Source organism: Homalodisca vitripennis, chromosome 8 (genome assembly GCF_021130785.1).
Source record: "Homalodisca vitripennis isolate AUS2020 chromosome 8, UT_GWSS_2.1, whole genome shotgun sequence".
NCBI lineage: Eukaryota > Metazoa > Arthropoda > Insecta > Hemiptera > Cicadellidae > Homalodisca > Homalodisca vitripennis.
In genome coordinates, this window is record NC_060214.1 from 30,081,820 (window position 1) to 30,203,028 (window position 121,209).

The following is a 121,209-nucleotide window of genomic DNA, read 5'->3' on the forward strand; positions in this document are numbered from 1 at the left end:
ACAGACCAAGAAATATTTTAAACATGTATAATATTAATATATTTTATAAAATATTGTATTGAACATTTTCCTACAATTTTGTATTCTATATTAATTCTGTTATTTATTGTTCAAGTTTATTGTTTTTATCTGAAAATCAATAGCGATCTTCCTTGGATTAGGAATATACTAAGATTCAAGTCTTAGGGTTTTTCTATCAAGAGTTATTGCAAAGTCAGGCAGATGACCAGTCAATAGACGGAGTGCCCTTTGACCCGAAATCCAATAGCGATCTTTATTCGACCAATTGGTTCCCATGTACCAAATTTGAAGTCTCTTGGATTTTTCTATTAGGAGTTATCACACAGGGGGACAGACGGTTAGACAATACACAGAGAGTTTCCAATAGCGATTTTTTCGACCAAGTGGTTCCCATGTACCAAATTTGAAGTCTATTGGATTTTTCTATTAGGAGTTATCACACAGGGGGGACAGACGGGTAGATAATACACAGAGAGTTTCCAATAGCGATTTTTTCGACCAAGTGGTTCCCATGTACCAAGTTTGAAGTCTGTAGGATGTTTCGATTAAGAGTTATCACACAGAGGGACAGACGGGTAGACAATACAAAGATAGCTTCCAATAGCGATTTTTTCGACCAAGTGGTTCCCATGTACCAAGTTTGAAGTCTGTAGGATTTTTCTATCGAGTTATTGCAAATTCGGGCAGACGGAAAGACAGTAGACGGTGCCCTTTGACCCCAAATCCAATATCGATCTTTTTTTGACTAAGTGGTTCCCATGTACCAAGTTTGAAGTCTGTAGGATTTTTCTATCGAGTTATTGCAAATTCGGGCAGACGGAAAGACAGTAGACGGTGCCCTTTGACCCCAAATCCAATATCGATCTTTTTTTGACTAAGTGGTTCCCATGTACCAAGTTTGAAGGATTTTTCTCTCAAGAGTTATTGCAAAGGCGGGAAGACGGACAGGCAAATAGGCGGAGTGCCCTCTGACCCCAAATCCCAAAGCGATCTTTTTCGACCAGGTGGTTGACGTGTACCATTTCTGAAGTCTCTAGTATTTTTCTATTTCTATCAAACATTATCACACAGAGGGACAGACAGCCTGTCCTTTTACCTTTTAACTTCAAATTCAATACCATTCATCCTTGGATCAAGAGGCATCCTTGCACCAAATTTCAACTCTCTGGAATTTTCCATCAAGAGTTATTACTCGGACGGACAGACAGACAGACAGACCGACTGACAGTGTCACAGTTTCACACGTCCCTTTCTGATCCCTAATAAGTGATTTCTGTATTACACGATTCCTTATCACTAATTCTCAAACATAAACTCTAAACTAATTCTGGTGATCATAAAACATCCTGGGTTTCTCTCGGTGTACGAGATAAATAAGGCTTCTCGTAATAGCGGTATCAATATGAATGAGCCCGCTCGGCCCAGACATCTCACATGCTGCACACGTGTGTACCCACCCCCTCTATCGTGGTGAGGGGGGGGGGTAGGGAGGGGTGGACTCCAGTGGTTCCGGGGGAGTAAATCCCCCCAGTGCGGCACCGCTCCTGGCGCACAGCTCCGAGTCCGAGAAGGTAAGGAGTTTCATATTTCTCTCAAATCACTCCCGTCCTTTTCCTTTACCGATAAACAGCGCCGGTCTTTTCTAACGTGCACGTAAAGTTACCAAGAAATCCGAGATAAGTAGGAGACCAGTAAGAACAGTTATGCTTATTCAAACCCATACAGTGGATGGAATTTAAAAAGCTAAAATAAAAAAAAATTATAGTTTCCTAAAATTTCTTTAAATCGATTGAGAGGTTTCTCCTACGAAAAAAATCGATCGTCAGCCACGCTAGATTTGGTGGAGGTCGAAATGTAAGGGTATCACAAAGGTTAAAAATATCAAACGATAATTTTCTCCTCGGATCATATTTTACAAAGTTCGACACACTAAAAAAAAGACGGTCAGACACATAAATAATAGCTATCGCTACCAGACAACTAGATAAAGAAGTCACTATTTTCACCCAAATAATCGGTCAGTATATGGTTAATTGACGTTGATTTAATGTTTATTTATATGTTTGATGGTGTTTTTAAGTGTGTAAAACTAAAAAAATACCTACATGATTTGTGACTAACGATTGTTTTATACTTTTAACCCTTCTGGTAACTTTCCATTTCGACCTCCAACAAAACTAGCGTGGCTAAAAAACAAATTTGTTCCTTAAGGGAAATTCCTATATCGATATCAAGAAAAACCAGAGTGTAAGGCTATCTTTACATAATACAAATTGGTTTTCGGCTCCTGGACTTTGGATTCGGTTCTATCATACTTTGAAACCAAGTGCAAAGAAAAAGAACATTATTTTGGTTTTGCACTGTTGTAAAAATTATCGTAAGCATTCACTTTCCATACAAGATTTAGCTCGCATAAACTTCAAAAAAATAACCGCCCAATTAATAGTTTTACTGCCTCTAAAAGGTGGTGTACCTTCTCTCTAGATCCACGGGTGTACTATAACGGATAGCATATTAAAATTACTGTAGAAACATAAGAGATAGGGTAGCTTTGGTGGGGAAGGGCTGATTCTATGTGAATGTTGAATTTAGCTCCAGTCCACCTTCCTCTTACTGCAGCATCTGAAATCTGATGCTGTTGCAGACTTGACTCCTGAAATCTGGAGTCATGTTCGTCTGAAGGGATCCAAAAGTAGTCGGTGACGAAGAAAGAAGGCTTAAAAACGAACCCCCGCACCGTTTTGACATCAGAGGCACCCAGACTACAAAAAATAGTGCAATCTAGGTGAAGAAATTCTCATTGTCTCATCAGGTGCACAATTGAGCGCACCACGATGTTGAGTAACACAATCCCAAAGTACGGTGGAGCAACCGAGTCTTCTACAAATAAAGCAGCTATGGTGGGAAGGGCTGATTCGATGTGAATTTTGAATTTTAGCTCCAGTTCACCTTCCTCTCAAGTGCAGCATCTGAATACTGCAACAGCATCAGATTTGAGATGCTGCACGTATGAGGAAGGTAAATTGGAACTAAATTCAAGGTTGATAGGAGATGTAAATACCAACATTTGCTGTCCAATACTCATGGGATCGTAAATGTTTCGTTGCCAAGAAAATTGAGAATTTGTGATACGTTGCCCTGTAGGCAACACTGTTTCCTTTGAGATTCGGCCTGAAAAACACAACACTACTGAAAATAAATGTTATAGTCTTAATAACAAATAAAAGAATGCAAAGAAGAAGGCAAAAACATATTAACTGTAATAAATAATATTAAACAGCAGAAGTAGGAGAAAACTCCAGACGCTTTCAAAATGTAAGACAGCCGATGTTACGAAGGGCACATGTTGCATCGACACAAACGGGAGAGATTTTGAATTTACTGTAGTATTTTTTTACGTTCTTGTTCACATTGTGTTGGTCATTGTATATGTTATTACGAAGGAAATAAAGTTTTGCCTACAAGGAAGCGTTTCACAAATTCTCAATTTTCCAAACACCATGTGTAGAGGACAAAAATGTTTGTATTCACATCCTCTATCAACCTTGAAAAAATGCGTACTTTTATCAGAATCACCCTGTATAATAAACAGTCTTATACACTCATACTAGTGTTTCGATATGGCTAGAGTAGTGCCTTTGACGCACATGGAATACCTCCTGTCACCTGAAAATCTGTAAAGGTGCGTCGCTAAGTGATGCTTTTTTGTTAATTTGCATTATTTTGGAAGTGAGCTCGGTGTCTATTTATTTGTGTACAAATGTTTTACAAAATGTTACAATATATTTTTTTGTTCTCTTAGGACAAGAAGCTTAGAAATTTGCACCTAGTCCTAGAAGGACCTTTGCACTATTTCCGGAGAGGCAGATATCCTGGATGGGTAAGGTTGCGGGTAGGGATGGCCTCAAGATTCATGAGGAAATATTTAGGGCACTAATCTCAAGTTATGTATCCTCGAAAAAGGGGAAAGCCAGCTCTGAACCAGCCTCTCCAGTCAAAGCAGGCAAGGGGTGGCACACCAATATGTCTAGGCCGGCAAGGACCTTTGCCTCTTAGGGAACAAACCATACCAACTCCAACAGTCATCTCCCCAGAATCTCGACATTTGCTGTTAGTGATGTGCTACTCCTGGACATCCATAAGGTAACCCAGATTTAAGTGACACGCCGGTTTTTGCTGTACCCAGTTTGGGTTCATCTGGAAGGGATAAACCAGCCAAAGTGAACCCTCTGGGGATACACTACATTTATTTGATTTTTAGTCTGTTGCTTTAAAATGTGTTTATGTATTTAAAATTGTCGAAGTTAGGTCACCGGACTCTTTCCCACAAGTTGATGATGAGAGCGTTGGGCGTGTGTCCATCTATAAACAAGATAACTTTCGAATGATGAAATAGGGTTGACATTTGCTGTGAACTCCAACGCCAGTCCGTGTATATCGATATTGAACAGTACCGTCCCTGGGAGTCGGTCTCCGAGCCAGGATGTTGTCCTCTGTGGGAGGCCTCCCACGCTGACTCCAGGTATAGCGTGCTTTTAACTCGGTATGACTGAATGGCGATAAGTTCACTGTATTAGCCGTTAAGAAGTGAATATCGTTGTACTACTCTGTGTGTATAAGAGGTTATAACCTCTATGAAAATCATAATTACAAGCATATAATCTGCCTTGCCTGCAAAGTACTTCAATAACCGTCCAAGTATCACTGCATTTTATTGGCCAATGTTTTCTACACTGTACTGTAGGTAGCACTGTACCAGATCTATTAGGTTGCCCGGTGAGTGCAGATCTATTGTGACCTGTAGTCACTAGTTCGGGTTTAATAAATAGTTCAATTTGGTTGCCCAGTGAGTGCACTTATTGTGACCTGTCGTCTATAGTTCAGGTTTAATAAATAGTTCTATTTGGTTTCCCAGTGAGTGCAGACTTATTGTGACCTGTCGTCTATAGTTCAGGTTTAATAAATAGTTCTATTTGGTTGCCCAGTATTCTGTAGTTCAGTTTTAATAGTTAGGTTTTATTAAGTGCATGTTTTAGAGTTAGTGTTAGGAATATACATATATCAAGGTTGTTTTGGTCCCTAATTTATGCGTGTAAGAATGTTCTGATACGTTTTGTTTATTCATACTTAGATTGTAGGCATGCAAGTAGTTACATTAATACATTACATAGTATAGCGCCGTTTTATAGTTCTGAGATATATTCAAAATTTCAATACATTAGGCATACGGAAAGTCAATTTATAGTCTGTAAAATATGAACCAATGCGATCCATTTTCAGTGCCGATGTCGAGGTAGAGTTTAGCCACAAATTTGAACATCCTAGGTCTACTCGTTCGAGAGTTATCGCACGTACAGACAGACAGAAATCTGAAATCGTCATCAAAAACTGGCGGGAGAGGCTTCGTTAAACGCTCAGCGGGAAAGTGTTTTCGCTACTCTTATGATGTAAAGTACAATACCATTTTGATACTAATAGTCATGACATTAAACATGATATTTAGAAGGACTGTAGTAAGGGGTGAATATTTTTATAAAGTGTATTTTTGAGATTAATTATACAATATTGGTATGAGAACTTAAACAGAGTTTAAGAAATGCAAATTTATTAGTACTAACTGTTGAATTCTCATAGCCAAGTAAATAAATATAACTCACATTTGAAAGGGGTAGTAACATTTTTATTATCTACAACAAAACAAAATATATGAACACGTGCACAATTAGGTTTGCACGGAATAACGTAGAGACACACATCTCGGTGTAACTGTGCAGACACACATCTCGGTGTAACTGTGCAGACACACATCTCGGTGTAACTGTGCAGACACACATCTCGGTGTAACTGTGCAGACACACATCTCGGTGTAACTGTGCAGACACACATCTCGGTGTAACTGTGCAGACACACATCTCGGTGTAACTGTGCAGACACACATCTCGGTGTAACTGTGCAGACACACATCTCGGTGTAACTGTGCAGACACACATCTCGGTGTAACTGTGCAGACACACATCTCGGTGTAACTGTGCAGACACACATCTCGGTGTAACTGTGCAGACACACATCTCGGTGTAACTGTGCAGACACACATCTCGGTGTAACTGTGCAGACACACATCTCGGTGTAACTGTGCAGACACACATCTCGGTGTAACTGTGCAGACACACATCTCGGTGTAACTGTGCAAACACACATCTCGGTGTAACTGTGCAAACACACATCTCGGTGTAACTGTGCAAACAAGACAAGTTGAAGTATATTTTCAATGTTACACAGGGTTAGAATAGATTAATTACCTATTTATTTATGTATCGATAGTTTAAGAAACTAAATAGTAATAGTTTAGCCGTCAAATCCATTTTAAATATTCACCTGCATTGCAAAAGAAATTGGTGGAACGACCAGAACGGTGAAACAAGGAAGGTCAAAAGAGAAAATTGAAAGGGACATTGACCGCTTCTAATAAAATTATGGATTCGAAGTGCTTGTAATTAGTTAAATAGGATCATTAACGTAGTGTTAAGAGTTAATAAACAGGTTTTAGTTCTCTTATTTTGAAATATAAAAGACAAACACCTATGCTATTATTAATGCATTTGAACTGTTAGAAATATTAATTAAGTACCTTTTGAGCCGGAAATTAATTAACAAATTGTACGATTTTGTTAACATTTGTTAAGATTAATTTAGACCCTGCTGACAAGTATTGTACTTAGCGGGCCATTGAATGTAACATTTTGGAAATATACCAATATTTAATTTAATACATGCAATACTTAAAATTTGGTGCCGCCTAGAAAAAATGTGTATTATCAATTTTGAATTAATTCTAAAATTAAATTTATTTGATGTAACATGTCCATGTAGTCTATACAATTCCCACAAGAATTGAACACTCTGCAAACTACCAGCAACCTCCTTATAATAAAAAAATCCTTAAGTGAATATTTTAACTATATAACATATATTACCACGGAACGTTTCCTTCCCCCACCCCCACATTTGGCTGTGCTAACGCTCTGCCAATTACTTTTACAGGGTGCTTCACAAGCGTTGAAGAAGGAACCATTATTCCCGCCCTAAAGGTACCTTGCGCCAATAAAAGTCACTCCGGCTCTAATAAAATGATTTACCTTATTGGCCATAAATTATTTAGCGGGCAGCGATGAATGAAGACGTTACTTTGAAATATGTTAAATATTCCAATTAGGTCGTCAACTGCCGCTTAGCGAACAGGGCAAAATACGAGGATATCTTAGTCGTAAACAACTCAGTTATTGCTCTGCCTAAGGGTTTGCTGCTGGTGAACTGAGTGCCCAGCTTGTTAGTTCTTTGGAGATGTTTGCATATTGATTGAGTTTTTGTTTTAAAGTTTTGGATTAGTACAGGAATCACCTCAGCTGGATGGAGACCATCGTTGAAGATAGTTTGGAAATGGAATTGCAGGAATTGGCCTCGTTTCGCCATACAGCGTGTATGACATGAAGGCTTGCCAATTTCCAGTACACAATGTCATGCAACTAAGATTGAAATTTCCGTTGAGGAGACGTCACGTAAATTTACATATTTCTCTTGGTAGGAATTTCCTGCTGGGCTGTGAATTAATGCAGTTTCTAAGAAAGTAGAAATACGCCTTTACCGCAATCATCGGCCACGCCCACTTTTCATTCATACTGGCTGTAGTACAAGTACTTGGCCAAGAACTTGATTTCTATTTTTGTTGGAAATGAAAGTTGTAATGATAAAATTGATAACGGAGACAATAGTGAAAATCTGTTATAATTAATGCATAGCAGTTACAGAGTAGTGATCTACAGTCTATCAAATTTGCGTATAGGTTAATTTGTACCCAGCTGCAATTTAGAAGATTTCGAAACAACTTGATTAGAAATTTCTCTAGAAGGTAAAGAACTATCTAAAGGCTTCCGAATACTATGCATCCATTACTCTATAAATGCCTGAGAATCGATTACCTTAGAATATTGTAAAGCCAAAAATTCCCAGGTTATATATTATCCAAAGGTTTGAGAATATCCTAATCTCATATTATCCACATGCCTTAGAGTCATCGAACCTCAACATTTACTGATGGCTTGATAATATTCCGAGCCCAAGATTATCCCAGCCCCTGATCATAACATCCCAAGTCCAACATTATTCGAGGGCTTTAAGAATATCCCTTGCTCAACATTATCCTAAAACTAGATTATTCCAAACCCAACATAATCCACAGGCTTGAGAATATTCTGAGCACAAAATTATCAGAGATCCTGAGAATAACGTCCAAAGTCTAACATTATTCGAAGGCTTTAAGAATATCCCGAGATGAACACTATCCAAAGACCTTAGATTATTCCAAATCTAACATAATCCGAGGGTTTGAGAATATTCTGAGTACTAAATTATCAGAGATCCTGAGAATAACGTCCAAAGTCTAACATTATTCGAAGGCTTTAAGAATATCCCGAGATGAACACTATCCAAAGACCTTAGATTATTCCAAATCTAACATAATCCGAGGGTTTGAGAATATTCTGAGTACTAAATTATCAGAGATCCTGAGAATAACGTCCAAAGTCTAACATTATTCGAAGGCTTTAAGAATATCCCGAGATGAACACTATCCAAAGACCTTAGATTATTCCAAATCTAACATAATCCGAGGGTTTGAGAATATTCTGAGTACTAAATTATCAGAGATCCTGAGAATAACGTCCAAAGTCCAACATTATTCGAAGGCTTTAGGAATATCCCGAGATGAACACTATTTAAAGACCTGAGATTATTCCAAACACAACATAATCCGTAGGTTTGAGAATAGTCTGAGCCCAAAATTATCAGAGATCCTGAGAATAACGTCCCAAATCCAACATTATTCGAAGGATTTAAGAATATCCCGAACTCAACACTATCCAAAAACTTGAAATTATTCCAAATCCAACATCAGCCGAATGCTTGAGAATATTCTGAATGCAACGTTATCCAAAGGCCTGTTGATATTCCGAGTTGACAGAAACGGGAATGTTCGGAAGCCCAATATGATATGAAAGTCGAAGAACATTTTTTTATATTTTTCTGTGCAAAAACTTTAGTCCAGGATCAGAGTCGAACGTCGTATCAGAGTTCAGTGCCATATACATCTCGAGACATACATATGACTGTTACAGGATGCGTCGCCTTTTCATATCCTAAAATACACTCCTATGATGGGATACGATAACATCGAAGTTTTCCTATCGTCTTCAATAATCAAGGAAGTATTCATCGATTATACTTCACTCTAGAGCACTCGTGTTCCTCGAAGTCTGATTGCTAGTTGCCACTGAGGAAGCGACCTGCTGACGGTGACGAGGGTGACCTTGCGGGTCTATCCACCCACGAACTCATCTCAGACCTCGGCCGGTAAAACACAGGTAGCGTGACGTACCGTTCGCGGAACTCTCGTGGGGTGTTAGAGTTCTCACTCATAGATCAGGGATTTTATCCCAGCAGAGTCTCGTCATCGACGGAAGAGTCCTCCTTCCATCGCTCTGGCCATCCAACCGTGAAGAGCGGAAGGGTCACCATGCGTCATGAGACGTGTGGTAGTTTTTGTTGGACTTCCTAAATTTGATTCTGATGCAATTCTCTTCAAAGCAAACTCTGATTTTTCACGTCTTGATAGCATCCAGTTAATTACCATTTTCAGGACATCCTTTGAGATATATCATTCATATGGAAAAGGTGTGCTGTAGTCTGAGGGCCTCATTATTCCAGTAAGTTCTGAGGGCCTAAACTTGGGCTGCATCGTTTAACTTTGATTGTTGCCTCTTAAATATCTGTGAGTACTCACTTTTTCCCAGCCTCAATTTACAGTATTGGATGAAATATGCCTTGGGTAACGAATGCAATCATAGGTACAACTAAATACATACGAGATGAAACATTGATTGAATATATAACTAAAAAAAGATTCATGTAATTATTCTTAGAGACAGGCTAGATTGTTGAGAGGTCTACCTGATTCGCAATTTTCCTTTTTGAACTATTGCAGTGAGAAATAAGATAGGGTGGGCCGACTTTACTTTTGAATCGTAAGAATTGTTATCAAAAATTCTTTCACAATTAATCCAAATAATTTTGTTTGTTTGAATTTTTCACTGCCGACGAGATCCTTGCTTCCATCATCTAAATGTAATTCAGTCGAACCAGAAGTGCCTAACATGGAACCATATACGTTCAAAGCCTACGAAATTGCCTGCAAAGCCGCTGGCAACTGCTAGTATTATATAAGACGTAGAAGAGTGTTTTTTAATCGAAGACTTTTACAGTATTGCTAAGTCCTTTTCTCATATTACTATCAAAAATATGGTATTTTTAGTTTCCATTTCACTTAAAATACATCATATTTTAAAATATTTTAATTGAAAATTCGTCATAAAGCAACGCAACAGTATTAACACAGAGCTTTGTATGTAATAATAGCTGATGACGAATTCAGGATATTTTTATGACAGTAAATACGCTCAAATAGGTTGTAAATACATATTTATTTCTTTAACATGAATACTACCACTTGCTTACATTTGATGTTTAATAAATGTAAAATTATCTAAATAATTTTAATCGTTTCTCTGAAGATTTCTTTGAGTAACTCCCAGTCATTTTCACTCGAATTATTTAGATAATACGTCGTTCGATTTCTAATAAAAATTTATCAAAAACGTAATCTTGTAATATTTTTACGATTATATTGGATTATTTTAAGTAGCCGCCATCTTGAAATAGGTAAATTCAAAAATGTATATTACATTTATTCAAATAGATATTTGTAATGTTAAAATCCACACAAATTTGTATTAATTTGTGTGTTAAGGTATTTAAACTGAAATGTGTTGAAAAAAATACAGACACAATCATACAGATAAAACGTAAAATATTAATTAATAATCCAGATATACTCGTAGTTCAAAACAAGTTTACTATATCCCTATGAACAGTTCTTTAAAATCACTGAGTTCTCAAACACCCTGTATGTTCTTTGTTTGAAGTTTGTTTTTGACGATGTAAGGATTGTGAAGGAAATTGGATTCGCCGGACATTTACCATCTTTCAGTAATACAATCAATAACACTACGTTTCGAGATCTGCAATTTGATCTCTTCTTCAAGTAAATGACTGATTCTATTTGGTTGGCCGGTGAGTGCATACCTATTGTGACCTGTAGTCTGTAGTTCAGTTTTAATAGGTAGTGTTTAGTCTTTATTAAGTGCATGTTATAGAGTTAGTGTGCATGAAATATACACTCAACACGGCTGTTGTTGTTCCTGACATGCGTGTCACAACGCTTTGGTATGTTTTGTTTACTTTAATCTAAAATTCAGTCATGGATTAGTTTAGTCATTTACCTGAAGAAGAGATCAGATTGCAGATCTCGAAACGTAGTGTTACTGATTGGATTGTATCACTGAACGATGGCAAATGACCGGAAAATACTGTTTCCTGCACCCTGTATATAACAAGTGTAGAATAGTGTGATATGAAAGTAAAACGTACATTTAATTCCAACCCGTTTCTGTATATCTGACATTTCAAACTCTTTCGGTGCATGCATGTGTGTTCTTAATTAATAACAAGAAAAGCAAAAAAATTCGCGCTTGGTTTTCTTTATGAAGGACGGTTTCCTGACATTTATCCATAAATTACCCCGCAGAGCTTCTCTTCGCGAAATGGGGTTGAGATAAAAGCGACTGCATTATGAAGTGTTCTTTCATGCCTCCCCCATTGAAATTATATTACATCCACTTGTGACTGAAAATGTCATTATATACGCTCTTTAATAATAATATAGAATTGTGCATGCCGACAATAGCTTCACTTTGTAAGGTTTATTTATTGCTCGCAGCGAGGAGGAATTATTGTCCTAATGTTTTTGTTGGCTGAGCGTTAGCACCTATACACTCGATAGGCTTGGAAAAATGTTATTTCTGTCTGAATGTCTGTCCACACCTTTGAACTTTTAAAACTGCATGGAGCTTCATTTCTACATAGGCAACGCTGAGCTTGATGATGGTGCATGTCACTCCATAAGATTTGGCTGAGCATTGCTGAAAATAGCTGAGTAGATACATTTTCAAACAAGCATAGTAGTGAGGTTTTAAACATGTGATATCTTTATTCATAGTGAAAAGCAAACGTTAAAAGTTGATGACAAGATTTGATTTTACCCTCTTTACCTCACCAAAATTTCACTATTTATCATCATCTCTAGGCTCGTTTTTTTGCATGCAAACTCACCGAAGCCTTTTACGCGGCACATACATTTTTACATCATCACCAGTAGCGATAAGTAGCTACTTATAACACTTCTTGAAAGGGGACAGTTCCAATCCGTTCAACGAATCAAACTTGTGAAGAATGAGTGTTTGTGCCAATAGTGAAGTATGTTGCTAAGGTCGAATGGTATTTGCAGCATGTTATCTATCAATAGCCCAGTGATCATGAAAATGTAACTGAACTTGTAAGTAGAATACTGTTCACTAAAAGGTCACAAAACAGATAAAACAGCAATCATTGGAACATTTATTTAAAACGCTATCTGATGGTAAGGCCTAGTACTACCACTGATCGTTCCAACACAGCACTAGCGAAATCTGTTGACTGGTCTTTTTTACTAACATCGATAGTCAAGTCTGGTTTTGGATTATGTTTGGCAGGAATATTGGTCTGATTCAATAAACTCTAATAAGGCCAACTATAAATTCTTTGACTCCCGAAGAGCACCCCTGAACTAACCTGGATACCTAAATCCTCTACTAGTATCTAAATTAATAGAGCCCCAAAATAAAGTAAAAAGATACTGTTGTCAAAAGTCATCGCCCAAAATCACCAAAATGTCTCAGAGTTTTTGTAGTAGGCCTGCTGCGGAGTTGCAATTCTCAATCAAAAACTATTTTTATACAGTGGCCTACTTTGGCTTATCACATCCACATTTGTCTTACGGCTCAAGGTTGTGGGGCAACTGCTTTAAATACACACTCTAAAGAGTATTTAGAGCTCAAAAGCACGCTGACAGGATTCTTTAAAAATTGAATTTTAGAGATTCATATAAAGATGCCTTCAAGGAGCTTTGATTGTTAACTTTAACCTGTCTCTATATTTTCGACGTCGTTCTATATTGTCGACCCAAATGCGAGTTGGTCCAAAGCAGTGATGTCCACTAATACGAGACAAGAGGCTGGGACAACTTTCGGATTATAGATCATAGAACACTTACCGTCCCAAGTTGGTGTGAAGTTTATAAAATTAAAGCTGCCTGAGGGAATTAAACATCTCGGTGATTCTGAACAATTAAAATCTCGATTAAAACCCCTCCTGGAGTCAAAGGCGTTTTACTCCGTTGAAGAGTTCATGTTGAGCCGCTGGGTAGTAATTATTGAAAACTATTGAAAATAAATAAAATAAAAACTCCAGTTCTTTTATCAACGCAAACTGTTTATTGTAATAAGTGCAGTATTATAATTGTTCACGCAATAAAACTGTATTATTATTCTTTTTTAGCAGTTTTGTAGGATGAAACACACATTGATCATGACTACATAGTACCATGTTGGATAAGAACAATCAAACTATTTAAACCGGATCCGGATATTTGTAGTCCACACGATTGGTTATTCACGCAGTGTTAAAGAAGACCTTCTCCGTAAGAATAAGGCTGCTGCTGTCAAGCGTGGAGGTCATGGGTTCGATTCCCTGGGAGGTAAACGCAAATTTTCAATTTGGTTTTTGACCTTTTTCTCTTAAAAACCTCAACGGTGGGAGAACTCCTGAAAATCAGGATAGCTACAACCGACTTGACAACCAGGTGTATATTTTAAGGTTGATACCAACTACAACACGTACTACCTGATAGACTGGAAACTACTCAATTTTATAAGATTTTCCTTTATTTAACTATTTTCTGTGCCCTATTATAGAATTATAGAATCACACCATTTGAATCATCTCAAACCCGAGCTTCACGAAAGGACCGCATTTCGTTCCTTATTTTCCTTCCGGAAACGTTCGGAATGAAGTGAGTTGTCTGAATAGGCAATTTAGGAAGAAATCCCGCATGCATACATCTGTCCCGAGTAATCTCCGGAGGTTGGTACAATTTCCTAACAGAATCGAACAACAGTGAGGGGAGTTGGCAAGTCGGCTGGAGTGGGGGTGTCTGGCGGTATTATTTATAAACAACACACCCACCCGCCACCACCCCCACGGTCTGGCTAGGATCTCACCAACGCTGGGGGTGGTAGCCACCCGACCGGCTTGGGTAAACACTATCCCAGACACTATCGTGTTTCCGGGATTTCACTTACACTTGAGTAGGACTTCTTGAGCAGGCCGCTCCTGTTAGTCTCCATTGACAAGCTTGACACGTCGTTACACCCATGTTCTATGTCAACGGAAAGTAAGGATAAAAGATTTTACTGAATAGCTTCAGTAATAATTATGTAATATTGTGTAATTCCATTTTACCAAAATTTGAATCGCTTGCTTGCCACAACGTATAATGAAATTGTGTTCTAAACATAGAATCATATCTCAAACAATTTTTGAAAATCCAAACATTTCAAAAAGCGATATATCTACACATTTCCCCCAAACACCCCTAATCACTCGAATGCGCCTAGCCCAGGCATGTTCCAAAATTATCAGTATATCAGATTTATCAGTTATGTCACTTATGATAAATTTACAACAGTGTAATGTATTGGAATTGAAGATCAGAAAATGTATATTTTCCTATAAATTCTCGAGGAATATTTGTAATGATTACGGTTTGCTGTTTTAAACAAATTCTGTTTGTTTGGAGAAGAATGATTTCCTGATAATTAGTTTTGCCAAGGGAGTTCTACGCATTTAAGTAATTTACTCAGTAGTGCCAAATACATCACAACAATGTTTTTCCTCTGTTTTATCCAAATATTTTAACAGGCTTCTTAAAAATATGTAAAAGTCAGTCATTAGATGTTGCTAAAGAAAATGTTTATAAAATATTTTACTCCGTTAATGCATTTTTCAATTGAACGTTCTACCTCTGCTTATCTATACATCATTATTGTAGAAAGGTTTATTTATATTCTGTTTCAATGCGCATTATTATGTGTTTTTAACTGAACTTACATTACATTCAATTTTCATTAATAAAAAATATTTTTATGCATAAAAGGATAACAATATTTCGGATATTTGCCATAGTTATTTGTTAAAACTTATTTGTTATTAGTCATTTCTTCAGACGTCACAAATCAAAGATAAGAAATGAATAAAAACATTAAAAACTAATTGTGTTCCCCAGTCTTCCGCCATCTCTAGTGCATGCAACACGTGTTGTGTAGTATGCTTGGTTATATGGAGTAACACTGAAGAAGAGGCTAAATACCAATTCTCGAAACGTAGTGTTGTTTTCTGTAACTATGGCAAATGCCCGAAATGCACCCTTTCAAAACACTCACCATCGATATCAATGTTTACACGAAGGATTGTTATCTCGTAGTCACCCTACTCAGCTGATGTAGCGCCTAAAACCACACATTAATTTGTCTTCCGTTTGACTCCAGCAGTAATGTTGGGGACAGATCAGTCACCCCAGCTTCTCACATGTTGTCACCAGATATAATGTCCGCCATGATGGATGGGCTATGAAGGGGGAACCCCGTACAGAAATGGCGTGAAAGGATCTAACCTAATTATTGTATCGAAGAGCCGGATAAGTTATTTTGTCTTTGCGAGCTCCCAAGACGTTCTCTGCTTCCATTTGGAAGTTTACTTTCAACGGTAACAAAGTTACTTTTTACTCACGAAGATCCCTGAAACCCTTCACTCGTCTAGAACTTCTGCTAATCTGAAAGATGTTTCGTTGCTTTGGCATTTTTAAATATTCTACTAGAATTAAATTCAGTGCATTTATATTTCTGATAGTGTCTGTACGAGTTTGAATACAACAAGGATTCGTGTTTGAAAAGATACAACTAAACCAAAAATATGGAAAAATTGGAGCAGTTTATTTATTAAATCTAAGACACCATCAAGATCGATGTATTTACTTCTTGTCCCTGTATTTTCTATGCCTAGACAATAATTTCTTCGTATAAGAAATTTCATTCAATTATAAATTCAATTAAATATAAAATTATAATTATAAGGTGTTAAAAATTGTGAATATTTAAGTTAAATATTGCTTTTTTGAATTTCAACCCCTAATTAGATCATTTGCTTTGATATTATTAATCCACGTTTTTCGGCATAAGAAGTTACCAATCGATATACTGTAATTATGTTTTTAATGAACAATTAAACAATTTTTATTTTAAAAATTTAATTTTGCATACAAATATAAACATGTTCTTAAAAACTATAAATTTAATTTTACTACTAGATCCCGTTTCGTGAATCCGAACGGTTTTTCGAAGAGAAGAATTAACTTTATGAAAACAGCAATAAGTTATTTAAAAAGGTATTTTGTGTGATCCTGTTTAATTTAATAAGAAACTTCGATAGTAAATTAAGATCATTTTATTTACAATCGAACAGATTTTAAGTTCTGGATTTTTATAATTATAGTTTTTATTTGCCTTGAAAAAAATACAGATTTGTCTGTCATAAGGCTAAGCCAGTCAAATTTTGCATCTGGACATAGGATCACCCTTAGAACATACTTCTTATAATAGTTATAAGGATAACCTTCGTCCTCACTTGTTTTATCTAGTGGTGAGATAGTTTGCGGTAGCGTGAATCCAATATCAAATATCCTTATCGGGATATGAGATAGTACACCCAGAAACATCCATATTTCATACCTCTTTTTCCTTTATTACACCAGGACTTTAAAATTAATGGAATCAAAAAGGACTTAATCTGTCACCTGCACCCCATCGGCGGATTTCCTTTAGCATCCCTGGTTACGGAAACGTCCTTTTGAGCAAATTTTAGTCTAACTTCTCTAGACTCGGAAGCTCACGAAAATCATTAAATGCATTCACATTTTTATGTAGACTTTGAAATAATTACGGTATCACTGATGTCAACCATGGCGCTTGAAGGAATTACCATCTACTCACTTTTTCCTGCTAGATCTGTCACAACCGGAAGCAGTCTTTCTACGCACTTATCTTTGTGGTTAAATCAGGTCATCACGCATTATTTCTAAGATAATGCACCACTGAAGGAAGCCCCATTTTAGTGTCTCATCCAATTCTACGTCTAAAGACTTTTTCATAATGACAAGTTTTTAATGCTGTCATAGTAATACAAAATCATACTTGCTATTTAATTTACAAACCTTTTTCTTATTAAGAGCCCAATAGATCTTTCTTAAAATCCGTAGGGATGTTTGTTCTTTGCGATAGCTCTTGAAGAAAAGGTCCTAGACACCTAAAATTTTCTAAAAAAGTTCCTCATCGTCCAAGGAAGAACTGCATTAATTTTGAGGTCATAATGTTACAATTAAAGGTAAAATTAAAATGCTAACACGTTAACATTGGTCTCACGAGTAACCAAGCAACGACAAAGTTGTTGTCAGGAATTTAATCCAGCGGAATAGACATTAAATATGAATTACAATTTGATTAATAAAGAAACGTTTCTAGTTTTCAACACACCATTAGCACTTGTAACATTCCCGACACAGTTCAAACGGAATAATCTTGTGTGATGTGTGTTTCTGCACTTCGCACATGACGTAAACACTTGTAGTGTTGTGGAAAGGGGCAGAGTTAATGGATTTGGAAACATGATCCTTCTGACAGGTGGGTTCTATCACACTCTCCCTTCAACCCTCCCTCCACCCCCTCCAGCAGCCATGAGACGTTTCAACAACTTTCCTTCCCTTCGTCTTCGAGCTGACGGGATGTTGTATCAGTTCCCGCAAAGAAAGTGAGATTACCCAAGCAAGCTGATCGATTACGTTAACATTTTGGAGTTCTATAAATTAATATCTCTGTGTACAATTTTTTTTAGAATTTTGTCCGATATATAGCTTTTATATTTATATATACTTGAGTATCTATTGATCAAATCGACTTGACCACGGCCGTAACATTTTCTAATTCTTTTGTTTTCATCTATTTAACACTTAAGTCAGACTAAATCCATATAAGACTCATCAAGGATATGTAATAAAATATGTTATCGGATCTTGCAACTCAAAATACGTAGCAGAAAATTAACAATATTCTCCCAAAACAAGTTAGTAAATAAACATAATAGTACCTTAGCAATAAATACCTTTACATACGATTTTGGGGAGAGCACTATAAGCAGATTCGGTTTTTATATCGCTTATCATCGATACTAGTATATCGAAAAATAGAACCATTAATCGACTTTTTGTAATGTACAGTTTTTATACAGGGTGAATAAGAAATCATACCCCCTCCTTTATTTTTTCTAATCTTTATATAAGGAGATATCCTTTAGGTGATGTTACAATGTGGAAAGGAAGTTTCATTTGATGGTTTTAAACATTTTTTGTGTCTTTCAAAATTTCGGGATTTAATTAACTTAAAATTTTCAAATTTAAACCCCTCTCAAGTGAACCCTCATTTAGAAGAAACTTAAATAATGGTAAACGCCAGAGATCATTATCGCTTTTATATCCAAAATAATAGCCAGAGTTACCAGAACAATATTTTGAATTACTAACCTAGTTGCCAAGCCAAATCAAATGTTCAAACTGAAACCCTCCTACTATTTGGCAGTGCGACAAGCGTAGGGTGAGCTCCCCTCTTGCGTTTTGAAAAGACTGAAGTGGTATTTGCTTTCAGGCTTCAACAATTCTGTTTCTTAAATCTGCAACGTTTTCTACTGTTCTTTTGTAAATTTAAAAACTTTGTTGGAATTGGACGACTTATTATTTTGGGTAGGAAAGAGAGAGGGAAAGATCTATGATTTTCAAAATTCTTAAAGTTTGCTTATTCTTTTCAAAATGAAGGGTCACTTGTGAGGGGTTTAAATTTGAAATTTTGAGTTGCCCTTAAAATTCTGCATTTTTTGGGACACAAGAAAGTTCAAGTAATCAAATGAAACCTCCTTTACAAACTGCACCACTACTCAAAAGATCCCTTATATAACCTTACGAAAAAAATAGAAATAGAGGGGGTAGCCCTAACTTTTTGCTCACCCTGTATTTGTAACATAATTGAAATTGATTAACCCATTAAGTTGGACTCAGCCATTAACATTTTCTTTAAATCTGTACTCTGACTTTTTTATTTTCATCTATTTAATACTTGATCGAAAACCATGGTGTTTTACTTTAATCACTTTAAGTAGATAAAGTTACTTGTTGGATTGGTTGGTAAAAAAATATCTTCGGTACCTTATATCTAGCCATAGATACTGCCTTGTATTGGTTCATTGTTATGTTGATATTTATTCATTTGGCACTTTAAATATATGTCCATTGACCTAAACAGTAAAATTTACAATATAGAAAAATCTATCACTTATTATATATTTCAATTTGTTTAATATTTTTGTAATTTAATGTATTGACGTTCTACACGAAGATAATTGCAGCCATAATAATATGTGAAATAAATACATACACTATATTATTTAAAAAAAAACCTAGATATTGAAGTATGGTGATTTATGAATACGTTATGGGGTTCAATAAAATGTTAACTTATGGGTGCTTTAACTGGACAATTTTAGAGCTTCCCAATGAAAATTAATAAATTTCCAGCCAAAAAATGTAAATGTGTTTATCATTCTACACAAATAACAGCTGTTTTGATATTTAATTTGGTCCGCAAGTGATTTTCTCGTTATCTTGTAACAAAGATATCAAACAACAGCTGGAGATAATTACAGTTTGTTCACTGCGCTAACCTCAAACATTGTTATCGTTTGATTGAAAATAGATAACAGCAGCTTTTGATATGCAACTTGCAAACTAAACAGTTAAACTACGTTGAGTTATTACGTAATCTTGTACTGACTTTAGGATACCCGGAATATCAATAATATGCGTCCAACTGTATTAAGTTAGATTTTATTACGATAAAAATGTCCACCACAACAAGTTGCAGTGATTTCAACGCGTAATCGTATTTCCAAATTGCATTCCCTCGACTTCGTTTTGTTCGTAAACACGACTTCTCATCGAAAACAACAATATTCCCATTGTGATAAAAAGTACTATTATATTTATTTATTAAATTGTTATGGGAGAATATTGTTAATTCTCTGCTACGGATTTTGAGTTGTAAGATCCCATAACATATTTTGTTACAGAACCTTGATGAGTCTTATATGGATTTATTGTGACTTAAGTGTTAAATAAATGAAAATAAAAGAATTTGAAAATGTTATGGCCATAGTCAAGTCGATTTGATACTCAAGTATGTATATGTATGTGATATAAAAGCTATATATCAGACAAAATTCCAAAAAAAAGTTGTACACAAATGTATTCATTTATAGAACTCAAAAATGTTGACGTAACCGATCAGCTTACTTGGGTAATCTCACTTTCTTTGCGGGAACGAGACAACATCCCGTCAGCTCTAAAAAAATAGAGAAGGGGGTACTGACTTTTTACAACAAACAATCGATTGACAGTTCTATTATTCGATATACGAGTATCGATGATAAGCGATATAAAAATCGGATCTGTTTATCGTGCTGTGCCCAAAATCTTATGTAAAGGTATTTATTTATAGAGCTACAAAACTAATGACGACCGATTAGCTTACTTGGTCTCAGTTGTCGTCTCAGTTCCCTTTGCGGGAACTGAGATAACATCCCGTCAGCTCGAAGACGAAGGGAAGGAAAGTTGTTGAAACGTCTCATGGATGGCTGCTGGAGGGGGTGGAGGGAGGGTTGAAGGGAGAGTGTGATAGAACCCACCTGTCAGAAGGATCATGTTTCCAAATCCATTAACTCTGCCCCTTTTCACAACATTACAAGTGTTTACGTCATGTGCGAAGTGCAGAAACACACATCACACAAGATTATTCCTTTTGAACTGTGTCGCGAATGTTACAAGTGCTAATGGTATGTTGAATACCTAAAACGTTTCTTTATAAAATCAGATTGTAAGGCATCTTTCACTAATTCCACTTGATTAGCTTACAAGAGGAGTTAGAAGATACAGTTATAACGCGTTCAAAGCTCTCGTTAGAATCACTTGATGTTTCGTAGGGAAACCTTTTCTCATTGATATTTTAAATTTCGATAACTTCCTTCAAAATGTACAAAGTAGGACACTCTTTTTGATCACTTCACAAGGAATCAAAGTAGAAAATTTAAGTAACATTGTAACTAGGCAAATAAATACGGCAGAAGATAACAATTTGAATTATTATTAATTATTAAATAAGAATTTGAACAATATGTACATGAGCTCAAGCTTCAGAGATTGGTGTGTTTCTTAATGATTTATGACTTTTTTTTCTTAACGTTATGATATGTTTTAAATAAAATGTTTATTTATAACAATAGTATTTGTAGAAACGAAATATGTAACTTTCTCGGTTATCTTTCACATTCCTACCACTTTTCGCAAAATTATCAAAAATTGATTTTTATATATTTTTGTTGTCTTTTTCGTAATTGTTTCTTATAAAGCCATGTCCAAAATTCGTTTAGCAAAGTAAATTGAATCAAAACCTGATTGCACAATTTTAATACATTTTTAATGATCCAATTTACCATAGACTCTAACCACGCCCATTATTATTCTAAAAACAGACGTAATTTCGCTTTATTATATATTATTTATGAACTAAATCTAGTCAAAAACTACTTAAACTATTAAAAAAAACTAAACCAGGTGGTTTCTAATTTATTGTTTTATCCAAATTAACTTGTTGGTATTCCATATATTATCAACCTCCCCCGTCTCAACCCCTCTCACCGTCTTTCTCTAGTGATTAAAGAAGTCAACAGCACGATAAAATGGTAATAAATGTCTTATACTATTGTAAAGAAATGAATTCTGATGTAAAAACGTCAACAGAACCCAATTTGAAATAATATTTTACTTTAAAATAAAAACATTTTCATGGAAGATTAGATTTGTTTGTGGAAGAAACGAATCGCACCAGAGTAAAAGTTATAAATCCACTTGATATAATGTCAAGCATGTCTGGAAAGTTTTCTTATTTTTGAAGCATTAAAATGGATTCAACATCACTAAGTACTTTGTGTAAGCAAGGCGCTGAACATTGAAGTACAGGTTGTTTGGTTGCCTCTTATCAACTTTGCTAAACCGTTGCACAAAGAAGTCTGAGGCCATTGAAAAATGAGGCTCTTTTTCCAATTAAAAGTTTTTACTTATATTTTCGTCCCTTGTTCCATTACAATCCAATTAAGCTGGTGCCCTTAGTTTTGTGCCCTTAGCTTAGTTAAAAACTTTGTCGCTTTCACTAACAATGTTTTTGGGGTGACTAATAGTAATGAAGTGTTCAAATTGTATTTTCTTTTAAAACAGAGTATTGTAAATTTTTAACCTTGGTTTCGGTTTCATTTTGTATTCATAAAAAGTTAGTGTGTTTACTTCTATAATTAATGAATTTTATTTATACGGCCACTTTTAATTTAAATTATAGTTTAAGAAATTTGGCATATGATTATCAAATACAGAAACATAATCAATGTTTTTATTTAAACATTTTTACGAAGACTATTTAAGAAGGATTTTTTCGGTCATTCGTAATTGTTACAAATTAATTAGTGCACTCCGTTTCGTGATATGCCATCTGATGTCTTCCTCAGGTAGATAACTTATCTTCGTTTCATAATAACCATATTAATGCGTTGTGACACGCAGGGGTTGTAAATCGCAACACATGTCATGTTTCAACTTCATGCACACTTCCTCTACAATATACACGCTATACAACTAACACAATTTATCCAAGGTTACAGTTTCTTGTGTCTTCACGCTACACCTAAGCTTTCTGCAATCTGAAGGCCGTGTCGTAGATAGATAATTGAAATCTGTGATCTACACCTACCTGAAGAGATCCAGCAGATCGAAACAAGGAGTACTAGTGAAAGATCGGTCTCTTCATGTTCTAAACCTTTTACACTGTTTGCGAACTAACACAATGGAATAGCCAGTCGGCGCTCAATGTCTTCTTCGCAAACAAGCACTTTCGGCAAGCTCACTTTGTGCTATACTTACAAAGATGGACAATATACGGTAGAAGAACGTGTCTTACTTTTGTTTGCCCTACTATATGTGTATATGTGAAACGGACAATTTCTTTGAGCCACCAATACACGTGGGTGTCGATCATACATTGCAGTGATCTATCCTTCGACACGGTTTTCAGAATGCAGAGAGCTTCGAGATGGCGTGAAGGCACAAGAAATTGTTACCTTAGATAACATTTCCACTGCAAGAAACAACACTATGGTTCAAATAACACTTATTATAACTGAACTAAATAATTCATCGTATGCTCACAACAACCCCAGCTGTTAGTAATCTTAAACATCATCGTATCAATTGGGAGTGTTGTTTACAGGCGGTCTACGATGTAGGACTTTGAATCTGAGTTAGAGATAGCGCAGGTTCTAAATCTGTGACCATAGCACTTTTTATCAGTACTATCGACCTTGTACTGTATATCGACTCTCCTTATTCTGTTTGAGATTTTGGCTTTTTATATCAACAATAAAAAAATTAAATAACTATCTGGGGAATTTTAAAATTGTAATTAATATTTCCACCCAACGTTTCTTAAAATGGACTTTTCCATAAAAATTCCAAAGTGGTATTGCCACCACATATCTTTTAAGCTATAAATATTGTTTCGTAGGGTGTTTCAAACAGATTGAGATAATAAATTGTATTACGAAAGTAAACTAAACGGTTTCCTCCCAAAATCCTCTCTGAGAACATTTCAAAACATTTTCTTGAATTTAAGTACAGGGCGTGCCAAAATTCGCAAGTGTGGGCTTTGATTCAGATGTGAAGATAGTAACATTTTCTTTTCACATTCACTTACAGAATAAACTCAGACTTTGGAATGCAAAATTATAATTTTCCAGAGAAAATTCTTGTACTACAAATTCAGATATTGAGACAGTTCGCAATTATCTTATCATACTGGCAGGGAGAAGACTGTTGTGAAAGTCTATTAAAAGGCTAACTCTTGAATGTATGTAATTAAATGTGGAGTCTGTAAAAGGAAATTTTCAATTAACTATTAAGCTAATATTAATGCCACATAGTTGAGTTTGTAAAAACCTCATAATATAGTTTCAAACATTCATCGATTTTCAGTTTCTTAAATTAGTTATGTATATGAAAGTATTTAGATTTTACTACTATTTACCATAATAGTTTACTAATAATGACGTTAAAATTAGCTGCTATAAATGACATTGATCATATATGTATTAAATTAACAACTTGAACTTTAAACTTTTATCTACAGTTTTCCTTGGAAGATAAATTAATATATAAAAAATATTGCGAAATTGTCTTATATTGTATTTATAACTAATCAAAATATTTTAAAAATCACAGAAAATATAAAACACATGAAGTCTCACTGGAACACAGTTCACATACAGTTTACAGCGCCAACCTACGGTCAGACCTAGGAACTACAATTTACTGCAACACTAGCATATGCTATTTTAGGCCTTCTGATACGGTGCTCACTGAGGCGTATATGTTGGATTTTGTTCAAACCTTTATTCATTGTTTGATATTCTGTACCTTCATTTGGGCGTTTAGTAAGGTTGTAGTAAACTAGAGATAAAGATACGTGCAGTGTGAGCATTTAATTTATATAATTTTATTACTTGAATGAATAATCTGAGCGCACATGGTGAGGTTAAGTAACTCAGAGTAAAAATTAAACGAACTGCGCGCTGTGTAATAAATATCTAATTTATTCTGAAATGTTAATGGAAGTTAGAGATACCCCACTTCGCTTCATATACCACCTGAAAGCTCTCGTTTGCTCACCCTCGGTTTTGCAAGGTTAGCTTATGAAGAGTCAGTAGCAATTTTTATTTTCAAGTTTTATAAACACTTGTCACACAGAGATTAAGTTCCATTCTTGGTGTGATAAACTGGGCACTAACTCCCAGCTACCAGGATTGCATTATCAGTGAACCAAAACAAAACAACGATAAGATTAGATAACGCATTTGTGATAAAGTACACAATAACAATAATATCGAGATAGCAACTGGAAGATATTGAGCAAGCGATTCATTATGTGTTAGAAGTTTTTGTACGCCCAACTGGATTTCTGCTGCGTTACCTCCACAACGTGTAATGTACGAGTAGGTGACCATGAAATCTAAGGACAAATGGTTGGAAAACATTACGTGTTTAAGTATTTTCGGCCCTTTAATCATATCTTTAAGATAACTCCCTTTACCACATATAAACGTTGAACAAATGTTTTCACGAAGAGATACAGGCATTTAAATTAAGAAATTCAGTCAGTTTTATAATCGTACCGAAATAAAACCGCCTGAAAATAAAAATGAAAAATCTTTACGTTATGTCCACGAGTTATTATTATAGTTTCAGGGCGTTACATATTTCTTATTCATTTATTATTTTAGTGAATTATTTTTATTTAATGTAATTTAAAGTAATGCTTTTTAATAACTAAGTATTTTCATGAGAAAATTACTTTTTTATAAAAAAAAAAACATGTTTCTCCATTCAATTATCCTTTTCGTAAAAATTGGTAAGGTTCATACCTTCACCGGGTTTTCTTTGGGTCTGACTGTAAGATGTCCCGAAATTCTTCAAATTTCTCCCACTCCTTGTGGAATTATCAAAACAATATTTTCTTTTCTTCGTAATGGTATCTTAAAAACTACGATTCTATTTTTCTGTATAGTTCAAAAAAGATTATTCCGATCACACCATCTTATTTTTTAGTAATTAAATACGCGTATCTTCATACCTTCACGGCCGGTGACTCACACCTTATCGTAGTAACCCACGAAATGCAAGAAAAAATTGGAAACTTTAATATAAATGTAAAAGTTTATAATTAGTAATTGAGGCTTCCCACTAAGCTAGAAATGTGAGTTTTTTTATAAGCGAATTACAAGTTGAATATTTTTCTCACTTTTTATTTAAAGCCATTTTAGATGGGGAAAAGGATTCAATGTAGGTATATTTGTGGGACAAATGGACAAATCACTGTTTTGAACGCAAATCTTTATAAATTACAGGAACATTTAATAAACTTGGCAGCTGATGGTTTGTAATCATAACAAAACTGGACGGAATCACTCTGTTGTCTAGTAATCGTTCGCAAATTATATCATTTTCACTGTGAATAAAAGATAAACTTATTCACTTAACTATGCACAGCTTTGTACTATTGTGTATGCATATAGAGAATGTAATTACTGATTTACAACAATCCTTAATACAACTAGGTAGAATTACGCCACACCATGTATTACATAACAGGCTCCGATGAGTTGCATGCAAAATTTCAAGTCTACACCTCACTTCATTCTTAAGATTTGGCTTCCATGGCGTTCAGCTAAATCCATGGGCTCATGCTCATGCATCATCAGAAAATTCTTGTCTACGTAGAAAGTGAAAAATTATTTTTTTCACAAGATTTAGGAGATCGTATGGATAGTTAGGCTACATGTTGCAATATTACATGGCTGTACTCAGTTCGCTTACAAATGTATTTACACTGCGAATTTTTCGTTGCCACCATGGATACACATAAGACAAATGTAAAAATTTTCGTAAACCCTCAGCCAAATCCCATGGAGTGTCATGCACCATCATCGAAAATGGTTGGCTATATACAAATTAAGCTTTGTGCAAAATTTAAAGTCTATAGGAAATTTTTTCTCCAGGTATATTGCGGACAGCCAGATAGACAGACGGACAGAATTGAATTTTTTCCACTCCTCCGAGTGATGGGCTTTGCTAATGCTCCGTCAACGATATGCAATGAAGTTGTGTGTGCATCATTTCGTTGTAACTTAAATCAAATTATTAAATACGATGTTAAATTGAGTACGCAAGCAATGTACTAACATATGATGAGATACATTTGTATAAAACAAATTAAGTTTTGAAAATTCCTAAAGAAAACGATAGCTATAGCTCATAGTAAAAGGTTTGACTTTCTGTAGAAGGACAAGTTCTGTATTTGAATGTCAGACCAAGATCTCAGTTATTCTGGCGGAAAGTTTACGAAAGAATTAGATTCCTCATATCAAAAGCATTAATTAAGAAATATTTACAAAGTGCTTTTGTACTTCCTGAAAAAAGTAGGGAAATAACTAAACATTTGCTGATACAATATTCACGTAGCTCCATAAATACTTATAAATTAGAATGAACATTTGGAAATTACAATAAATTAATTGTACTGTACATTGTTAAAGATAATTTTATATCGTTGAGAAGATGAACTTTTTTGCATTGAAACGGTTAAATCAATCCTTAATAACTCTGCACTCATACTGTTACAAATTCAACTATATATAATACATATAGTACATTAACACACTATATTACATAGACACGTAATGTAACGTGTATATACAAGTTATACATTTGTGTACTTGTATAACTAAACCATACTTTTGTCTACTGCCTTATACAATGAGGATGTAAAATAAATAATGATCCATTAATTCAAGCGTAACTACAATTGTGTTTTGGTGAACAAATTACATTCTTAAATAACTAGGAACCTTTTTAACAATGAGCCTATAGTTGAGTACTTATAACCTGGTACAGTTCCAAGTCAACAGGGACAAACTATCATTGCCATAATAGAAATAAAACTTAAAACAATACTTAACTACTAAGGTACAAAATGTGGTTTCATTTTAGTCGACCGGCACATTTTAATCTCGTACTCTAGGAGGGCAATTAGTGCTGTTATACAGTTTAAGGCCGAAGTAAGAAAACTGACTTTCAGAATCCCTCTGGTAAGAAAAGCTGTCTTCCTGACAGGTGATGCTCTGGGAGATCTCCTTCAGGGACATAACTTTTACGTTGTAATCTGGTTCCTCAAATATAAAAAAGAATCCAACTTGTCAAGGCATGTTCACCATTTCCATCCAGAAAGCTTTGGGCATGATATCAAGAAAAATCATCCAGGAAGATACAATAGGAAGAAACATGATAATGTTTTCTGAAGTTGGACACAAAATGAATATAGTATTTTACATCTTTCCATATACTATTTATTTCCAAAGACTACATCAGCTGCAGCATAGTGGACTGCATTAAATGAAATCCTTAAGGTGATCCCAACGGATTGTGAAAAATCTAAAAGAAATTCATAGTTAGTAAATTTACAAGAGGAAGAGGAAAGGAGGAGCAGATGACATCTTGCATGTAGTGTAACTAGGCACTTAGCGACTTGTGGGTGGGTCCGGGGGGGAGGGGGCACACGCACCAAAACAAGGCCAAGTTCAGCGGCGGCAGGGCCAAAGTCAGGGAAAGTGAGGGGCATTGCCCTTGCCTCCGCTGGAGCCATTGGAGCTGCTGGAGTGGTACTGGAGACTTCTCCAGTGTCAGAACACGCAACATTCACTGACTCCCTTCCACCTGGGTCAAATATGAATCTATATATTAAAACCCCGATATCATCATTGCTCAAATCAAAATGATGACATTGTTAATAAGCTGAGTGATAAGCACAAACAAGGATTTGAAAGTGATTTAATAATTACAACTGGAGGTAATGTAAGGTATTCTCTAAACCGTACTACAGATAATTTAGCAACATTTGCCTGATACATCTGGCCATCATATAGGTTAAGAATTTGACTAATTCCAGTGATGATCATATCCTTTATGGAAATTCATCAAGTGCCTGCGAAGATGAACATTGCTTGACTTTGGGCAACACCCCTAATTACAAAATGCTCTGTTGAAACGCAATTGTCAAACTCAACTCTGAAATATCTATTGTATTTAATTACATTTAAACACATAAACCAATATTTAAAATTTCATTTTTACAAGGCCTTTCGATAGCAAGGCTATCTTCGTCAGACACAAGACAAAAGTAATGGAACTTCAAAGCAATATAAGCCAGTGGTTTTATTAATAGTTTTGTCTTTTGATCAGAGAAAACATTGGGGAAATGAATGCAGTGGATTAAAACAATTAAACATAAAATCAAGCAGAAGATCTAGAATTCCAAGTTCATGACTTTTGTGATGTGTCTGACGAAGATAGCCTTGCTATCGAAAGGCCTCACAAAAATAAATATTGGTGTATGTGTTTAAATGTAATTAAGTTAACAGTAGCCAATACAAGCTTCATCTTCAACATACTTTTGTATTTTTAACTTTTTCAGTATTTTAGTGGAATATTTTTACAGAGTGCTACAAAAAGTCCACGTATCTTTCCAATGGTCGCACATGAAAATGGAACTGAAAGCTACAAATGCGTTCAGTCAAAACAGCTGCAACGTAAACGCCATACATCAGTATTGTATTGATAAGACCACGGTGCTTTGCGGGGAAATGGAATTCAATTAACGCACATTTCGCCCGGGGCGGGGCTACGGGGCGAGGGGTGCCCGGGGGTTGATAAAAGGCGGAAATCCGATGCCGCGCTCGGCGCTTGTTGTTCGCGAAAAGCTGTACGGGCAGGACCGCACGGGCTGGTAAGCGACATCGATTTTTTTCACGTAAACCGTTCTTTGAGCGGAGGGCTTTGAATGGGATCTTACTTCCGTTAACTTATACTCATATGAATGCCTCAAAACGAAAAGAATAGTTCCGGTTATTGTTCAGTTACACAATGGAAGGTTTCCAGAAAAATGCTTAATTTTCCAGTAAAAATTCAATAACACTACTGTTTGATACTGAATTAAACTGTTTTTTTTTTTAAATATATTTATGAGGTATATACATAGGAAATAAATTTGTATAACACTTTGGCACCTATGGTTAAAGTGTTTTTTAGCTATTTGAAAATAAAGATCAGTGGTGCAAAAAACGATCCCTGAGGAACACCATAAGCTCTTCTTCCCGGCCGTTGAAATCACCTGGGGCGCTTTTAAGCAAAAAACAATTTTTCTCATTGTCTAATGCTGCATTGTTGGGTGCCAGTGCATTCCTGAAGAAGAGATTCTAAGTGGTCCCGTACCGACCAGTCTCACCAATCACAGCTCGCGATTCTAGCCGCGACGTGCCGTTTGACCCGATACTCCCCTCCCCCACCCGGCCGGTATTTAAGCCCCCGTGCCGGCGGCCCGCCAAGTTCACTAGTGCTTCGAACGTCGCATGTGCAGGACATCGCCTCCTCAGACGACTCATCTCCATTAGGACTACCCTTCGACCCCTTAAGGGTAAGTACATCTTCACCAGTAAATAATTAAAATAAATATTTAATCGAGTTTTGAAAACGAATTAATTATTAATCGAATTATATTTTTAAAGCTTTGCTTCCGTCGAGCGTCAGCTGCAAGATTTTTTAAGTGTGGGGAATATGAAGTGTTCAAGTGACTGTGAAGTGATTTGTGAAGTGCTTGAAGTGACGGGACGTTCGGACTTCGGAGAGATGTTTGTAGACCGGTCGTTTACGTTATCGTAAAAATTAACAATAGCGCCAAAATTAAAAGCGAAACTTGGATGCAAATGACAAAATTTTGTTATGTTAGAAAACTAAATAGGTTCGGAAAAAACATAAAAGTCTTGAATTTAAAATTGTTTCCTATCTAATGTTGTATTTTATCTAATTTTGCTCCATATAATATTTTCATTTAAAACAAATCACCTCAGACTGATAAAGCTAACAAGGAAGTAAAGTTAAAATTTACAAATAAGAACCATTAAAACGTATAAAGTTAATGGTGTGTTATATTTTCACACAGAAAATATAATTAGCATTACTCAAACCATATTTTAAAAGGTTTGAAACTTTCTTTAAACTTTGTGCGCCATACTCATTACAAAAATTCTTTCACAAGTGTTAAGTGTACATAACAATATCGTATTTTGTATTTCATGTTATATCTGTTTCCGTAAACGTTTTAAAGTCCCTCACATTTAACAAAGAGTAGTTCTTAATGTTAGTTACGATGACATTTTACGGTTACTTATCTTGAGATTACCACTTCTATCATATGAAACTAACTATCTTCTTTCGTATAAGCAAACTAATCATATAAAAAACTTGTACTTATCCATAGTGGAAATTGTAGTTTAAAACAAATTTTGCTCAACATACATTATGTAGAATACTTTTTTAGTTTTAAAATCTCTCGCACAAAAAGTAGTTCTTACTGCTGGATACGATTGAATTTCTACGATTACTTATATTGAGATTAGCACTTCTATCATATGAAACTAACTAACTTCTATCATATAAGCAAACTAATCATATGAAACTTACACTTATCCACAGTTAAAACTGCAGTTTAAAACCAATGTTGTTCAATAATAAAATAACCATACATTCTGTAAAGTACAAAGTGCTATAATTTAAATATTTCAATTTTTTATAATTTTACTGTCACAGTCTACACTTTAATATGCTCCAAGCCTAAAAGTAGAATATTATTGAAACCAAACTGATAGTACTTCTAAGAAACAGATAACGAAATCAGTCTTAAAATATCAAGATTTTCGGAGTGATCGCTTTTACATAGTAAACGAAGAGTACGCGGCGGAATCAAGGAAGCACAAGCACCACGGGAATGTGTAGCGGTGGCCTTGGGAGGGTAATGGCTGATTACAGTCAGGGCAGCAGCGAACAAACACAGTAGCTTTGTGGTCGGGAACTACTTCGGTCATCATGGGAAGATCAATCATGGGAGTACAATACCTAGCAGACGGGCGTACTGTACCGCAATGCACCTTGGATGCGCTTCATCCTAACCTCTCACCGTGATCGCCCAGAGTCTTTTAGTCGTATCATGCTTTAGGTATGGGATACATGGATAGAAACTGTTGCATTAGCCTCGTCTGGTTACAGTTTTATCGAATATCTGCTAATTTCGTTGTGTTTTTTGTAACAATTCCCTTATGTTGTTGTAGAGAGATAATCACGTAGCGATGAAACCGATAAAAGAACAAATCAGAACAGGAAAAATCTAGAGTTTCTTGGTTGGCTTTCTTTGAATCTAACAAGCACTAAGTTTTTGGAAGGTGTTGATCCTTTTATATTCTGGGATGGGATCATCAATTACCATTTATGTGGATTAATAACTCGTAATTAGTAAAAAGACTACTACACAGGGCATCAACATCCATTTTACTTTCAATTTTCCCATACAATATGGATAATTTCAATTTAATGTTAAGAAATGTGACTTAATCTGTAATGAATGACTATGTGATACCTCCTCAATTTATGTAGAGAGGGAAGTGATCACAAATGTTCAACACATTGTAAAAAATGTTATCCTGTTTGATGACTCTTTAGATCTTTAGAGACTTTAATACATCGTAGATTGATATTTTCATTGTACATGTGTAAAATAGTTACAGGTTCAAGAACACATTCTAAGTAGTTTAAACACAGCCACCTTTATACATTTATGATCAGTTTTTTGTATTTATAATGCCCATTAAATTGAGGTTTTTCATGTACATTCAGAGTGTTTGTAAGAGGGAATAAATTATTCATACAATAGTAGTGCTGATTATAATTGACAAAAGCGCCATTAGAACAATACCAAACTAATTTCTTTGAATTCAAAATTGTTGAAAATCAATAAAAAAGTCCAAGACATAAGATTATTGAATTACTTTTATTCAGTTGTGTGGGTCCGAAGATGTTGAGTACGAGAGTTGAGTACGAAAGGCCTCACAAAAATAAAAACTTATATTATTATTGGAGAGTTTGTTTAAATTAAGATATATAAGATTATTTGTTATACCAAACATATTAAAGACTCCAAGATTTGTTTGAGGAAAAAGTCACATTATAATTAATTGCACAGTGTTTTACTCGCAGTCTATATTTTTCAAGAAAAGAGTATTTATGTATTCCTTCTTAAAGTTAAATATACTTGCAGCTCTATATATTAAGATTTTTAATTTATTTTATTTTCAGCTTATTATTTTACTTGCATACAGCAAAAAAATATATTTTATTTGGAGCTTATGTACGAGTAAGCTATGAACAAAAAGAATGCATGGATGTGCTTAAAGTATTATAAGCTTTAGGAGAATTAAATTGTGCATGGAAATATTTACTCCTTTAATGTATTGCAATAGTTTACTTCCGTTTTAATTTTGTTGCCAATAATATTTTAAAATACATTTTTGAAAGAAAAGGGTCCAAAATTTCTGTAAATCAAGAATGATACTTGGAATAAGCGTGGTTATATGTGGTCCTGTTACTATCCAACACTGTTTGGTTCTAATAAATGATAATTATGCGATTGCTACTAAGGTGACAAAAGTTTGAGTTAGTGGTCTGCTAAAAAGTAGGTACACTTCGATTGTATTGCTAATTGAAAACCCTTTAAAAACTACCTAATACACTTCAACCTTGTTAAACCGAATTTGATGAGACTTGTGTAATGTTTAAGAAAAGTATATTGATAAGGGATGAGATAAAAGTTGTCCTTTGATGTGCCAATGTTTGTGTCGAGTACGAAGGAAATTGGTTGAAAAGTTCTGCTTATGATTTTTTTTTATTTACTCAGTTCGGTAAGCAGCTATTGCCTTCTTCTTGATGCTAGTAATTTTTCAAGTATCAGCCAGCCACTTGCATGATGACGAAAACCTCCGCGACTGAGCTTCTTATTTTCTTTATCTGAATTTGCCAATGGCTTATAGATAAATAAGTTACATTTATTGAGAAACTATGAATCCTTTAAATAAAATTTGAAGATGAAGTTTCAGTCATTGTCGTAATATGATCCTTATGAGTAGTGGACATAGTAATTTACTTTTGAAGTAGTTGCGTGCCTTCTAGCAGTTGCAAGCCCTTAAAGTAACAACGGGAACAGACTGTGTAGTGTGTTGAATGAAGGGAGATCTCTTGCTTGTCTAAACAGTTACTCGGTAAACAAGCTGCGCATCCAAATCTCGTTGTGGTATCCTGGTCCGTCTCCTAGGGCGAACACCCACGCCAGCCAGAGATGTGGGCGGCCAGCGCGGCATCCTGTGTGCGGATTGCGCCCAATAAATCTGCAAGGGAATCATATAATTGAGGAGGTCGGTCATTAAGGGTCGACGGTCCGGCGCGGTGGCGGGAGAATCACAAAAGTGGAGTGGCCCGCTGCAAACTGGAGCAGCCATAAATCAGGATTAGGGCCAGGACCAGGATCAGCGAGGGAGATGAATGACTCAGCCATTGTCAAGGACACTCGCGCACATCAATACTTACGTCTGCGGCCCGTGGAGGGACACCCAAACCCACCCTCACCCCCCAGTCACACAATCCGCCGGCGCGACGGAGATTTGCGATACAATACTGCCACACTCCATTTTATTCTTGGATTTGATCAGATCCTGCTACTTCAATTTGGAACTTTTCTCGTATTCAAACACCTCAGAGTATTTCCGCTTTGGAACATTCTGCGATGGTGTACTCCACAATATACTTTTACTACGCACTACGCAAAGTGTGTTATTATGAGTGATGTTTTGTACTGAACTATTGTTGAATTTGGGAAGAGCTATTATTTGGTGATATTTGGATATCCAAAGGCCTTTTCAAGATTATATAGTCTGGACTTTACGTAGTAGTTAAAAACTCTACTACACACAAGTATATGTGCAGAATATAAACAAAACAGAGTGGCTTTTTTATTAATATAAAAATTTGTGGTTCCGCATAGTACTTGTTGTTTAGGAAATTTAGAGTATTCCAATGGTCTCTCAACTCTGTATTTGTTACTATCACCCTCTGTTCTTTTAAACTAAAAGGTAATTCTAAAATTGACTGGCTGAACACGTAGTTTTTGATACGATCTCCATCATATTTTAACAGTGTTTGTCAAAAATCAGGCAGCATTTGATGGTTTTGGCGTTGGACCTTTACAACAACACCCTCTCATCGTGCTTTTCAAGGATATGAGTGGGCACCCTCTGACTAAATAGTATACTTATGTTGGTTTGGCATCTTTGAAATTCCTTGAATTCTCCGCTTCTTTTGCAAACTCTGGTATGGCGAGTTTCCCAAAGTTCAGAACTGACAACTCCAGCTCATGACTTCCACAACACTGTAAGCACTGTTATCAGCCAACTGAGTTGGTAGGATCTCAGTTTTTCAGCACCACACAAGGTGTCGAATATCCATAAAGATTATTCAATGACAATGATTTCGTGGAGTCTACGGCTGCAAAATGGCTTGGCGCGTGCAGTTGTGTCTTGGCCCAGTTTCCGCGCAGCTAGGCCGCCGTCCCGTCGCCAGTTGCCGGAATGCAGATACGTAGGTAGCCAGTTTTCCTACTAACCTCTACAAATCCCGGACTCATTTCCTCCCAACCGAACCGCTTTACATACTAGTCGGCACTTCGTAACTGTTGTGGTTTTTTGTCTCCTACTACGGTCAAAGACGACTTTGGCATTTCCCGTCGACTCATTGACTATGAGATTTCCATTCATGACCACGGTTGCAGGAATATGACATCCTCTTCTGAAAGTATGTTAGTCAGAGTTTCACTGAAGTGAACTTGGCTTCATACCTAAGATTTCTTCTGTACTGTAATATTTTAACTCAGTTAGACCTCACTCAAATTCCGTCCGGAGGTCTTCTTTATTGGACCTATTGTTTCAACATCAAAGATTGCACACATGATTATAGCATATTTTGATGTTGAAAGGCCTTGTTGAAAATTCAAGGAAATTCAAAGTCACTTTCTAATTTGTGTAATTTTTCTGCTACTTCACTATTCCTTAATACATCCAAAGAATTATGCACAATAATGCAACCCAAGAGAAAAACGGGAGGGACCGTTTGCAATGATTCATCTTGGTACAAATCCGGTTACGAAAATGTTGCACTTTTAACCCGAGAAAGTGAACATTTCTCTTCGTTAAAAGCGGCTTCTGTCCTCGTTTATGCGAGGGAGGGCCAGACGCGGGAAGAATGTCGGTGTCGAAACAGTTTCAAAACCGAGTGGTGTCTGAAACTGGACAATAACAATCGCTGGAGATGTTAATAGTTATTCCGCGTATAGTGGAGCAATCAACATCAACTGTTATGTGAGCACTGGTGAACTTGCAGTACAATCGTTGTGAATACATTATTTACGGTCAGCTGCCTCGGCAATCGTTTGCTTCTGCAATTCGGTTTATTGTTTTATCCCAATTATGTTGGACGTTTGAAACATGTTGACATAGAATGGTAAAATTGTTTATTTATTAACCTCATAATAATAACACATACATATTCTAAACTGATATTTTATTATTTTTATATGACTTAAAGGATGCACCAATGTAATTTGAACAAATTTAAATAATTTACTTCCATGAAGTTTAATTTCAGTGACATATGAAAATTCAATAACGTACCAAATAATTTCATATTTTATAGTGAAGCATATTTCTATCCATATGCTCTATAGTGCTATTTATGAAGCAAAAATCCTCTAAGTTAATTTAGTCATTCAACTTGGTACTCTCCAAATGTGGGTAAAAGTCCATGAATAAAAATGACTAAAAGTCCATTGGAATAACTGAGTGACAGTTTGTTTACTGATCAGATAGTATTTGTGTATTTAAACATTGCGGAACAATCGTATAAATTATTATTGGGGAATCATTAATTCCAATCTATAGACATTCAAATTCATCCAATATTCAATATTTTTACTACATCTCATTGAATTTCAAAGTATCTATCTGTCGATGCTGTTAAATCCATTAGAACGGTTCAAAATCATATAAGCGAATTTGCAAAAATATATTGCCAACCAGTGAGGGAATTTTTGAAAAATCTTTTTTTATCGTAAATATTGCCAATAACATGTGGTGTGCCAGGACTGAATAATGTCCACCACGTTGGTTCAGCCTCTCTACCTCAGCCCTCCCTGGAGAGATATTATCTTGTCAAGTTCCCGTGACAATTACAGAAGGACAGTGATGCAAGTGGTTGGCCATTCCGGACACAGACCGCCTTCCCAGGAGCTGGGCCAACTGACTGTGCCAGCGGGGCTTTCTGGGCCGCACGTACCTACACCTACATGGCACCTACACTTGCCTGGGTCTCAGAGGGTGTCTGACAGCCAGCGAAGTCTTTCTCCTTCAAGAAACACTTCTGACGATCAGTTTATAACTATTTCTTTGAAAGATCGTACTCTCAGAAGTATATTCAAGATAAATATTCTTGGGCTGAAGGTGGAAAAGAAGGATTATTATGCAACAACTGTTTGGCTCTCCCCTATCGTTGACTGAACCGTCTGCTAACAGCTTGGCAAAGTTATGAGGTATGGAACCACTTCAATGTGATGGAACCTTATACTTCAACTTCTTCACTGGCTGACTAATATTTTATTATGTACAAAGTGAATCTAAAGAATGATCAAATGCATCATAGACGTTCTTAGGCGTAATGTAATCGTCAAAGAAAACTAGAATTGAGAACCATATACAAAGTTTAAATCAAATAAAGCATTTATTCTGGTTTTCCAAATATTCAGCAAGAACTTAATCTCAAATACTCGCCTCTTGGGCATAGCTCACCTTCTGGTCAAAATTTGATAGCAAATGACAATGTAATAAAAGCAACAAATATTAACTCAGCAATTTGAATTCCGACTAGCTTTAACCTTTTCTTGTTCGATAGATTAGAAATAATTCACAAAAGCATTCAATTTTAATTTTGAGATCAAAGTTTACAAAAATTAATTATTTTTTTGAAAATTGCGGAAAAGTGCGGAAGAATGCACTGAACCCGGTGAATGCGTAACCTTCCAACAATTAACAACTTTTGTTTCTCCATTATGTAAGTAGAGTTACTTTTTTCATTTTAGGAGCCAGAATGTCAAATGATGAAAAGGTCTTAGAAATTAAATTACATAAAGTGTGCCCTAATGGATGATATTATGGGGTCCAAAGATTCTTTAAAAAGAGTAATTGGCGTAGTTGACGTTACATTAAACAACGAAGACTTCAGTAATCCATAACTCACCACCAATTCAAAATCACCTCTAGAGTTTTTCGTCCCTTTTTAAATTTTCCAATCAGTGATGAAATAAGCGGGGTCATTCCCAAAGTTTACGACTGCGCTTGTCCACCGACCGACTCTCCAGGGCTGATTACCTCGCCTTTGTTGAAGCGTGTTGTACCTCTGACGAGCCAAGGCCGTGGGACGTTGACATTGCACTTGCTCGCTATCATCATGGAACTAAACAAAAACATAATTGGTCCGGCACCTTTACTGGCCGTAACAGCGGATCCTCAGTCCCGGTACTGGTCGACCACGGCGGGTTTGACACAAGAGAGAAGCACTTGCACTTTGAACTTTATTGTCAAAAGCAGAGTTTATATTTGTTATTATAGGCCTAACGTAAAAAATAAATCTACAAAATCTAGTATGAATCCCTTTAAGTTTAGTTCACCGGTAGTTTGTAATGTCCTGAGAGAGGCTATTCTCCCTTTATTGATGATCATATATCTGCAGGAATGATTATTCATAGAGGAACTATTTTCCTTAAAGGATGATCGCTTCCTGAGGTCAATTCCTCTTCAGATGGACGATTCTTAGGAAATAATAATAAATCTTACATATAAGATACGCTAAGCATTGGTCAAAGGGCTTATTAACAATTTTGCAAGAAAGCACAATGATAACGAAAATTAAATATAAACTTATAAAAATTATAAAAGTTTTTTTTAATACAGAATTTATTTGTTAATAAATAAATCAACCGTATTATTCTAATAGTTTACGAGACAAAATTAGATTGTGACAAAAAATAATATTTTTGAAATATTTTAAGGTATCTTTTTTTACTTTTGCAAACAGAGATATGTCGAAGGACCTGGATGAAAATAAAGCTTCCTTTGATGAATAAAAAGCTTCTCGCCACTTATGAATGACAGTTCTCCCTAAATACTTTACGGCAGGATGTTTTTTTTTTTAGAATTTGAGGAAGTGTTCAATGGCTATGATCAAGTAGTATTGTAGTTGGATGGTTAGGATTCATTATATCATCCTTAGATCATCAATCGGGAACCCTGGAGTTAATTTGGGATTGGATATGGCATTAATGTAAACAGTAATTATATTTTGCCTCTAAGTACACAATATGAGGTCCATTACAAAATAGATGATCTCGTGAAATTTTCATCCAAAAACACCTTATAGAAATGTATCAAACGGAAAATATATTTTTACCAGTTTCTTACCTTCCGAACAATATTCTCTCGAGTTATTTCGTAATTAATTCCTAACTTCCCTACGTTCTTCCTGTTCTTATCTTTCAGCTTCTTTAAGTTAATTAAATTAGTCCTTCCTAATCCTTTCGTGATAAATCCACCATCCTTCCTCTTCCTCCTTGATCATTAATTAATGTATTAGTTTAATAAAAAAAAACCGTCAAGGACATAGCCAACGAGAGGGTCCAACGGGTCCCGATTCCCCCCATCACATTTTTTATTATTTTTTATTTGTAGTGCACGATTATTATTAAATTAATTCAGTGTTACTGACATATACTGCTGAAAGATCGTTCTCAACAAAGAAACGGGTCAAAAACTCTTTAAGGAACAAAATGGGTCCTTACTCTGTCCAGTTCGGGAAAAATCAGTTGTCTGGACCCCAAATTTTTTTTCCCTGGCTACGTTTCGAAGACCGTAAATTTATTTTCTCATTAAATAGTCTCCTTCTTTCCGATTCCGTCCCCTATATTGTACATAGTTTCCGCTCGTATTATATATTTACGTTTTTTGTTCCTGTTGAAATTCTGTACAGTCAAGAATATCTTAGAGAAATATTTATAGTCTTCTTTCTTATTCTATACGTGTATTTTCGAATTTATCATACTCTTATAGCTCTTCGTTCCTTAAGGAAACAGGGGTTTTGCGGACATTTGCTATCAGTGATACAAAAAAATCTGCAATCTGATCTCGAAATGTAGTGTTACTGATTTTTGTATCTCTGAACGATGGCAGATGTCCGGAAAATCCTGCTTCCTTCACAATCCTTCCATCGTCAAAAACAATCCTCGTTACTGTATTTATCACCGAATAGACTTTAGTAATCCTCGCAATACTTGGCGTTACATCATCTAATGACAAAGTTGAGAAGTTGCGTTGATTTCAAAGTCTCCGGGTGGTGCTGCACTGCGTAGCCGTTAAGGCCTGCAGCGTAGTAAACTGTCGGAGGTGCAACGGAGACTCGCTTGGGGAGATCGATTAGTCCCTGGCTCTCCGCCAGGCCGCGGCCACGGGTGTGAGGATATCTGTGAGAATACGCGGCCTCAGGAATGTTCGTGTGGCCGGAATAGCAATTGTCGATCTGGCTTCTTGGCTTGCGCAGTGCTCCATTTGGGCGCCGCCGTGCTGCTATAACGTAAGGCCTTGTACCCTGGCCTTGCTTGGGGAACTTCCTGACAAGTGCAGTTGCGGTGGATGGATGACAATAAAGGCATGATAAAAATATTCATACTGCAATTAAAAATGACAATAGGAAAATACTTCCCAAAAGTTATGTTCCACTCAACATTCAGAAATCATTCAACTAAATTCCATTAAATTTCACATATGATACCTCAAAAATACTTGTTTCAAATATAAATTTAGATCCATTAGCATTTAAACTGTGATTATGAAACAATTTTCCATTGGAAATCGTGTATCTAAAAATTTTTGGAGGGCTATTTAAAAATGAATGTTGCCGCTTTTACTCTTGTAATGTCAAGAACATATACATGCCTTTAGAAACACAATGTGTTTTTGGGAATTAATTACTATGATACTATCGCTCACTCAAGTAAATTCCATGAAATTTTGCATATAACTCCATGACACAAGACAAATGCTCACTAAGAAATGATTCAATCACCTACTTCTAAATTTAGAACCAGTTGAATTTAGAAACTTTGGTGATATAAGTTATTTCTGAGATGAGAATGTAAATCCCAAAAATGTGTTCCCTGCGTTATTCTTGTAATGTCACGAACATTATGCCTTTAGAGAATTACTTACAATAATACCATCTGTGAAACGACTAAATTTGATCAATTCCTCTATCCCTGACAAGAATTGTTCCAAAGAAACCTATGGTCCCTCAGTGTAAATAGTGACGAATTAATAAAACATGCAGTATCCCCGAATTAAGGCGAATGGTTTGGGAAACGCAATGCTATACTCGATGAACGGGGGTTTTCCATAAAACTCACCTTAAATCGACGAGTGTTTCAGCCAATTCAGCCAGCACAAGGTGAATAAAGACCCGGTAAGTGCAAACATCGAGGCTCTGCACAAAAACGCCCCACACTCGCTCAGAGCACGCTTTGATCCGCGAAACAAAGCCTCGCAGTTTCCATGTACTCGACACACGGTCGGATGTGGGTGAAAAATTGAAAAGACACGTAGCAGGGGAGGATCCCGCCCTTCATTACGGGGAGCGGGGATCAGGGCGCGCTCAAGGGCGCTAACAAACATACCGTACTGGGGATCAGCAGAAGGGAGCGGCCGTCAAGGGAAGATGGGCACGACGGTTCTTTGGTAAACCGAAGCCAGTTTATTATTTTACTAGATGTGTGCCAGCCAATGGTGTAAGTAGTTCAGGCACTGGCCGCCGCACCGCGCCACTCCGACCTCAATGGCGGCATCGGGGACGTGGTGAATAATATTGTTCAGACGTTCGAGTACACTTCCATTCTCATCGGACCTATTTATCAATCTATATCTCATCTCGTGCCTATTACCCTGGTCCATCTCGGTGTCTCATCGGTTTTGTGGCGGTAGAATGTCGCATTACCGCGCTGCTCTCCAGGATACCGGAGTAGAATGAGATTTGGGTGACTCTTCTCCTCGGATGCTTGATTAATGAGATCGGATAGTACTTTTGGAATTTTTAAAGATGATCAATTTTTATGCAATCAAAGCCCACGAAAATGTTAATGGCGTAGTCTAGTCTGTGGTAGCGTGGCTGTTGCATGGATGGGTGACCGCTGAGTGATTCTGTCCTTGCAAGCAGAACACTTGAACAATCATTGACGGTGGTTCGGAAGTCACCTTAGCCGTTCGTTTCCTGTTTTAAGTGGTTAGTGGGTATTCCTTATCCCTAAATTTGCCTTGTAAAATAAGACACCTTTGACTTAAACTTTTTAAAGACATTTTGAACAAAATGTACTAGTGCTTTAACTTACACCAGGAAAACTCTTAAAAACAGCAAAATAAAAATTGATTTTTCTATTATACTTGACTGATAAAGCAATGAGGGAATGAATTACAAGGAAGGAGTCGTCCCATGATGAGTCTTAAAATTTCTAAGTTTAAGCATAGGTAAATTAGGTAGTGCTCATTGGAGCTCGACAAAGTTGATAAAGATAAGACTTTGGCTTTTGGTTGGTTAGACAATAGACAAGCCATATTACCAAGTAAGTACACCAGACTAAAGTTGGCACAAAAAATGTTATTCGTAATTTTGCTTTTCTTTGTATAAAGCCTCCCTCAGAATTGCGCTCAGAACGCTTTGATAGACATTTCCTTATGCTTTAGAAATTCCCAAGTGTCTTTGCCTCTCAAATTTACTTTTGACAACGTATTGAAACAACTGATAATTTTGTAAGGTTTCAATAACCTCACAAAGTCGTGATTGTCTCGTCACAACTTTAAAGTATTCATGGATAGACCTTTGCTACATGGAACAAGGTCTTCCACTTTTGGAGATTTCTTTGGATCTCTAACAGCTTTAAATCTAATTTTTGTTAAGAATTGATCATAGTCCGTCGAGATAACATTTCAGAAGTGGTCACATTTAGCTCAAGTGGTGCGGAACTTGGGAGGGCAGAAGAGGTGATCATGTGATTTGTTGGAACGCTGGGCAGGTCTGATGGATATTGCCAGCGGTCATTCACTCTCAGTCTCAGGTCTATTGACAACTGTCGAGAGCCGAGCACAGACAGACGTGCTTGTGCGGTTGTGAGACCATTTGGCAGGTGTGTGAGAACGAGCGGTCTGACACTCCAGTACTTCCAGCGATTTGCAAGATCCCACGATCTACCCTCATCTCCGCTTTACTCTTGCTATCCTATCTTGCAATTTTTAGTTGACGCTGGTTGCATTCAATTGACTTCAATTGACGCATGGAAATTGAAATGATCGTGGAACTCTAGGATTTGGTGGAATTTTGATCATTGCTCGTGCTTGTAGAATTCAAGCACGTTCACTGTAAGGTATCCGAACCTTTCGGTAATAACCTCAAAGTTGTTCTGGAAGCCAATGATAAAAGTCACAAATTCGGAAATGGCTTTCTGAATTCGTTTGAGCTAAATATCATGAGCCAAAATTTCAGTTTTGCCAACTTTTCTCAAACTTTCGTCCTCAAAGTCTCTTCTTGGTGGTCTTCCGGTTGTCTCGTAATCTCCAGGTGGGGAGGCGACGCTGTATATCACCTCGCAGAAGAAGATGACACCGAGCAAGTAACAAGACAGAGGAGAAGACGCGGCAAGCTGTGGAGGATGAACGATGTGCGGTGAGAGATGATAAATGGGCGTGGGACCTTGAGTGGAAAGGTTAGGTCAGGTTGAGGCAGGTCGCCATTGGTCACGGAGCCATGCGGGCATCCAGACGATGTGATGATATCTGCATCCCGTGCTGATGTAGAGCCTCAGGGGCGCAGTTCACATAATAAAATGTCTTTTTGATCCGATCTCGGTCTTGGGTTTGATTGTTTGCTGTTGAGAATCAATGTAAACCCGAAACTGTTTGTCAGTCTGGAAGTTCTACATTCATTAATGGTCTTTGTCTTTTTACGTGCTTTTGAAAGAACTCATTTCTAGATAAATGTGTCCATAACCAGATTTTGAACACCTGAATCATTATTTGATACAATATTTGTGTAGGTAGTATATTTTCCAAATTATTTAAAGTCTAAAAATGTAGTCGTGAAGGCTATAACTCTTTTTGGTACGAAGTCGGTCTTGGCTTTGATTGTTTGCACTTGAGAATCAATGCAAACGCGAAATTACTTGACAATCTGGAAGCTTTACATTCATGAATGGTCTTTGTCTTTTTATGTGCTTTTGAAAGGGTCCATTTTAAGATGAATGTGTCTGTAACCAGATTTTGAACACTTCACCTGCATCATTATTTGATACAATATTTGTTTAGGTATTTTACAAATTATTTATGATCTACAAAATGCAATCCTGAAGGCCATACGAGATTTTTAATCGTGCTTGAAGAGCCAGAACTCGATGCACACCAGGAAGACCACTCTGTCCTTCGTCCATCCAACGGTCTTCGGCTCGTAATAAACCTCTCACTCTCTCGGTCCAGTTGCTGACGCCATTATCCGAGCACAATACGGAGCAGAGGTGGCCATGATTGACGAGTAATCAAGACCAATAATACCGGTGGCGCGCGAGAGGAGCGTTCTGCAGCCACCATGCGGCCGCGACCGTGGCAGACCGGCCGGCCTCCTTGTAGTCTGCAGGCGAGATGAGTCAGCTGATTGATTGATTGATTGATCGAGGGCCAGCTGGCCGAGCGGTGGCGACAGAAGGGCTGCCAAATTGTGACGCGGGGTGGATCAGTGCATCAGCTTTGATAACCACCCGGGTGGAACAAAACACGTCTGGATCGTATCCGATTTCCCCCTTTTGATAAGAATTGCGGATTCGTGTTCCCTCCAAAGCGACGTGTTTTTGCCTCGGCGGTTATCGGCTGCGGTCGCTTTGATACCTCGGTCTTTTGTTTGTTTCGGAAATCGGATAACAATAAAAGGAGACAAACTAGTTTGCGAATTTGATTTCCGAGATATTTCCTCCGACTCCCACGGGTTTTGCGCCGCCGACGGTGTATCTCATCTGCTCGACACTGTTCGTTCACAGAGGATTGGCGATCAAAGGAAGCGGTTTGATTAGGCCTGTCGAGCAGAGCGAGCGGGTTTCCAACGCGTGAACTGGGTCGTTACCACGTGACATCAAAGGGTCTCTTTTATTTCGTCTCGGTAAACTCATCGATTTGTTTAATTTCAAACCGCGATGACGAAACCCCACCGTACCGTGAGAGACGTCTTCTTGCATAAACAATCGCGGACGCGGTAATAATGGTATCGGGGTTTCCTCGTGATTATATCGGCGAGTTATCGGAAACATTGTCGGTAATTGGTGAGTAATTCAACCATCGGAAGCGGTGTCCGTCTGCCAGGGCCGAGACGTCGCTTCGTGACGCAGATGATCCATTCATTATTGCTAGATATTTACGATAAGCCTTGAATGGACGAGTAACGAATTGCTTTACCCTTGGATGAACAATTGTGAGAAAATTTAAGGGTGAAATGATTGCTTAGGGTTTTCACTTTTCATATAAAAAGGCGTAGTTTAACATTTGTAAGCATAAGTCCAGCATCTTATCTTAATCTAAAGACAATTGGTATTCAGTTGGACGCATTCTTTTAAAATTGCATAGTTATGACTTTAAGATACTTTTTAGGTTGGAAAAATCACTGTTTGTAATGTTTAAGACATTTTAGATACAATCTTTACGTAAGAACCACGGATAAGAATATAAAATGTAAGTTTGTATAATTCTTATTTGAAATGTGACCAAAGATAATGGTTAGTTTTTACACACAAAAATGTGTAATACCCTCAGTTATATTTAATTTGAAACAAAGCATGTATTTGTCAATCATATGTCTTTTAAATGCCGTTTCCTCCTTAATATTCATTAAGAAACATTTATTTTTATGCATAGAGTAAAACAAAATCCCTTATTTTCACCTACGTTTCCATGAGCTTGGAATTATCCGGGTTCCTTTAAAAGCTTTTTCAGTGAAGATGTCTTAAAGGGTTGTGGTAGTAAAATAAAAATTCCTCGACTAAAACCCAATACCACTACCTATAATACATCCAAGTAACATTCTCGAAGTAAAATAAAGGTCCACCAACGTACTTTGAAATGGGATAAAATGTATAGCTATTTTAAAAATATTTAGATTCCTTATATAAGTATAGGCCTCTCATAAAGATGTCAAGCCTGATATTGATTTTTATCAAACGCAGATATAAATGCGTTTTTCAGATAAGCTAAGAATATAAAATCAGTGTATCGTTACTTGTAAACACAATATTGATTTAACTCGTATACGTCTTAAAGAAACAGGATTTCTCTTTAAGATTTATGAATTCCATTTCTCTTGTGTACGCACATTAGTTAAAATAACGACGTACAAGGAAAACGTGTCGCGGTATTATTGATTGGACTCTGCTACGTTTGCTATTCTTGAAAAGCCTGCAAGCAATTTGGCTGGATATTCTAGTAGGTAGATTCTAAGAACTAACATAGCCCTGGTGTGATCTCATTCCATATTTGTGTCAGTAGGTTTGGGATTCCTCATGTTTCACAAGAGCCCAAATAACAAGTTCAGTCAGCCGTTCATTTCCTCAGGTTCTTGGAACGGAAACTCCCCGGCTGTCCCGTGAACCGGTGGAACATGAGCTGCAATATTTTACCGGATAATGGTCTGATCCGCAACATACCGAGGTCACCGGGGTCAAGGAACGTTAGACGTCGGTGGTCCGTCCGCACATCGGCCCATTACAGGGTCTCACTTTCGGCAGCGCACCGGCCGGGGCGTCGGGAACCCGGGATTGGCGAAGTAGGGGATTTGGGCGCGTGAAACGTGATGTATGTCAGGCAGATCGTGACCGGCGAGAAGATCGCGTGAAGTGGCGGCGACCGCGGCACACTCGGACCTCTGCCAGGCGGGTGACCCCGCACTGCGATGTCGTGTCATCCTCGGTACAAGAACCGTTGTGACCACATGTACACGTCGGAGAGTCATAGCGCATTCGTGGTCCAAAACCTTCAACAATCTCCATCATCGAAGATTTCGTTCAACTACTGCAACACTTTCATTCAAAATCAAAAAATCAAAATCATTTATTTCTCATGGACCAAGAATAGTCAGTACAGCTATAAATAATGCTAATAAATTCTAATCCTCGGTTCAAGAACCGTTGTGACCACATTTAGACGTTGAAGAATCATAGCGCATTCGTGGTCCAAAGCCTTCAACAATCTGCCTCATCGGAACTTCGTTCTGAAATTGTAGTAATAGTGCAACACCTCTATAAAAAATATCAAAATCATTTATTTCTCATGGACATTTAAATGTATCAAAAATTGTCAACTATCGTATTTGTATTATCAGTGTAATAATAAATCTGACTGAATTATTGAAACTAAGCAACAGATTAAAATGTCAGTTCTCTGGATATGTTTTACTGGTATGGGTAGGGCAAAAGAATTCAGGGAGTGAATAAAAACAGTATTTTTACAAGGATGTCTTTAAGCTTATTTTTGAAAGATGAAAGGGAATGGCTAGTTTTTAAATATTACAATAGATGTTCTATTGATTTTCGGAACAAGCTATTATTATTATAGGGTATAATCAAACTTTTTATTTCTGGTAGAATTTATGATTGTGAATAGGAAAATCTTGAATATGTTCAAAAGTGTAGACTGATACAGAGTTGTAAAAAATGGAGGAAAGGGTTAGGATCCGTTCTCGGATAAACACCTACCGACAGCTCTGCCTGCTCCCAGGGCCAAACACTAGACGAATAGCCCTCTTTTGAAATTTGAAGACCCTTTGTAGCAAAGAATAAGCATAAGCTGTTCCCAATAAAATCACGAATATCTTTTTGATTGGTCTCACAACATTCTTTTTAGTGGACTTTCTCAACTTTAAGACTTTATATCCTCCTGTTTTCTGCATATAAAATAGTGTCATCAAAAGTCTCATTATGAATTGGGACGTTTTTCAATTCATGATGATCTTCAACTTTTTAGATGCATCTTTGAAGGTCAATTCGGACTTTGTTGTAGATAACACTGTGTGAGTACGTGCAGTGCTTTAATCTTGAAGCCCTCCAAAGTTCTATTGGTGAGCAGAAAAGATTGTTCAGTTCTCCTTAAAGAAAAAACTTTAGGAACATCCCTGATCAAAATCATCGTATTGCTTCTACTGCAACTGTGATGGCCTTGTTCACGCCACCAACTGGTAGAGTGTAGCCGGAGTTCTCGACGATGGCTATAATCAAACACCTATTTGTTTGCACTCCGGTGAACTCTCAAGTCCGGTCGAGTGGTCGATGCCTGGTAGGCGCGGCGCTCCGCCATCAAGAGTGGTATTTAATGAGAGCCTTGCCGAAAGCAATGCTAAGTCACGGGCCCTTGATCGCAGTTTGACCAGGGGACTAACGGCATCGGGTCTCTCAGACGGTCGTGATTGGTGCTCCCTGCCAGCTCTCCGCCTTCTCGTGTACTTTACACGTTGGCAAGCCGGATCTTCGGACACTGGAAACCACGGCCAAGAAATGCAACTTCATAAATTTAGATGAAGATTCAACAGTAATTGGCTACGAAACGGAACTACCAGTCTTTGGAACTCTGGAATGTTCAACAGTTGGAATTCAAGAGAGTCTGCTACAATGCTTCTGGCAGTGGCCTGTTTGAATGCAACATCAAAAATAGTACACAGTGCTAATACTGACTGGGAACTTTGTACACAACTGGTTGTGTATTACTGTCTGGGTGCAAACCTCTAAGGGGTTTGATGGTAAATCAATAGTGAATCAGTTTCAAAATTACCCAAAACAATTTTCTTTCTTGTACAATCCTAAGAAAACATTTGCCGTGAAGACATTGGAGTTCATCCATTTTATTTTTTTTTATTTATTTTTTTTTAGTTAGTTCCGGTAGCCGTTAACTAAGGCACTTGTTCTGGAGGACTCTTAAAGACCGATGGGTTTGATTTTGAAAAGTTGATGGTGCGAACGGTTTATTTTCATCATTTGTTGGCTTACTTACCACACTACACTTCTGTTGGGGTATCGTTTTCCAAATGCAACATCATATCCGGTTGTAGATCTTCAGACGATTAACTCCCTATTCGATAATTTGCGCCATACCTTCTATAGGGGTCGTGTTCAACATTTTGGTGGATCACTTGGCTTCCGTACTCATACAACAGAACAAAAAACGCTAAAGGTCAGATAGGTACATTTGTATTGGCTCCTTACAGCAATAGCCCCCAAAATCGTTGTTAGTCGTCAAAACATTACAATATTGCTCGAAATTGATTTAGAGATACAGTCTCAAATATTCAAATTCAGAAACCCAATTTTTAGAACACTTCTCTATGTCTAAATCTGACATTGAAACTATACTTCCGATTGAAATCAACTCTGGGAAAAACCGATAATAATTCAGCATCCCAATATATTTTTTGTGACAAAATATAATAGTAATTGGAATGCTTAACAGATAATAATAATTAAACTCTTTAAGAGACACAATTGTTTATGAGAGTCTTCACTGGTAGTTGTCAAACAATGTTGTCGGTATGTTGAGATGCACTTCGGAGAGCATCAAAGAAATGTGTGTTAATACAACCTTTACTAATAACTTCCATATGGTGGCACTATTTCTGGTCCGGATATTCTCCTCTCCAGCGCTTCTTGATGAATAACCCTCGTCTGTCCTAATTGCTCTATTTAGATATCGTTGTTTGGTGTAAATGGACAGTTTCGTTATTATGTAAGCTACGATATCTCTGTACGATCACAGATAAAGTCTTAACACTCAGGATGCAGCACGATTGTAGTAGTTTACGTCTCCAGGAAAGCCACTGAAGAGTTTAACCGATGGTTTTATAGGGTACCAGGTAGGAGATCCTCATTTTAAAAGAGGCCTTGGGAACCTCGCGGAGTCATAACTCACTTACGTCGTGGATTCGGTGGGGATGACGCCACTGGTGCGTCACGGCGGAACTAGTTTACATTCTCTGATCATCTCCAAGGTCACAGTTCGCTGACTCAAGGTCGCGCCGCAGACAACCTGATGACTCAACCTACCTGCTCTGTGCTAAACCTTATATAACAGATGGTATGACGTAGTCCCATGGCATATTGACCTGTTAATGCTTCTCGAGGAGTCATCCGCAATTAGTGAACCTTCACGTTTTACCTGTCACACTTTTTGCTAACCAATTAATATTGTTTTTGACCTGTTTGAACTGTCTGCAGACAGCAACAAAATCGTCCTTCAGCTATGAATATAAATTCGATCATCATAAAAGTTATTAAACACCACATAATCGGCTGCTGTCAAAAATATCAGAAGACTTTGGAAGGCTGACATGCGTGAATACGCTTTGAAGGCGAGGCTAATCAGAATGCATGTACGTGTTTTGTCAAAAGTTAACAAGGTTGTCCAGGAGGACGAGTTATTAGGCTATCTACGCAGCTGGTTTGGTTCCCCGAAGCACTTTGTAGAAACTCCACGGAACTCTTTGTCTAAAAACCTTGGAACTGGTTAACTGTTCCATTTTAGCTAATGGCGGTTTTCTCTTCCGAAATTCGTATCAAAACAGAAACAAATGGTGTTAATTAAATGGTCACAATTACGTTTCCACAAACTGTATTCGGAAGTAAGATGCGGTGGAGTCTTAAAATGTATCATCTCAAGAAACTCTTGCATTGATCTTTACTAGAACAAAATCTCCCAGAAACGTCTAAGGAGATGTGTATTATAGTTACCAATTTTCTTTCACATGTATAGCACTTCATCCTAACGTACGGTACACAAAATATATCACATAGTTTTATTCCAGTGGAAATCTACTTAATTTGTGGACACCTCTACGAAAACCATAACAAGTGAAGCACCTGCGAGGTTTTAAAAGTAATGTAGGGAAGTTGTTTTAAAGGAGCTGACTTAATTACGTAATTCTTTTATTCCGTTTTCGCCAAGAACTACCAGTTAATAAAAGGCTTTTACTGTTGGTACTACCAAATTTTCGTCTATTCATGCAACATCTAGTTCCAACTAATTAAAAGTTATTCTGCATAAGACCTTTCAGAATGAATAATGCTCCATGAATTCCTCTTCGGTTTATGTATCCACTTGGCGCTTGGCCTGAAGCATGGCCACTTATTCTTTGGCCACTTATCACGAAGTTCTCACCTAGCATACGTACGGTTTAGCATGCACGTGCCGAGCCCAGGGTACCATGCACGTGTCTCCGACCTCATCGTAATTGCATGCGCCTGGTCGGTCGCTGACCAGAGTTTATTAGCGCAGGCGCCTCACTCCGCTGTAATTAACAAATTTTATTTGTGCCAGTTTATACAGCCAGTCCTCAGAATGGCTGTAAACAGCACTAACAATGGCCTCTCGCACCTCTTCGAGACCTCTGCAAAACAGGGCGACGTTTGTGTCGTTTTTATAGGCCGATCCGTTTTGGTTAGGAGGTCCCTAGACATGCTGAGTGGAAAAGCAGCATTCTCTTAGTTGAATATGATTTGCAACAAGAAAATACGTTTTTCTGTTTTACTATTTTCATTATTCTCATTTAACACGATGAATTCAGGTACTTGTCAATTGGAATTGCATCACCTTTGAGATATTCAGGACCATTCCGTATGAGGATTTTTGATTTTACCACCTCAGAAAGATTGTGGAACCTTAAGATTTCGCCATCCAAGAGAGATTCAAGAGCTTCTTGACTGAATATTTAGGATTTCCCTACACCTGAGAGATTTAGAAGTTTGCTTTCAGGAGACTGCAGCACATCAAGGACTTTCAAGAGTTTCACCGGAAGGACTTTATGAAGTGAATGATAAAAATAACTTTCTTCAGAATATCGAGATTACAACACTTTTGATGGAAGATTTAGGGTTGCACCACCACTGATAGATACAGGAATTCGCCACCAAGGTAGTAGCCAGGATTATAAGATACGTCCAAGAGCTTTCCGTAAATGATTTAAGACTAGACCAACCAGATTCAGAAGCTTGCCGTCAGGAGATTTAGGACAGCACTTAATATAGGAGTTACAAGGCTGACGTTCACGTCAAACGTAAATGCGTATGCGCATATAGAGCAGACAACATGCATTACGGTAACCACGGCCGTATGTCATGCGCGTGTCCCGAGGTAGACAGATAATTAGGCGACATTAATCACATATCCGCAGCACGAGCAACGATCGTTGCCATCATCAATTTCTTTGTTGCTGAGGCACACCGAGATTCATATGTAGCCTACCGTTGTGCCTCACAGGGACATGCAAATACTACCCATGAAGCAGTACTTTATTGTTCCATGTTAACTTCCTCACTTTTCATAGAATTTTCATATCTGAATTCCAATTTACCAAATTGCTAACTTAAGACGTCATTCTTATCATGATTCGAAATTCTTACAAATTAATATTTCACTGACTAGAATGGCAACCAAAGGAATAATGGTTTTAGGTAAAATCCTAACTGCAAGGATTCCGGTTTTCTTCATATTGGTAGGTTGTTAAAAACCTATTTAAATGCCAAATTCCTTCATCGTCAATGTGCCTCCCCGGATACAACTTTTTATCTTGACATCACTTCGAGCCGTTTTGACCAAAATGAGGCGAAATAGCATTTAAATCTTTTAGCGGTTTTTCTTTTGCCTGTTGATAGTTTTTAATCCACTAATAATACGCATTCCTTGCTAAGTTTACACATGACGTATTCATAGCTGTATATATTGTGTAAATACTGTAAACTCTTTCAAACTGGATATGTAAACGGAATTTGCAACATCATCAATTTTCAATGGATATTCAATTAAGCACTAGGGTATATTCATAAACCCAACCTTAGATGCTTCCATGACAACCTAGGCTGCCGACCTCTTGACAGCAACATAGCTCAGCAAGCGACGCTTAAGTACTCCAATTAAAGGATCATCTGGTAATGTATTAATTAGCCACACAACCCAGACAATGGGTAGTTGAGAACAAAGAGAAATAACGCTGGAGCCAAGCATGATCCCTGCGGGACTCCGCGATTGCCCGGGGCAGCCTTGCTCTTCAGTAGTAGCCAGGTAGTTCATTTGCTAATTGGTTGCTAATTTTGTTACACCTGCTCGTGGCTATTGTAGGCAGAGCATGTGCAAATATATGACCGCAGGCAGAACGTCGGCCGTGTAGATCCCACTCGGGTCAGTATAACTTTTAATAGCAAGCTCTTCTCTCGTTTTCGCTACAGAAGACTCTTTTTGCAGGAAATCTCACAGTTAATAGTGTCATTACTTAAAAAAGGAAATGCTTTGCTATGTCTCCATTAAAGACCATTTAACATTACCTGATAATGATGCAATTTACCTAAAAAACATTAATTTTGTCATCACTTTAACTACGACATCTATAAATGTAATATTTTCATCCTGTAACCCAATCACAGTATGCTCGTAGAATATTGCATAGTAAGACCGTAACATTGTTCCTGGAGATATTGAAACCAATTCCTGCTAAAGTCGGATCAAATATTTGCAAGCTCTATTAGATAGAACCTCGCAGGATTGGAGAGCCTCCTTCACCCATGGAGGAAGTCAGAGAACTCCAGTAGGCTCATAATATCCAAACAAGGATCATTGTACATAATCCCAATGAGCTTTAGGATCATCTTTAATAGCCTAGAAGACCAGTCCTATTATGATGAATACCTTTCTAGTTTCTGAGAATAATCCCTGTTGCATCTTATGTCAACCCTTGCAGGCTTGGAGGCCATTTCCACTAGAATAGTAGAACGAAAGCAGCAAGCCAGTAGCTCATCGCTGATAGGGTCAAAGATCACTCCTCTAGGGTCGACCTGAACAGTATCCCAGAAGAGCCCCCGGCAAGGAAACTGCGGTTCACCCTACCAGCTGAGAAAAGCAGCGTAATGTCCTTGATCGCTCCACGTGGTTTGATTGTTATTGGACCACTACGATGAATCATTAGGCTATTTTAGACCGCAATTACAGCGTACGGAGCACGGATCCGGTTTTGCCGGGTACGTTGACTTGCGGAGCGGAGCGAGCCTGGCATGCCAAGCAACCCGGCGCGCCATGTTCGCTCGGTTTTTGCCCAAAATGTTTTTGTCAGAGGTAAATTACAGCGCGGATGTTGTCGGATCATCCTGTACTCATCAGCATTACAATGTCATCAGCCGCGATGTCAGATTTGTGTCAACCGAGCTCTATTCTTTGACAGGCTATCAGTTTTTGCTCAAAGTGAGTGAGTTGAGTGCCCGCCGTAGAAGAGACTATACCACCCTTCCTCGTTTTGTCTATCGTCCATGGAACTATAATAAGATGATGCTCATACGAGTCGTAGAGCAATCTTAGATTTTTAGGTTTATCCCATCAGTATGTGTTGTTGATTTATTCTCTTTGAAAATCTTTAAATTAAGACTTTTGGATTCAGGTATGCCACTCAACTTCCTCTATGATTTCCCTCGCAAGGTAAATCCAAATCTCTAGTAGTTTCTTGAAAAGAAAAAAAAAATTAAATCTTCAACGATATCTTTCCTTGTGGACTACCTTCAGGATCAAAACCCCATGGATTTGTTTTTGTTCTCAGACCTTTTTTGTGATCCTTGGATGGAACCTTTGAAATTCCTATAGATTTAGTCAGCACCATCTTCTTTAATTAACAGAGTAATGAAAAGAAAGTAGTTTCTGGAAAAAAAATAATTCTTCAACGATATACTTCCCTGTGGACTACCTTCAGGATCAAAACCCCTTGGATTTGCTTTTGTTCTTAGACCTCTTCTGTAATCCTTGGATGGGACATTGAAATTCCTATAGATTTAGTTATCACCATCTTCTTTAGTTAGCAGAGTAATGTAAAGAAAGTAGATTCTGGAAAATATAAATCTTCAACGATATCTTTCCTTGTGGACCTTCAGGATCAAAACCCCTTGGATTTGTTTTTGTACTTAGACCTCTACTGTGATCCTTGGATGGGACCTTGAAATTCGTATATATTTAGTTAGCACCATCTTCTTTAGTTATCAGAGTAATGAAATGAACAGTGACAGGTGGACGTCAGTCCCAGGAGGAGGTCCAGCCAAAGAAAGCTGGAGCGTATCAGGATCGGGGGGAGAGCCCGAGGGGTGGTTTAATTGAGAGTGAAGAGTGGAGCGGTGTGGAGCCGGAGCGATGTACTGAGAAGTACCGTTACACGATTGTCGGGACCAGGAAGCGGCTTTGTATACTGTGACGGCCTGATAGATCACGGAGTCAGCCTGAGAACCCTGTCAATTGAAACACGCCGTCCACACACGCATTCCATCTGACCTACACCTCCCGCCTCCTCTAGAGGGATGGGTGACCGCTGAACATATTACATAGGGTCGCTCGTCATATTGAAGTCCAAATTGAACTTGTGAGTCATTGCAGACCTAACCCTTTCTTCAAATCTACAGAACCCGATAATGCCTTTGAAACCCCTATCGTTGTTTTGACTAACTCTTGTAAATGATGACTTGGGTTGTGAAGGAACAGGATTTTCCGGACATTTGCCATCGTTCAGTGAAACAAAATATCAGTAACACTACATTTCGATACAGTAACAACAAACTGATTTTTTGTTTCACTGAACGACGGAAAATGTCCGGAAAGATCCTGTTTCCTTCACAATCCTTCCATCGTCAAAAACAAACAAAGACTGCTTTGGGTTGTTTTGGGTTAAACTCTTTTGGGATTTGTCATTTGTAAGGTTATTGTTTTTCGTCGTTGGATTCTTGTTTGTTGCCTCAATACACTATTTTTGTAGAAGATATCTACTTTTGAATTTTATATTTCTAATTGCAGTACATATAATGTTTGCAACTAAATCATAATATCAACGTACACATTTACATTACATAATCCAACGTTAAAGGAAAGGCTCAACCAGAGCAATTCCCCTGATAGACTACTTATTACCACTAGTGATAAGTCAATCAAATTAAAGATTTTAGCAAGAGCTAAACAATGTTTTAAGTAAGCCTCTACTTTTGTAATGCGATTTCCTTACCTATCTATCACACTTCCAGTGTGTTCATTTTCTCTTTCTGGTTGCGTGGTTATCCAATATATTTAGCAATCTTCAACACGTGTTTGATTACATAAGTAATCGAAAGCTGTTTTCTTACTGGTTGGATTTTGCGGCGTCTTGTCTTACAGCGAAATGTCATCTTCCTTGTTGAAAATCAGGTGTTCTAAACAAGGAAATACAAACACGCTAAAATAACCTAATCTTAATACTGTTGCAACAACTGGGATACTTTAATTTACCACAACTCAAAGTAGTTTTGAAACTAAAGATACTAACTATTGAAATAATTAGCAAAAAATATCATATTCAGTTCAGGTAAGTTTTGTCCTCCAATAGCAGGTTTTTTGCTCAAGATGAGGTTTGGAAGTCATCTCTTGTCTTCCATTTTTACGAGTCAGACAGAGGGCAAGGTCGTGCCCGGTAATTCTAGGAACTCGCCGGAGGATTTTAACTGTCTGAGAGATTAAGAAGCAATATTTTAACTGAAATATGAACAATAACTGTTCTTCATCTTACTGTATCGTTCCATCAAGGAGAAGAAGAATATATACAGGTGACTACGTGGATGTTGATATTTTTATAATTCTCCCCAACTCAACCAGTATTTAGTTATTCACTGAGCTTGAAATTTCGTCTATACTATAGTCTTCAACCCAACTTGATTGCGTAATGTATATTGGTACCAATGCAAAATACCGAAAACTACCTGGAAACATTTCGACCAATTTCGTTTCTCCCTTCTTTTCGACATAAATGTTGCTCCACACCTTTGACCTTCGGTGCTTGCACAGTTAAGTGGGATTTTCCGCTCGATCCACGATCTTGCGTCCAACCACCACCTCTCTCCTGAAGGCCGCATTCCAGCACCACCACTGCCCAGTTAAGCGGGGTTAAGCGACTCCACCGCAGGTTCTCGCCGCGCGGTCAGCTTCTGCGGTGTCGTCCCCGTTACCTCGGCCTCCGCCCACTCGAGATAACTCCTTGCACTACGAGGCTCTGAGTTATGTCTGCAATAGCTACTTTTGCCGATTCGATTTTAACTTTATTGCTTCGCGAATATCGCCGCCTTTATTGCTTCCCAGTAAGTGGTCATTATAGATAATTGTGTACCGCAGTAAACAAACTCGAAATATGTGCAGCTTATAATTGCCAACAAAAGATTCCCCACTGATACCACGTGTGCGTGAGGACATTTCAAGAAATCTTTTATTTTTAGATTACCCGTCGCAGCTTCCCTGTACAAAATCAGGAAATGTTTCTTTCTAATTCAGATTAATCTTTGAAAACCTGAAATTGGTGAAGAACGGACTTTTAAAAAACCCAGCGAGCCTTACCGTCAGTCATGTTGCATAAAAATTCATCCCGCTGAAATTTCATACACAAATACAGTCTCATATTACGGAAAAAATTAAATAGGATGCTTGAGATTCTATGCATTTATCATATTTAATACCCTTTTAAGAGCGGTACTTTACAAAAACAGTGACGCCAGTTCATATCATTAATATTTTGAATTATTTCACTTATAATATACAAAAGATCGTTCTGAGTATGGGATAGTTCAACTCGTTAAAAGTACTATAGTTGTGTTCAGATGGATAGAAGCTTCAATCATCAATACCATAGGTAATCATATGACTTAAATTTGGGCTTGTATTGATATGAAAACTGATATAATACTTTTCCAATCAATAAACATACGTAGATATGCATATTTTAATCCCTTAAAAGGTAGTAAATTTACTATTTTAAATGAATTATTATTCCTGCAACTCCTCTCTACTCGATCCTCAATACATTTTCATTTATTTCATACGACAACTGATTATGTCCCACAATTTGAGTGAGTCAAGCCGACGAACACTGATTCTATTCACCGGATCAAAGTGTTTCTATTCTTCAGATCCAAAGTGTTTCTATTCTATCCTCGGCTCACGGTGCCCAAGTGACATGGTTTGAGAGCTCTCCTGCTCACGTCGCTACCAACACCCGCAGACTGCTACAAAAGGATACCGTTGACAAGAGAAACTAGCCCTCGATTCGCGCATCCAGACAGGCGGACTGACCCACAATTATGTAATCCCCTGTCGAAAACCATCATTCAGTCGACAAGCACTAGAAATTGAAAACGAGGAGTGAAAACAAAAACTAAGATATACGAGATCACTTTCGCCGTAGCAGTTTTGGGACAGCCTAGCAGTTTTGTTGTGGATGTCCACGAGGTTCATAATTGGACTCCTGATTTTTTTATATGAATTTTGATCTCAATTCTGAATTTACTGAAACTCTTTGGGAGAGACGTCACATTTGAATGGTGTCCGAAAACTAACTTTTGCCTTTAATTATAAATGGTTAACTTTTTAATAATTTTTAAAATTATAATTTTTTGTTGTACATAATTTGTTTAATATATAATTTACATGTTGTTTTGCTTTACTTCCTAGCACGTTGAGGGCCATTTTAAATCACGCGCTCATCATAGCACTGTTGATTTCGTCATCTGAAGAAGAGAACAATCAGTTCTCGAAACGTCAAATTTCATATCCGTTAATCTGAACTATCCATACAACCCCCATCGTCAATTATGCATGAAACAATTTGAAACTTATTGTTATTTTGTTCTTAGAAAACCCCTAATAACTTACTCTAGCCTTTTCATTAGAAATTCTTCCAGAGCAAGAACCATTACTCACAACCCTCTAAATACTGTTGTTTCCCCCTCTCGATCAGTTCAGGTTATATAAGACCAAAAAACTCGAGGATTACCAGATAACACTTGTGCGGCGGCGCGGCGGTGTTCGTATGTAAATGCCCAGAGTCGGAGAAAGGGTTGACCATGACTCTGAACGTGAACGGACAATACAGAAGAAAGTAGCTCCAAGGCTAAAGGCCGTTGAATGGGCGAGTGGGTGTCAATGAAAGTGTAGTAGTGGGCGGACTCATTGATAACCTTGTGGCTAACAAGTGATGTGGCACCGTGCCATTATTCTGGCACTGTGCCATGATTCTGGCACTCCAACATGTCTCTGGTGGCAAGTGCCTCACATCCTGTTCCTAAATCAGCAGTAAGTCCTCCTTTGCACCCGCAGCTGGAACACATTAGTGATACATTCAGCTATCACTGTAATATCACTAGTTTCTGAGATTACTGTCACTTAGCTTGTGTTTGGATTATTCACTAATTGCAAACGTAATTATCTCTCAGTGGCATTAAAGTACTCAAAAAGATTAACACAAACTATTTAACTGTGTTTTATTCGGTCAATGACATACATTAGATAGAACTGTACATTTTACAAGGTGGCAGTTAAAACTTTAAAACCTTGTAATCAAGTTGATGACCTCCTTCTCGAGTCCATAACTGTCTCGAGATGGCTCGAAGTTCAGGAAAGATCGTGAGGTCTTTAGATGTTCTTCTACATCCAAAGCCAGTATTGATTTTTCACTTAATATTTTTACACTGAGTATGTCTCTGATATTTAATATTCGTTGTGTAAAGTACTTTATCTTTGTCCGTTCCAAGTTTTGGGATCTTCTTTACAAGAAACATCTCTCTCTCTCTCAAGGTTATCATGCCTAACTCTAGCGGGGTTTTGGTTTTTGTTCTTTTAGTATCATCATTTCACTTCACACATTATCTGTGAGCACTCCACATACATTAGTTCCGGAAGTACCCGGGACCGTTTTGGGAAGTTTTTCACCTCTTCTGAACCACCGAGTTTTCCAAACAATTCCTTAAACCACAGAAAATGATTGTGATCTTTATCAGTAAATTTTAAACCTTGTACTATAAAATGTCTCAAATGGTCTGGCCAGTGTGAAAAACAGATCAATAATCTTCCACTTCCTCAAAGTTCTTCCAAAACATTTTCACACAGTCTCTTCAAATTCATAGACATATAAAAGTGTGTAAAACAGCATTACTTGAATCTTCTCCTGAGACATTTTTTTTCGCTTAAACGCTAATGGTTTCTGCGAATGGTAAGCCAACCATGAAATTGCCATCACATAACTCTAGAGTTGGCTGTAGCAAAAAGAGCGGCTCATCCCAAGACTTAGTTATGTCTATTCGGTTATTGAACTTCAGGAGCTTTGGGAGGGTAAAAGAGGAGATAAAGAAGAACTTTCAATTTCACGCTCCCATGAACTTTCCTCTTAGCGTAAGCCACAATAAAACTTTTCCACAATCATGGATTGGTGCAAGTCCAATACAAATACTACGTTTGTCTGAAATAAATAACTTAAACGTAATGCTGCTTTCAAGCCAACTAATATATTACTGACAGTCTTCTGCGGGCATTAGAGAAAATTAAGGGTTGCAAGATGGACACTGTAGATGTGTTATTCGGTCATCACTGTTCCAGCAATTTATTTTTCAAACTTGCAGCAAATCTAGTAGACTGAAAAATCCAAAACTGTTTTATATGATGAACTGTAATCATTATTAATTGAAAATGGTTACGCAGATGGTTGACTTTGTATATAACCCTAAAAGGTAGAACGAGTTCAATGAGGAGTTTGAGCTAATACCTGGCATTAACATTCTTATCTTTAGATGAATCTAACTAATTGCTGCAAACTGGTCTTTTAGCATTTACTCGTCAGGTAGGAATACCATTTCTAATAACTAATACTGCTTCAATGGCCTTTTAAGGATTTATGTAAATGGTCTTCGTGATTCTATAAGATCAACTGTATCAATATATGGTAAATATTGTTTAGAGCCTGTCTGCAAACATCGAATCCATCAGCATTCCCTCCTCGGAGAGGATACTGGTCATTGACCAACCTCGAGGCTGTCTGCCTGATCCCACCTCACTCACACTCGCGAGGTTTCCTGCAGGACGACCTTGTGGTAGGCCCACCACTATCCCGGGGGATATTCAGGTCACTCGTGGTTACCGTTATGACTGGCCCAGATCCTTTATTCTCCTTCTCCCACCGCTGCTCCTGCAGCCGCCATCAAAAGCAAATTTAATAACATTCCTTTCTCCTCCAAACGTAAATAAAAGTAGTTTCCCTTGTCCTGTCTCGTCGCGCGGGCAGATCCCACCAGCTGGTTCCCTCCTTTAGATAATGATAATCCAGAATATTTTTACTCTCGGTGGGTCCAGTTAGGAAAGGAATTACACACGATTACAATTTCTAAACGTTCTCTTATTGAAAATCAAATTAATACTGAGGGTTAATATTTGATTTTTTAAATAGTTCCTTCCCACATATAATTTGCACTATATTATCATCGCGTACTTGAGCAACATCTGTTGTTTTTTTAATATTGCACGTTTCAGAGAGAATCCACCAAGGAATGAATACGTTGTTGAACAATAAACATGAGATAATAAACATTCTTCAATAATTAAACAATTAATTTCTTACACTATTGTTCATTTTTCTTCCAACATTGAAGTGTCTCACGCAGTTACAGAAAAACGCAAACCGTTGGCATCAGATGGAGGAATGGGACATGAACTATTCTCACGAGCCACGAACATAACCTCACTAATGACGGACTACTGTGGCGCGCAATTAACCCGCGCGCTTGGACGCAGCCTTGGCCTTTGGTACAGTAGTGGCCAGTACACTACTATTCCGGAGCTACTACATGCGCGAGTGCAAGCGCGCAGGCTGGCGGCAGTTTATGAGGTGCTTACTTGACATTTTCATACCTTATTTAAATTCTTCACGGTTGTTCAAACGGTACATGAACTCGTAGGGGAGGACAGGTGATTATAACGGCAAAGCTGTTAATCACGAGATGACGTTAACAATAGCTACTATATCATGTTAGTCGTAAATTACGCCGATGTAGAGAACTCACTCCGCTAGCCGCTTAATCATCTGTCACTTGCCCGTTGCTATTGTTTCAAAGTAATAAGAACAGGCGTGACAACTTGCGGCGGCAATTTCTATCGAGGTGTTTTTTGGAACGGGATCAGGCCTTCGGTTTGATTTATGAGGCTGTATATCTCAATCATTCACGAGCTTTTATGCCTTTCATTTTGTAGTTTAACGCTCTCAGCCCAACGTGAGTATCGTGGGACAGAATTTTTGACTTGCAGAGCAATGTGAAAGTGACTTAAGAGTCATTCTAGTAGTCCATTTGTTTGTGAAATAAAATTTTTGGCCTTTATCTCGAATCTCTATGTATCAAATCTATGTGAGACAGTATCAAAACTTCATGAAACTATTTCTTGATTTGGATTGTGAGTGATATAAGTCCTAATATACGAAAAATTACTCTGTGGGCCCTAATTTACTTTGCTCTAATCAGCCATTACATGTATGATTGCACCATATATCTCAAATCAAGAAGAGCGTTGTTTTAAAATTGCTGCAAAACTCAATATTTTATTTTTATAGAAGATTCTTAGATTTGGAATTCCTCTGAAACCCCCGATTATAAAGACTTGACCCTTCTGGCGATCGATTCACGAGCTTATATGTCTTTTATTGTGTAGTTACCCACGTGGGTATTGCGGGATTTTTTACTTGCAGACCAATGTGAAAGTCACTTAAGAGTCTTTCTAATAGTCCATTTCTTTGCGAAATAAAATTGTGGCCTTTATCTCGAAATAAGCTATGTAAGACAGTATAAAATCTGGATGAATCTAATTCTGAATTTGGATTTTGAGTGACAAAAATCCTTATTGACAAAAAATGACTCTGTGGACCCTAAAATATTTTGCTTTAATCAGCCATTAGATGTGTGATTGCACCATTTATCTCAAATCAAGATGATATTTAATACGGAAAAGAACTTTGTCCTTAAATTGCTGTAAAACTCAATATTTTGTTGTTATAGAAGATTCTTAGATTTGGAATTCCTCTAAAACCCCTGATTATAAAGACTCGACCTTTCTGGCGATCGAGCTCCATGCCTGGGCTGTGTCCAAGCTGCACAATCTGTGATTTCACGCTCAAAAACAATGTCGAATGGCCACAAAAACCGGCTTTGAGCCGAAAAACTGCCGGCGGCGCGTGACTGATAGCATGCCCTCCTCCAGCCTTGACTTTGGCCGGTGTGTTGGCGGATGGGACCCACTGGACCAGTTAACGGAGTGCCAGCGATTAGCACCGATACATAGAGATACCTGTCATTAACCCGTCTAAACATTGGCCTACAGTCTCCCAACTGACACTTGTTTGACAGCCGCAGATTTATCATCTGCTAATCATTACCTCTTAATCACGGGTTGTCTGCTCTGTTTGTTGTTCGCAACAGCTAGCCTGGATCGGGCTAAGTGATGCTGTTGGTGATTCTTACGCGTTATTCAAATTTATCTTGCAGTCATTCATTTGCAATATTCAACATATCCCCTAGAATGGAAAGTAACGGGAGTGGTTTTAAATGATTATCCATGTGAATGTCAAAAATCTTTTTTATTGCAGCGACGATTCTTACATTGTATGGCAAACATCAATACGGGTTTTCTGAAATTCCAGGCATTCATACAAACAATACACATTCATACATACAATTTTACAATCACGCCTCTTTCATTCATCGCCAATGCAACCCAATTAGTACAGCAGTCAGTCTTCTAATTGGGCGGTCTCCCAATCGAATGCCAAAAACTCACCCGCATTATAGAATGCTTGAGACACCACGAAGCGTTTGAGGCGAGTCTTTAACTCCTTAGGCGTTGGAGCATCTGTAATTGAATTGGGAATTGGGTTTGCTGAGGTAATCCACACCCGCTTGCGAGGGTAGACGTTCATAAACCACCGTTCTGTGCCTTCCAGTCCGGTAGTTTGCTCTGCCATACGTCTCATACATGTGTACGAAGGCACATTTATTCATACAAAACAAAGTTGTTTCCAAAATTTAGAGGCACGGCAGAGTCTACAGCTGCAATTTCTTTAAAGCGTTGAAGAATGTGTTGAACGCATGCTTTATTATGCCAGTGGATGACTTCAAATTCTATGAGGTGAAAATAGCATACCCATTGCAGAGACTGAAAGGCAGGAAAGTCCCCAGCATGGATCCATTGCAAATTCGTCCTTTTTATCACTAAAGGTAAATCTCTATTGCTTTTCAAAAGTTTTAGGAATGGTCTTAAGATTAACTCAGTTTGTGGTTTTAATGAGAAAACCGATTTCTTCAAATGACAACGATATCCAAGGTCAAGAGCAGAGTTAATGATGAACTGCGAAGGCCAGGTAAGCAGTCGCTTAGCATATCTTCGGTCTGGTGCCCCCGCAATGTTCAATTCCCAGAAGCATCCAGCGCCCACGACGATTGTCTCGACGCGAACCTTACGCGATTAATTCCGATCGTTGACTTTGCTGGGTACTCCGATTGCGCGAGTGTTTCTTCTTCAAGGTTATAAATGGCCTTAGGAACTCAATACTGTTTTAGAGACATTTTCTTTGGTACTGTGTTCAAAGTGGAATTGAAGATTGAGTAGGTAATCGCGGTGTTCGCAGAATACGTTTGCTATAGATTGACATAAGTCCATGGGTACTGAGGACTATCCCACGATTTTAACTTACGGAGTTAAACTATTGTTCAGTTAATCCTGTAAACTATGCTTTGCCTTTTTTGTACTAACCTTTCTTTTCTAGAGTTGGATCTTTTGAAGACTTTAACAAGTGTTGCATTCTGATCCTCTTCGTCCTTTCAGATTTAACCGTTAAAGAAACGTCGCTTCTATTCATCCGTTTTTCTTGTGTTGAACATTTCTACTGCTTATTAAAATGAATTCCCTTCTTTTTCCCGATTTACGTATTTTTTTGGCCATTCTGTTTCAGGTAATCACGTTGGCTACCGTTATTATAGAGTGTTTATATTTTTCTGCATAAGTGCATAGTTGGTGGGTTTTAAAATCGTTGAGAGCACCCGTAACGACCACGGCAAGAACAAGACGTTTCTTAACCGCTTTACTTTTTTCCTTAAAATCGTGTTAACGTCGGACAACCTCATATTACCAGCGTCGAGTCAACCATAGAACACTGCAGAGGAACAACGCACATCCTGTAAGAAGACGAGGGTGCTTTACAGTCTACTAATTTTGCTTACTTACCCGGCTCATAAAAGTCTCTCATGTATACTTCAAACACAATTTGCTGCCGGTGCGCGAATAAAAAAAGGTGAACACTTGTAACACATCAGCATAACCATTGTTCCCAGGCATTTAATATTGAGGAACGTCCTCACACCGCATATGCCGTATTGAGCTAACTACCAATTATAGAGTCATTACCGTGGCCGGACAAGGTATCTCACGCCGGCAAAAACTCTAACCGATATTTTAGCATCGATTCTTTCTCGGAACCACATAACAATACTAGTTGCAATCTCTTTTTACACCGTTGCTCCGAGTGGTCGCTGCGTGGCCGCGACTGGACTTCACTCGGTCTTGCTGCCGGCCTTTTTATCCCGCGAGGTGACGAGGACCTGCGGTATCAGTAATATATTATGTTAATTGCCTCCGTTGTGCATGCGCGTTTGTAAGTCCTCATTACGCACCGTGCACGATTCGGCCGTTAGATTTTTTGCGCCATCGTTCTTTCTGCCGGAGTTCGAAATAATCCTCACGGAAAACCTATTCAATCCGATTCGACTGAACTGGGGAGTGAACCGCTTCCGTGGGACCCAATCTGATCCCGCTTGATGGCCCTTTTATAGGGCTTAATTCGAGCTCTTGATTTCCATTTGTTTTTTTTTTATAGCAATCGGTCTGCTCAGATGTGTGAATATTTTTGCATCCTTCAATCAATGTTTTATTGCGAAGACATGATATAGCACATGTATAGCAAAAGTCAATACGAGTTCAGACCTAAAATTTTGAACATTCTTGCCACACCAGGATCACACTCAATCATACAATTCCACATTCATGCATCCTTCATCCATTTGCCAATTTTTACACCTACATCGCCGAAGTCAATCTCCTTATTGGGTGATCTTCCAGTCAAATGCCACAAACTCGGTAACATTATAAAATGCTTGTGACGCTAAAAAGCATTTCAAACGAGCCTTTATTATATGGTATGTCACGGCATTCTTTATCCTGAGAGTTAGCCTTGGGATCTCCTTTTCTTTTGAAAAGACCAGCTTTGAAATTTTAAAGTCTGTTCATCAAATCTGTCCTCATTTTACAGAAACAGAATTTGGTCGTGTTGAAAACCGATCGATATTGGACATAGAAAAAGGATTTTAAGATACATTTACACCGAACAATATTTTTGGAAACTTTTGGAACCGAAAAATATATACGACAACTCAAATTTGTAAGAAGACACTTGCTGTCATCGTATAATTAAGTCAAAATTACATCAAGTTCTTAAATAAGTGGACGGATACTATACCGGCTTGTTTTAAGTTATTTTGCAAAACAGTTCATTCAATACTTGGCACTGGTGTCATATATTATGCTCAAAATGTGAAGCAGTAGGAGGAAGCAACATGTTGACACCTGTTGTTGGCTGACACCTGTCTGCGACTCGCGCCTAATTGCGCTCACATTGGCGGAGGCGAGGCGAGCGTGACCGGGCAGCAACGGTGGGAACTCGCTGCTCTATGCTAATGTTGACCGGTTCCACTCGCTCACACTCTGTCTGGCCTGGCTCAACCCGGCATTGTTGTTGTCGGCTCTGCAGCAACACATCGCTTCTTGTGGACGAGTTTTAATTTGGGGAAATAATAGACATTTGTCATTCATAGATATATTTGGACAGGTAGCTGTGTACTGGCTACTAATCCGCGTGAACCAAAGGCCAAGGCAGCGTCGCGCGCCAATACTGTAATCTTTCCCTCTAAAAGTGAGGTTATGTTTGGTAATCGTTTTGTGAGTACTGTTCATGTTGGAGTCCTCCAGTAGATATACAGACTCTTAACCCTACATGATAACTCTTACTGGATTATGAAAGCCCTAATTCTCACAAAACTTTTGGAAACGACATAATTATAACAATAAATTCCTCCACTTCTTCTTGCAAAGCATATTTGATGAGCCAAATTCAAAGTAAACAGTCGATAATAACATGATAAAAATTCTCCATAAATTATTTTTACCTTCAAAAGAAATCACAATCCACGCTCGTATACCATTTTAATTTCTTTGCACAAACCCAAATTTCAAATATGAGTTTACTTGGCCAAACTAGGTGACTACGTTCTGAATTACGCAGTATATGTTCGCGCCTAAGGTGACACAACAAGATAAATATTATTATCCTTAATAAAGGTATCGCTCCTTCATGTGTTACTATCATAATAAATTAGGGGACTATCCTGTCCGTTTCTCGTGTCAATTCCGGCTCGCTGGCTTTTCTGCCTTTGACATTGATGATGATCAAGGGCTGTATTTTTTAAAGGAGAGGCCCTTTTAAGCCTTATTGTGTCCGCCTTCATGGACCACTGGCCTGTGCAAGGATCTTATCAAACAGAATCAGGTGAAGGCTCGATGCAGTACAAGGTCCCACACTAGTTGTTTGATTAATATAAAAAAAATCTTTAAAATCTTGTTACATGGATTTTCATTGGCAAATGTAAGTTCTGTGGTTCAAAATTGTTCTTGGGATTTTCCATTTTATTACATAGATATTCCACATATAGCTTTTAAAGTTGGTTTCTTTGGCTGGTTAACACGTTACAAACCGCCGAGTTCGATATTTGTGCTGCGGTATTGAATCGTCTTGCATGGACCGCCACATTCTTGTCTGTTTTCACTCTCTGCTATTATAACGGTGTCCAAGTGACGGCTCCACGCCGCGCAGAACCGTCCTCTAGTCTGCGCTCTTCGTCGCGCCGGCCGGCAACGTTCGCCATAAACCTCTCTGAAGTATCGCGAATCGAAATCGTCCCTCAGGGGCGTTGCCTCTGATAGACCTACAATAGAATTTAAATAGGAAGGCATTTGTCAGAGGCTCTGAGAATGGGGAAGGCCGCCGATCCTCACCTGTATTGCCTTATAAGGGAGCCGATGCTCGACGACTGCTTTTTGTGAGGTCTAAAAATAGCTGATCGCAGTGAGCCAAGCTTTCATGTATCATTCGCCCGGCGCTTCCTGTATGTGGATGTGGCTCTTCGGGAGGCTTTTGTTAGAAGCGGGCGACAGTTTAGTAGAGTTCTTATCGTTTCGCGTAGGTTTCCATTTCACAGCAACGGTTTTTCAGTTTCGAAAGGTACCATATCATCTTCCCTTCAATAAATATTCCATATCTCTTCTCATGAAAAACTACTATGAACAATTAGCGTATGGAATACGACCCTGAGGAGGTTGTTCCGAAGACAAAATGGACCGAGTTTCCAAACTCCAAAAAAGCTGTCAGAGAAATTGGAGAGTTGGACTTTGGAGAGTCGTGCAAGGAATAATTTAGAAAGCTGGGATTGCTGACTTTACCCTACCTTTATATTTCTGAGGTGATCATGTACTGCTTCTCCATGCGTGCCTTGGTTCGTGGTGGGACGTTCCCTAATACGAAACAAGAGGCAGGGACAACTCCAGAACACAGCAACACAGACTGACGTTGTCTTAACACCTCCCGTAACAAATCAACAAGACTAATCAACAACCTCCCTGAAAGGGTAAACTTTTTAAACAACCCAAATCAATTCAAAACTCGTCTTCAACACCTTTTTGGTATCTGAAGCGTTTTAATTGTTGAAGAATCAATGATCAGTAGCTGATAAATTAAGAAACCAAGAAAAACGCTGGATATGATGTCTGAATGCTAGAAAATGTGTACATGATATTTTTACAAAATGTATACAAGTTGACGGTTGCATTAAATTGAAAGAAATTGCTAAATTCAATATATATTATTATTACCTCTCATCTGGAGATGATTCAGGTACTTCTGCACAAACATTCTGAATGCTCTATGAATTTGAACCTTCCAAAAAATAATCTCTCCGAATTAAAGTTGCATATCGGCGTTTTCTGTCTTAGCACCGCAGAGCATTGTCACAAATTGCACGCCAATCTGAGCAGGCGTGGGAAGAGAACGCTGAGCTGGTCGTAACGAAATTCAAATTTACGATCCAACACCTCCTCTGCAGTTGGCGGCATCAAACTTTTATCGCCTTCACATAACGTGGACGTGCCATCAGATCGTTTTGTTTGGTCCAGGTGTTTAAAAACTTTTAGTGACGTTTTAAAAGTTACAAGTCATCAATCAGTAAGTATCTGATGATAAGTGGCATCAAATTTCATTTGTTGGAAGATCAGGGTGTCTCAAGGTCAATGTGATCAGTTTCCCGATGATAGAACAGTAATTGAATCGCGTTTGTGTCCTTCCAGGAACAGAGTTCTTCCGGACGTTGAGAGAAGAATTATCAAAATGCTTTCAAAACTTATAAAGTTTAATTAAATCATTCTAGATCAGGGACTTCGAAACTGAAGCTCCATTGAGGGACATTGTTATTCCCAATGGATACCTCAGAATTTGCAAATGGTAATTCCATGACGATGATTCCTACCTGTACATGAATACATGCTGTATCTGTTTGCCCGATATTGGTTCTTTTATAAAAGATTCAGCCTCTTGTGAAAGAACCAAACGTGAAGTTCATTACAGTTTCATTAAAGCACTCTAAATCAGGGACTTCGAAAATGTAGATCCATTGAGGGCACTCTAAATCAGGGACTTCAAAACTGTATATCCATTGAGGGACATTGTTAGTCCCAATGGATACCTCAGAATTACAAAGATGAGTAATCCCATGACGTTTATTCCTAGCTGTACTTGAATACATGCTGCATCTGTTTTTACGATACTAGTTCTATTCTTCTGAAAGAACTAAACGTGAAGTTCATTCACAACGGGGTACTGGCAGGAAGGAATAAATTAGTTCCATTTGATTATAAAGTGTCGGATGTTGGGTGTGAGCCAAGAGCTGCATCTTGATTCTGCCACCCCGGAACCCGTCGGGCAATGTTGCAAGTCTAGTTATGATCCCGTTTTTTCCCAGAGTCGGTAATCCGGCACCGGCCAGTATCCCGTTGGTGCGTGGGCAGAGCCAGACTGGCAGGTGCAGACTGGGCCGTGACCCCGCCGTAACCTCTGAGTCCTGGAGTCAGGGAGGCTGCGGAATTACTCTTCAGAAGAACCTTATGAGGCTAAAACTGCTATTAAAAATCAGGAATTGCACTACGCATGGTTCCAATACAGTCAGACTATCAAATGATTTTGGAAAATCCCTAGAAGGTTCCTCTCCAAAAGCACTCAAAATCACTAAAGTGGTCATTGGACATTGAACGTGCTGAATGAGGTCATACGCTCAGTCGTATCAAAATTACTCAGTACAGGTTGCAATAGGTGTTTCTGAAAACCTAAACACGGTACATTGTGTTCTCACCTTTGTCTTGAATTCAAAATCTGACTTTGTCTGATTCAAAGTTCGCTTTATCAAGTATTGACTTCCGAGTATTCTACAGAGTTTGACAGCGGCGAGGAAGGCGGGATGGAGACTGCTCTCTTGTGCGGGAACAGGGTCCAGGTCCACGGCATAACTCACCGAGCCGGCCGCCATTTTCCCCGTCTGGCACACGATTCGAGCGGCGCTAATCTCCACATGGGCACGCAATATTAATAACTTGTTGTGAACCGCTGCGACAGCGACAACGCTGTTGGGCGACTGAGGCCCGAGCGAAGGCTGTCTCGAAGCCTAAGACTTCGGACATAGAAGAGCTACTTATTGAATTATTTGTTCATTTTGACAATTATAATAGCTTAACTTCGAACAATTTCGTATTCGATTATATAGTTTACGACTTTGTAAAGTTTAATCTGTAACAGTTTGGAATCGGACTAATTTATTTTTTATATGGAGTACCACAAGGATCTACCATTGGACCACTCATCTTTATTAAATAACAACTTTAACTTTGAATTTATTTCGGTTGTCTGAAGTTTATACGCGTAAAAACCTGTGTTCTCTACGCTGGGAGCCGATTTAGACACCATTGTCGCCAGAGACCGATGCTGTGCGACAGGCGTCGGAGAATTGAACGGTCGAAGTTACGGCAGCGGCGCGGCAGAGTCAAGGCCGAGGCTGTAAAAACCAAGAGTCCGCGGTTTCAAAGTATTGCCGAAAACAGGTTCTGGCATACTCCCATATCAGGCCACAACCGTTACTTCCTAATTCTGTACAGCATTCCATCAGCGTTCAGCGCTCTTTAGCTATTAAAAACTTTGTTAGCCCATGCCTTGACCCACATTCTCCGCCTTTTTGGCACTTATCTCCCCTAAGTGGTGGAATCTGACCTTCACCAATAATTGCTAGGTGGCGTCGAACCTGCCGAAAGGCAAGTGAATTTCTTCGGCAACGTTTCAGGACCCTAGTCGGTATTTATGTGTTCAAAATCTTGTGTTTTTAACTAAAAAAAGTTGATGGCCGGTCAGTTCTAGGTGATATTGAGAATATGTCCATCCTTCAAAGAATGGCTATAGTGTAGAACTCGCTGTCATATCAGGTATTTTGTCCTAAGGTACCGTTAGGATTTGGGCCACGATGTCCCAACGGACCGTAGAACTGCCCCGCGATGCAAATACCTCATCAGCATATGTGGGCTGTAACAAAACCTGTTTAAGAAACGGTAATGAAAATGCTGCCGGTACAAAATGATCTCAAATGGTCCTGAGTGGCCGCTTTGTACATTATGCAAGAATGAGTTAGGCTAGCCTGATCTCAAGGCGGTCATTGACGCCTGAGTGTTAGTACGCCCTAGATTTGAGCGCATAACCTAGACCTTCTTCAACACCACCGCCGCTTGCCTGCAAGAGATTCCATCACTGAAACTAGTGGACCTGTTCTCAAGATACTGGAATTTCAGATTTTCTCAAAGTTACATTTGGTTCCATGTCTAAACGGCCTATCTCATTTCTTCGATCCACTTGTCCCGTTTAATTCCATCTTGCATTCCTAAAAACCTTTCAATATTGACAGTGTAGGTAAAACAACTATTTAGGTATCTCGAATAATATTTCGCCTAGTGTAGAGATACTAATCAGTGGAGGTGGCGCTACTGCTTCTCACAGGTGCTTGTGAGCTAAGGTCGTTGACATCAATATTATCAGCTGTTGCTGTGACCGGAACGCCAATGATCATCTGATCATCACCTCGCATCAGCTGTGTCCTCGTGCGGCCCGGAGACTCTAATGGTGGGATAGCAGCATGCGCGTCAACTTTGACCCCTGCACAGCGGTCAGCCTGGCCTCCTTCTGGGTGTCGTGCCGAGCAGACGGGAAGGTACCGTTTATTGTTTTTCTACATTTGCGGAACAGTGTGGGCAGAATCTCAACGACTCTAGGATTCCATTTGCATACCATTCGCACAATTCCTTTGTTCCACAGTTCGCAAACGAATTACTCAATTTCAAAGAGAGATTGCTCTTAATCCAACTTGCAGATATGCTTCTTTGAATTCAAGACACTGAACTTTCATACTTCCTAAAGCAAACTGTTTAGTTTTGTCATTGTATAATATTTTTTCCGACAACTCTATTAATTGAAAATCTCAAACTGTTCCTGACCATTAAATAAGCCTCGATATGACCAAGCGAGCAAAGTCCGACAATTTACCCAAACGCGCATAGTCCATAGTTTAGCTCAAATGTCTAAGTCTGCAATTGTCATTGTATAATATTTTTTCCTGACAACTCTATTCATTGAAAATATCAAACTGATCCTGACTATTAAATAAGCCTCGATATGACCAAGCGAGCAAAGTCCGACAATTTACCCAAACGCACATAGTCCATAGTTTAGCTCAAATGTCTAAGTCTGCGAAACCTGGTCTCCTGCTCAAGCGCACAGAGTTCAAATACTCTTTAGAAACGAAGCACTCCTACCTTCACAAGCGCACAAAGAATTCACATTCTCCTTGGCAGGTGTGGTCAAGCAAATGAAGCTAGGCCACCTGCGCAAGCGTACAAAGAGTCCACATCCTCCTTAGCAGATTTAGTCTAGCAAACAAAACTGGCCACCTGCGCATGTTCACAAAGGGTCCACATCCTCCTTAGCAGATTTAGCAAACAAAATAACATAGCAAACAAAACTGGCCACCTGCGCAAGCGCACAAGGATTCTACATGCTCCTTAGCAGATATAGCCAAGCCAACGAAGGCAAGCCACCTGAGCAAGCGGACAAACAGTCCACATCATCCTTAGCAGATATAGCCAAGCCAACGAAGCCAGGCCACCTGTGCAATTGCACAAAGGGTTCACATACTCCTTAGCAAATATAGCCAAGCCAACGAAGCCAGGCCACCTGCGCATGCGCACAAAGAGTCCACATCCTCCTTAGCAGATATAGCCAAGCCAAAGAAGCCAGGCCACCTGCGCATGCGCACAAAGAGTTCACATTGAACGCAGATTTATTTAAATGCCCCGGCTACAGAGTAGTAACGACAGTACAATAACAATATCTCCGGCAGCATTGAATCCAATGCATACTTATCATACAGATGGCATCTCTGGCCATACAACTATTTATAAACACTTGTACCCCGTGACGGCTGTCGCATGTTCGTGTCCAGAGCGGCCGCGACCGTCCTGCGGCCCCTGTCTCCTGCTCAGACGACTTGCCGTTTTATGGATTTCAACCTTTGTTCGTCTCATGGACGTGCTGAGACTTCCATAACGTGCTCGGTTATGTGTGAAGAAGTGTGACTTCTGATGAGGTTGTTTTTGCACTATGTATAGCCCACTTTCTTCTTATGAACTGTGAACAACAGTAGGTTTTAAACATGGTATTGTTTGAACGTACACTTTTATTTCACCAAAACAATCCGTACAAAACTTCGATACTACGATAAATAAATATGGTATACCTTAAGGCAGCGAATTGGGCGCGATGTTTTTCTTTCTTCCTTAACACATGTTTTTGTTCCATCGAGTATAAATTAATACGGCCTAACAATATCTACAGAACAAAATGCTGAACATTTCATTCTGTAACATAAAAATTAATATAGGTGTCTGAGTTTGTGTTTATTTAAACAATTTCAAATCGAACAATATATGTTCACAGCTACAATCAATAGTTCGATTATGTGTTTACATAATATACATATGGTACGAAAAACCACAAGGACAGAATAAAGCATTAGAATTACAGCCCAAATTAAATACTCCTTGGGTTTTTGCAACAGTTTTTTAATCTGATTTTCTAATTACAGTTTTCAACTGACCGTGAGATATCAGCAATGAGTTAAAAACCCAGCCCTTGACCACACGTGGGTTTGACCTCTATTAGCCTTTAGTATCCAATCTTTCTCCGCATTGTTCCTGAAGATCGGGCGCCAACTAATCACACCTCTGTTTGCAGAAGTTTCCCACTCTCCGGACTGAGCAAGCGTCAACTAATCACACTTTTGTTTGCAGAAGTTTCCCGCTCTCCGGACTGAGCGAGCGCCATGGCGGCGTTCAGTCAGTGGTCGACGACGTGTCTCTTGTTGTGGTCTGCACTACTCTTCTCATATGCTACCGCCGGTGAGTCCACATTTATGGTTTTAAGACTCTGATAGAAAGTAGACTTGATAATGTGTATGAATTGAACTGAAATTTGACCTTTCCAATTTTGTTATTTAGGACACTCTTCCCAGAATACTATTATTGTATGATGCTTGTAAAGACCATCTCATCTTGCCAAGTCGTAAGAGGACTGGGTGTATAAGACGTGCGGGTATCTTCGCTTCTTCCCGGTCGATCACCTCGGTACTTTCGATTTCCGGAACAGCTCCGTTCATTAAAGATAATCTCTTTTATATTAATTACGTCATCTCCCATCCAATATAGCTGGCAATTTTCTTTCCCACGTTTTTCAGTTTCAGTGCAATTCCCATGCCTAATGGGTTGCCCGGGCAAATTTTAATGGACATAATGGGTCTATTGCATTACAGCATTAGCATACGGGAAGTGAAGGCGGGCTATCCGAGTTGTCGACCGGCCGCCGGCCGCCGCAGTAACGGGGCTCCCGACCCAGACCCAGACCTAGACCCGAGCTGGAGACTCTCATTGACCGTCCTTGCATCGCCTGGACGTGGGCCAAAGACATCCACCGTGCGCGCCGATATATCAACAGAACCGTTCCCAACCAGTTAATCCGCCGTTTTTGCTCATTTGGAACGGTGCCAAGATGATTCACGGATGTGTTTAGCGGTTTCCGCTCAGTCGAGTTTGTAAATTAATTAAAATCCAGATTAAGCCTTATCCTCTAAAAAGTTACATCCGGTTTTCGTTTACGGTGGAATTTTCGACTTACTTCGATTTACATAGGTAATGACGCGAGTCAATGCCCTTTACAATTCCGTTACAGAATAATAAGATCGTTTACATTAACTCTTTACATTACGGTAAGTTTGTCTTCGTACAAATTCCTTATTGAAAATATTTATAGTATGGTATACCTCAAGGTACCGTCTTGGGACCTGTGTTTTTCTTTGTTCCAAAACTAACAGTACGGGTAATGGTGCGGATTCCGATAGCAGGGAAGCGTGCGGCTGCGCGGCATGGTGGGCAACTAACAATGGGAGACTCTGTAATTATTCGAGGGTGTTGACCTTCCTTGCGTAACGTTTGACAGAAAGTGAAGCAAAACACGCCAGCACATCCAGTGATTGCAGGGCCGGGAATGTGGACTTGCATCACTTAATTGCGTGGAATCCACTGGCCTCTCCGCGCCCGGCTTCTCTGTCACCTCCATAAGTCTTCCGCGCGTCTGCTTCTGCGTCTTCCGCGGAAATTTATCGCACTGGCAACTATGCGCTGCCAACTAGCCGTCCCGGGATAATCCACGGCAATTTTTTTCAAAATGATTAATTCCTACCCGTTCTTCTTCTTCTCGGCCGGGTGTCGTCCGGTGATTTGTGCCCCTTTAACATAATGCTCCACCGATGACCACGCTTAGTGGTTTAATAGCCTTATTAATTTTTATGATACCTTGGATCTATTAAAACTATCTATCGGTTAATACACCTGGGTTCAACTCAATTAAGTACAGTAATTTCAACCCGGTAGTAATTAGTTTAAGCAGCAGGTTAAAACCATTCTTCTGCATGATATATCCCAATTTGTGAAGTTTTAAGGTATAATTTGTTTTGCTAAAATGCAATAATGATAGCAGTCAACATTTGGAGTACAAATGTAATTTCTTTGCATGCTAGTCATTATTTTGGTATTGGGAAGCGTATACATCTTTTTTGATGGAGTCCTTTTTCCATGAAATCTCTTCCTTCTCAATCCACTCTAAAGCGTTGTCAAATGCAATGGCACCGTCTAGAGGGGTTTTAATGGGAATGCGCAAATTGGTGGGCAACAAAAAGACATTTAGCGATGGCTATGCGCCTGCGACGACGCGGCACGATGTCGTGGTCTGCAACCCAAGGCTTCTTCAAGGACAGGGCCGGTCATACTCGAGTACTTCTCCGGCATCCGGCGCTGGAAATGGGGTAATCATACTGCACAAGTCACATTCCCGATCGGGCGGACTACTAGGTCCATGAGGCTATTGGAGCACGACAGAGCTGGGGCCGCCCCACGGGGACGCGGTCTCTGGATGCCGTGACGATCGGCAGCCGTGTGCATTGCTACAGTCACTTCTCCGTTGTCCCAAAAGTGACATTGTACTCACCTTGAAAGAATAACTCCAGTTTTACCCATCAATCAATCCAGAACAGAACGGATTGACAATGCATCCCTGTGGGACACCATAGATCAACTCATTTAAAATATGGCTCTAAATTAAACGAATCAAAAACTGCATTGTGTCTTATGATGGGGTCGTGTTTAACCCAAATTAAACTCAACACACACCGACCATTATTGACGAAATTAAAATACAGACGAAGAATGTAGTCAATGGTGAAGGACACTGAAGGTATTCTTCAACGCAATTTTCAATTTTGAGATAACTGTTTAGGATAAAAAACCATGTTTACATGTTGGTAAAGATTTTATATCGGTTTCAAACACTGCTTAAAAAAGTATTAATTCGTAAAAAACATTCTGTCAAGATAGGAAAAAAATTTAAAATTCTAATCAACCGTTCCTGTTTTCTAGAGTACTAACTACAATAAGAGGAATTTAACTTTGATTTTCCACTGTTTTGGTTACAGTTATAATTGCTTTTTTCTCTTTCTCTTCTCACCTCTCCAAAATGAACCCTCACGTTCTGGCACTCTAGGTTTGGCCATAGCTGTCGACAAACAACACCTGCGACTTGTAGACCCTCTGTCATCATCAGAACCGGAAACAGTTTGAGCACCGTGTGGAAATCCAACTAGGCCCTATTACTGTCAAAACAGGCTTCGATACAGTTAACGCCACAGGCCTACGGGTCAAGGTCGCTGAACTGCCGTTAAAACTAATAAATCCCTAATCTAGATGGAGCATTAAGAGTGAGTTTTTGTGGCAGCGGTGGTCCCGGAGGTGTAATTAACAGGGTCCGGGGACCGGTGACCTCGCGAGCGAACACGGGTCGTCACCTCGCCAATTATACGAGATCGTGTCCCCGTGACTCTCCGGTGCCGCGGTGGTCGGGGGTCACCCGAAATTCTGGGAGGTGGCCCCGCGCCGTGTCTCCATATATCGTCTTTTTGCCATGTCGAGTCGGTGTGTCTTTTCAACTCTGCAAGGCATCAAAACCTGCCTGAGTCCAATCGAGTCTCCCCTGCAACAATGAAGAATGTCACTATATTGAATTCGAAAGATGACTAACTCTTTATTTATTTATTTCTAACGATTTTAACATTTTACAGAAAATGATAACAGCGTTGAAATTAATTTAATAGAATTAAACAAGAAACTCCCACAATTCAATCAAGATGGCTAAACAATACACCCATCTTAAAGTCAGCAATACACCCAACACTGAATCTTAAAGTCCACGCAGAAACAGTATAGGTACGTGATGAATAAATACATGCAAATCATTTCGTCCTCGTCCTTTGTAAGGAATGACCAGTTCATTACAACTTCACCAGGTACAACTGAAGCTTTTGATCTTAAAGCGGCAAAAAGTGGGAAAAATTGATAGATTGACAGTTTGTCCAAAATATATGCATACAGAACCTTGTTATAACTACTTTTAAGACGTGATACTCTTAACAAAAAGACATTGTTACCAGACAAATCTTAGGCGTGCTGCGTATTGCAAACGTATTTGCAATACCCTTAAAAAACTAGTTTCCACGTATTGAGTAAATTTTCTCCTCAATCGTGCAAGTTCTTCAGAAACTTAGATCTTGATTAGGCCTATCTGAACACAGCACCTCATAAGACCTGAAGTCGTGATTCTGTAGTTCACGTACTTAGGATTTTAACAATGTATTAGGCAATGCTTTATTGTGATCATTCTTATTGTGTCATCTCCGTTGTAACGTCGTGGATGATATGGAATTGTCCAAGAGATAGCTAAACGATAAGGAATTGTCGAAGAGCTAGTTAGATGATAAGGGATTGTCCAAGAGATAAACGATAAGGCATTGTCAAAGAGATAGTTAGATGATAAGGAAATGTCCAGGAGATAGTCTGGTCTTCGTGGATCATCTAACTCCCTCTTGTACAATATGGGGTCTTCCAAGAGAAGAGCATCGGTTTTTCTGCGTCTTTTGCTATCAGCTAACCTCTTGTATGATATAGAATCGTCCAAAAAAGATCATCCTGTTTTCCTTTTATGTCTAACACCCGTGCAAATCTATGTGACGGTCGGAGTATCCAAGATATGAAGACCATCTGATCTTGCTGTTCCATCATCATCGTCTTATCATCCTTACTGTGTCATCTAACTCCATTCTTACATCTTGGATGATAAGGAAACAGCTTTTTAATCCTCTTGGGTAGAAGAACCTCGACCTTTCCGCCGAATCCGCGATGCCCGCGGCCGACCCGCGTTCCCACCGTCCTGGGAAACAACAGCGGAAGTTCGGCGATCTCTGCTAGCATCAGCATTGTTGCAGCAGGGCAGTGGCCGGGTAACATTCGCCCGTAGTCCCGTTACTGTATGATTTATCACCGATGGCGCCTACTTCGATTTCAAGGTCTTGTTATCACTTATTGGTATCAGGGCTCGTTAGCCGAGGCTGTGCTCGAAGTCAGCCGCAACCTGTTAGCTATGCCCGAACAGTGCATTCGTATGGATCTTGATTTCTCGTCAGAGTGGCTTGACCGGTTCCCACTCAGTGTGTATGTTTCAACTTGACACGCTGACGTGCTATGCAGGCAAGTGTAAATAAATAAACTCAGTGTACAAATCTAAGGAGTGGAAAACGCGGGTTTGCTCTTCCTTCACTAACTTTTTTGACAAGAATACACTAAGAAGCTTTAGTGTATATCCATGAGACATGTAACAATTTTCCAAATTTGAGAGGAGGGATTGACTCAAAGTGGTACGAACAAAAGATTTATTTAAAATTAAATTGCCTTTTTCCAAAATATACATATAAACATGGAATTGAACGGTTCCTGAAATTGTCGATACGCTGCTACTCACTTGTTTTGAAACATTACAGAACACAAATCTTTAAATCGTCCACTATTTCTAGTAATTTCTATGATTTCTGTTTCGATGTTCAAATTTTGTAACAAGTTTGAGGGAGTTTTAAATTATTTTCATCGTACATGCAGTCTTGGTTGGATAGTATTACTTCAATAAACGTGATTGGTCATTGATCTCAAAGCAGTAATGTAATAAATTCTAAGAATTTATGAGAATTCCAGCAACGGAATTTTATTCTCTAATAGGTTCATTTTTTGAAGATGCCGGGGTCAAAGCCACACGTTTTGCTGACACCCTTCCCAACTACTCTTTTTTATATGAGATATGAACATAAAGGCATAAGTTTTGTGTATATTATGCAGTGAAAAAGAGTCTATTAGTATTATATAAAATACTTAAATACTATTAACTCCTTAAAACGTTGTGTGGTCCAAGCGTTATTATTGTTACTTCCTTACCAAATTTATTATGAAATAAAATAAAATAATAATAATTGTGTTTATTAAGTCGCCACAGCGGTTTTGCTATTTCCCCCTTTCCATTGTGAACTCTGGAGTAGAGAGCGCCTTACACGATGTAACGGTAAACAGCCATGCCTCTGAATTGCCTCTTGGGAGATTACAGGCGCTCGTACACTGAACCCATAATACTTACCGCAAACTTTGCTTCGCGCCAACACTGTTTGCTGAGCAAAGCAAAGTATTATTGCTGAACACAGAACTAACCGTGCCTGCTGGGTTAACGTCTACCACACTCACTGAGGGAGGGTTGGGTTAGGTTTGCTTTGTATTAGAATTTGGTCTTTGTACGCAAATAGAATTACGGAATTCAAACGCATAGCACCTTTTGTATTGTTAGGATATTTTTTAGATAAAATGCCTGCTTTGATCAATTAACGAACACATGTTTATATCAGTACACACTTACACATTTACCAACCTTGTAAAGGATGTCAGGCACAACACTCACACAGCAAGAACGTAGTTAGGTTTTTTTGGGGAGGAGGGGTCAAGACGACTGATATTTTTCTCGTAGTGGACAGAAAGTAAGGAAAGTGCAGTCAACCGCTCATTCCCCATTTTGCTCCTTAAAAACTGATTCAATGTTGAGAACGATATTTCACCAGTACATGTCACTAATACTGGATTGTTTGAATAATAATAATAGTTTACTAAAATTGTAATTAAAAATTGAAGGGAGGGTCTGGACTCTTTGGGCCCCCCTTAATATATTTTTTAAGGAGAAGCCGATCCCCTTTTATGCCTTATTCTGCCCGTCCTCATGGGTCACTGGCCTCTTTCTTATCAAACAGAATAAGGGGAAGAGGCGATACAGTACAAGGTCGATACTGATAGACAGTGTAAAGGTTACAGACGGGATTCGAACCTGTGATAGCTGTAAGTCGGACTCAAAGTCCAACGTCTTAGACCGCTCGGACATCGGCACTCCAATGTCAACACAAGTAGAAATGTCACAGTACATTATTAAAGTTTAAAAATCTATATAGAATATGCATTGAAAGTAAAATGATCGATTGATACGCCCAAGATACAGTTGAACTGTACGAGGCGATGATACGAAGGCGAGTTCACACGGTGGTGTGCTAATTGGGTGTTAGGTGGTGTGGAGAGTATAGTGTCTGAACCGGCCGACAGAGCGCAGTGCACGACTCTATTGTCCATTACTCAGTATTAGCTGTCCGCAAACAGTCCAGCAGCGGCTGTGCAAGTCACTCCGGCTCGAGGATCCGGTTTAGAGCCAACACCGCGTTTCCGGTGAGGAGAAATCCAAATCAAGTTTATAAATCGTTGTTTTACTACGGTAGGGTAATCTAGCCCTTCATTTCCGGTTGGTCAGAGGAGGCAATGTCAAATTTGTCCTAGTTTAGGAATTGTTCTTTTACTCTAGTAGGAATGATCCAGTCCCTCGTTTCCCGTTGTTCAAAGAGATCAAAGCCGAGTTCCACTTTGTTTAAAGGTTGTTATTCAACTCTGGTAGGGTAATCTTTCCTTCATTTATGGTTGTTCAAAGAAATAAAGGTCGAATTTCTATAGTTTAGGAACAGTTCCTAAATTCTCTAGTAGGTTCCTCATTTCCGATTGGTCAATTAAATCAAAGTTCAATTCCTCCAATTTTGGAATTGTTATATTACTCTAGTAGGGTAATCTAGCCCTTCATTTCCGTTTGATCAGATAACTGAAATCCCAGTTCCTCATAGTTTAGGAATCTTCTTTCACTCTAGTAGGAATGATCCAATACCTTGTTTCCGGTTGGGTAAAGAATCAAAGCCGACCTTCTCTTTGTTTAAGAAGTGTTCTTTTACTGTAGTGGGGTAATTTAATTTTTATTGTAGTAGGGTAACGTATTTTTTACTGTAGTAGGATAATCTACCTTTTATCGTAATAGGGTAATCAACTTTTTACTGTAATAGGGTAATCTACCTTTTACTGTAGTAGTGTAATCTACCTTTTACTGTAATAGGGTAATCTACATTTTATTTTAGTGGGGTAATTTATCCTTTATTGTAGTAGGGTAATCTACCTTTTGCTGTAGTATGGTATTCTACCTTTTACTGCAGTAGCGTAATCTACCTTTTGCTGTAGTAGTATAATCTACCTTTTACTGTAGTAGGGTAATCTACCCATTCATTTACGGTTGGTCAGAGAAACCATATTTGAAATATTTAAATTATAAATCTGCCAGAAACGGTCTAATGTTTAACTTCCATATCGCTAAATTAAAATCCTGTAACTGTAAACACTCCAGCTGGTAGAGAGAGATTTCTGCTGCTACTGTTGATTAAATTACAAAAGCTGAAAAGCAATAATCCTCGCCTCCTCTGATGCACTTCTGGTGCCGTAATTAATATAATCTCTCGTCTCCAGCTTAGCTCAAAATCGGATTGAACTTCCTTGTTTTACAGTTTTAATCGTCGTTCTGTTCCCATTTATCTGTCAATATACATAAGATCGATATCTCGATGAATATGAAGTACAATCGATATATCCGATATAATACACGGTTCAACTAAAATACTTTGTATAAACCTTCCACGATAGTTGTAAGTCTGCTCATTCAGTTAGTTATATGTGTTGGTTTAAAACTTTTAATTGTGATACGAACGTTTTTTACTTACAACCAAGGACGTAGCTACGAGGGGATCTAAGGGGTCCGGATCCTCCCCAATTTTTTCAATTGTTTAGTAAACTATTATTATTATTTAAATAACCCAGTATTACTGACATATACTGCTAAAAAAATCGTTCAGAGCAAAGAATCGGGCCGAGAACTTTTTAAGGAACAAAATGGGACCTTATTCACTGTCCACAACGGGAAAATAACTGTTGTGTGGACCCCCCCCCAAAAAAAATTCTTTCCTGGCTACGTTCTTGCTTACAACACTACATAATTACATTTGATTCCTGTAACTTAAATAGATTCTGGGGTTATGTCAGCAATTATGTGAAGAATAGAAGTCCTGCGATTACTCCTTTGCACGCTGTGTTATTATTTGGATAGACAAAAATATTGATTATAGATCTGTCTCTGAAGTAAATTCGAAGCAAATATCATCGTCTTTTCATTATAGCGCGAAATTATGTCGTGTCCAAGCTCATATTACCTGATTTATGTCTCAAAACTCCTATTCTAAGGAAATCACAGCTAAATGAAAATAAATGTTCTTATTTTATCTCTGTTTCATTCTTTTAATTTTTCTGTTTCCACCTTGTGCTGAAAATATCTAAGAACAGAGTAAATTAGATTGAATAAGATTAACGAGCTATGAGACGGTGCAACCAACCATAGATGATAGAGATCAACCAATCAAGGGAGTGGTTCAGGAATGAAGACCAGCCATGGAGGGTTAAAGTACTTTTATGAAGCCACAATTTCCCCACACTATCTCGAACAACAAGGGATAGATCTTCTGTCAAAAACAAATATATGTCCCCAATGGAGTCAGAACATCCCCACAGAAATTCTTTAATATTCTTCCTTCCCAATCCAAACCCCTTCGGGAAAAGATTTATGTGCTTTGCTGAAAGACATCTCCCCTCCACTTCCACAGCTTGATAGTGATCCTTGAAACAATGTGGAACTGTTCTGAATAGAAACGCTCGTACTTATTCAGCTTGAACCGGTGTTCTTCCGGGGTATTTGTCTCCAAGGAACAGTTAGCTCGACAATATCCGCCAGATGGTGGATGAGGGAGTATGCCAAAAGGTCAGGCGGAGCGAGTTAATAACCAAGATCGGTGAGAACTTAATCCGTCTCATGCATCAACACGGATGCCCCCATCCGCTGCAGCCTCGGTAGGATTGATTGTCCGTATATTTGCAGCCTGTCCTGACAGATGTCACATTAAAACGGATAATCCGGATTGTGCTTGTTCCAAAGCCGGATAAGCGGGACTCCCGTTATTTGAAAAGGACCTCTTAGTTACCGAGGTTGTTCTACATTCTGGGAACAAGGCTTCTCAATTATCTTGGTGTTGTGCTCCGCGCTTCGCTGAGCTCTTGAATTCACACGGGGTAAGGGATGTCACCGGAATTCCCGTAACTCTAACCTCAAAATTTCGGACGGATAGTTGTTTAGTTGCGTCACCGGGTAGGCGGCTTCAGAAGCCCGCAGCCACAATCACGAGGCCCGTTATAATGTCCACTATTTTTAGCCGACCAGAAGCGATCTAATTAGCATAACCCGTTTGCTCGAACCGAACCGAACCCGCAGTCCTGGAGTCCGACATAGGTGAATCGATTGATGGTTGTTGACCCCCTCACTTTCGGCTTCCGTGGATGCTGGGAGTTGCGTAATAGGTTAGGAGCGGAGAAATTAAATAATCGTGCCAAAATACGATGTGGCGAACTTTCGCTCTTTTTCATATTACACGCGATTATAGAATACTCTATAGTATACACTTAGAAATTGTGCCCTTAAAATCGTTCAGCACGGTGAATTAAAATGCCATTGGCGTATAACAGTCTCATTACAAAGGTCTACTTGGGCCTTTAGAATTAGTGCAAGAATAGAACTAAACTATCAGAACTGTGGAGCTTTTGAAGAGGTACGTTGGATAGACTTACCACTAACATTCATTCCCCCTATAACTTCTGAACGATTGCAATTAGAAACGTCTTCTTTAGATTACCTTTATGTTAAAACCTACAGTTATGTTTATATTGGCGATGTGATTTTTGCCCATACCCAAAATGGCAAGGTGAATGATGTATCTAAAGAATTAAATTAGTGGGAGTGCCGATGGCCGAGCGGTCTAAGACGTTGGACTTTGAGTTAGAGATAGCGCAGGTTCGAATCCTCTCTGTGACCGTTGCACTTTTTATCAGTACAATCGACCTTGTACTGTATCGACTCTCCCCCTTATTCTGTTTGATAAGATCCTCGCACTGGCCAGTGGCCCATGAGGACGGTCAGAGTAAGGCTAAAAGGGGATCGGCTTCTCATTAAAAACGAATCAAATCTAAAAGCTCAAGCGTCTCTATTTAAATGACTTTAAAAAAGAAGAATAATTTTGAAGCCATATAAATCGATACCGCCTAAAATGGCGGCCTGTTAATGTTTAGTTCAAAGTTTATACTTTTATTGTAATCGTTTTGTTCGAGAGTTAGTTTAAAACCATCTAGAAATCAAACTAGTCAAAATGACCCCATTTATATGGGTAGGCCATTCGTAATGATCTTCATTTACCTTCTGGTACAACATTCTTGATTCAAACCATTGACATACTTTCAGGAACGTTTTTGAAATGACGTAGCCCCTGAACCCTGAAAAGACAATTAGTTTCTTGTTTTACAAACTTAGACAATAATAATTTAAGTACCAGTATTTAAGTTTGAAATAATATACTCAATTTTAGACTTATCTAGTTTTCAACATTGTTCTTTCTTTTATGAGTATTATGAGTTTTTGTTGAAAAAGTGAATTCCCCTTTCACTCCCACTTCGTTTTCGAAAGACGGCGAAATATCTTCAGTAACTGAGATCGTCATTTTAGGATCTATAACTGTAACTTAAGTGACAGTTTTCTTTCTTATTTTCTCATACTACCTCGAATAAAGAATTTAGTTTGACTCTGAATCTATAATCGGTCTCCACTCATGAAGATTGTTAAACTGCATATTCATAACATATCACAGTCCACGTTCAATTTTGAGGTATGAACGCTCATTCTGGAGAAGTATAAAAGTGGCGTTTTAATTATTTTCCGTTGAAAAACTAATGACAACCAAAATTACAGAACGGAGGTATCTCTTAGGGATGGTTTAGACTGCCTTATTACAGTTTTCAGAACTGGCAGTAGATAAGCAGTAGATAAACCACGTAGAGGGGACATCGATCACCAGGATATAAATCACGAAAGTTAATAACTTTACGAAGGTTGTGTGGGGCCAGGGACGACCTACTTATTGGTTTTGGCTTTGCAATTTGCGATCTTTTGTCGAACAGCCTTGGTCGCCCACCGAACTTGTAAACAATTGGCGTCCTCCATTCGCAGCTGCATTCCTGGCATCCATTGTGCATTCAGTGGATGACGTATTTGCCCTGGTAGTGTCATGTACATGGAGTCAGGTGTGTTCCTATTTAGACCTACCTGGAGTCTGCTCCTCCCCGGGCGTAACTCCACTAAGGTGACTAAGACCTGTTGGCGCGATTCTATAATACGCGTACTTAGAATTTTAAGAATGTATCAGCCTTACTGTGTCATTTCCTTTGTAACGTCTTGGGTGATAAGAAATTATTCAATAGATAGTTAGTTGATAAGGAATTATCTAAGAGATAGTTCGATGATAAGAAATTATCCAAGAGATAAGGAAATCTCCGGTCTTCCAGTCTTCGTGCATAATCTAACTCCCTCTTGTACAATATTGAGTCTTCCAAGAGAAGGCCATCGGTCTTTCTGCGTCTTCTACTATTTGCTAACCTCTTGTGATAATGGACTCATCCATAAGAAGATCATCCTGTTTTCCTTTTTATATCTAACGCCCGTGCAAATCAATGTGACGGTTGAGTATCCAAGAGATGAAGTCCATCTGATCGGCCGCATCTTAAACTGTTAGTGCTAACAACTTCGATGATAACGAGTCATCCAAAAGATTATCATCTTCATTCTTCCTACATTATCTGCAACTCGCGCAAACATCGTCTACGATAAGGAGTCGTCCAAGAGATGAAGGTCAACCGATCTATTTATGTCATCAAATTTCCGTGTCAATCTCTTGGATGATATGGAGTCATTTAAGTGAGAATGTTTGATCCTTCTGTGCTTTAAGCATAGAATTTTACATTGAAAACTAGATTTCAGAAGTCTACAGGTATTCAATAAGCCCCCAGATTTTCTATTACTTTGACTCCACTTGAAATGTTAGAATTCTGTCAAACGGAATTACACTTATGATTAATTCATATTCCAGCAATCTTTTCTTCCGAGTTGGTTGTGGCTAATTATTTAGTTCATTGTCATATACGTGATGCAATTATCACAATCTCCCCTTACACATCCTTGTGCTAATAAGACGTTACATATTATAAGTCAAATGACGGTCGAATATAGACATGAAACCTTTCTAAAATTAGTGCGTATGCTCTATGTAGTCTTGTTGTTATCTAAGCCTCGCCGAGACGTTAAAGGAGCATGCATTAATAACCAGGTAGTTACGGAAATGAAATGACCTACTATTTAACGTTGTGTTTGAACTACTTAGATAAATGGATTATTGATAATACCAACCTTATAGAACATAACTTAAATACCCTAAAAAGAACATTTATAAATGTCTAAGTATTAAAATTATTTTAATATCTTTAAGAATACATATATTTTTATTCCATTTTGACTGATTAGACAACTTAAAATAGTCCGTATCAATGAAACTTTTAAGAAACCTATGTGTATTTAATTTCAAAAAGCATATTGAACCTCTATTTCCTCTATGGTGTAGCCTAATGCAAGAAAAAGAAATTTCAACTTCGACTGATACATAGCCAAGCATAATTACAATAGGGACATCTGCTACTTGAAATGTCTCACCTATCTCGCTGCAGGGGGTGCACGACGGGGCCCCTCCCCTCCTCCGTAATCAGATAGCCATGTGCCGGAGAGTTTATGACGTTACACTCCCCAAGTGACTCAGATCTCTACAAGATTACCGCTGATCAGTAGATTGTCCCCCTCAAGTGAAAAACCAACTCAAGATCCCACCCCTTATAAGATGCAGAGCAAACATTTCCTACAGAACCCTCCCTGTTTCACTGTCTCAGTATATTAGGATTTCGGCCACATGTTGTCCTTGTGATATTTGTTCAACTGAATTTTTTGTTTCAGCGCCCGCGCCTATAACTGAAGGTGACCTTGCGCAGAGTCAGGCGCTGGAGTACCACAATGATACAGGTAGGAGTCTTTCACAACACTTTACTACTTTCTTCTTCCCCTAATTTATACCAGGAACGCACCTAGAATTCCATTTTTCATGAAATAATATTTACTTGCATAGTCACTATTCCGAGGAATTTTGACGAAATTTAGGTAAATTTTATACACAAGGTTAGTTTTACGAGTAAAGCATTACTGTAACGAAAACTGTCATAGTTTCTAAATGTAAATTTTTTTAATCCTGAGAGAATTTATTCCTCTGGATTGAAATATCTGGATTATTGGAATGATATTGAATTAGACCAAAGTTTGGATTTCATGAATATGATCGTGTGCATGTTTGTGTGCTTGTGTAAGTGTAAGTAAAAACCAAATCGTACCCAACTGAACTTTGCATGCATAAAAGAACTTTGGATGTTGTGTGTAAAAATAAAATTTTCTAAAAATTGAGTCATTCTGTCAATTTTTTGTTTATAATTCATTAAATTCATCTACACATAACGTAGCTATGGTAGGAAAGGTTAATTCAATTTGAATGTTGAGTTTAGCTCCAGTTACCTTCCTTTTTATTACAGCGTCAAATACCAGACGGAAAACTCGGTTGCTCCACCGTGCTTAGAAATCGTGTCAGAACATCATGTGTGTATAAGTACACACACACACACACACACACACACACACACACACACACACACACACACACACACACTGTTTAAAAATTCCTAAATTCAGATGGATGAATAGTTATCGTAATTTAAATTAATCATGTTGTAAAACTGGAGTGTAAGAAAGTAACACTGTTTAAGGTATAGGGCATAACATTGTTTTTGCAGAACAAAACTCTAGACCGTTTCAGTACAGCTGGCCCTTAAGATTGTGTGATCAGACTTCCCTTGGGTTAACTTACTTATTTCATAGTCATGATCCTTTCTTTAAGATACCTTAAGATGGCCAATCGCCTATGTAATGGTGATGTAAAAAAAGTCTTCTCTTTAGAAAGACTGTGTTCTTGAAGCCATGGTGTTTTACTTTGGCAATTTTTGGAAGAACTACTTATTCTTCTCTTCTGCTTGTCTCTTTTACTTCTGTCTCTTCTTTACAGTTCACTCCAGTGGTAATGTAATGTATTATCCACAGGAGCATCCAGATGTTACTACAACTTCCAGCACTATGAGGAGGGAGACCGGATAGTCACCAATGAGCCATGCCTGAACTGCACGTGCCACAAGCGCATGCTCATGTGCTACTTGCGGGTCTGCCCCTTCACCAAAGCCGTGGGCCAGGACTGCACGGTGGAGAAGAAGCCAGACCAGTGCTGCCCGGTCATCACTTGCCCAGAAGGTAACACCAGGATACCCAATCCTATTGCATTTATGGAAGTCGAAGATGTAGGGATCATTCCATCAGATCAAAAATCATATGATTGCCTCAAATTGCAAGGAAGTTGAAGGATGCCAGAAGGAGAAATGAATGTGTGAAAGGCTATTGCCGGAGATATAATCAAGTGTAGAGAAGATAATTTTGTAAATTAAACCAGTGACCTGATTCGTACTCCAGGATCAAGACTGAGTGAATAGCTGAGGTCATGAGTTTGATTCCCGGAGAGGTCAAAAGGATTTTTAGTCCGCTTTCTCATAATGACATTGAATAATTACGTCGATGAGCCAGGAGAAATGGCCTGTCTAGTCTCATTAAGCGTTGTTGTATTGCTTGTGGCATCTCGAGTATTGCATGTAGTAGCAATACTCAATACATGCCCAAAGTACTTTTTAAACCCATGACCTTGATATGCAAAATTAATTTTCTGACTGTGTTATGAAACAAACAACATGTTTAGTTGTTAAAACATTTTAAACCAGATCTCCTCTTCTGGCTCATCGACTGTAATTTAAGATGTCACTAGCATCTAATGAAGAACTAAAACCAACCAAATTGTCAAACTATACTGTTAATATTCAACAAGTTGTAGCAATTCAAAAATATCATTTCGGTGCAATGCAACTTTCTGCTTTCCTAAATAGGAACTTTCCAAAATGATTAGTTGCACTCACCCTCTGTGAAATCTGAAGATCTCTCAAAATAAAAATACTTTTTAAAATGTAGCAGTTTTATTCTATACTAATCACAATGATGTCTTTGTTCTTGCAACTCCAGTACCAGTGGATATCCTGACAAGTTCTACGACGACACTAGCTACACCCTCCTCAGCAGTAGGACATCTGAGCAATTACGGTTGCACGCTCGAAGATAACACTTTCTACCCTGATGGAGTGCAGGTACGTTGATCAATCTTCCTTGGCTGTAAACTAATGTGTTGCTTTGTAATCAACTACTTGAACATCAGATTTTGAGGATGACATGAGCCTATTATGTGTAGGAATATGCTTTCCTTTGAATATGCCTGTAACAGACATCACTGACACTTTGATGATTTGTTTCACATATGTTTTCTAGACCACATTTGGATGGTGAAAAGCCAGACGATTAGCATTTTAACCCAGACGATTTCAGTGACATTTCTTCTTCTTGCGAATGCTTAGGGAATTCTTTCTTCTTCCCTTTTCTTGCATTTAGAGGAAACAAATTAGCATGGTTGATATGTGATTATCTATTGTGGTCGTTTAATTTGTATGCACCTATCTCCAATACTTTGTTGAGCAAATTCTTTTGGTGCCCTCTAACTTTATCACTACCTAACCCAGAATTACTAACTGAGTACACCAAAAATCAGCTAGTTCTATTTAGTAACTCATCATCCATTTTGGATGACCTTGACATTTTTATTCGCAATTCTCTTAACCAGATCACATCTACCAAATCACTTATCAAATGCAAAAAAGTACCAGTTGTTGGTTTTGTTTAGATGCCGTCAGATCCGAAAAAGCCCTGTGAGCTGTGCTACTGCATCCGCAACCACACTGCATGTGTGAGACAGGAGTGCACGCTGAACGTAGAGGGCTGTCGACCTGTGTACCAGGAGGGCGTATGTTGTCCTGTCAGATATGATTGTGGTAAGAACCATTATATACAATACTATCAAAACAACAGCCAGTGATTTGGCTGAACTTATTTTGAATAATTTATGCTCTTGAGTAGTTCTTTTACTCCAGGACTGTCATTAAACTGTTTTAATCTAATCAAACCTATGAACATTGTTGGATATGAATATAACATATCAAATTATGTTACAGATTACAATGAGATCAGTACAACAGAGCAACCGAGCACAGGTGGTCTGGTACTTGGGACAACACCAAATCCACTGCAGTGCCGCTTCGGGGACACCCTTTACAACGATGGCGAGCTGATGGTGACTGACAAGCCTTGTGAATCTTGCTATTGCATGCGCGGTGACATAGTATGTGCTGTGCGCAGCTGTGGAGAACCAATGGAAGGAAAGGATTGTCAACCCCTTCCACCGCCGGAGGGTGAATGTTGTCCTACGACCTATCAATGTGGTTAGTATTTTAGGTATTTGGTTACTGTTTGGTGTCTGAGTTTGGAAAATATTAGAATAACTTTCTGACTTCACTTGTGGTATATATTATATAACTGTAAGTTCTGATTTCCAATACATTAAATTAATCTTTTTGATCCACAGCAAACGAGACTATTCCGATTGAAGCTCTGGTGACAGAAAGCAGTATTGTAATGCATCTGGATGATTTACAAACCCAAGGATCATTGGCGAATTCTGAAAATGACCAGATAGCACCTGAGTCTACAAACACAGAGCTGGAAGGGTCAAATGAAGAAAAGAAAGAAGAAACTCCTGTTGTTGATCAACATGCAGATGTACCTGCAGAAGAAGTCGCTGCAGTTGAAGAAATTGAAGAGAAGCCTTCAGTGGATCCAAGTGAAGAAGGGTCTGTATCTAACTCGGAGGTTACTCCAAGTGAACTCCCAGAAGGTGGCGCTATAGATCAGGAGAATAACGTTGAGGATGCAACTGAAGTAAAGCCCTCGATGGATCAAACTGAAGAAGGGTCTGTTCTTCAAGCGGAAATCTCTCCTAGTGAAACCCCAGAAGAAAGTGTCAAAGAGACGATGGAGGAAGATAAAACTGAAGAGCATCAAATAGTTGATCAAAGTGAAGAAGGGTCTGTTATTCAAGCAGAAGTGTCCCCGAGTGAAATGCCAGAGAAGCACATTGAGGATAAGATTGAAGATGAAACTGTGGTAGCTGGTGAGTCTATTCTGTCGGATCCTATAAATGCAGATGAACTGGAAGAGGAAGACATTCTATCAGGTCACATTCCAACGATTCATGAAGAACACAGCAGTTCAGATGTAGTCACTGATGCTCCTTCAGATTCCTTAGAAAATTTAGCAACTTCGGCTCCAGCTTTAAGTCAAGAAGAAGAGTCAAACCATCACATATCTAGCTCCCATCCAGAAGAACCATTGACTGAAGGGCCACTCAGTAACTCTGGGCCATCAGGCATTGAACCAGACAGTGAAGAATCTGGCATTGCTCCTACACAATCTGATATTAACGTTTTAAATGAATCAGTTGAGGAAGAAAATGCCATACCCAAACACCCGGAAATCCCCTCATCAGAAGGTACATCAATGATTGATAATAATGAATCGACTCCTAAACCACTAGAAGAAGAATTATCACACAAGTTGGAAGCTTCACAAGAGCATAGTGAAACTGATCATGTACAAGATGAACATGAATCCCAATCTTTACCATCTGATTCTGATATTGTTACTGAAACAGCACAAATCCATTTAGAAGAAGCTCAAGAAACGTCTACTAAGTCAACTGAGCAAAGCATAACTGAAAACTCAGAATTGCTTTCTGAAGGAGATGAACAAAAAGTGACTGAAGAAGCAGCATCTGAAGCGAATTCAGATGATACAAAAGTTGATCAACCACAGACACATAATGATGATGTTGACTCTGAAAACAATCTAACAGAACAACCTTTGGATGTTAAACCTGAAGGGGAAACTGAATCACAAGGATTAGTTGAAGATGTATCACATGAATCTACCGATTCAGAAGATACCAACAAAGAGCCTGAATCAGAGCCTGTTTCTTCAGACAGCACTGAACCAGCACAAGAGGAAAATAAAGAACCAGAATCGGAAAATGAAGATGTAAAAACAAATGAACCTGTTGAAGAGACAAAACAACCAGATACTTCGATGGCAAATGAGAATCCTGTAGTGTTAGAGGAAGCCATAAGCAGTGTTCCCGAATCACCAGAATCCTTGGATCAAGTGAAGGAATCAGAAGTTTCTCACGTAAAAGATGAAATAGGCTCCAATGAACTTGTTAGCCATCCTGAAGAGAACGACAAAGAATCTAACAGTGAAAATGTACAAGGTTCTCATGATGAAGTTGAAGCAGAGACCAACAACTCTGGTTTGCCAGATCAAACCGTAGACGAAAGTGAATCCACTGATGTACCTACTAATGCTAACACTAATGTTGAGGGTGAAGTTGTACACAAAGAACCTATTCCACCTAGGAAGGACGATGCAGTTCCTGAAGAGCATGATCAACCAATACAACACCATGAAGGTAGTATGACAAAGGCTGAAGATTCTATTCCTACTGATCCAACTCTTGGAATGGTTCCAGTAGAGACAGAAGTCCCAATAAAAACAGAAGAAACTGAAAACAATTCAGAGCTAGAGCAATCAACCGAACCCAACATTAAACCGTTAGATGAAATAACAGAACATGATGTGAAACACGACGATTCAGAACAAAGCGGTTCAGATGTGCAGCAAGAGAGTGAGTTGCATGAATCTACAGATGTACAAACTGAATCAAGTATTGCATCAGAAGTTCCAGCTGAACCTTCTTTACTTCCTGAAGTAGCGTCAGAAAACACAAGTGAAGTTACCAGTGAAGATATGGACAATAACAATACTGAGTCACCTCAAACAGTTATCACAGACCAACAATCTCCAGCCAACCCTGATTCCAATAGTGATCATATTGAAAACGAATCAATTTCAAATGACTCGGTATTAGAGGAAAATCAAGATAACAACGAGAAAGCTACAGAAAATAAAGAAACTGATACATCAAATGAAAACGAGTCTGTACCAAGTGTTGTTGTTACAGAAACCGATGTTCCAACAAATTCTATATCGAAAGAGAGTGAAGTTAAACCTGAAGGTTCAGATAGTTCTGTAACTTCCGAAGGTGCAAGTATTGTATTTGGTGAAGGAGATAACAGTCAGGATAGTCAAACTGACAAACCTGATCAGGAATCTGAAGAGACGACATCACAGGAGATTCACGATGACCACCCATCCTCTGTAATATCTTCAGATAGTGATTCATCTTCTGCTGATTCAACACAGAACATTTCCAATAGTGAGGAATCAAATGAGCAAAATAAAGAAGAACATACTGAAGGAAATGAAGTTTCACAGGTCAATGATAAAGTAACAAATGATGGTACCCCTGCAAATATTGAGGAGGAGACATCAACAGATCAACACAATGTGGTTGAACTTTCCCAAACAGAAGTAAATGAAATTCCTGAAAAGACAGGAGAGGATGAAGCACAGGACACGGAGAAATCTACAGAGTCATCTGAACAAAAATTCCCTTTATCTGAAACAACAGAAACGTCTGAGCCTGCAAAGGATGCAATTGAAGATCACGCAGATGCCACAGATAACGAACTTCACGCCATTGAATCAACTCAAGCTCCATCTGTTAATCAGGAACCAGATAATAACCAAAGTGAAATAGAGCAATCAGAAGATGCGTTAGTTAATAGTGAAGATTCAGCTAAAGAATCTCAGACTGAAATCCCTATAAGTGAAGATAGTAGTGCCAATGCAATTCATCAGGATGACAATGAAAACAAACCTGAAGAACAAAACAATGAAAATAAACCTGAAGAAAGCTCTGAGAATCAGACTCCAACTGTAAATTCTGAACCAGAAAAAGCTGCAGAGGAAACTCCAGATACGAATGAATTCCATGAAGTAGCGCATGATCCAGTTGAATCAGACCCCACTGATTTTGATGACCAACATTTTGAAGATCCGTACCATCAAGATCACGAATCACCATCTGAAAATGAAATAGTTGATGATCATCTTCCGGGTCATGGGGGATCTATTCAGCCCGAGGTGCCTGTATCTGTACCCGGACCTGTCGGCATTGTCCCTGGGGAAGGAGATTGTTTGGTTGATGGACAAACATACACCAACAACTCCAAAATTCCCTCGAAAAGCCCTTGCCACAAGGAATGTATCTGCCTAAGTAGCATTCTTCACTGTCAAGGAATCGATTGTCCTCCTCCTCCTCCGCAACTAGCCAACTGCATGCCTGTTCATCAAAATGATCTTTGCTGTCCAGTATACACATGTGGTAAGTTTTTTAAATTACAACAGTATAAATCATAATTTTTTCAAGCCATTATTAAATAACATTCTTAACTTTTCTAACAAACAACCGGATATGTGTCATGTATATTCTGAAAATTACTTTGAAAATAGTTTCAGTTACTATTACAACACTAAAAAGCGTCAATGTCATCATAACTAGATACAAATAATAAATTGTGTGAAATTTAAAAAAAAAAAAACATTCATGAATTTATGAATAGGGTATTTGGAAAGAACATTAAAGTATTCTATCTTCTCTCTCTTCTAAGAAGAATTATATTATTTACAGATATTTGCAGCAAATGAAGCTAGAGTTAGACTTTTGTGTAGTGGGGAAATAAAGAATATAATGGGTAACTGAAGGTTTTCAAGTGGAACAAATATTATGTTATATTCTATTTTAAGTGCTTTAACAATAGAACACCTAACTTTTATCGGTATTGTCAAATGCTTGCTAGACTTAGCTCTAGAATATATATTCTGGTACCCTTTTTAGAATATTTTAAATATATTAATGTTTATTTTATTTGATTTTACATTTCAACGCTCAAGAAACTATTTACATTGATCGCTAACATACAATGGTAAAAATTTTCAAGAGCAAATGAATAAGTTGATAATTATAAAAATAATAAAAAACAAACAGTAAGAGTAAACAAATAAATATACAAAACTGTATTATGTTAATATTAAGAATATAAGTAAACAATACAAATAATGATGTTTGGTGTGTTGAATTAAAAATGCTGGAATGGTTGAAAAAAGGGTTACAATAATGGCAACAGCTTTGTTCAAAAAAGTTACAAAGAGGTGGACAAAAGAACTACAGGTAAATTATGATAAGGAACACTAAACAAAATTGTATGCTACATTTTGAGTGTTGTCTATTCTTAAATCACAACACAAACATCATGTCTAATTTTAATTAGATTACATTGTAAAGCTACTCCGCCTTTCTTTCTCACTTGCCCCTGATGAAAAATTCTAAATGTGTTCTAGCAGTCTATCTGCTCCCTTCCAAAATGTAACATGGATAAAATATACTAGTAATAGGAACATAAAGTCAAAATCAAGCATTAACATAGCATAAGCGTTAACAAATTTACAAAATAAACCCATTAATTTCAGTAATAATTTTATTTTAATTGTACGTTTTACTAGTTATACATTTTCTTATACATAAAAAAATTACATTTCAATTAATTATCAGTTTGTACTATATTCAGTATTTATTGTTGGTCAAATGCAACTGATTGAAACTGTTTAATTAATTGTAAGCACACTATACATGTTTATATAAGGTTTGTAGAGGAGAATAGTTAATAAACTAATCGTATAATACAAGTGTTTAAATTCAGGGAATATTTTCATTTTATATACAATTTAGAGTAAATCTTGTTTTTTCACAACTTATAAATGAAAGGTTATTTTAATATAGAAAACTATTTAATTTTTAAACACAGAAGGAGCCTGGTTCTGTGCCTGATAATTGTGTAACTTATAAGCCAAATCTTGACTAACTTCCAACATGTTGCAAATCTGTTGAAAAACATAAAACTATTTTATTGTATTTTCATTATTTAAATTCTACAAACTGTGATTAATATAATATTATCATACATGCATAGTGAAAGAAATCATTTTCTTATTCAATTATAATTTAATAAAAAAATCTCAGTTTTTTATTGTTATTGACGTTTTTGAAAACCCGGCATCGCCTATTGATCTTTTTTCCATTTTCTTATATGTAAAATTAAAAGAATTATTTATCAAAGTTTAAAATAATTGCTAAATCTCAGAATATCATAAATGTTTGCTCAAAAATATTAAATTAAATAATCTAACTGACTCTTAAAACAATAATTTAAATAATTGTCCAAATGTATAAAGTTCTTATGCATCTGTACTAAAGTGCATTATTAGCATAGTAAATGTATAGCATAGTATGTATATCGAATCAAGATAAAACTCAGGTTTATACATGAACACAACAACATACAATGTTTATACTTTTTTATTTTATTTAGATGGAGATACACTTGAGGGCCCTCAGGCTCATAACCATATGGGGGTGAGCGAAGAACAACCAGTTGCTGAAAACCATCTACCAGAAGGTGGGGATGAGAAAGTTACAGAAATTCCAGCGCACTCTCAGGATGATGTCTCAACTGATTTGCCAAAGAACCAAGAACAAGAGACATCCCAAGATGTAACACCTGAGCAGACGAGTGATGTGGGTGAACCACAGCCTGAAAACAATGTCCAGCCTGAAGGAGAAGCAACAGAAGTAGTTAGTGAAGCCCAGGATACAGATGGTGCTGCAGAAGAGACTGGCACACCAAGTGAGGAAGTCTCCAGCACTGAAGCTGTTAACCCTCCAGTACCAGAAGAAACTAATATCAATACAGGAGAATTGCCAAATTCATCATCACCTGCACATGAAGAAGAAGGAAATCTATTGCCGTCAGATATAGTTTCACATGAAGATGAAACAAAACTTACTGATGACTCTAGTAATTCCTTTCCTACAGAATCCAGTGAAAAAGACTTGTCAGAGGTCAATGCTGAACAACAACCACTTGCAGAAAGTGGGCCAGTAGAAACCCAGACTAATACTGCAGAAACATCAGATGTAGAGGATACTTTGAGTGTAACCTCTGTACCTGATTCCAATGTTCATCTGGAAGATGTCCACAAAGAAGAAGACACAGAAAATCAAGCAGAGATACTGACCGACCAAGGTGAAATTCATGATGAGTCTGCTACTGAAAGTTCAATCTCAACTGATGATCCTTTATTACATAAAGAAGAACAACCTCCCATACCAGATGACACTAATGTGATAGCAGAAACAGAAAATTCTCAAAGTGCTGTAGGAGAGGATGGATCTACTCACCAACCTGAAGATGGAAGCGGTGAGAACCCCCCTGCTGGAGACAGTGTTGAAACAGAGAATAATGAAAATGATGTGCCCGTAACAGAGGTTTCAAATGAAAGTGGAAATCCAATTGAAAGTGACACTGAAGTGCCATCTATTAATAGTGCTGACAATGAATTGCCACCAAACTCTGAAAATGAAAGTTTACTTGGAGAGGAAAATATCAACTCAAAACCTGAAGATAACTCACCAGTAAATAATGCAGAAACTTCCCCTATAGAAATATCTACAGCACATGTGTCTCAAGACGAATCTGATATCCCTGTACAATCTAATGAAGAATCAGCTAACGTGGACACTGATCTAGATATTAAACCAACTCTACCATCTGATGAAGTTCATGAAAGTGCTCAGACAGAAGGGTCAGTTGTATCTGATGATTCATCTTCATCTCCATTAGATACCAATGAAGAACACCCAGTAACTGAAGGCCAGGTGAATCAGATAACAAATGAAGAAGAACATGAAACTGCAGTTGTTGAAGAATTAGAAAATAGTAATGCTGAAAATCAAAGTGTCGAGAAGGTTACAGAAGAAGAATCCTTGAATGAACCAACTGAACAAATTAACTCTGAAACAGGGGAAATAGATGAAACCCTAAGTAACACGCCTATACCAGATTCAAATGAACCAACCGAAAAAAATCAAGAGGCTCTTGAGTCACATGTTCCAGAGACAAATGTTGATGAAACCTCAAGTGAAAGCACGAGTAATGTTGAAACTGAACACCATGCAGATGCAATAGAAACCATTCATTCAGAAGAACCATTACCTGATTCCGAAGATGGTGTAACTCAAGGGCAATCTACAGAAGATACTGAGAAGACAACTACAGCTTCTGTTGATAAAATTGAAAACAACAATAATAATGATGAAATGCAAAATGAAATAACTGAACCAGCACAGCAAGTTCCAGTTGAAGGCCAAGAACCAGGAGAAGTTGAAACAGGTTCAGAATCGGGAGATCTAGATGAGATTTCAGAAATTCAAACTGAATCTAGTCATTTAGGTGATAATATAGAAAGTAAGCCCTTAGATGAACAACATACAATTTCAGAGGTTGCAAATGTAGAGAATGGTGAAGTTCAAACTCCAGAGACAGATGATACAATTTCTCATCACAGTGCAATAGACAGTAGTCAATTTTCAACAGAAAATCCATTTGGTTCTGACCATGGCCCTTCAACTAAAGAACCAACCACAGAGGTTGAAATTAGTACCAAAATAGAGTCTGATGATGTAAACGATCCTAATGCATCTGATGACATTTCCATATCGACTGAAGGCTATAGTGATGTGGTTAAAGGCCCTGAATCAGATGATTTGACATTAAGTGCAGGACCTAATGATGTAGTTTCAGTCGACCCACAAAACAATGAAGGTTCTCCAGAAACTGTTCCTTCTAGTCATGAGAGTGAGGTTTCAGTAGAGAATGAGGTTAGCAGTTCTTCATCCGAAGTTGGAGAGACTGATCACCAATCTCCTGTATCTGTTGCACCAGATCAGGCTAGTCAGGAAGGAGAAAGTTCTGTCTCTGAAGATAATCAGACTGTTGATAAGCTATCAGAGTCTGCTAATGATTCTGAACAAGAATCTGCAGAACCGGAGGTTACAAACCAAGGGGAGGAACAGCAAGTCATTGAGGTTGAACATCCATCCCAAGAAATTGCAGGATCAAGCGAAGGACAAGAATCAACTGAGCTACCTTCTATCTCAGAACATGAAGTAGCAAGTCAAGTTGATGTTGAAGTATCTGAACATGAAGAAAGTGGACAAGAAAATGTTCCCATCAAAGAACACTCACCACAAGAAGATGGAACACCATCTGACATTGATACATCTGTTACCGATGACCAAGGTGAGGTTCATGGAGAAGAAGAATCTGAACACAAAGAACCCCATGAAGAATCACCTACTCAAGATGAAAATGTGATTAATGGTATAGAAAGCACCTCTTCTGCAGAAGGAGCAGTTCATGGCGAAGAATCGATTGTTCATGAATCTGATGGGACATCGCTCAGTGCAGAAGACGCAGCTCAAATTAATACTGTCGATCTTGAACAAGGGTCTGATCATCCTGAATCTGAACCACCCACACAGGAATCTAATGAATCAATTAAAGAGGAAGAAAGTTCAGTCCAAGAACAAGACCATTCAGTTCCTGAGTCAGGACATACAGTTGAGGAGGAATCTGACCAACATGCTCAGCAAGGACATCCTATTGAGCAGGAATCTGACCAACATATCCAAGAACCAGAACATCATGTTGATCAGGAATCTGATCTACATATTCAAGAGCCAGAACATCCAGTTGATCAGGAATCTGATCAGCATATTCAAGAGGTAGAACACCCTGTTGATCAGCTTCCTGATCAACATATTCAAGAGCCAGAACATCCTGTTGATCAGGAATCTGATCAACATATTCAAGAGCTAGAACATCATGTGGATCAGGAGTCTGATCAACATATTCAAGAGCCGGAACATCCAGTTGATCAGGAATCTGATCAGCATATTCAAGAGCCAGAACATCCTGTGGATCAGGAGTCTGATCAACATATTCAAGAGCCAGAACATACTGTTCATCAGGAATCTGATCAACATGTTCAGGAACCTGAACATTCTGTGGATCAGGAGTCTGATCAACACATTCAGGAACCACAACATTCCATTCCGGACTCAAATTTGTCAATCCAAGATTCAGGACATCTAGTTCAAGACTCTGACCAAATAGTCCATGAAACTGAAGAAAGCATTCATCCTCTCAACCAACCTCAAGACTCAAATTCAGTGCTTCCACCATCAGGAGAGACTCAAATGAATGAACAAGATGAGTCAAAACCAGAGTCAAGCAAGCCCACTGATACTGATTTACCTACCGAAGATCAATTCCCTACTGGTGCAGACATTGACTATGATGTAACTGAAGATGGTGCTTTTGGCCCAGGAACCTGTCGGTATGGAGGAAAAGTCTATGTCTCGGCTCAACAGATTCCAAGAGATGATCCTTGTGACTTCTGCTTCTGCTTCCGAAGTGATATCATCTGCTTGCAACAGAGTTGTCCTCCCCCCATTCACAGATGTCATCAGGAACCTATTCAAGGATATTGTTGTCCAAGGTATCAGTGTCCTGTCTCCATGGCAACCAGTCTCAACCTGACTACCACCACGACAACAACAACCACCACTTTGCCTCCACATTTCTTTGCTCATGCCTACCAAGGGGCAGCCAGGCACTCTGGATGTCTTCACAGAGGACGAGCCTACAATGTGGGCGAGGAAATTACTACAGCCTCTGGTCCCTGTTTACAATGCATGTAAGTAAAAATATTTTTCTCTCACTTTTCTTCATTTGCTTTAGAATGTTATGTGCAGTGATTATTATTATAAAGCTATAGTGCTTTGTAATGAATATATATTTTTAATTTCATTCTAAAACAATATGTTTATATAAAAATTTAAAAAAATAGCATTGGCACTATTAATATTTTTTTCAACCAGAACAAATACTCTTTCTTCCTTTCTAAATATACAAAAAAATAAAAAAAAAAATGGCCTTTTACTAGTCTCCACACTACCCGAAATGTCCGGAGAGTTTTGGTTGATTTGAAGTATTCCCTACAGTTTGAATTACATTTTTTTATCGAGAATGTTTATAAAGGTGTTTTTAGTTTTTAAAATTAGTTTTTAAATTCTATGCAGCATGCTATGGTTCCTGAAGTGCTATTGACCTTACCATATACACACTCCTACAGCTTCTGCCAAAACCTTTACTATCTGTGTACTGTGAATAATCAACTTTCTGGCGTGCAAAAACAATTATTTAATGTTTTGGAATGATTTTAAAAATATGTTATCTCCATGAAATATTAAACAAATCAGGGCTGTTTAAAAGATCCCATAATACTTACTGATCAAAAAACAAATAAACCACAGAGCATAACAGAATTATTAGATAAACATCACAGTTTGTTATGTTCAAAAATCATAAACACTGACTAACAAAAAGTAGAGCAGAAAGAAGAGTTTACAAGTTTCATATTTTTACATAATTGAATTTTACCAATCCATTCTTGGTCTTAATCTTAGCCTTCATTTTAAGCAATAGTTTAATTTTTATCTTTTTATGGAGGTGAGTTTTATGTCCACATACAATTCCTTGAGGATTGCAAGTGGAAAGTATAAACTAATAATCGTCAAAGCAAAAACGTAGCCAGGAAAATATTTGAGGGAGGGGTCCAGACAACTAATATTTTCCCGTAGTAGACAGAGAATAAGGCCCCATTTTGTTCCTTAAAATTTTCTTGACCCGTTTCTTTATTGAGAATGATCTTTCAGTAGTACATGTCAGTAATACTGCATTATTTAAATAATAATAATCGTTTACTAAAAAGTAATTAGAAAAATTAAAAATTTGGGAGGGATCCGGACCAACTGGACCCCCTCTCTGGCTACGTCCTTGCGTCAAAGCAATCTTTTGTAAACTGTACGTAACCTTATAAAAAACGTATTCATTTGAATATAAACTCTAAAAACATTTTATTAAAAAATGAAAAAAATGTGGTTATTTTATCAATTACACCAACTTCCTACAAAAGGTAGGTACTTAGGTCCTCTTATTTTATTCGGAGGAGTCTTCCAAAACAAATGTTTCCACTGACAGTCAAAATTTAATTTTTAATGCCAGCTATATACTCTAAGCGATGTTAAGGTTAACAGTGACTGGACATAAAGTAATCAGCTGTTTGATGTGCAGATGCGGTGCTGATGGGCAGATGAAGTGCGACCCTGTAGTCTGCAGTCCCGAGCCGATGTTGAGGAAGATGATGGAAGCAGCCATCAGCCATCGCAGAAGATGAAATCTCCGTAGTGCTAGTGACAAGACAATTCCACGGGTGCCAAAATCCACCTCACACATACGCGTGCGCGCGATGCTCGTGTGAGAAGGGCCTTGCCCTGACCTAGTGTAAGGTTTCGCTGCCATGGACGAGTACTCCCTGCTCAAAACAGACTGGCGAGTTTGTCCAGCTCAGAATGAATGGTGCTATATTTCTGATTGCATTGTTTGTTTTTAAGATGGTAAAATTGTTGATGTTGAACTTGTATGATAGTCATTATTTATCTCTACTTTCTACAGACTACGATATTAGTTGTATTGAAGCTCATGACTCAAATTAAATTAATTCATCTCGTAGCATTAGATAGGTTTCAATTTTTTGCTAATTTTTTAGCATTGGAATCGCTAGCCTGAATAGTTTGATTGGTAGAATTCTGTGTTGTGTAATATTTAATATTATTAAAATTTTATTTAATTTAGCTTTAGGTCGGATTTCTGCCTCTCGAACGTTTAGGCTAAATGTACATGACTATTCCTTAATATTTAAGTTCATTTAGGTGTAAGTTACGATTATATATAAATACATTTTAAGTGAAACAGTGAACCTAGTATACAGTAATTATTGTGATTTAGTGAATGAACGTGTATGAATGATTGTAAATGTATTATTGTCCGTGTGTAGTACTGCACTTTTTACTTTTGTAAAAGTAATAGGATTGCTGAATTAAAATTTTATAAACTTTATATGAATTCTTTTGTGTTTTATTTATTCAATTGTACCATACCAAAACATATACATTTTAACGTATAAAAAGACTCCCAACAATTATGTTACAAATGTTGAAAATATTATAAACTAGCTGTTACTTCCGGCTTTGTACGCAATTTTGAAATTCAAAGTACTTCCACTATTTAGTAAAAACGCTTATGTTATAATATGAAGGAGTCCTATAACATTTTCAAACGAAAGTAGGCATACATCAGGTACATTTTATTTTGGTAACCATGGATCAGAGTTTAACCTGACTCTTAAATTATGTTTTGCACTAGTAGGAGTATTTCTGGTTCGAATTAACTATATTTCCGTCGCCATAGCTTTGTCTGGCTTGTAGCACAGATAAAAAAATATAGATACATAGGTCTTGGAAAGCTACTTCGGTCAAAAATTGTTTAGTTGTAGTACTTGTCATATACTTCCAGTCTAAAATGTTTCCAGCCCCAAAGTAGAGTTTGCTTTGTTGTCTTGACGGGAAAAAATATTTATGACTCAGAAGCCTACTTTGGTTGAAAGGTGTCTACATCCAGCCATTTAAATTCACTTAGAGTGCCACAGTTGTTTTGGTCAATGCTATATTGCCCCGATCAAAGAACTATATACGGTCAAAAAGCGTGTTTGCCTTGATATCTTAATAAAGAAAATACAGTATGAGTTAAAGTATGGATACACTCTGTTTAGTTTTTGATTGATAAAGATGGAGGGATGGAACAGCACACCTTTCTAGGAAATAGAAATGAACTTTTTAGTCACCGTACAACTTTGCCCATTTCCGCGAAATAGGATTTTTAGGGGTGGCTCAACATTTTTAAATGTAAAGATCCATTAAGTGAGATAGAAAGCTCTAGTTTCCACTGTTCTTCTTCTTTTATCAAGACCTTTCAAATGTTGTCACTTAATTGGTCTTTGTATTAAAAATGTTTGAGCTGCCCCCCCCCCCCCCAAACTCACACTGTATACATACATACATGAGTAGGACTGAGAAGTAAGACCTATCTATTTCCGGTATAACGAGGACATCTTTATTAAGTTCATGCAACATTTCAAAATAATAATTTCTAACGTATTGTGTTATAGAATTTTTGTTGTTTTTTAGACTATAATATGACAAGAATGGATAGGTGAGGTATGCTATTGTTCTTGTCCCTTAAGCTACTGTTAAAACGCCATATTGCAATGTCAAGGAAGCCCACCAGTCTGGAGCATCATATATAAACACATACACAACTTTGTTCATTATGGTTGGTTTTATAACAGTGTTTAAATATTATTTACAATTCATTAGATGTTTTTAATTTATCACTTGTGCAATCTGTAGTAAAATTAAGATAATATTTTTGTTGAACTTCAGTTGAAAGTGTCGACAGCTATAATTTAGTGTAAGTTTCTATAGTGTAAGTGTAAGTTAAATCTGGATTATTATGTAATAAAATCCATAATATTTTGGCTTTTTCCGAATTCCAAAATATTTCAGGTGATGACGAGAAAATAGCGGTATAAATAAAATTGTAAGCAAACTGAGTACAATAATACGATATTTTAACATGCGACATATTAACATGTTTAGATACTAATTTTTCATGCAATCTCAGCAAAGCCTGTCAAGCAGTATATGGTGTGGCATACTCTTACCTTATTTTACTAACAGAATGAGTAATAACCCAAATCTCAACTGGCCTCATTTCTGTATACAGTGCTGGATTTGGTTTTTTTTTATTCAATCACTTGATGTATCACCAGTTGAGGGTTGTTATTCAAAAGTTTTGAGCTGATCCTTAACTTCCAACTTTATGTAAATGGGAAAAGTATAAATATACTTCAAAATAAACTTCAGACAACCGTATGCACTTCATCCTAAGGCTCTTTATTTTGTTTTCAACAAATCTGTTTAAAGAGAGTTTAAAAAATAAAAAATTGTGTTTATACCCTGCTTTCATCCTACACACAGGGTCATTGAAAAAAATGTCCTTGATTTCAGCTTTTTAATTGGAATGGTAAAAATGAAGTGGTCTATATAAAACTAACGTAATAAGCCAGACAAAACGTTCAAATATTTATTTTGTCACTGGATTGACATGTGTAGTCAACCATGTGCATTCATCATCCTTGACTCACACCGACATTACACTACCATGTCAATTTGTTTCATCATCATAGTGAGTGTGCAGCAGAAAGCACAGTGCGTTGTGTATGTACCAGAGTTTAAACCTGAGATTGCTGTGCAACAACACTTTGCACACTTATGAAGTAACTCCACCTACAAAAATACATTCTTGTTGGTTCAACAATTTAAAGAAAGTGGAACTTTTGACATTAATAAACTTTTCAACCAGACAAGGACATCAGAAGAAAATTTGAATCCATCGCTCAACAGTTTGGATTTAGGTATGCTAAAAACCATATTTCAAAATTTGATTCATAATGTCTAAGACTAAAAACTACAAAATTCAGTTGAGACATCAAATTAAACCTGTAGACTGACCTAAATTTGTTGAATTTATTGAAACTATGCTGAATAACACTGAATATAACTCAAGTTATCTCAAAAGTTTTTTGTTAGTGATGAGACAACTTTCACATTAATGGCTGTGTGAACCATAACAATAATTGTCAAATTTGGGGATCGCAGCAACCAAATGAAGTGTTGAGTAAACCCATGATTTACCCAAGGTAAACGTGTGGTTTGGCCTCATACAAGATTATGTTGGGCATTTCATTTTTGCAGAGGACATAGTTAGGGTCAGTAATTATGTGGACATGCAAGAACTGTCGTTGTTCTCTCAGGTTGAAGACACAGAAAGAGAAAATATAATACGTAATTTTTCCACCAGGATGGAGCAACGCCTCACTATGTCTCATTGTGCGAGAAGCTGTCAATATACAATTTCCTGGCTATTGGATTGGTCCTGTGTTGTGACAGGAACTCCTGATTTAACCCCGTTTGTTTCCCTCTTTTGGGGTTATGTTAAAACATTATTTATGCCAAAAAGATCCAGGATCTACAACATGTAAGGGAATGCATCAACAGTCATGGCAACTGTGACCCTAATCAACGTAAACCCTGTGAACGTAGCCAGGAAAAGATTTTGGGGGGTCCAGATAACTGATATTTTCGCGTAGTGGACAAAGAGAGTAAGGCCCCATTTTGTTCCTTTAAAAGTTCTCGACTAGTTTCTGTGTTGAGAACAATCTCTTTCAGTAGTACATGTCAGTAACCCTGAATTATTTAAATAATAATAATCGTTTATTAAAAAAGTATTTGAAAAACTTGAAAATTTTGGGGGAGGGTTCGGACTTCTTGAACCTTCTTGCTGGTTACGTCCTTGACCATAAAGGAACCTGGCTGGAGATCGACCAGTGTTGTGATGATTGTTGTGTAAGGGGGAGCTCATATCAAAAATTACTAAGACATTTCTTAGTATTTGGTGTGTGTGTGTTTGTGTGTCGAATTATTATTGTTATCGACTTAGACATTTATTTCTTAAATCAAGCACACCCCTGTATTTCTTTATTCAAATGGTTACATCATTTTATATTGGTAACTCTGTATTAATATAAACAATATTCAATATAGTATAATATATAATATAGTATATTATACTATGCTACTACTAATATTCTAAATATTATAATAAATGGTCAACAGTAACTGAAGAGCCTTAGTAACAATTTAAACAACAAAAGTGAGAACAGGAACTTACTCTACATATATTTGTAAGTTCTGTGATCTGGTAAAGACAGAAATTGAAAGGGTCAATTGAAATTGTAGCAGTGGGAAATAAATTTCATTGTTGATAAGCTTGTGTGTCAATATTATACAATGCACACTTCTTCTATATTCCAAAGAGAACATGTTTTTATACTTTAGAAGCTCATTTATTTGCACTTAGAGAAGTGCAGAGACATGGCATACACCTACCTACCAATCTGATGGACTTGTTCAATCTCTAAAATTGGGAGATAAGCAAAATGCTAGCATACCAGAGCTACTGCCAAACAAAAATTAAATAAATAACTGTGGTATTCAGCATAATCTCGTTTTCCTCGAAATTTGACACTGAATCCCACCCAGATTATGATTTAGTTTTTAACGCATTCCTTCAAATCAGAATAGCACCTAATACTCTGAAACCTCACAGCTTGAACAGTAAAATTTCCTCTGCGAAACAATCTTTGTAACAAACTCTTTTCGAAGACAGAATCCACAAGTTCTTTCAACAGCAATGTTTTAGGTTACTATTTTCTTAGCCTTATACTCATGTTAATTGTATTGATGAAGATATTAATAGCATAGGCTTTAGCAGCTCAATTGACTTTCTTACAGACCAGTGGCGCACTCAGGGGGGCTTTGGGGCTTAAGCCTCCCCCTCCCCCCCCAAGGACATGGGATCAGTCCTATCAAAATTATTGATACTTTTCAAGAAAATTGACTGCTCAGTATGGGTTCTAGGTTCAATAGTGTAGACACATTTCCCATTGCTTTAAATAGAATAATATTGTTTAGACCTATTAAATAACACTGAAGTTATATCATTACTTGAGTCAATTAGCATAAGTGTTGACGTAAAACTGTATGCCAGTGTTGATATGTCTGTGTAGTGTGTTTTTTTTGCCATGCCTACATGATGTTGCCAAGGGAAACAAGCCTAGTTGCAACAACGCTTACTTTTTGCGTTCAAGTTTGCTATTGGCCACTTGCCCTTTTGCTGTTTGTTTGGTATAGCGAAGGTTATACCATTGCCAAGGATGTGTTTATACTGGTAGTGATGGGTGATAAAAGAAAAGCGAATATACAAAACAATTTTGAACCATTGAAATACCATAAATATGAGCCAAGTGATTTAGTTGGTGAGTGTGGTGATATTTTGGCAAGTAAGGAGCTGTCTACAAATACAAGCATTGAGGAAAAGCCTAGTGATACATTTGAGCAGGGCTCCAAAGCAAATATAAGCAAGCCTGAGGCTAATGTAAATAAACAAGACTTGGAAATTTCTTTATATAAAAACAAAAGGTTGACAGATAATGAGAGGTTAAATGTTTGAAATGCCAAATGAGTTCCTCAGAGTCATTTCAACTTCCCTTAAAGATCTATTCTAGAATTGAAGACTCTGCATACTGTGTATATTGTATGGTTTTCTCAAAAAGAGAAGATGCAAACTTGCATGTTTTTGAAGAATCAGTATCATGAAGAATCATGAGTTAGTGTAGCTGACTTTAAAAGAGTAATAGTCTAAATAAAACCAATTGATAAACCTGTAGATAGAGGTAAAACATTCAAGCCAAAAATAATATGAAAAGAATAATTCCAATATAATTGATACTATTATTTTTTGTGGTAAGCAAAATATTGCCCTTAGGGGCCATAGAGATTATGGCAGATTTCAAATCAATTGTAAACCAATTTAAAACAAGAGAAACTTTAGAGCTTTGCGAAGAGCCAGGAATTTAAGGGGGAGACCAACATTTAAGAACTCATTTTGAGTCATGTGGCATAAATGCAACATACAGAAGTTGGAATTTCCAAAATCAAGTTATCAATGCTTGCAACCAAGTTTAAACTGAAAAAATAACAAGTAAAGTTAAAGAAGCTAAGTTTTTTTAGTGTTCTTGCTGATGAAACCTCTGACGTTTCAACAGTTGAACAGTTTTCATTGTGCCTACGTTATGTGACATTGAATTCTCAAAACGACTATCAGATTTGTGAGTAATTTCTGAAGTTCATGCCTCTACCCTCTACTATGGGTAGTGAGTTGGTAAAAACCTTCATTGAAGGTCTTAAAGACAGTAATATAGAGGTCAATAATGTATATGGCCAAGGGTACGGTAGGGCTGCTGCCATGAGTGGGACGCTTAAAGGCACTGAGGCTTTCATCCAAGAAGCTTACCCAACAGCAATATATATATATATATATATATATACATTGCGCTTCTCATAGCCTTATCCTGGCATTGTAAAATGCGTCTGAAGTTCCCCCAATCAGGAACTGCTTCGGAATAGTGGAAAAGTTGTATAATTTTTTCAACATTCCTAAAAGACAAGGCATTTTACAAAAATGCATTGAATTAGAGATAAATCTTGGAACCAACAAAAAAATGCTTCTGCAGCTTTGCTCAACAAGATGGGTACAGAGCTGTTTTTGTTACAAAAGAACTTCCAATACTCATTGAAGTTGCATTAGAAGAAATTACAAACTGGAACAATAGGGACTTTTCTTTGAGAGCTTTAATGCTAGTAAACTCCTTGCGTCAAGGTAAACTTCTCTCTAGGCATCAGAAAAACTTGTAAAATCTGATTACACTGTAAAACTAAGCAAGAAGCTGTAAGGAATTGATCTGGATTTATCATCTGCAATTACACACACAAACTTGGAAGCTTGAAATTCATAAGAGAAAATGCAGATAAAGAATTTCATTCAGTTTTTGAATAGCTACCCAAACCACCAACACCTTTGGTTACTTAATTTCAATGCCTCTTACAGCTGGCAGACTCAGACAACTGAACAGGAGCAACACAGCAGCAGAAACGCCAGAAGTATACCACAAACAATCTGTTTTTGACGTGACAACGTCTTAAATTAGGTTGCGGCTCGGAGTCACTCATGAAAAAGTGTAACGCCCGGTAACGTTACGATGCCCGTCCAGTGGGTCCGCCGCACGGGATCCGCACGGGATAAAGCAGATAACTGTGGGTCCGCCGCACGGGATAAAGCAGATAACTATGTTTATTCGTGAAAATGTGGAGTGCTTAGATTCGTCATTTACAACAACTACAACAATAAAGGTAAATAATTGTACACTGATATTTCATTATCGTAAACTATGATTGATTGATTAATTGTTAGATTGACACAAAAGTTGAGAAACTGAGTTTATAGGTTATGTCATACTATTGACAAATGTTGATAGTGTTAAGTAAATTATTAGTTTAAATCACTCTGCAATCAATCGTAATTCAGTCGATTGAGAAGAAACAGCGCGTATTGCTAGTCAAACATTTAAAATAACAAATTATAACCTCTAACCTGTCATAACAGTGCGACCAAACAAACGAACTAAACCGCCGACCAATCACCACGCGCGGAGTTAGAATTTAACTGTGTTTAGCAAGAATTTCAAATTCCAATTTTAGTAAATGTTTTATTCAACTTTACCATTTACAATAACAAATTTTAATTAATTTCAAATTATGTACAATGTTTTAGTAAACAAAATATATTTCTATAGTTAAAATTTGTGCAATTCTTATTTTCATTCAATTCCTTGATCCTATTGTGCAATTTAATAATATTCATATCAATAAATATTCTACTGAGAAAAAGACGTTGTCACGTAAAATCTTCGCCCGCAAAACCAACTTTACAGGCAACCATAATTTTTTATCTCTTCAGTTAACTATTTAATTATTTCATTGGAATCTCGATTCATAAAGACATATTAAAGAGTTTTGAGTGCTTAAGGCAATCAGCAGATGTATCAGATACAGAATAAGAAGCCATCCAAGACAAAACGCAACTCAGTTTTATAAAGGTGTGTAATTTTTATAAAAATTATATATTTCAAAGTGGGGGCTACATACAACAAGGGCTTCAACATCCAGCCCTACAACAGCTTCAAGACCCACCCTAACATACCAAAATATGCAATTGGTGCATTGAATTCATGTGACAAGGACTTATTTCCCAATATCCATATTGTTGAGAATTGTGTGTACCATCCCTGTGACTACAAGTACTGCTGATAGGTCATTCTCTACATTACGTTGGCTACAGACGTTCCTCAGGAATACCAGGGGTTCTAACACACTGACTGGACTAGGAGCATTGAATATTCACAGAGAAATTGAAGTGACCAGTTCAGAGGTAGTTTGTCTACTACAAAATCAAATAGATGTCTGGATTTTGTTTTGTATATCCATAATTTCGTTCTAATTAAATTTAGATGTTGAAAATCAAGAATAGTAATTTTTCTTTCCCAAATATTAATATTATAACGTTATGTTATATAATGCAGTTTTTGTAACATAAAAATGTTATATATTATAATATTACAATTATAATGGTATAAAACTCAAACCACTTATCAATTATTCTAGATAACTGGCCTTACTCTTTAATGTAATGATTATGTAGTGCAGTCCTGCAACAGTAACAGTTCTCATGTGAGATTTATAATTAATAAATTTAATGGGGAAGCCCCCCAAACCAAAAATCTAGGTGTGCCCCTGATACAGACACTCTGATGTGTTATTAAGAAGGTTTTGAAGTTCTTGTTTTTTGAAGTTCTTGTTTTGAGTTTTGATGAATATGTTATGAATGAATTTTAGCTTTTCTTGACAAATAAGAATACCTTTGGACAACTCTGAAGTCCTTTTTTAGTTTGTAGTTTTGATTGATTATTTTTAATGTGTAAGCAATGTTAAAATAACAATTAATATATATTATTGACATATTCAAAGTGATTTGAAAATACCATACATTCATTTTTCTAAAAAATATTTTGAAAATGAATAGCCCTCACAAATTTTCATTTTGCATTTTGTTTCTCCGGTTTGCATCCATGAACCTCCTGCACAAAGTGATCTGAGATTGCAGTTTACAAAATAGAAACCGCGGTGTCAGTAATATTGGTGACCACACTGTCAATGGTTACTCACATTGGTATGTTCATGGACCAATTTAAATTGAAGGAGTAAAGGAAACCGCTGAGTAAAAAGTCCATCACATTAATTTTGAGGTAGCTGACTATTATACATTTTTGAATTTAGGAAAAGACTAATAACACTTTTTGAGACTTCAAAAAAATTGTTGTAGCTATTAGGCTATACAAAACAATATCACATGGTCTCAAAATCTGACTGAAAAACTATTGTTAATTTTAAAGGGTTCAATTTTAATGTCTTTTTTTTAATTGCAACGCTATCCTCCCACAAAAATGTTTAGAATTTTTAAGGGATTTTTATTTTTTCTTGTTTGAGATCCGTGCACTGAGATAATGAATGTGGTTTAACTCATAGTACATCATTGTTAGTTAATCAATTTTGTTTGTTGTAATTAATGTGTTTTCTACACATAACGTAACTATGAAGGAAACAGGATTTTTCCGGACGTTTGCCATTGTTCAATGATACAAAAAAATCAGTAACACAATTCAAACAAAGAACGTAACTATGGTAGGAAGGGTTGATTCAATGTGATTCAATGTGAATGTTGAGTTTAGCTCCAGTTCACCTTCCTCTTAGTGCAGCGTCTGAAATCTGCCGTCATCACAGACCAATGGACTTGACTACTGGAATTTGGAGTCATGTTCATCTGAAGAGATAAAAAAACTTGGCAACAATGAAGCTTTACAACATTTAGACATCAGAGAGGCCTAGACTAAAACATGTAGTGTAATCTAGATGAATAGGTATTCTCATTGTCTCACCAGATGCGCATTTGAGTGCACTATGTTTTAGATACAATCTCTATGGAAGGTGGAGCAACCAAGTTCTCTACACATAATGTAGATATGTTGGGAAGGGTTGATTCAATGTGAATTTTGAGTTTAGCTTCCATTCACCTTCCTCTTAGTGCAGTGTCTGGAATCTGGCCCATCTTCTCCTAAGGTGAACATAGAAGCTGAACCTATAATGGTCTTGTTAACTGCACTAGCTGGAATGAGGGATATAACACTGCAATGAGTCTGGGAAAATGCAAATTCCTGTGCTGGCACCACCTATTCCACCTGATTCAGAGTTGTCAGAACAACCACTTCTATTACTTAAACCAGGGAAGATCCATGAAAACCAAAGAATTAATTAGTTAGTGGGTAGTCATTATCAATCTCTAAGCTCACATTCCTGTAATTTATCAGCAAATCAATTACTGTACTATTCACAAGTCAAAACAAGACCAATGATAAATAAACTCTCTGGAGATAAATTTGTGGCCTTTCATGTGCCACTTAAAATACCATAGATACTTGTCACGTACTCTCCAGATTCATTTGGTATCCTAAATTCCACAAAGATGTAATGGGAAACTGGCTCATATTGTTACACTGTCAAACATCTAGATATGCAACATGCAGGTAATGGAGTTTTGACTTCCCTATTAACAAATAACACTAAAGATAACATTCAAAGTACAACCATTATCAAAGAAAATGTGGCATAAATAAATATTGTTGCCTCCAGAAGGTTCTGAACTAAGATCTGATGATGTCAGACTGTCACTGGAGTGATGCCAATGGGTTGAAAAGTTGGCTTGCTGAATAAAATGAACCTATTATATATTGAATCAGAGCTAGAGTTTGAGTATTGTTTTCTCTGGTAACATCATCTTCTATATAATTTCCAGACTAGAGGCACAATTCTATCACTCAACATTTTATTTGAGGAGGTAGCAAGAGAATAACACATCACAACAATATTTGAATCAGAGGAAAACAATGCTGCATCCATTTCTTCCATACTCCCTCTATCAATAGTATACCCAAGAAATCCCTATTTAATTGACAATAAAAGCCAGAGAGCCAACTACAGGATAATTCTATCACTAGTGATAAACAAACAATAGCATGGAGAGGAATGTTGTTCATGGAATATTGCTCAAGTGACAGAAGAAGTGTGGGGGCATCTTTATTTACTTATTAACAGCAACCACCATTTACTTAGGTCGGATGTATTCAATTAAAATTAACTGTGCAATAAGACATACAAAAAGATTATTTACAAACTAAATAACAACAGGGTTAGATCATGTCTTGGGTTTATAAACAACTGACAATAGCCACAGCAAAACAACATAAGCACAGAAAAAACTAATGAACAATTTTCATAACAATACAGTAACCTAGTAAGAAGCATTAGACCATAAAAGAAAATAACATGCCATAACCTTAAAGAAGGGTAAAATTAGTTAAAGACATAACAATGTAATGAAAAAAGATAATAATATAACAATATAATAAATCCTATAAAGAATATAATAACCATGTGAACAAGGCCTCTAGTACACAAAATGTAATAATAGTCATAACAATACATTATGATCCTCAATAAGAAGTAACAATAATTAAATTTTAAACAATAAACCATCTAATAGTACAATCATATACACTAAAAATAAGACAACAGCAAAGTTCCATGTTAACAAGAAAGCTTAGAAAGGGAATAGAATTGATACAAATCAAAAGACCAACTACAGATTAACATGAATATTTTGGTACAACAAAGAACTATAGTAATCAAAGAATGTGATAACAAGAATAGGTAACAGTACATAAATAATAATAGTCAAGGGGAAATGAGGTAAAATGAAATAAGAAGAAAATAAGAGTATAGGGGGAAATAACTAGTGAGAAATAAGTTAAATGGTATTACTAGTAAGCACTTGAGCACTACAGTACAAAAATAGCACTTTTAAAATATGCTTCAGAACAAGTGAAGAGGTCAACATAAGCAGCTACTTCATTACCAGTCCAATGAGGCCTGAGATGCAGATGTTGTAAGAGTAATATGTTGGCATATGTTGGAAGATGGTTTTAGAAGGGATGACTCTTGGAATAGAGAAGTCAATGTTGCATAGGAGTGAAGGACAGTCCAGAGTTCCATTAATTATCTTATAGAGAAGCAGAATGTTCAACACATTTTCTTCTCAGCGTGAATGGTTGTAGATTGAACAAGTTCTCCACAGCAGTGAAAGGAGTCCTGAAGCATCTAAAACCAAGGCAAGTCTCGAGCCAAGGATTCTGACAGATTCTATCTAGCATGGCTGAAAGTTCAATTTGGAAAGATGACCAAATCACTGAGCCATACTCAAGTACATGTCATACTATTGATTTGTAAAAAATCACAACAGTCAGTGGTATAGATGTGAAGCCCATGGTAGATCTTATTAGGAAACCCAGAAGTGCATTGACTCTTCCAGTTATGTGATTAATGTGATCATTAGCAGTTAGGGAAGAACTGAGCATAATACCAAGGTCCTGGATCTTATCTACTCTGTTTAAAGTAATACCATTTATAAAGTAGTCAATGTCTATTGCTCTTCCCACAAAAAATTGTATGACCTGACACTAGGCAATATTTGGTTTCATGGCATTCCTAGTATACCATTCGCTGATATTATTGAGTGAGACTTAGAGTGTATTATTACCATGTTCATGGAGTGGACATTAGTGAAAACCTTGATGTCATCAGCAAACAGAATAATTGCAAATGATTTGTGAATTAGTGTCATTGACAAAAAGGTTGAAGAGCAAAGGGCCAGGATGAAATGCCTCAAGTACTTCGAACAGAACCGGGAAAGACGAAGATTTGCCACCATCACATTTGACAATAAATACTCTATGCATAAGTAGTTCTTCAACCACTTTAACAAGAACTACAGATGCCATTTTGGTTGTTAAAGGTTTTGGAGAAGTAAAGATAGTTACAATCAACTTGAGAGGCATCAGCGAAAGAGTTATTAATGTAATCTTGGTACTGGAGGAGGTTTGTTACAGCTGAGCAGCCACACAAGAATCTGTATTGCTCAGGGGGCAGACAATGATTTAACCAAAAATAAAGATTTTCTAGAACCACACTCAAGGACTTTGGAAATAGCAGATTGGATGGCTATTTGCCGAGAATTCTAAACATTAGCCTTATCTCCAGATTTGTACATTGCAACAATAAAGCACACTTTGAGAAGCAATAGAAAGACACCTGCAGAGAGTGAAGCTCTAAATAAAATGTCCAGATGTGGTATATCATCAGGTCCCACTCCTTTATGTGGCTTCAAGTTTCTTTTGAAGGCCAGTAGGAGGTACCGAACAACCAGATATCAAAGTATACCACCCAAATTTACAAGTTGGTACAGGAGAGATCCTGCACCAACCTCAGCAGCCAAGTCCTTGGTTGCTACCGTAACAAGAGCTATATAACACCTTTGTATATAAACAGCTGTATTGATTGTTGCCTCCTTGAAATAAATACTGCATTTTATTGTAAATCTTCAAACTTGTAATCGGGAGCTTTCAATACATACTCTCTTCACAGTCCATTCCTCTAAGAATCTTCTTGTGCATAAATATTTGCATTTATACTGGAAAATTGCTTTTGAATGTGCCTTTTACCAACCAATATCCATGAAAATCTTTGTTGTGAAACCTTTCTAGCAGTTTGGACTGGCAGACTCAGCTAGAAGGCTCATAAACACAAAGGGTATCAAGATAGGTTGAATTTTGCAGAGAAGCAGTCCTAGAGACATCCAAATCCCTTCATTAATTATCTACAGAGCATTAATAATTTTATAACTAACAGGGCTGACTAATAAAAGAGAAACTAGGGCATAACATTGCAAGATACAGACTACTTTCCTGCATGTTATTTCTGTTAAGTCCAGTTATCCTTCATTAAAAAATACTTCATGACCAGGTTCAATGCAGTTAATAGATTCCAAACCAACTAGAAAAAGAAGACTTTAAGCTAGACTCACATCCTTGCAGCAGAAATATGTTAATTTTCCCTTGAAAAACTCTCTCGTAAACTTTGAGAGCCAGTGTCAGGTTCAACTGTACTCCTAAGAGTTACTTTCATCATGTTTCTACAATGCTTGATCTGTAATGTAATTTAGACAGAAAAAATTAACCTGCAAATGTTTTCACATAAGGTATTACAGACTGGTGGGCATCCTTGACATTGTGATAAGGCATTTTAACAGTGGCTTATGGAAAAACAGAGAAATGAACACTAACATGCGTCAAAAATCCATTCTTTCCCAGAGACTTCTGTAATATGAAACATTATTAAAATTAATTTTTAATATTACACGAACTTAATAAGAATTTCACGTTTTATATTGAAAGAAGATAGGAGAAAGGTAGGATTTGTACCTAGGTTGTAATAGGCTTCTCAGTCTTACGTATGTATGTACATTTTCTTCGTCAATACAACAAGGCAAACTCAACTATTTTAATATTTTAGACCGAAAGTAGATTACAAAAGCCGGAAGTAGACACTTCCACTGAAGTAGATTTTCGAGAGCTACATACTGTATGTATATATTTTTTTAATTGAAGCAATAAGGCAAACTAATTTATGGCTCCGTAAGTGAATTTCAACAGCCCAGGACAAGGGTATAATAAAGCATGGGAAAAGCTATAAAAACACTGTTTAACTGAAGTAGGTTTCCGAGACCTGTGTATGTATAATTTCTTTATAGGGCTAATCAGGCAGACTCCGGTATAACGTTGGAAGTATAATTAATTTAAACCAGAAATGCTCCTACACATGGAAAACTAATGTGAGTCTGCTTAAACTCTAACACTCTTTTTTTCTTTTTTTTTTGTTCTTTTAGGACAAGAAGCTTATAAATTGCACTTAGTCCTGTAAGAACCTTTTCGCTGCTTCCGGAGAGACAGGATATTCAGCATGGGTAAGGTTCTGGAGTAGGGGCCGCCTCCTATCGAGATCCATGAGGAAGAATTAGGGCACTACATCTCAAAGTCATCCCAGAAGAAGTGGAGGCCAGCTCTGAACCAGCCTCTCCAGTCAAAGTAGGCAGGGGGTGGCACATCCTTGTTGAGGTTAACAAGAACCTCTGAGGTAAGGGAACAATCCCCACCAACTCCAACAGTCATCTTCCACAGTAGACTAGACCTATCAAATTGCCCATGAACCCCAGAATCTCAACATTTGCGGTTAGTGATGTGCCGCTACTGGACATCCATAAGGTTGCCCAGATTGAAGTGGCACATCGGTTTTTGCTGTGCCCAGTGATGGGTTCAACTGGTAGGTATAAACCAGCCAGAAGTGATCCCTGCTGGGTATATGTCTCTAATACTCTTAATCATGAAAAAATTCAATAATATCTACTTGACGTATGCCTACCTATGTTTGAAAAATTTCATAGGACTCCATCATATTACATAATAAGTGCTTTTACTAAGTAGTATAAGCACCTCCATTGTGAAAATTGCATGCCAAGCCGCAGGTAACAGCTAGTAAGTAATAAAGTGCCCTTTCCATTGATGCAACAATAAGCTATTTTAATTCATCTAAACAAAAGTAAGACCTGTTAGGTCTTCAATATTGCCTGTATAATTGCAGAGCAACTAAAGATGATCATATCAAGCATTTTAGTGCATATTAGCATTTTTTTAAATCTATATTAAAACTTGTTAGGTAATAGACAAAAATTCTTTATTAACATGTTCATTGAGAAGAGTATCAGCGTCATAGTAAGCAATACAAGTATGTTTCACAAAATATAATGTTTTGTAATGAGACAAAACGTTACATTGCAAAATTCAAACGTCAAATGCTCTTTGAAAAAAATTCTTCTATGAAAGGGTGGTCAGCAAAGCATTTGTGTAGTGCCAGTTTGAGTTCCAACTCTCGTTTCTCTCTCATCTGTGATAGCAGGTGGTTATGAAGCTTCCTCCCTATGTATGTGGGCTTCTTTTCGAACTGTGATAGTTGATGTGTTGGAAGATCATACAAAGAAGTGTATCAAGGTTGTGCTGATGAACTCCACCCCGCTTTGGTAGGCATTCTCTTCTTCTTCTTCTTCTATGGGGCAGCCTATTGCCATGTACTTAAGCCTCAAGGGTCTTTTGTGCACCCCGGTAGCACACAATGAGGCCAACCAGTCTATGATTTCAGCAGTTCTACAAACTGCAGAAAACAACCTATCAAGTCCTCCTGGGAAAATTCACCACCCTTGTCCAAACTACCAAAGATGGCAAACCGCTCCCTTGCTATTGTAGGACAATCACAGAGCAAGTGTTCGGCAGTTTCATCCTGCTCATCACACATTCTACAGAGCGGATCCTCCTGAAGGATGCCGACTCTGTGAAGATGCTTCCTCAGGTGAGCATGTCCCGTAATCAGACCTATAACCTGAGAAGTCATCAATCTTCTTAGTGAGAGAAGGTCAGACGCCACTCTGGAGGAAGGCGACTGTATTACCATTCTGCTCATTCTCATATCCGAATGCAACCTCCACCTTCTCTCTTACAGTTTCTTGAATGTATAGTGATACGATGGTGGGGATCTTATGGGTTTTAAAGGCTTCTCTACAGCTGCCAAGTGGTTGTAGTCCTGCAAGTGTTCTGATTGTGAGTTTTTGTTTTTTGAGGACCCTTTGAATCTGACTAGCTGAGGTACCTCCCCATGCTACTAAACCGTATCTCATGTGAGCCTCAAATAAAGTGAAATAAGCAGCTGTTGTAGGTGATTCATCAGTAGAAGCTTTGATATTTTTTATTGCAAAGAGGCTGGAACTCAACTTTGTGCAGCGTATGTCTATAAGAGAAGTCCAAGATAGGTTTAATTAAGAGTTATGGCCAAAAACTTAACTTCATCAATCATTGCGTTCTCTACCAACGTATCATATCTTCATATTCATATCTTATATTGCGTATGTTTGAATACGCATGGCACACATTCGGATCATCTTCATATTTGGGCCGTTTACTCTTCATGGATGTTAATATGACATATTGTTTTATACAGTTTTTGTGATTGTGTGACTCTTTGTCTGCAAATACATTAACCTTATTTTTGCACCATTGTTTTATGATAACTTGAACATATTCTATCAATATTATTCTCCAGCTAAGAATTATTAAAGAATCTTATTTGCATAACCATAGCCCCAGGTCCAGATATGTGGAACTAAAATCTGGATTATGACTTTCTATGTTTCCTTGAACTCTTTTCAAAAATCACTTGATATTCTTTTAGCCAAAATCAAGTTTAACAAAAATAATACAGATTCTAGTAGTTGCAATTTACCACCCATATTGAAAATACCACACACTTATCCATAAATGAGACTGGAGGTCAGCAATATCATTAGGCTCATTGATTGAGGTATTCGTGTTACACGGGAGTGAGATTTTCATGAAATCATTAATTCGACTATAACTGTATTTATCGCAAGTATAGTAATTACACAAACCTTAAGCATTACTTTCAATCAGTTATTTGTACTCCTCAACATTAAAAACATAACAATTTGGCAGGTTTTAAATAAGCTTTAAAGTTATTGATGAAAACTATACAATATCAATACCACTACTATTTACTTTCACCAATAGCCAGTTTTATAGCTCAATGCTAATCTTTACTTTAAATTTGTGTTTTTGAGCTATTACTTTTGACAAAACTCAGATTTTCAACTGATCGTTTCACTTTTCATCAACTACGGTATTTGCAAATATGATATATTTTTTACTATAAGAAAATGATAAATGATTTTCTTTATTATTATTTTTTTGCATAAAATTATTAATTATTTAGTTATTTTATCATAGTATAGTTTTTAATTATATTTATCAATACGTTTAATGTAGAGTGCATTATCGTACAGTTTCATATAATTTCAAAATACAGTAACTACATTAATAAATTTTTAAAATTAAAAGTTATGTAATTTTTAAACACAGAACCCAACATAAAGGCTTTTCTAAAAACCGCTAGTTGATTAAAAAGA

At 37.7% G+C, this 121,209-nt stretch overlaps 1 protein-coding gene across 1 annotated transcript; it reads left to right on the plus strand.

Moving 5' to 3' along the window:
• The first annotated feature begins 30,255 nt into the window (after positions 1-30,255).
• Positions 30,256-103,722, plus strand: LOC124367468 (titin). Its single transcript, XM_046824301.1, has 10 exons — positions 30,256-30,341; positions 74,326-74,433; positions 87,779-87,844; positions 88,964-89,167; positions 89,981-90,102; positions 90,690-90,837; positions 91,018-91,284; positions 91,428-95,180; positions 97,225-101,452; positions 102,892-103,722. Exons 2-10 carry the CDS (start codon positions 74,358-74,360, stop codon positions 102,992-102,994), a joined length of 8,967 nt encoding a protein of 2,988 aa, XP_046680257.1. The 5' UTR covers positions 30,256-30,341; positions 74,326-74,357; the 3' UTR covers positions 102,995-103,722.
• The last annotated feature ends 17,487 nt before the right edge of the window (positions 103,723-121,209 follow it).

Excerpts from the sequence above, each read along its gene's own strand:
- LOC124367468 (XM_046824301.1), top strand. The coding sequence starts at position 74,358 with ATGGCGGCGTTCAGTCAGTGGTCGACGACGTGTCTCTTGTTGTGGTCT. Across the intron at positions 87,845-88,963 it reads GGAGTACCACAATGATACAG|GAGCATCCAGATGTTACTAC; the intron begins GTAGGAGTCTTT and ends TATTATCCACAG. Across the intron at positions 95,181-97,224 it reads CTGTCCAGTATACACATGTG|ATGGAGATACACTTGAGGGC; the intron begins GTAAGTTTTTTA and ends TATTTTATTTAG.